The 141,834-nt window shown below is 40.9% G+C and overlaps 8 protein-coding genes across 19 annotated transcripts in view; 5 read left to right on the forward strand and 3 right to left on the reverse strand.

Moving 5' to 3' along the window:
• Positions 1-3,774: 3,774 nt before the first annotated feature.
• prdm13 (PR domain containing 13) lies at positions 3,775-9,457 on the reverse strand. The gene is made up of 4 exons (XM_080895529.1): positions 9,156-9,457; positions 7,583-7,714; positions 7,345-7,465; positions 3,775-5,352 (listed from the first exon to the last, which is right to left on the reverse strand). Exons 1-4 carry the CDS (start codon positions 9,321-9,323, stop codon positions 3,863-3,865), a joined length of 1,911 nt encoding a protein of 636 aa, XP_080751655.1. The 5' UTR covers positions 9,324-9,457; the 3' UTR covers positions 3,775-3,862.
• A 5,807-nt stretch (positions 9,458-15,264) lies between these two features.
• On the reverse strand, positions 15,265-19,267 carry LOC308405954 (desmin). Of its 2 annotated transcripts, none has more exons than XM_080896768.1 (11): positions 18,951-19,267; positions 18,646-18,805; positions 18,352-18,501; positions 17,834-17,953; positions 17,637-17,732; positions 17,407-17,541; positions 17,210-17,320; positions 17,017-17,127; positions 16,747-16,871; positions 15,785-16,648; positions 15,265-15,606 (listed from the first exon to the last, which is right to left on the reverse strand). In XM_080896768.1, the coding sequence occupies exons 1-11, from the start codon at positions 19,175-19,177 to the stop codon at positions 15,513-15,515; spliced, it is 2,193 nt and encodes a 730-aa protein (XP_080752894.1). In that variant the 5' UTR covers positions 19,178-19,267; the 3' UTR covers positions 15,265-15,512. The 2 variants fall into 2 exon arrangements, with proteins under 2 accessions (XP_080752894.1, XP_080752895.1); XM_080896769.1 differs by having other exon boundaries at positions 15,779-16,648.
• A 2,464-nt stretch (positions 19,268-21,731) lies between these two features.
• On the reverse strand, positions 21,732-24,370 carry tstd3 (thiosulfate sulfurtransferase like domain containing 3). Its single transcript, XM_080896685.1, has 4 exons — positions 24,088-24,370; positions 23,836-23,997; positions 23,260-23,419; positions 21,732-22,864 (listed from the first exon to the last, which is right to left on the reverse strand). Exons 1-4 carry the CDS (start codon positions 24,224-24,226, stop codon positions 22,804-22,806), a joined length of 522 nt encoding a protein of 173 aa, XP_080752811.1. The 5' UTR covers positions 24,227-24,370; the 3' UTR covers positions 21,732-22,803.
• A 280-nt stretch (positions 24,371-24,650) lies between these two features.
• On the forward strand, positions 24,651-63,484 carry usp45 (ubiquitin specific peptidase 45). Of its 2 annotated transcripts, none has more exons than XM_080896683.1 (18): positions 24,651-24,936; positions 26,318-26,428; positions 26,635-26,804; positions 27,884-27,984; positions 29,174-29,274; positions 38,128-38,276; positions 40,955-41,050; positions 41,263-41,393; positions 50,352-50,439; positions 53,531-53,612; positions 54,071-54,162; positions 54,866-54,922; positions 55,148-55,279; positions 56,415-57,081; positions 57,618-57,715; positions 57,830-57,916; positions 58,092-58,236; positions 59,364-63,484. In XM_080896683.1, exons 2-18 carry the CDS (start codon positions 26,326-26,328, stop codon positions 59,492-59,494), a joined length of 2,430 nt encoding a protein of 809 aa, XP_080752809.1. In that variant the 5' UTR covers positions 24,651-24,936; positions 26,318-26,325; the 3' UTR covers positions 59,495-63,484. The 2 variants fall into 2 exon arrangements, with proteins under 2 accessions (XP_080752809.1, XP_080752810.1); XM_080896684.1 differs by having other exon boundaries at positions 38,131-38,276.
• A 1,297-nt stretch (positions 63,485-64,781) lies between these two features.
• On the forward strand, positions 64,782-72,117 carry pnisr (PNN-interacting serine/arginine-rich protein). 5 transcript variants are annotated; one of them, XM_080895968.1, is made up of 12 exons: positions 64,784-64,911; positions 65,392-65,500; positions 65,627-65,803; positions 65,908-66,143; positions 66,502-66,667; positions 67,024-67,214; positions 67,332-67,472; positions 67,722-67,821; positions 68,419-68,472; positions 69,898-70,092; positions 70,174-71,257; positions 71,777-72,117. In XM_080895968.1, exons 2-12 carry the CDS (start codon positions 65,413-65,415, stop codon positions 71,808-71,810), a joined length of 2,466 nt encoding a protein of 821 aa, XP_080752094.1. In that variant the 5' UTR covers positions 64,784-64,911; positions 65,392-65,412; the 3' UTR covers positions 71,811-72,117. The 5 variants fall into 5 exon arrangements, with proteins under 5 accessions (XP_080752096.1, XP_080752094.1, XP_080752093.1 ...); XM_080895967.1 differs by having other exon boundaries at positions 69,898-70,089; positions 70,171-71,257; XM_080895969.1 differs by having other exon boundaries at positions 69,898-70,089.
• Positions 72,118-74,044: 1,927 nt separating this feature from the next.
• coq3 (coenzyme Q3 methyltransferase) lies at positions 74,045-82,915 on the forward strand. Its single transcript, XM_080896937.1, has 6 exons — positions 74,045-74,338; positions 76,817-76,954; positions 78,688-78,787; positions 80,436-80,687; positions 81,920-82,079; positions 82,387-82,915. The coding sequence occupies exons 1-6, from the start codon at positions 74,145-74,147 to the stop codon at positions 82,557-82,559; spliced, it is 1,017 nt and encodes a 338-aa protein (XP_080753063.1). The 5' UTR covers positions 74,045-74,144; the 3' UTR covers positions 82,560-82,915.
• Positions 82,916-83,453: 538 nt separating this feature from the next.
• faxcb (failed axon connections homolog, metaxin like GST domain containing b) lies at positions 83,454-99,154 on the forward strand. Of its 2 annotated transcripts, none has more exons than XM_080896936.1 (7): positions 83,454-84,756; positions 86,418-86,539; positions 90,596-90,731; positions 91,216-91,412; positions 95,293-95,510; positions 97,497-97,613; positions 98,026-99,154. In XM_080896936.1, exons 1-7 carry the CDS (start codon positions 84,721-84,723, stop codon positions 98,343-98,345), a joined length of 1,146 nt encoding a protein of 381 aa, XP_080753062.1. In that variant the 5' UTR covers positions 83,454-84,720; the 3' UTR covers positions 98,346-99,154. The 2 variants fall into 2 exon arrangements, with proteins under 2 accessions (XP_080753062.1, XP_080753061.1); XM_080896935.1 differs by having other exon boundaries at positions 84,691-84,756; positions 86,031-86,539.
• Positions 99,155-127,533: 28,379 nt separating this feature from the next.
• Positions 127,534-141,834, forward strand: part of fbxl4 (F-box and leucine-rich repeat protein 4) — an 18,665-nt gene continuing 4,364 nt past the window's right edge. The window contains exons 1-8 of one of the 5 annotated variants that reach the window (XM_080895384.1): positions 127,534-127,749; positions 130,217-130,847; positions 132,611-132,944; positions 134,113-134,357; positions 134,606-134,819; positions 136,622-136,693; positions 139,212-139,336; positions 141,282-141,469. In XM_080895384.1, coding sequence (XP_080751510.1) covers positions 130,351-130,847; positions 132,611-132,944; positions 134,113-134,357; positions 134,606-134,819; positions 136,622-136,693; positions 139,212-139,336; positions 141,282-141,469 — 1,675 coding nt within the window. In that variant the 5' untranslated portion in view covers positions 127,534-127,749; positions 130,217-130,350. The other 4 variants (XM_080895383.1, XM_080895385.1, XM_080895387.1 and 1 more) reach the window with 4 other exon arrangements.

A 141,834-nucleotide genomic window follows, 5' to 3' on the forward strand; every position in this document is an offset into this window, starting at 1 on the left:
CTTTTGCCACAAAAGAGGCAAAAGTGGTCAGAGATGTTGGGGAAAGAAAAGTGTGTTTGGTTTGCTTTGAGGATTGTCTTTAAATGGCAGCGATCTGGTGCAAGACTTCTGATGATTTGTGCACATGCGTTCCTGCATTCAGTGGGAATAGCATTACATTTTCAGGGATTGCATTTTAACATCCAGTAATTACAGTCAGTATTCTCAGTAATGCTCAATATCTTAGGGGCTAGAGACTCTTGATTGGACAGCGAAGTACTTGCCTGGTAGAAGGACAGATAAGCAGAAAAATGACTCTAAAGTTATTATATTCAGATATTTTTCTTGGCTGCTTCTTTTTTTCTTGCCATTGCCTTATGTTAACAAACGTTTTTGCGCAGAGCTCAGAGCACTTCACATAACCTTCAAATTTACTGTCCATCAGCAGGTAGCAGATGGACAGAAAACCTGGTTGCTTGTGAAGCTGAAATGCCTCATTTCCTTTCTCTCGTGTTTACTACACGCTGTGAGGTTTGTAAAGGAACATTAAATCATTTACAGGCAGACTGAGCTCTGCTGCATGCAAAAATAAGGTAACCGCTTTCTTCGCTGTTTGCAAGGAGCAACGTTATTAATGAAAAAATAGTTCTTGTAATTACTCTTGCTTTTCGTGGAACTTCACTTTTTTGAACTGCTAATTCATAAACTGCTAATTCTGCTAATTCATATCGCATTTCTGACATTTCTCCTTGTACTGCACTTCGATCCCGGGGTTTTATTCATGTGTGAGGGAACAAAAGAACAGGAGTTTGACTGACGGATTGGTGCGGCATCTGCAGCAGGCTATGCAGATGTTTTACAGGTCTATTGTGGTGAAGCGAGAGCTGAGCGTGAAGCTGAGAGTTTGATTTTACTGGTCGATCTACCTTCCTGCCCTCACCTGTGATAGTGACCAAACGAATGAGAGCATGCATAAAAGCAAAATAAATGAAGGTGGCGCGGCTTTCCCTAGGAGATAAAGTGAGGAGCTCAATCAGCTCCAAGCAGACATGCAATGGAGCCAGCTGATGCGGTTCAGCACCTTTAAAAAAAAATAAATCTGTGTAAGTATTAGGAAACATCAAGTAGCATATTAACTGCACCTTAACATCATGTCCAAGCCAAACCTTTTAAACTTTTAAACTGTACCCACACTGAGCTGAGATTACGTTGTTCTCATATGTTGTAAACAGGACACAACGCAGCCTGGAATCATTTTTTATTGTCCTCATTATTTTCTTACTGTCTTACTGTTGAAACATGTTTTCGTTTAGAGACTCTTTATTAATTAATAATAGTCATTCTTTAATGACATTTGCTTGGAGTTTTCCTGTGTGCTGTGTGCTAAGACAAACAGTGTTGGGTTCACACTTCCACAGGTGTGATTGTGGAAGTGTGTGGTTGTCGCTCTGTGTTATGCCTGTGACGGATTGGCAACTTGTTCAGGGTGTACCCGGGATGTGATCTGGAACGGGTTTCAACCCCACTGCAACCTTCCGGGCCATGCTTTAATTTCAAAATGATGGGATGGACTCCAATCAACGGTGCTCGTTTAAAATTAGCAGGAGGAAGTTGGTAAATTAACACGTAGCTCATGACGCATTTTTAAATACCGTGATTTATAAAAGAAAGCCACAACAAATGGATTTTATGTATTACTGAATTTCTGATTGTGATTGCTCTTATACTGGACACTGTCGCTCCTTAACCGAGGGGGACTGTGTGCAGAACAAAGGGGTGTAGCAATGTCCGCCCTGCTAGCAGGAAAAAAACAAACAACAAAAAAAGCTTGCCTCCGTCCAGAGCATCCACACGGGATGAAACCTTCACCCACTCTATGCAGTCGTGGGCCGGAGCAGACCTTTGGCTTTCGTTTAATTTTCGCGAAAAAAAATCCTCCAATTCATTCAATTTTGGTTTTTTTATGTTTAATTAATTTTACTCGATTTTATTTTCATTTAAATATTGTACGGTTATAAACCATTTCATTAGACGACAGCTACTTTAGAAAATGTCTTTATTGTGGCGCATATACAGAAACAAAATGCCTTCTTTAATGCAGCAAAGAGAATAAAATGCTGCTGACGCATGAATGCAACCGCTTTAACGATCTGCTAATACAATATGTAAAAGTGTGACAAATACAGGGGTCCGCTTTTTTGCTATTTTAATTGTAAATATTTCTAACATACCTTAGCTTACAAAGACGCGGGCCTACTGTCTTCCACCACGCAGGAGACGTCTTTAAACAAGTCCTTTTGGGAAGCCGGGTTTACCCAGTTGAAGTTGAGTGGCATTTTCTCTTCCGCTAGCTACTTGTTTGTTAATTTTTTTATTTATGTATATTTTAAAAAGAAATCCTGCTTTATTGTCACATATATTCTGCTTGTTTTAAGGGCAATATAGGGGCGACTCACTGCGCAGAGGAATTTACGCCCACTTTGAACGCCTCCAAAATCTGAGTAAATACAATAAAATAGATTAATAAATAAAAATGTATTTATTACCGTGTATTAGCTGAAGTTTTATGTCTGAAGTAGCAGATGATTATAAGACACACACACACAGCTTGTTTAAGAAAAAAAATTAAATTAAATTTATTTAAAAAGCAACCGACTCAATGACAGGAGTAAAACATTGTCCGTCGTGGACAAGATCACTTTGAAACGAACGTATACATCACTTCTCCACTGAAATTTGAAATATCATACTTTACAACTTCTTTACATAGGCTATAACTGCACTCAATACATACTCTTTGTCTAGACGTGATTCCTTAAATAAACTGGACGCTATCGGGTGCCTCAGCGAGAGGCGCGCGCCTCGGCAAGAAAGTGCAAGTTTAAAAACAGTGCGCGAGGCGCCGGTGTGTGTGTGTGAGTGAGTGAGTGAGTGAGTGAGTGAGAGAGTGAGTGAGTGAGTGAGTGAGTGAGTGAGTGAGTGAGTGGGAAGGAGGAGGAGGGTGCGGGTGAGGCTATAGATACAATATTCAAATCAATAATCAGCAGCTAATTAAGCAGCCGTGTCCTGGAGATGAAATGCCCATTGCTGTTTTTTTGTTTGCTTGTTTGTTAAAGTGCAACTGACAGTCCGAGGGAGGGGAAATACAACAATGATCATGTGTCTACATCCCGTGTTAGTGAATGTAACGCTAACCCCTCCTCTGGTGGGCCTTTAGTTAAGAACCAGTTCCAAACATGAAATTAATTGGCGAGGAGGGGGATGTGGGGTATTTTACAAGAGATAGTTTCACACTGCAAACCAAATCAAGGAGATGTGTTTTAGCGTCATATTCAGTCTTGTGAGCTTTTGTTTTTCTTGTGTGACTGAGGTTTGCTTGTTTTGCGCTGCTGCCTTCACGGTTTTGCTGAAATGTGAATATTTTTATTTATTTATTTTTTGAATCGCTGGCAGATGTGTTTTCGTCGGCATCAAAAGGAATGTGGAAAAGAGCGAGGATTGAAATAAAATTCGAAAGCTTCCTCGTTTGTTTTTCACTTTTGTTGTGGTTTGGTTTGCATGGCAAAAAACGCAACGATCATCTTTTTCTTTTTTCTTTATTTGTTTTTTGTTTTTCTTAAAGGGTTTTTAGGGGTCCGAAGTAGCCGGGAAACGTGAGAAAACTGAATACTAAGCCTAGCTCCCCACTTATTACTGAGATTAACAGCTAGGCTGTGGATTGTGACGTTTATTTCGAGGCCAGAAACATGTTTTCTTCATGTTTGTAGTTCGCGAGCCTTCCAGGCATCTAAAATATAAAAATTCATACAAGACTAAATGACACGTGTTGCTGTGTACAATATTTAAAGACAATGCCAGTCTTTATGTGGCCGTGAAAACCATCTCAGTCGTTGTTTTTGCTCGACTCCTGGTCGCTCTGGTCATCGGTGAAGCACACGTCCACGTCGCTGTCATTGTCGCTCTTTTGCTCGGCTTCCTCGAACAGACCGCCCGGTTTGTCCTCCAGTTTCTTGACGGTCTGTCCGGGGTGTCTGGACTTGACGTGCCTCTCCAGGTCCCGCCTCCGCACCAGCACCTTTCCGCAGAAGTCACACCTGTAGGGCGTGTTTCCCTCAGCGTGGAGTCGGATGTGTTTGTTCAGGTTGCTGGGATCTCCGAAGGGCCTGAAGCACACCTTGCACTTGAGCGGCTTGTAGCCTGTGTGAGTCCTCATGTGGATTTTCAGGCCGTATTTCCTGGAGTACAGCTTGCCGCAGTAAAGACACAGATGTCCCTTTTTAGGCTTGCCAGAAGTGGTGTTGCTCGTGCTTCCAGCGGGGATGGAATCCAGCCGTGTCCGGTTCTTCTCTGCTGCGATCTCTGACAGCTGTTGTGTGTGCATGGCGATCTCCCGGTCAATGTTCGTGATCGACCCCAGGTCGTGGCTCAGCGAGGGTGCACCAAAGTATGACATGGATTCTGGGTACTTGAGGAGGTTGCTGAAGTGGAATTTCAGCGGATAGTAGGAGGAGCTGTATAAAAGCTCCCCGTTGTAGACAGTGAAGGGCATCAGGGGGATGTTACAGTCTCCACCGTAAGTCTTGACACCGTCGAAGTGAGGGAGGGAGAGTCTTTCAAAATGGAGACCAGGGGGCATTTGTGGGTAACGGGACGGGGACAGGCCGGAGTGGAAACGACTTTCTACGTGCTTGAAAGCTGAGGTCTCCTCCATGTGAGGCAGCAGCGGGAAACCTCGGATTGCGTTTGTGCACGGCACCATCGGAGATGTGGAGTCCATAATTGCAGGTGGGCACTTGGGAGGGTGGTTCCCTCCTGCGTTTAGACCCTCGCCCACGTTGCGGATTGGTTTCATGTTCCCAATGAGTTTGCTGAATCCCATAGAGCTCAGCTTTCCGTTGGCCTCCTCTCTGGAGCTCTCCGCTCCCGGGACTTTTGAGACACCAGTTGGCTTAAAGGCTGAGCGCACACCAGGATGGAAGCCCATGCTGCTTAGCATTGAAGTGGTGGCGCCCAGGCTGAGGAGATGCCCCTGGTTTCTGCCTGAAGTGACGCTCATGTCGAGGGCCCTGTCCTGCTCCTCGGAGCTGCTTTTCTTTGACAGTCCCGTTTTGTTCAAAAACGGGGACGAGGACACCGCCCGCCGACCCGAGTCTGTGATGGAGGAGTTACTGTGAGCGCTCCTCGGTGAGGCGGAGTTGTTGGGAATGTCTCCAGATTTTGGTGACCTGCTGAAGGTCTCTGTGCCCCTGGCCTGTTCGCTGCTCACAAACCCTCGCCCGTTGCTCAGTGCGCAGTGGAAGTGAACGTGAGCCTTGAGTGTGTTCGGGTATTTGAATATCCTCCAACAGTACCAACAGATATAACGCTCCTCACCTACAGAGACAACACATACGACAACAACAGAGACATTAATGTGGAGCGTTAGACCCCGTGCGTAAAATGGCAATAACAGCCACTGTAACTTGTAAAAAAAAACCCAAAAAACAACAACAACTGTACATGTAACCACACACACACACACACACACACACACACACACACACACACACACACACACACACACACACACACACACACACACACACACACACACACAAAGTCAAACAAACATAAGCTTGGGCTGAAAGGATTGAAAAATCAGAAAATACACGTTTCCCATTCCCAACTACATTATCGCAAAAAAAAAAAACAACCTATAACATTAAAACCTATTTAAATATCCCATTTACTCTGACAGATTTTTATCAGTCACTGCTACACATCACCTGAAATTTCAATTCAAGCCTAATGGATATGATCCGGTTTCTAAGATCTGGTGCCAAATGGTAATAGACACATGGAGCCATCATAATGACCCCCAGTCCAGCACTCTGAGGTTAGGCCTAATATAGATGTAATGATTTTGTAATCCTCATACGGGCCATTGTTTATGATCACCATCAAAAGGGCAAACGCCCAGCCCAATCTGGCGCTCAGAAAACGACGCATTGAATGCGGGACTTTTCCTCTCTGTGCTCTTTCCCGTGGAAGTGACAGCAGCTGTTGCTTGAAATCGCAAGTCCCCGGAAACAATGGCGGCGGCCCATCTGTTGACGCCTCATAATGGAGGAGAGCGTATGTCCAGGAGCGCACACGGTGTGTTGGGCCGGAGAATCAGGGCAATATACACCCCACATAAAAGTTAGCATTCATTAGCCCACAATACCTTAACGCACCCACCTAATTTACCGTGAAGCACTTGTTTTTGAATTTATTTGCTTTTGAATACATGAATATTAATGGCGCGATGACATTTGTTAACCTCCAGTCTCGCGACTGAATCACCAGCCTCTTCTTTCTCCATGGTCGCCGAGGCGCGTCAGTTTCTGCTTTTAATTGCTTTTTTATTCTGTGTTTCAAGAACCGCAACTACTTTGTGGCAGAGTAAGAGCTTTAAAAAACATCTTGAATCAAGTTTGATATCATTTAAAGCTTCGCCCCTGTGCTTTTGGGAAGTATTCAAGAGGCCCTTCCAGCTCGAAATTAAATGTGCAAGATAAAATAATCGCCTGTTGATGGAATTTCCAATGAAGTATCGGTGGATAATCTTTTTTAAACCGATTAAATTCTTCTGAGCTTTTTTTTTTTTTTTAACCAAGATTAAGTGTTTAATCCCCGACGCGCAAACGCCTACTTTGCACCAATTTGGCCCGCACAAATTGATTATAAATTCGAAGACGGGCTGATGAAAAATCTTAACCCATCGAGAAATTATCTTTCACAAAACTGAAATCCTCTTGTGTTCTGTATTTTAATCTTAGCAAATCGAATCATTTCATCCTAGCATTTTATTCCAAAAAATGATTTGCGTTGATGACCTGTTATCCACTGTATCGTCTTCATCCGCCCACAAGAACTAGTTTTTAATAATTAAACACCACCCAAAATACAGCTAAAAGTTCAGTTTTCTCTCCCTTCACGAATCTTTTTATTCCAGTAGGCTATATTATTCTTCACTTGATTTCTTAACCACGATATTTTATTTAACGCGCGACATGAAGAATTGCAAATGAATAAATAATCCGCCTGCAGGGAAGCAAAAAACATCCAATTGATTTCCATCTCTGAGCGATAAAGCAGTCACATTATGGGGTATTGGCAGTCATTTAACTGCACGGTGATAAAAACCCTCAACATGTCGATGTGTCAGATCTGTAAATCGGAGGCCATGGCCACAGAAGGTAGTGTTCACGTGAAAACGACACACGCGTCCTTAGAAGGGAAAAAAAAGTCACAGATTTTTTATGATATTGTTATTATTGTTGTTGGATTAAAAATCGTTCAACTGTCCACGTTAGCAGCACCACTCTCTGCAGACTCGTTTACCTTTCTCGTCGTGCGTGGGAGTGGCCGTGGTGGGGATGTCGTACCACTGGGCCAGAGCGTTGGAGTACCACACACTAAGCTCCTCTCCTGCGGGGATTTCTCTCAGCACGCGGTAGAAAATCTCAAGAAAAAACAAAAGCAGTGTTAACTTAAGAGTCCATATAGAGGGGCAAGGAATTTGCTCATGAGAAACTTCACGAGGCCGTTAACTGTGATGTCACGGGCTTAAAATATTCACCTGTCCGCCAGGCAGGTCCGACAAAGCCTCCAGGTTCTGCTCTTGGCTGTTCCTGGCGGCGCGGATTAATCCGATCCAGTCCGGGACGGGACATCCTGACTCATCTACGAACCCCCCCCTTACCAAGCGGATCTGAGCCAGGGGGGAAAAGAGAAACACGATGAAGACAAACGTGAGCAGTGAGGGCCATTTTTGACCATCAGAAAAAGGAACATTTTTAAAAGAAAGGTCGCTGCCTTCTTTAAAAAAAATGCAGTTTTGCTATTTTAGTCTTTTTTCACATTAAAAAAAACGAAATTGCCACAAACGACTGTCTTCCAAGTCGAGCTACCTGAAGGGTTCAGCGGCCACTAATAATATTCCTTAAAACGCGCTTAATGCGTCTTTTTCCGCTCTGCTGATAATTCATTAAAGAGGATGACACACGGGCCTAATTGAGTTGATATGGGAAACGAATTTGAGGAGTGTCAGAGCGTTTCTAAACTGTTCAAGGACATTAAAGATCGAAGCGTGACATTTGACACAGAGATTGCACCTGATGATCGCCGGCAGCCCGGGGCCACGCATTTAGACACATCAATCACCCCCGATGACAGCTTCAACAATAACACGGCGCAGTTCAGTTAAAGATGCTCACAGAGCCGCAAAGTCTTCACTACTGCGCGTGTAAAAAAAAAAGGGGGGCAGATATATTGGTTTGCCCCCCCCCCCCCCCCCCCCCCCCCCCCCCCCATACTTCCAGTCCGAAGTACTTAAAAAGTGCAAAAATGCTGGTCTTTGAATGGGCATCATTTAACCCCCAAGCTTCACTTAATTTAAATAATTAATTGCTGATAACGTGGGTCTAATTCATGTTTCACTGTTTCAATCTAGTTGTTTATTTATGTTTTTTAAAATTAATTTTATTTTCCTTTATTTTTGCTGATTTGTTTTAGGATGTTGTCTCAGTGGCATCTTTCTGTGGCCGGATTAGATTAAAATTAAACGGCTCATCGGAATAACAGGCCCGCCAGGCAGAGAAATGTGAGGCGGCTGAGGGGTTGAAATCCCACACAGCAGACCCGGGTCGCCCATTAGGCCGGTTAAGTAGAAGCACAGACTGACAAGTCAGCCGCTAATGGAACTCAATTATTTCCAACTTGACAGGCCAAACCAATTAAAAGCCTAACTCAAGGCCCGATGGAGTTTGACAGAGCAAGTTTAAAAAAATATACATCTAATTTCTAGTGTTGCTGGAGCTACTTATGTTTAAAAACATAAGATAATATACATAATTCTAATCACGTGTAAAATATACTATATAAATATAGTAAAATGCTTTAATGTATATTATATCAGCGAAAGAATAAAGCAGTTCCGATACAAACTTGGAATAACGAAAATGATTTTGAATAAAGGCAAGCTTACAAAAATAAATCAATCTTTATATCTTCCAAATTAATTTAAAAATAAAACCGTTATTAATAAAAAAAATATATAACAAAAAAAAAACTCGAAAATGCAAAGTAAAAACAAGAACTTTCCAGAAAGAGACAATTATTCCACGTTTCTTCTTTTAATGCTCTAAACTTACCTTTTTCTTGGGCCCTACTTCCTTGCGGTCCGACACGTACTTCCCGAGTTTGAAGATGCCCGGTACCGGTCCAATCCGGAGCCCGGCCGGGATGCTGCAGTCCGCAAACACACTGACGGTGGTGGACGCCCGGGTGGCTTGCATGGCGTGGGGTGAGATCAGAACCATGAAGACTGATGGAGACGGAAGTATGGAGAGCGCGCAGGGAAGGGGGATGAAGCGAGAGGAGATGATGAGGACAGGCCGATGTCCGCCCTCAAAGTGACGCGGTGGCGTTATGCTCTCCGGCTTTTCTAGTGATGGAGCAGAGTAAGTTTACCCCCCACCCTACCCCCAGCCACGCACCCACCCACCCACTCCTGTATCTGGGGATGCAAGTGTGTGAGGGTGTTTCAGATTGGGGGGATTGTAGCAAAGAGGTGATGCTGTGCTGTAAGGTCGGAGGGAGAGAAGGAGGAGGACGTGGTGGTGGGGGGTGGGAGCGGTCCTGAGTTTGTAGCAGCAGCGGTGACTGTGTGGAAGTGAGTGTGAGAGAGTTGGGCTCACCCAGCAGCTGTGTGGAGAGAGAAAACGGGCCGGCCTGGTCACATGGAGACTTTCCCTCACCCCGCTGTATAATGAATTGCTCCAAAACGGTCAAGAGACACAAAGGGCCAGGCGACCTTCCCATCCCCGAAATCCAATTTGTCAAGGCCAGAGAAAAGAGGGTGCAGAATCAAAGGTCCAGAGCGGCCATTAATCCTCAGCATGTGGCTTTGTCCTCCAGACAGTTCCGATATTTTAACTGACAAATCCACTGTATAATTTCTCCATAAATCCTCACCCTTTTCCATTCTTCCCTTTCAAGGCAGGTTTTTGGAAATCAGTGGCTACTTTAAATCTACTTGGCTGGCATTCTTTAGGCTTTGCATACTTCAAAGGGCTTTATTCTGCCTCCGCCTTTGTGTCCTTAGATTAACAAAAGGCGCAGGAAAGTTTAGAGGACTTGTTAACTTCTATTGACTCTCGGCGTGTGCCGGGTTGAGATCAGGCAGGTACTGAAAAGAGAGAACCACCAGCAGGAGGAGAGAGAAAGAAACAACCATCATCATCATCTTCACGACGCTCACACTTTGTTTGTTTGTGGCTCTCTTGGCTCAAGATACAACAGATTATTTTTTTTTCTTTTTGGTTGCTCAGGGACACGAAGATAATAAAATTATTGCAGAATATATTTATTTATACCTTCATAAAAATACCATATATATATGGTATTTTATGAATGTATATATATGTAAACATGGAAAATCGTTTGTACAAAAGGCTGTTTCTTTTAACAAAGAAATATATTCTCAAAAAATATATTGTCATTGTTATTAATATTTTTATTATTATGACAAAAAGAAAAAAATATGCTCAGTCTGTCTCTCTTATTAAAAAGGCTAGAAATAGAAACGCTGGATTCAAGGTGATTCTACTGGCTGCTTCCTGTGGCTGGACTGACATAGTAATTGAACCTGTTGGTTGATTGAATGATTAATTGATTGATTAAAATAAATAAATAAATAAATAAATAAATAAATAAATAACCATGGTAACATCGCTGCCCTATGAAAGCCATGTATCTCCAAAACTTTGCATGAGCTCACACAGGCAGGTCTGGCTATACAGTGTACTTCTTTTTTTCTTTTTCTTTTTTTTTTTGCGATGTTAAGTCATTTGAGAATGGATGTTAATATATTTTAATTATTCTTTCCATATTCTTTCCAAAACTGTTATTTCTAACAACATTTTTCTTGGATCTGTAGCTCTTATGTGATGCCCACCAAAACCCACTTGTTTGGCGAACACAGTGTCTGTGTACTGGCAGACTTAGAATCACATTCACAATGAGGCTCCGCGCAGCAGGTTGTTTAAAGATACGGATGCTTTTTGATGCTGTCTATGAGTCTGAACTGAAAAAACAACAACTGGGTGATCAGTTCAGACCATGAACAAGTTGACCTCTGACCTGTCCACTGTGCACGTCTCCCTGTGTCTCTCTCTTACACACACACGCAATTAATGTAAAACATGTGGTACTAAAACTATCTTGGAAGGGGATTAGAGTGAGGAAAGACTGTGGGTATGCGACATTAGAACCAAAAAGATGGTGATAAATAAAGAGACCCCCCCCCCCCAAAAAACCCAAATAAATAAATAAATAAATAAATAAATAAATAAATAAATAAATAAATAAATAATTTAAAAAATAAAATGAAATAAAAGCACTTCATTAGTGCATTTCCGCTAGTTATCTCTCCACAAAATGAAAATAAACTATTTCACACAAAATGAAAATAAACTATTTCAGGTACTATTTTCCCCCTTCGCCCCCACCTCCCTGCGCTCCTCCACAGTCCTGAACTACACGCGAACAATCTCGTCAATGTTTTTGCGCCCGGCTGTGCGGGGGAGTTATTTATTAACGCCTCGCCATTTGCGACTGGTTCCCATCCACCCCTGCTTTGCTTTAAAGGCCCGCACTTCTCCACAGTGAAATTAATTATTCTCTGAGGAGGAGGTGGGGTGAATGAAAGGAGGAAAGAAAACGAAGAAAAAAGAGGGGAAGACGTTGCCTTTCTGTTAGCGGAAAAAGTCGCCGGGGTGAATCCCCGCTCCGCTGTGCGCTCTGAAGCCCTGAAGAGTGGTCAAAAGGCTCGGTGTCAGAGTGACGGCAGTGTTGGAGGCAAATGGGATGGAAAATTAAATGAAATTAAATGGCTGGAGCGGCCTTATTGTGCCTCCTCCTATTCTTTTTTTTCTATTTTTTTTAAGAAAAACATTAATTACATAGTTGGATCTTTATTCAGAAACTATTGCGGATTCTGCGAGTGCTCTTTCTTTTTAATGAACTCTTCTTCTCTTTAATAAACTTAAATAACGACCTGAGAAGAATTGGTGCTCGGAAGAGGTGGGAGTCGGGTTTTTTCTTCTTTTTTATGGCCCTCTCTGCCTGCCTCTTGCCAGCCTTTTTTGGATTAAAACTGTCTAAACGGTGGGGCTCTCTCTGATTTAACTGGTTGGCCATTAATGACCCATGAATATAGAGGAACAACCTGTCTGCAAAGCAACGCGGTAAATACGGAGAGCAATGCCCCACCAGGGATCTCCATTCATGCGCCCTGACTATACTTCAGGGGTGCCAAGGGTTCACCACCACCTCTCCTGGACTGGTTTCAATGGTCTAACCATTGAAGACCCCTCTGAGTGCAGAAGAAAACACATTTTTTATGTCGACCCATAAACTTTCTTTGGGTCTATTCAGGGGAGGGAGGGGGGAGAGAGCCCAATCATTGTCCCACTTAGCAATGTGGCCTATTTCTCACAGATTCCCACGTTTTAGAAATGACTTTGTTTTCCTCTAAATCCATTTATTTCTCCGCGTGTAAGCCAGCACATCTTGTGTAGCCCACCTCTCGCATTCAGTCGGTCACACTTAAATTTTGATTCAAGAAAAAAAAGGAGAAGACGAAAGAAAGAAAACTGAAATCCTCGCGCGTATGGCTCTCTGGCCCCTCCGAATCCCACCCAGCAAAACAATCATTATTATTCCTTTCAGATTCGTGCCTGCTCTCAGAGCAGACCGTCCATCTTCTCCGTGCTTTTCTTTGCTTTTGCAGAAACACCCTCCCCTGCTCATCTATGAGGTGTTTCACACTCTGAGAAACCTGGAGAAAGATGCAAGCTGCACCGTGGGCAGACCAGCTGCCTTGATGCGGGTGGGACATTTGAGACGCGTTTGAATAGTAATTGTGCTTGTATGGGACTCCCACCAGATGACATGATTGGGATTTTAACCCAGACTAATATTCAAAATCGCATTAGAGAGGAGCCGAATAAATGGCATCCGATTCAGCGCTGTTCATGCGTGATTGCATTCAAAAAAATCCCTACTCAAAAGTGGGCTGCAGCGTTTTGGTATTCAAAGTCTCAACAAAGTTTTTTTTTTTTTTTTTTTGGAAGGCCACTTTTCCCTGACTTCAACTCACTTTGTCTCGCGTGAGAAGACGCGGATAAAGGCGCGTGAAGTTCCGTGAATTGATATGTTTCGGTGTACCTTATAAATTCATACCTTTTCTCACTCGACCGCCTCAGAAAGAAAGTGTCACTCAGGCCGATTTTCTCTGCTGTCCGGCGCATTTAGCAGCAGATCTATTTGAGGAGTTCATTCCTAGGCAAATGTATGCAGGCAGGGTCGCCCGTGAATAGAGCAGCGTGTCAGCCGACCCTAATTGGGATTTAGCTACCCAAAGCATATGCGCCGAAGTGACAGAGAATCACCGGCTTCAAAGAAAGTCGCAACTTTTGCCCTTCTCGGTGAATCTGAGGAGCTCTTTCCCTCGCCCCGAGCAAAAGCGCATTTTTTCTCCCAGGATGAAGGTTAGTGACCCACTTCGGCGGGTTTGTCTCTGCAAGCTGGCAATGTGAGACAAACAAATATAAAGGCAAAGAGCACGCTTAAAGACATGATACCTTGACTCGCCTGCATGGCTGAATATGGTTAGACATTTTTAGCGAACTTCACGGTTATTATCTCAACAAGGAGGTCAATATTTTCTAACATTTTTCTGCGACAAGTTAAACGTTAAAAGAATTTAAAAAAAAAAACAACCCAACATTTAATTCAGTCTCGTATTTTTTTACATCCTAAAAGGAAATTGCAACTAATAATAAACATAAGCGATAAAAATATCAATGATCAGGTACACTGTCTTTGAGGGTTTTTTAAAAAATATATATTTTAAAGGAGCGCATTTTGCCTCTTTGTTTTATATGCTGTGGAATTCAGAATACTTATTTATTTATTTATTTATTTATTTATTTATTTATTTATTTATTTATCATATTTAAATAAAAATGTACTCACTTTTTCCCCCAATGAGTTTTCTCAGTGTGAAGACGGAAGCACCATGGAGAGCTCCACACATTTAAAAAAAACACGTGAGGCTATCGATAATAAATGCTTTCCTGTTTCATTCTCACATGAGCGTCATATTTTCGACGGACAGCTTCGGGTTCAAACTAATTTCTCCTCCGTGTTTGAGTGGACTGAGCTCGTGAAAATGACGTGAGTTTAAAATGAAGTCAGTGCATATTATTCAGATAAATAATTTGTGCAGCAAGAAATACGGGGTTACACACTAAAATACTTGACTAAGTCTAATTTACTAATTTTCTTCTCTGTTCTTTTCCCCCTTTTTCTTTGTTTTGCTTTGACTGTTTTTGCTATTTTAAAATGTATTTATTGATCTTTTAATTAACTCACTCATATTTATCCCACGTGTATCACTGTTTCTGGTTTTCCTTTTTAAGTTATTTACTCAGAAAAAAAAATAATAATTGTCTATTGACATATATCCACTCTAAAGCTGCCAATGAAACATCAAAAAATCTTCAATCAAACAACTAAAAGTTCCATTGAAGCCTTATTACGTTGAACTGAGGAAGCCTTTCTGGGTTTCCATCCACCGAGAATTATTTGTTTTATTTATTTACTTGCTATCTTTCCTGAGATGTGCCAAATTATAATAATAATGGTACAGTAATGTTACTGCTGCCATGACAGCACAGGACCACCGGTTCTACTCCAGTCTTTGTTGCGCTTTCTGTCTCTGATTGGTGTGTTGCATGTCTTCACTCTCTGCCCCTGAGCAGGACACTGAGCGTGTTTGGCATCTGCTGGCCACATCCAATCTCTCCCGATCAGCCGCAGTGGGAAAAGGTGTGGAAATGGATGGAATGAGGACAGGAAACGGCTGTGTGCAGTCACTCTGCTGCAGGACCGCATTTGAGTGACGGATTCCTCAGCCCTGCAGAAAGTGTCAGGGCAACCATCTCGACCCTCAGGTGACTCTGTCCCTTTCCCCCTCTCTTTCTCTGTTTTGCTGTTCCCTCATGACTTCCTTTTCCCTTTTTCACTCTGCATCATTTCAAGCCAAAGCCAGGATTCTAAGGAGCATTTCTTTGTGCTAAGCAAAACATGAGGTTTAACCAGCATTGAATTATTGCTGAATGACGTTCTCTATCCTCATATAAACTCTTCAAAAGGACACAAAATAAAAGAGCAACAAGGTAATTCAATGCTGATAGCTTTATTTGTGGCATGTAGAAAAAAAAGGGGGGGGGGGGGGGTCACAAAAGTTTAGAGAATATGTTGAGTTGTCTAGTGAGGCATAGTTAAAGCCCCTGATTTGAAGCAAAAGGGTCAGTCATGGTCTTCTTGTCTGGGGCAAAAGGGCAAAGGTCAGTGTCCAAACATGGGGCTTGGTCAGTGCAAAGCTCAGAGGGGCGTGGAGGTTTAAGGGTGAGAGGAGGTCACTTGGGAATTCGTGTTGCTCACTCGTTGTCCGACTCATCGGCCGCTCCGGTGATGGTGTAGGTCTGTTCTTGGTGGTCCATTTCCAGCACATCATCCTCATTTTTGACTGTTCTGTAGAGAGACAGAGAGACAAAGTGACTGAAACAAGCATGTTAAACCACACCCGACTCTGTCACAGACCAGGTTAAGTCATTGTTTCTTAATGAAGGGTAGTGTTTGGTTGTACTTTCTGGGTGTGAGTGCTTGTCCTGTTTGAAAGAACTGCAAAAACACCTGATGGTACCTTTACCTAATGAGCACCGTCCTCCTCTCCGTCAGCTCCACAGCCTGCTCTGCATAGGCCTCGATGTTCTTATCATGTCCATCTGAGCCATATGTAGTCCCGGTGCCACTAATGCCACCCTTTCCTCCACCTGTCTTCCCCATGCCACTAGCAGCTGACAGAGCAGCATCGTCACTACCCACACCCCCACTTCCTCCACTGCCTCCAACTCCACCACCCATTCCACGGGCTACACTACCCTCTTCACTTATTCCTCCAGCAAGTCCAACACTCTTTCCTACAACTACACCACCATTTCCTCCACCAAACCCAGTGCCAGTTCTACCCATCCCACCTGAACCTCCAGTTTTACCACCTCCACCCATTCCAGTCCCACCTATGCTGCTGTCACTCTTGCCTCCAGTACCGAATCCCAGGTTTCCCACACCTCCAGCACCAGAACCACTTGTTCCTCCAGTGCCCATTGCTCTGCTGCCATTGCCTTTGCCCACAACCCCACCATTAGCTTCAGTACCTACACCTACACCCCCAGCTCCTAATCCATGACTACCAGTAAAGTCTGCCCCAGCTGATGTACCAGCAGGACCTTTTTTACCACTGGCTCCCTCAGCACCCATTCTTCCACCTAAACCTGCAATTCCTGGACCTGTTCCCATGCCTCCTGCATCTATGCCCCCACCCATTCCTACTCTGCCCCCAATGTCTCCCCCACCACCACGTCCTATCAGTCCACCACCCATTCCACCTGCACCTCCCATGCCTCCTCCACTGATGCTCATCCCGGCACCAATGGCGCTCATGCTACAGCTAGTGAGAGATAAGGTTTGCATCATGCCAGAAAGCCGCAGGTCCTCGCCCTCGATCAATTTTCTGCAGAGGAAAAAAAAGACAAAAAATTACCAAATTTATTAATATTCACTCAAAGACACAACCCAAAAATCATTTTCAGGTGGCTATTTTTCACTTACCTGTAAGTTGTGATCTCAATCTCCAGAGCCATCTTGATATTCAGAAGCTCCTGGTACTCACGCAGGTGCAGCGCAATTTTCTCCTTGGTGGATTTCAGCTCGAGCTGCAGGGCCTCAATCCGAGCCTATCAGGAAATCGGGGTTATAAAATGAATGTGTTGTTGTAGTGGCTTTGTGTTTGCATGTATGAATGTGAGAGCATGTGTGTATTTATGACTGACTCTGGTGGGATCAGGTGTGCACCCTGGGACAACATGAGCCAACATTTACCTGCAGGTCTTCCAGTTCTTTTCTGTACTTCTCTTGTGTCTCACGGATCTGAGCTTCAAGAGCCTCGTTTCTGGTCCGCATGGCATCCAAATCTCGTTCTTTACTTTGGATCTAGGGACAGTTTCAGCCCAATTATAGACACTCAATATTAATAAACGGTTCTTACATATTAATTTTCACTTGTAATACTCACATCTTTTTTGGCACTGGCTATTTCTTCTCTAACGCTTCGAACTTTATCAACATGCCTCGACGTCTTCTGGGTTAGATCTTCAAATTTGCTTTTATACCACGAATCCATTTCCTAACAGTGGAGAATGATAACGTTACAGAAGACTCAACTGTGTACTTTTCATCATCTGGAAGCGGTTTTGTGTGATATTTTTGTACCTGGAGATTTTTGGCTGCGATATCGTCATACTGGGTTTGAATTTGTTTCAAAGCAGCAGCCAAGTCGGGCAGAGTGAACGCACTCTGGGCTGAGACGTGAGCGGCGTAGATCTGTTTCATGAGTTCATCAATTTCCTAAACCAAAAAAAAAAAAAGAGAGGCCTTTAGGAATCATTAAAAATAAAAGGCAAACTTGGAATAGCTAATTCCTACGTAAAGATGTCACCCACCTGCTGATGGATTCGTTTAAGGAATTCAATTTCAACCTCTAACTGCTCCAGCTTCTTCTCCAAGGCAATGCGGGAGGAGGTGGCTTTGTCCACATCCTGAAAAATAAACAGAAGTGTTATCATGTATGTCTGCCCCTGAGAAATAATGTGTAGGCGACATTCACACCCAGGACAGTGGCTAATTTAATGTCACTCACTGGACGGAAGGCCTCAATGTCTAACTCGGCTTTCTTCCTCAGCTCCACCGCCTCCTCATATTTGACTTTGATTGCCTTTAGTTGAGCAGCTGCAGACTCTTTGGACGCCAAGGAAATGTCCTGAAAACCAAGAACGCATAAGTAAGACGCCTGTCTGCTAGATTTGAAGGTGAACACAAGGGTGTGCGCAAAATCTAGCTGAGCCTTTTGCATTTTATATTTCAGCTTCATTCTTGTGTGTGTGCCTGCCAGCACATTATCAAGTCATCTCATCTGTGCATAAAACACATCTGACAACAGCTGTAGTCTGACACCCAAATACGGTCAGGATCCCCCTCAAATTGCCTGCCAGAAATGAGCTTGTTACCAGGTAAAGAACTTTGAAAACACCAAGTTGACGTCTTGTATCGTTGTTTGGGTGGATCTTCTACAGATCGGTGAGGTGTAAACTTAATGCCCTCTTGAGTGTCTAAGCAAAGGAAGAGCAGAGGCAGGATCCGGGAGATTTCTCGTCTCACCCTCTGAACTCTCATTTGTTCAGCAATCTTCTTCAGCTCTTTCAGCTGTTCCTCATAGAGCAGGCGCAGACCCACAGGCTTCTCAAACCGGTTCTGATAGGCCTCAATCTCAGTTTCCAGTAGCTTGTTCTGCTGCTCGAGCGATCGCACCTGTAAGGACATGAAAACTCAGTCTAAACCACACTCCACAAGATGAGAATTACTCCTGTGCAACATGTTTGAGTTCAGTGTGATATCTGCTTTTCGCTGCGCCTATCAAAATAAGTAAAATCGAGTTGAAAAAGGTTGTTTCACCTTGTCGATGTATACGGCCAGTCTGTCGTTGAGAACGATCATCTCCTGTCTTTCGCTTGTCCGGGTGCTGAGGAATTCCTGGTTTTCAGCTGAAGCCACATCCAGGTCTATGGCAGGCTCTCCGCTCGGCCCAACGCACACCATGGCACCTGCACTCACACTGAAATGACTGATACAAGTTAACCTACAGCCACAGGCACCAAAATATGTTCCTTTAAGTGATTAAAATTATTCCTAAAGACAGCCTGTAGAAGAAGAATTTATTTTCGCGGCCTCGCCTGTAAAACAAAAATCCAATGGCTTACCCTGCTCCTACCATGCGAGACCTGCGTGCTGCAGACATGGTCCTTCGTCCCACTGAGTCCACACGCATGCTGCTGGCCCCGGCTCTAGAGGAGAAGCAGCCGGTGGAGGCACGACGGGCCTCTCTCCTGGTGGGGGATGGGCTCGACACCCTGATCTGGTAGGACGAGCTGCTGCTGTCCTCAAAGTGACGGCGGTAGGACGAGATCCTCTCTGGGCTGAAGCTCATGGCAGCGGTTTCTATGTGGCTTTGGTTCTGTGAAGGGAAACAGTCAGTGGTTTGCTGCACTTTACTGCTCCTGAACCTTCCTTTGTTGCACTCTCTGGTTGTCAGCACAGTCTGAGGTTTTATACTCCCCATTGACAGTCATGCTCCTGCTCTGTTCAAAACAGCCCAGGTCATGAGCCGATGCATGCGGAATCTTGAACCTCCGTACTAAAGCAGGCTTGACCTGCCTCTCAGATATGTATCAGCAGCTTGTGAGAAGCAGAAATGGGCTGGGATCATGGCTGTGGGCACAAGTCTCTCAGACTCCTTATTTTATCCAAATCATAATGGGTTTTTGCCTGGGTTACAACACATCCACCACCTTAATGTCCTGCATCAGAGGACAAGCAGGGAGACAGGCAGGCAGGCAATGAGGCAGGGTCCAGTAAGTCATTGCAGCCAGTAGGTGCATCTCTGATGTGATGTGCTCTGATGGGACGAGGGACTTTAATTGAATGCTGAGCAGAAGCTAGAGGGTGACCTGATGAGGCTGTGGCTGCAGAGGAACAAAAGAGCGCTGGCAAGATTTTGACGTAAATTAGTACTTATTAGTCTGCTCTGTTTTCAACATATTAAAACTGGAGTATGCAGAAAAAAGAAAATGGAATTAACTGCTTCAGCGGGAAGATGAGGAAGCGGAAGAAAAGGAGGGGGGAGATTACAGTCTGGAGTTTACGGATGACATGACACAGTGATAAAAGGGCATAAATGCCAGTCAGCCCTGTTCATGGTTTACATTGACACCTACAGAATCACATGGGCAGGGGTTGGACGATATTACAATGAGCTCAATTATAAAAAAGAAGGTACCACAGCAACATGGTAAACCACAAAAAAACTCAAAATATGCATAAAGCCGATGTTGGTTTAGTCCGCTTAGAACATTAAAATCCAACTTATGAGATGATTTATTCACAGTTCCATGTGAAAACTTGCCGTGATGGATTAAGTGAGCATCTATTCTCTCCTACTGACCTCACATCTTGCAGCCGCATGGGACTTTTGGGAAGAGCCGGAATATTTCAGTCATGTGAATAGTCATCTCTCTACTAAGCTGCTTGTTTCACATTCCACCAACCGTTGTTCACTATGATGATGCTTTCTGTTACAGTATTTATAAAACCTCACTTCATTTACTAAGACCACAAACTCTTATACATCATTGTGTGGTATTATAACTTTTTTTGCCTGATACTCATTTAAATATTTAATTATTACTTATTAAAATGGATGATAATATTGAACTAAAAATGCTTTGTTATTATCATTATTATTATTGGTGTTAAATGACAAATACCAGATAATTATATTATATTTAGAGGGTGGTGGCATTTGCTATGAAAGACGCCCTTGTGGCAGCAGAGAACGTTCAGCAAACTGATTGAATAAATGTATTATTTAATAATAAATTTAGTTAATAAATAAAGTTAAGACTACTTTAAGATACTCCTTTACTAGATGGAGTATCTCAAGGTAGTGGTTTTCTGTATGACATTATCAGTCCGTCAAATGTCAAACAGATGGCCTTATATTTGACTCTACAGTACTTTGGTATACAGAGTTCATTGTCAACTGAGTGACTGTAAAGTACCCAGGTCCTGTAGCTGCAAAACAAGCCCAGATCATCACCCATCCACCACCATGCTGGCAGCATGTTTGAGGTGTTTGTGTTGATATATTGTGTTTAGTTTTTACAAAATGTAGCACGGAGCATTATAGCCAAACATCTCCATGTTGGTGTTATCTGTTCAATGGACATTGTTCCAGAAATCTTGTGGTTTCTTCAGATGTAACTTTGTAAACATAATCTTCCATGTTCTTTCTCCTGGCAACCACTGCAAGCAAGACTAGTCTGTGTTTTTCTAACTGTCATGAACTTTAACATGCTAACTGAGCCTGTAGAGTCTGAGATGTTACCCTTGGGTTTTTTGCAGTTTTTGAGCGCAGTCTGACCTTGGGGTGGGGATTTGCTAGGATGTCCACTCCTGGAAAGCTTGTGGTATTGAATGCTCCAGACCAGCAAACTGCCAAAACGTCTCTTTTGATGGAGATGTTCACACATGCTGATGATCATTTGATCAAGTGCAATTACCAGTAACCATATGGATGCACATAGTTTTTCACAGAGCTATTAAGTCCTGTGAAAACTTAATTTTTTACAACGTTGTGTAAAGATTATTCTGTCTTGAATACCATGCAAAGCTTTGCTGTCAATTAATAGAATTTTTCACAAATTCTTGACAAATTTACCAATGGAACTGCTCATACAATATATATGCATCAATATATGGTATTAAATATGTTTAAGTGTTCATAAAACTATTTTTTCATATATATTTCTTAAATATTTTCTTATTTATTTAAAAACTGTATCAGAGGTGAAAACTCTAAAACAATCAAAATTAAATATTTATATAGATGTAAATCTTAAGTAAATATATTATTGCATCACAAAATTTTCTGATTCTCAAAAACTGTTTATTTTTATTTACAAGTCATTACTGTCAACACCAAGCTCAAATATAAAAGAAACAAAAATCCCTGTAAAGTGCTGAGGTGATACAACAATGTCAGGTATGTTTTAAAGCTATCAATTATGTCCCCAAAGAAAACCAATAAACACTTCTAGATAATTTACTAACGCATCTGAAAAGTCACCTAGAGGCCAGTTTCCTGTCACTCACAATGATTAAGCTGAATTTTAGGATAAACTAAAGTAACTTAAAACAATATTGTCCAAATTAAACAAGACAGTGAGATTAAAATTTGCTGATTCTGCAGGGACTTTCAGCTCAAGCTGTGAAAGAAGGAATAGGGAACAAGGTCCATGGCGGTGGTCAGCAAACTGTAGTGGAAACATTCTTCCCTGCTGAAAACAAACCCATTTATTATCACGGATGATGAAGGAACCTGTGGAGAGTTGGTGACAAATTCATACAGGATATTAGACAAGGACTTTCAATACAGTAAATCGTAGTACTTCCCCAGCAGCTGTCACCCCGGCAAGCCTCTCTATGCCTATTTATATCTGGAATTACTTAAACGAATGTCCTCTTAGGTCATCTACTAATCCTGCCCAATATATAAATAATAAAAATAATAATAAACACACACAGACTCAAGTTAAATATTAGTTTATTTAGCTTTGATAACTTTATTAAATAGTACATTTATTAATAAATGCATTAAGTATTGGCAAAGTCTGCACTGCCTGTTGAGCAATTTAATATTTACAATATGTCAACAGGAAATAATAAAATAGTTCACATTATGGAGTGGAAGACTTTATTTGCATAATTAATCTTTAGCACTTCAGAAGATTCTTTGAGCTTATTTCAAAAAGCTGTAAAGGGTTTAGAAGGAGGTTAAGCCTGAGAGAAATTAAAGAGGGGTTTCAAGAAATATTGTATGGCAGATGTGGATTTAAGCAAACTGGTTTCACCTCTTTGAGATTTTAACATTGAAATGAGGAGCCATGAAATTTTTTTAAGCCCTTTACAAGGCTGCGCCATCACTTCACATTCTAAACTCGAATAATTGCAAAAATAGCTTCAAATAAATATATAAATATCTTTCCAGTTCCATGATCACTGATTATGCTGCTCATGCTTCACCCAGTTTTGCCATCCTCCAGAGTAATGCTGAACACTGAAACAAGACACAAAAGAAAGAAAAAAGTGAACATTTGCTTTGACGAAATCACACTTTTCATAATTTAAGACTTTTAAACAAAATCATGCATTTGTATGTGACTTTACCATCACCAGACAATCACAGTGTTTTAATACTTGACACATAGACATAGAAAATGTGATGTGGGACATGTGGTATCCTTCCGAGGAGGAACAGCATTGTGTAACTACAAGGCAATAACCTCAACTATAGTAAATGCTGTCTCATGGTGGTAACTATAAAAGTCTAAGTTTAACCACAATACTGATAACTTTTCTCGTGACTGAAAATGGCCAAGTCTAGTAAGAAACATAATGACGAGGTGGAAACCAGTGACGGTGACAGACATAAGCCAAGGACACATATCTCACTCTTTGTATCCCAGTGTGATGGCCATGTTCAGCGCAGTCTTGCTCCTGATTCCCGCCAAACAAGTAAACACAACGTTATCTGTCTGGTGAGGTAATTCACCACCATACTTTTCTTTGAAGTCTTCTGGACCCAGCTGGAGTGCAGTGTTCACTTGCGCCACTGTAAAGTCAAAAACACAAAGGTTAAGGAAGTATGATGGGTTTGGTGCTCTGGAGAACAGTTGGTTGGAAGCATTGTAGTAATATTTTAGAATAATGCCCTCCTTCGTACCATATAATATGAAGTGGCTCATATTGCTTGCGTTTTACTCCATTTAGAATTGTATGTCAAATTGAGCACATTTCAAACCTAATTAAACTTGCCATTATGAAGCCACGGGGACAAAGCACACCTTCAAATGTTTGTTTTATGAACAATATAAAAACTGTGTATGAGTTGGCTTCATTTTGGACATTTACGATTTGTTATTTACCCCCAACACACACAAACTGCAGTATACTACACTAGTATACAAGTCTACAGCCCTGGCAGCCCAGCCGGACAACAATGTTGCAGGTAGAGAGAGCAGTACTCACGGGGGACGTTAATGGAGCCGGGGATGAAGCCGTATTCTCGGAGCTCCCAGGGCTCTCGCACATCTATAACTACCGCTTTCCGCCCAACCAGGAGCTCCTTCAGCTGCTCATAACTCACGACTGTGCTCGCTGGCGTTGAACTGAATGTGCGGAACAGCAACTCTGCGTTTAAAAACAAGACAGACAATATACTTAATGCAGTATATGAGCTCCTTCAAAACATGACAGTGAGTCACTCATGTTAAACCTCACTTTTGTAACCGGGGCGAGTGCTGACACTGCTGGACACAGAGCCTTGTCCTCTCGGGACGCAAGCTTCAAACTGGACGGTATTATTCCATAAAAGCCGCGGGACAACACCGGCAAGTCTCCAACAACTTCTCAAGGCCATGTGTGATTATCAAAGCCAGATACTGCACTCTAAATTATCACTGCTCTTCAACACAAACCCTCACTTAAGCGTATCTGCGTGGGACAACTAAAAAAAGTCACAATGCCGACAATTATCTGCGCTTGCGCAGACGTACGGATATCCTAATGGGCCAAAATTCTTTCCCCACAAATGCCTTAGTGATAGTTTCAAACAAGTAATAACTAACTATTTATCAACACAAATTAGCATCATGTCCCCTAATTAGATCAAACAAGTGCATCAAGTAAAAACAAAAAACATTATTTATGTTGCATTCGCCGCCATGGGAAACTGGGAAACGCATAAAGATGGGAAACAAGCTTTTATTTACCTCTAGTAAAAAAGAGATTTTCCCACTCAACTTGAATGCAGCATTGGGCCAACCTGAGCTGCCGTAGTGCGTCACACATAACCAGTGCTGCCTGTAAATGCTAACGAAAGCTTGACACATGTTTTAAAAGTCAAGGGTGGAAACAAAAAGATATTGAGATAACTGTTGACGGTATTGCGCGTTTTTTCTTTGAATAGCCATAATGTCTGCGTGTAATTTTGGATAAAACACACCAGTTCAGTTTTTATCCTACCAAGCTAATGTAGCTGGCCTTTTTTTGCAACCCAGGAAGAGCTGACATCTCAGTGTTGGCTTCATATTAGCTGACAAAGTCAACATAGGAGCCTAACTTTAAGAGGTGAGTTAATACATATTCCATTTTCGCTAAATCTAGTATGAAAAAGATAAACTAATTTTTAAAATTTCCGTAATAAATGGGTTAGGCGCCTCTTATTCTCACCCAAACCGGGCTGCCGGGGTTGTTAAGGCCTCTTAATCATGGTGTTGTCCATTAATAGAGTTATCTGTCGTAAAAACTCTGATTTTCTCCTACTGCCTTTATTTAGCAGTGGCATATCATGTAGCCGTAGGTATTGTGACCGTTCGCTTCCAGATTTCTTGCAGTTTAGAAAACGTTTAGGTCAGTAGCATGTTAGGCGAAGGGTGTAAAAATTATTTCAAAAGGAGTCCACCAGGAAAATCAGCTTAAACCTACAAGCAGTGGAAAGTTTTTGATTGGTTAAATCAGTCACCTGATTTAATCGCCCCGAACACACCAGCTTGAGAGTAGCGTCAAACACACCAACTTATAACAGCCAAACCACATATTGCATTTACCGTTTAATTATTTAAATAATCTTCAGCAGAGGCTATTCTGGTATGGCAAAAAAAAAAAAAAGAATTTTTGTTGTTGTTGTTTTTAGTGCTGTTGTCTTGAAAGTGGATTTCGTTGAGTCGGAGCCCAGCAAGGAGGAGTTGGCTTGGGCTTTTGAATGAAGGAGACAAAAAACAACTGCTTTAATGAAAAGTAGTTTACTGAATATATATAAAATATGAGAAAGCAAGAGTGTAATTGTGCAAACATAATTAGTTATTCTATCCTAATATATTTTTTTTCACTATTGTTGGAAGCAAAGTAGTGCTTGACGATTCAATGTTTATTTGTTTATTTATAAGGAACCCCATTAGCTTCCACAACAGTGGTTGCTAGTCTTCCTGGGGCCCAAGCCATCAAATATCTCCAAATAAAATGTTACAACAATTAGATCTACAGTAAAGTTTTACAATACTGAAATGTAAACATGTGAATATTAAAAATTATATAAAAGCAGAAAACCAAAACAAAACACTCAAACAAAATACACAATTTCCATTACAAGTGATATTACCCTCTACAATTTTTACAAATACATTAAAAACTGCCTAAATAGGCTTTTAGGTGATATGTATGCATAGCTATTTGAATGTAAACACATGCTGTCATAAAGTTTTGATTTGGCACATTTCTGTAGGACTGTGCTGTAGTACAATGACAACACAATAAATGTGTGTGAGTGTGTGCATTTAACAATTCCTGATATAAACTGTAGGGGTTTTTTTTTTTTTGCTATTTTGAAAGTACCTCATTCTGTTGTGAAGAAAATAATAATAGCAGTTGTGTAGTACCTGGATAAACAAAATTATGTGTGGGTGTCCTAAATGTGTAAAACTAAACCAGTGTTGTCCCTTCTTGCTTTCAGAGCACCAGATGCGGCTGAAGGACCCCTTCTCCTTGAAAGCCGCCGACATGACTAAGCGGACTAATAAACCAAGAAAACCTCGAGATGAGGAATCATCAGATGAAGTCAGCGGTAAGTCACCGTAACAGTACATGCCACCGGACTGTTACGGTTAAGACTATGAATTTTGACTTGGTAGAGTCCTATAGACTATTCTTGAGTATTTTTTGTCAATGTTGAAAAGTCTGTGAGGTTTCATTCATTATTCTTATGGGATCAGTGCAATTCACCTTCAATTAAAAGGATCCTTGCTTACAAGACACCTTGTCTGTTAACAGGACTGACTTGCCAGCATGTGAGTAGAGCAGTGGACCTGAACTCAGTAAAGAAATCAGTCCTCTCGAGTGTGTGGTCGGTATGCTCAGAGTGCCTAAAGGAAAGGACAATGATTGATGGCGAGCCAGCAGCCTCTCAGGACATTCTGGTGTGTCTAAAGTGTGGTTTTCAGGTAAGTTTTTTTTTTTTGTTTTTTTTTTAAATGATAAATAAAGCAAAATGTGATGCAGCAGAGTTTAAACTAAATTGAAATAAACAACAGAGTAAGAACGTCATTATCATATTCAAGAGTCTTTAATTCTTATTTGTGTATGAACTTGACTGCTTCTTTACTTTCATGTGTACACTCACTGGACACTTTATTAAATGTGCCTTAATAGTGCCGGGTTGGACTGCATTTTGCCTCTAGAACTGCCATAATTCTCCACAGTATAGGTTCAACAAGGTGCTGGAAACATTACTTGGAAACTTTAGTCGTTGTTGATTTGATAGTATCATACAGTTGCTGCTTGCATGTCCAAAATGCTAATTTTACATTCTGCCCTGCTCTGTTGCATCGAGATCTGGTAACTGTGGAGGCCATTTGAATACAATGAACTCATTGTCATGCTCAACAAACCAATTTTTTAAAAATTATTTATTTACTTTTATGTTGTTGTTCAATTTTGGTGAGCCCGTGTAAATTGTGGCTTCATTTTTCTGCAGACACAGTCTTCTGCTGCTGTAACGCAGCTGCTTCTAGGTTTGATGTGTTCTATGTTCAGAGATGCTCTTCTGCATTCCTCTGTTGTAACAAGTGGTTATTTGAGTTACTGTTGCCTTGGCTTTGTGGGGGAAATCATAGATCAGCAGTTTCTAAAATATTCAGCCCTTCTACCACCAACAGCCAAGCTATGCCCAAAGTCACTTATATCATCATTCTGATGCTCAGTTATTGCCCCTCCCCTTGAGGTTGAAGGCATTTTTGAGACTTAAAATGTGGTTTTAGTTTCAGGGTTACAATTAGGTCATGGTTAGGTTTGGGCTTGGGGTTAGGCATTCAGGTTTGTTTGTTAGGGTACGTGGCTAGTGAAGAAAATGTCCATAATGAAGTGGTTAGGCCTGTTGGAACTTTCAAGAAAAGAGGAAGTCTAAACATGACCCTGAATAAAGATTTTCACCCTACTGTGCTCTTGAAGATTTGTTGCACCTTAAATGTTGTGAGCCCAGAGTGTATTTTATGGTTGCCAACAAAGATTTCTGTTTTTACAGGGCTGTAACCAGTCAGGGATCCAGCATGTTGTGAAGCATCAACAGGCTTTCCACCCAGAGTCACACTGCATCACCATCAGTTTGAGCACATGGAAGGCCTGGTGAGAAACCCAGGAAGTTAATTGTGAACTGTCATGAAAAGAAGCAAAGGCTGCACACAATGGTGCCCTGTTTGTCACCTTGCGATGGCATGTGTCAGAATGCTGCCAGCATGTGAGCTCAAATAGAAAACAACAGGCACCTGCAGTCTTTTTGATCCTGGCTACCACAATTCTAAGACCAGTTTGTTTATTTGTAAATTATTTTACATCATTTTAGGCTCATAAATAATAAAATAAAATTTGTTTTCCACCATTATAATTAGGAATGGGAATCGAGAACCAGCTCCCAGTAGTCCAATCCATTGGAACCATTAGTCTGCCTGCTTATCGATCCTGCTTATCAGATCTTGAGCTCTTGCTGCAATCAGCTGATTTCAGTTTGTGTGTCAGGGGAGGAAAAAAGTGTCACAGTTTACAGCATGGATATGGACATTACTTTTATTTTTATTGCATAAAAGGATGAGAGCACGATAATGAAGTGGAGACTGCTCCAAGACAGAAACAACTGCATTATATTGTTAACACAACTTTGGCTCTTTACAAGCACTTTCACCGACACTGTGCTAAGCTAGATGGGATGTTAAAGCTGAGTAAATGCTGACACCAGAACAGCACCGTGATAAAGTAAGCAGTTATTCGCGGTGAAGCCGCTGCTTAAATTCAACAGGTAACAGAGCCTGAGCGGTCTGGCTGCAGCCTCCGTGTCTACCTGTTCATGTTTCTACAGTAAAATCACTGTGACGATCAGTTTAAAGTCTCTTTTCTGGTTTTCATCTTTGATTTGTGTTCATACATCAATACTAAGAGAAAGATCACGTGTGTTCTTATTAGGATAGGGATTTGTGCTGGTGTGTGGGGCTGTAGCCTGTAGGTTTATGTAGTTAAATGGTAATTATGAGACGTTGCGTTTCAGATCATTTTACAGAGTAACATGAAAGTAACGTAATGAGTAGTTTTTAGTAGAAGTAATTAAGTAGAAGAACACTTTAAGAAAGGTGTTCTGTGTAATATATGTAATATATTTTTGAGTAATGACCCCAACACTGATTCATTTTTATCAATTCCCATCCCTAATCATGATTTCTAAACTGCTTTCCACTCTAGCCAAGCAATTCGGATGTTAAATACTGTCTTATTAGTTTCTAAAGTAAAATGAACCCGGTCTTATTAACCTCTCTCTTTGTGACAGGTGTTTCGAATGCAGTGAAGAGCTCTCGACTCATTGCAACAAGAAGGCCTTGGCTCAGAGCCTGGACTTTTTACAAAAGCACTCTGTCAAGGCAACATCAGGTAAGGTGTTTTCTGGCCATCCACTGTTGTCAAATTAAGCCTCAGTTATACAAAACGTACATGCTTACTGCAGTTTCAGCAGGGCCAAATGACAGTGTAGCTCAAGATTTATCATTCCTTTAAACTGGTGATCCTTTCTTTAGTTGAATACATCTCATGTTACATAATTTGCTTAATATTCTGGTCAGTCTAGGTTTTGTGTCTATGAGTAGAAGGCAAAAGCACAATAACAGTATATGAGCCAGTTAGCGGCTGCGTTGTGGCCAGATCCACAAATAAGACGGGCTCCTATCAGAAAAGTTATTCTTCTAAGTGAAGGGCTGACATTCCAGCAGTCGGCTGCAGTACACCTGCTCCCCCTGGTGGCAATGGTCATGTGAAGTTTGACCTACTGTTCTTCATGCAGAGACACCCCACACTATTCAAATGGGTGAAATGGTTGTCTGATTTTTTTGTTTTGTTTTGTTCTGCTTTTCTATGCTGCTAAGTGCTTGAAGAATATTCTTTCTACCCTTCTGTCGGTCTAAAATTGAATTAGAGCAGCAAACTTGTCATTAAAAGCAATAAAACTTACTAGAAATACTAAGAACTAGATGTAGAATAGAGTTGGATTTTAGTTGCAGCATTTTCAGCATTACTTACTACCTTCAGACTTGTCCTTTTCCCTCACTTAGACCACCTGAGCCCCCCACCCCACACTGAGTCAGTCATCCATATAGACATCAACTCCCATTCTCAATACTTACATGTACCTACACCTTCAGCTCAGTGTGCATCTCTTGCTTTGTGCTGGCGTGCTGAAAGACCTCCTAGCAGACTGTAGTTGATCAGGGTGGTGGGCATCATCACTTTCAGTCTCTCAGGCCGTCTCTGCATCGCCCGCTGCATGCTGCCCAGTTGCCAGTGGCCAGAGGCCAGCCACTGAGGCCCAGGCAAGCTGGTCCCCAATCTAAGCCATGGCTGTGGAAGTTGCAAGATTGATTCTGCCGCTATCTCTCCCCTCACTCCCTCCCTTGCCCCCACCTTGCATATTGCATGACTGCACATATTTGTGGAATTAAGCGCTTGAGCGCTGCTTCCCCGGCTGGGTTCCCTGAAGAACAAGCGCAGCTGCGCAGGGTTCAGCCCTGTGATCTGTCGTTCTTTGTCTTTCCATCGCTATCCGTTTCTGTCCCTAGCTTCCTCTGTTAAGTTGCTGTATGTCTCACCACCTCTGGGCCTGTGTGCTGCACTAGTGGGAGCCAGGGTCCTCAACAAGTCTGAGCAACTGGATCCTAACAGCTGGAGCGCGTTAACTCTCAGTGGACATGCACACACATTCACAGATACACATAACGCCGAATGTTAAAAATAACTTTCAAGTCAAGCAGATACCCTATTTTCTTCCAGCTCATACTATACACTTGGCCTCTACAAAGAGCTTTAAGTTTCAGTAATACACTTAACTGAATTCTCACTGGCACAAAGTGTTCTTTGCAGCACAGAGTACAAGCTCTTCCTGGCACAATAAATCTGAATATCTTTTCTCCTCTAAGTACATTACATACCTGAAAAATTCAGATTATTTGAAGTGTTTTAAAAGTGTCTACATAGTGTGTGTTACACACAGACTCCAAAAGAAATGTACAGAGAATTCATAAGTTAGACATGTGGTGGGTTGACAAATTTACATAGGTATACACTTTTGATTTTGTGTTGTTCATTTTTAAAGACTATAGGTGAGCAGTGTTGCGTGTTTTGTTTTATATACCTATGTCTGTGGAATAGCCTTTTTTTGTGCACAGTGCCAGGCCACAGTCCGTTGTTGGTGGGGATTGATCTGCCGAGCTGGACTGTAGCTACCAACAGCTCTGCTTCTTTAAATTATGTGTCACCTTTTTGTCACCTTTCTTGCCACTTGATTGTTTCACACCGGTCGGCCAAATGGGTATAGAAGCGGACAGCCATTGTTGCAGCAAAATAGATGGTCGTTGCTTGTTGAGGAGCTTGTGAAATTGCATTTCAGTGGAGGCCAGGGTTTCTCAAGAAGCTGCTGTTGTACTCTGTTTTTTTTTTTCTTTCTCTTTCCTATAGTCCCTAAGCACAAAAGAGCCCAGCAAGGATTTTTTTCCAAATCTATAATAATTTTGTACAACAACAGCTTCAGGAAGAAAGAAAGTCGATTAACTGTGGTCTCTCACCATCAAGGCCTTCAGCTCAAGTGCCAGAGTCCCGGGTAAAAAAGCGACTTGACCTCAGGGGGGCTAGAATGCAGCATGTAAGACAGCTGGGGAGTCTTTGTGGAGCAAATTAAAATGTTGGTTGTGAATAGAGTCATTCTTTGCATTATAATTGTAAGAAAATCTGAGTGTTAATATACAGTATCACTGGACTGCATGTGTGTATTAATGTATTCAAGCAATTTTCTTTAAATATCTTTGAAAATGATTCAGGGTTGCTTTACAATTTTTTTTTCTTTTTTTTTAACATAGCCAAATCATCATAAACATCCTTGTATTAAACATTAATTTTAACATTAATTAAAGCCCACCCTGTGCACATGAACTTGCACCAGTAAAGCCTTATCCACATATAATGTGCTTCATTGGTTGTGTCATTGCTGTGTGGTTGACAGCTTGCTATAGTCGACATTCCTAAGTTTTGGATGTGAAGGTAACCTTGTTGCATGTTTCCAGAAACATTCTAAATGGAGGACTTTGACCTGATGTCAGATTGCGATATCCTTCCCTCTCATAGGTTGTTGCTTCGGTCACTCTCCTCTAAAAGCGCCAGACCAGTTCACACAGTTTTAGTTGATATCCAGCCACGTTGCCCTGTGTGTACGCCCAACATTTTCTGCATTCCCAATAGGAGGCATGCAGTAAAGAACTGTACAGACTGCAGCATCACTACTACTGACCTGACCTGAATACAGTGCACAGTCGTGTCAGACAAATGTAGCTGCACAACTTATATATGTGCTCTGCCTTTGTTTCTTTTCCTATTGTAAGAAGTTTCATGTTCTCATATCTGCTGACACAGACACGGACCCCTAGGTAAGAGTCAGCACATCAAAGCTGCATTAAGTGGCTGACTCTGAATGTTGCTGGATCAGAAATAACATGGATTTATCTCTCATTTCCCTTTTATAATTTTTTTTCTCCAATTCTCAAAGGCCAAAACAATTTTGTTTGCAAAAAGTTTATTGCTGTGTGGTGTTGGTCACACTCACATTAAATCCTTTTCTAAATAGGTTGCTGTCATGGTGGGAAATTTATCACATGTTTATATGAGGAATATTTACATATTGTTTGCACCAGGGCTGTTTGTCTCTGTTGTACTCAGAATTGCACTTCTAGCCTCCAGTTTTGAGACCGTGGCTTAAGTCAGAGATATTCTGTAGTTGGATTACGGCACTTTTATTCACCTGATTTCCTCACCCTGGTTGTTAATTTTGTAAGCCATAATTCTTAGTTTACTGTCAGTTTAGCTTTGCCGAGTCAGTAGCCAGTAAGAGGCTTGTCCCCTGGTGGTGCTTTCATGGAGGTAATCAAGAGTGCTTCTGTCTTTATTCCCACCACCGCACATGAAAGTAGGCCAGATAGTGGGTAGTAAAATCTGTGCGCTTAAATGTGTGTGTGTGTCTGTAAGTAACATGGCACTGGGTTCTCTTGGCCTCAGATGGCAAGGAAACGGGCTTCTCATGCCCTGCAGTCACAACAAATTAGCAAATTAATAAGACATTTGGTGTTGCCTGGCCTTCCTCTTGACTGGCTGCTCTGCATGAAGTGAGCCGGCCTTGGCCCTCTGCACTGCTGCACTGTAAGTGAACGTGGATGACGCCCACTGGCCTTTGCATTTGACAGTCTCCCAGCCCAACTGTGAACTGCATTAAGAAGGCAGAGTAAAGGCCTTTTGAAAATAGACTTTTGCAGACTCCTGTGCTTTGTCTTGATGATATCAGTATAAATTTACATTAAGTTTCTCTTAGATATAAAAAAAAAAGTCTTTGTGGTGCGCTGCTGCTAAAAATAAAGTTGAAAATATTAATTTTTAACAAAACTGGTTATGTTTTGTTTTGTGAGCTTGAATTTTAGTCTGATGTTAGCCTTGCTTCAGCTTGATAATGTCGAACATGTAAGGCAGTTCGTTGTTTTTTTCTCTTTCTCTTTTGCAAGTACTTTTAGTAATATTCCCTGCCAAAGTAAGCATGTTTCTTTGTATTTCCGTTGTGTGAAAAAGAGCAGGGAGTACAGGAGGTGTTGGTGTATATGCATGCATGTGGGTGAGCTCGAGCACCACGATGCTTTCCTCTGCCCTGGGGAAAGGCTCCACAGTGTCACTGCTGCCCATACTCGGTGGCTGAGCAAGGAGAGCCAGGTGGTGGTGCCGAGTGCAGCACAGTCAAGCGTGGATGCAGCTCATGCTGACATTTGCCTGCGCTGACTGCTGCGGGGAGAGGAAAAATCTGCTTTTCCATATGCTTGTGCTCGTCGCAACCCTTCCCTCCACGCTCTACTCCCCCACACTGCCCTCTTCTGCCCATCGCTCCCCCACACCCTCCTCCGCCTCCAGTCTCAGCCAGATGGCTCCCTGAACATTGTTTACCTTGGGTGACGGTCCCAGATGCAGTGTGTGTCCATCGGCATCCCCATTCCATCCATTTCATTCCCTCATTCCTCTGCTTCTCTCTTAGCTCAAGTGCAGGTCTCGGCTCTCGCACTCAAGTTGCACTTTGTTGATTTTTGTGTCTCTCAAATACCACAACAAGTAGACATGCTCATTTACACACTCTTACTCCCACTCAACTATCTCTTCTGCTCAATTGTCCATACTTGCGTAAATGTCTCTTTTCACACCTTCTCAGTCTCACACCAAAACTCCAAAAATACACCGATTTTTTTTTTTCCCTTCGATCAGGCCATGGCCTTTCCTCATCCCCACTTGTTTTCCATGCATTGTATGTGATGACATATGGGAGCTCCCTTATGGCTGCATATTGAAATTGAAAATAGGCCTCCAGATGTTGCCAGCACAGAGAGCCAGATGCATTTAGCACCACTGGGTGGAGCGTCTCAGCAGCATGTTGTCCCGACAAGCTGAACCTCGCCCCTGCCTTCTTGATCCCAAATCTAGAGGACAAGCTTAAATACGCTTGCTTCATTTCTCATCAGCGCTAAATATTTTCTGTTAAAGCAATATAATTTAAGGCAGCAGCATTGGTGCAGGCAAGAAAATACAACGGAAAAAAAAAACTATGCACTGTGCATTGTGACAGAGTTGTTGTGGTATTTCTTCTCAAATCTATGTAAAAGAAAAGCTGACCTTTTTTTTTTAGACACTGTTTAGTGGAATTTGATTTAGTATAAAATGCAAATTTTTAAGGCCACAAATAAAAGTCCAAGGCTCACATTCCACCGACTGTGACCAGGACGGTCGTTTTAATGCCCTTGGCCTTGGGGAGGGAAAGCTTGCTTGGTAGCGGCCAAGAGTGGGCTTACCTATCGCTGTATGTTGAATAGCTTTTTCAGTAAACATGCACAAAGAGTGATTCTATAAATTCAATATGTGCAAATGCAGGGCCATTTTGTTTTGAGGAAGAGAATGGCAAGAGCAAAGGTGCAGGTTCTTTTAAAGGTTTACTGTTGTATTGAATTTCTCGGTTTGGACATAAGCAGGTTCAGGCTAGTGACCTCGCTGCTAGCTTGCTCTCTTGACTCGCTTATATGTATAAAGTGTTCATGGACCAAACTCTCTTTGTGTTTCTCTGCAATTATTGGATTTCTCAACAGCCTTTGGACCTGAAAGTGCTTCCATCAGTCCCTGCAAGAATTTGCCATTTTGTAATGAAATGTCTTATTATCAGCTCAGAAGAGAGGTTATATTTTCTATGCAGTAGGAAACTCATTGAATTTTTTTTTTTTTTTACGTCAACTGTTGTAACTTCTGTTCAGCAATATTTTTTAAATACGATTAAAATGACATGAAAATCCTTTGACTCTGAATTTTTTTAATACTACAATAACAAACTATTAGATTTTTTTTTTTTTTAAATCATGCTGGCGTATTCACAAATTCTTTACACTGAGGACTGACTACTGCTAAGAAGAATTCAGTTCTCAATGTTAATAGAATAGAATAGAATAATCCTTTAATTGTCCCACAAGGGGAAATTTGGTTGTAACAGCAGCCAAAAAGACATATACAAACAAACAGGACACAGGACACGGAACAGAAACATACACAATTGGATAATATGGATGCCATTCAGAGCGTATTGCAAATGGCATATTTCAATTGTCCTGTACTGCATCAAAGAATATATTTTAGCTTTTTACAAACCCAGCTTGAAAGATTGCTGCAGTCTTGGTCATAACAGGGATTGTCCGTGTTCACTTCTATCACTTGTGCCTTACTCTGACCACAGGGGGGGGGGGATCATCTACAAGATGATCTGCCTCACTATAGCGTACTGGGCTAAAGACTTTGGCCACTATTTCTATATATACTACTAATTTTCTAGAAAATGGAAAATGGTTGTTGTGGTTTATTTAAATGGTAAATGGCCTGTATTTGTATAGCGCTTTACTTAGTCTCTATGGACCCCAAAGCACTTTACACTACATTCAATCATCCATCCATTCACACACACATTCACACACTGGTGATGGCAAGCTATATTGTAACCACAGCTGCCCTGGGGCGCACTGACAGAGGCGAGGCTGCCGGACACTGGCGCCACCGGGCCCTCTGACCATTTAAACATATGCAAACATAAAGGAAAGTACAGGATACAAATCAAAAACTGGGTTTGTACAATTCTAACAAGTTCATGTGCTCATTATTTTTTTAAGAAGCACTCCAACACAATCCTCTGAAATTTAGCATTAAACCATGGCAGAGCCTCCAGCGTGCTTTTAAGACGGCTGTAGACACTGTGGTAAATCTTTCCTGACCTCTGTAAATACTGAAAAGATTTTGACTAATAATTTCACATATTGATTCATCACTCCATCAGTACTGTTGCCACTGATCTTCAGTCCAGTTCTTGTATAAGCCTTTTCTCCCTGTTTCCGTTCCTTAAGAATGGCTAACTGCCAGCAACACTTCCAGTGAGACCATTTCTGATGAGGCTTTAGTGAACAGTAGAACTGAAGGGTCAGATGCATCATATTTCTTTTTGAGCTATGATGACTTCTTAGGTGCATCATACCTAGATATTTTATACCAAGTTTTCAGCTAATAGCTCTTTGGTAATCACCTTGCTGGTGCAAGAAGTTTATTATATACCTGTCAAAACTGTGATTCTGACATTATTCACACATTCTAGTGAAGAAAAGGAAACAAATTGTGTATTGCAACAGGCTGCTATTACAGTTATCTGTTATGTATGGATACAACACTGGTTCATCCTTAATTTAGGTGCATTTTTTTTTCTTTTTAAGTGGATTAACAAAGAAATAAACAAAAACAAGAAAATATTCCTCTAAAAAATGAGTGAAAAAAGAGCTTCAGAAGAGTTTCAGAAAGCCTGGAGAACTATTGCTCAAGACCAGTTTAAAAGATTACAAGAAAGTCTGGTTGCTGGGAAGCAAAATATAAAGAAATGAACGGTGGCTCAATGCTTTTGCCCTTTACTGTTTAAGGCAGAAAAACAGATCCTGTTAATGAAAATCCCAAAGTACTAGGACTAAATAGACAAAAATATGATGAACATCAAGTTTCCAGATCATTAGAGAAATTAAAGAAAAGCTTTCTCCTGACAGACAAACAAATAAATCTTTCAAAATATTCATGAATTAATTTGACAAATGAAATGCACTCTGACTGAAATATCTTCTCATTCTTCACTGCAAATAGGTAATGTTAATTAAAGAGTAGTACATTTTTGAGTTGCTTGTGTGTCTCATTCCTGGCTTGGTTATTGTTTAGCATTTAAAATAGTCTATTTTCTTCTTTAATACCAAACAGAACACATTCATTGTTTCTCATTTCAGTATTCAGCTGTGTACAGTGATCGTTTTAGGGAGTTGATAATGGCTACATTGGTATTCTCATTACTGCTGGTTCACTGCGTAGACCTCTTTCTGTGCCTAAGGCTGCTAAATTAAAAAAGCCAATCTGTAGAGGATTATGGTGTGTTCCCACATCGGCGTTTGTTTCTGAACAACAGCTGCGTTTTACCTGAAGAAGCTGCAACTGTCACATATTTATGTTTTTTATTTATTCATGATTTTTTACCATGATAAACTCCAAAAGTAAGATGTCATGTTAAGAACAATAAGTTAACTAGTGAAGAAGACTAGCATGTGTCAGTAACGTGTTATTGTTGACCCATCATGGTTTTAGCTATATTGCTAGCTGCTGGCACGCCATCAGCCCACACTGCTCCAGTACTAACTCTAGTCTGTCCCCAGCAAGCTGTATGCCACTGTTAGATTCTGACCATCTGTGTCTTACTTTCTGTGGAAGGTTAGTTTTCATTGGTGATCAGGAGTAACAGCTGGCTCTGGAGAGCCATCTCTCCAACCCCAGCCCCCACTCCTCCACCACTAACCAGCGGAAACTTCTACAGCTGTCATCTGCTTTCCCAAATGACCCAGCTCTCCTTCCAGCTGCCATCCCAATACCTTACTCCCAGTCCCAGTTTTGGTGCAAGGCAAAGTCTTTTTTTTTTCTTTCTTTTTTTTGGCCAGTATTCCAGGACAATGGAAATTTGTTCAAGACCCCCACTTCACTTGGTGCATCTTGACTTCAGTCTTGTTATGAAAAATAATATTAAGGTTTAATTCAAAACCACGTGCACACTATAATCCTGCCATTTAACTCTAACTTATAGCCTTTTACTGTACCTCTTTGTTTTATGTGTTCCAGCAGTATCACCCAAGATCATAAAACTCAGAGAAGAACCACCAGATTATGCTGACCTACCAAAAGGCAAGAGCTCAGTCAGCAGTGCTTTGGTCCCTGTTAAGGGAATCAATAACCTTGGTAACACCTGCTTCTTCAATGCTGTTATGCAGGTTGGTATTGCTATTCTGTTTCTGTTACTCGTCCTTGATGATTTTGTTTTTACTTGAATCTTACTCTTTTTATAATATTGGGTCAGAACTCAAGAACTGAGAAACTTTTGCCATTAACAGAACACTAAAATATTCAGAAGCATTGTTTTTGGCATACAGCTCCCAAGGAAAGTGACACCAGTGGCATCCTTTAAAAAGAAAGAAGCCATAGATAGTAAATGTGCATGAACTCTTGGACATCTGTGGAAGACAAGAGTGGTGGATGATCATAGTATCCTTTCTATGGTAAAGAAGAACTGCTTGAGAACATGCAGCCAGGTGAAGAACACTGTGAAGGAGGGAAAAAACACAGGGTGTTCACCACGAGTTGCAAACAAGTGATCTGTGGCCTGAAGCATACTATGATCTGAAAGACAGTAAAACTCGTATCAACTATATTGTCAGCTCGCTTTCAACAGTGTTGACTGGTTGGTGTTTGCAACTCAAAGATAAGTTAAAACATATTCTGAAAGCAATCCAGACACTTTTGAAGGTAATGAAGTGAACTACTGCAATGGCCAAGTCTATCACTTACTTGCAATACTGGAAAGCCAGAAAGACCTTCAAACAACTGGAGACCACTACAGCATAAAGGCCTGGAAAAGCATCACAAAGTATCAAGCTCCTCCTTTAGGGAGGTGCACGGATTCTAAACATCAGGGAGTCATTGCTTTCAAAGGATACTCAACGTATTTAAAATGGACATTTTATTTTAGACCTTACATTGGAGACCTTGAAAATGGATGACTCTGGACAAAAAATAGTTGTGATTCCTCTGTGGTTGATGTGATATTGGCATTCAAAGCCAAGATTATTTAATTTGAATCACTGTACAAATATTTCCAGACTTTACTGTACACAACTGGCACTCGGTTGGTGCAGAGCACGTTCACAGCACAGCGCAGCTATAGAGCCCTCCTCAGTTTTTCCCTGGTCATGTCATGGTGACTGCAAACTGACATGCCTCTTCAACAATGAAGCTGTTTTTTTTCCGCCATTTTGTTAATCACCCTCAGGGTCTCCCTCGTTGATTGAAATTCGAGTGAGCGTGCTTTACATGCTTTTCCCTCCCTCTCCCTGTCTGTTTGTATTGTCTCCTTGAAAATTGCAATCTTTCTGGTGAAAACACATAATTGTCAGAGGATGAGCTGTGTCTGTGTTCACAATGCCAGCTCCATTGTGTGTTTTCCATAGCAACAGTCTTTATTGCCAGGATGTGACAAAACAAATATCTCTTGAAAAGGGAGGAAAAGATGCTTCTCTAACATGAAGGGACAATGACTGCTTCAAGCAATCTCCTCGCCAAGGATCTTCTCTGCATTTAATTCATACAGATCATAGATAATTTTGCCTTTTTCAGTGATAAACTCGACACAAGTTTCTAAATCATACTAAAATGGAGAAAACATTGTTGCGCAGCTATTTTAGTTGACTACATGATATTGCCACAAGCTAAGTGCAGAAACATTTTTATATCTCTAAAACATTATAGCTTTTCTTGTTTCTTTGCCTTATGAAAGAAAATCTTAGAATCTGTGGTTTTGATCAGTTGGAGCCACTTCTTTAATGTACAATATTCTCTAGTTAAAACCAGTTGATCTAATGCACCTGATGAATATTGTTCCCCAGTTGAAATCAGAGGCAGAGTGTCAGATATGGTGGGGGAAATCAACACAGCTTGGTATTGTGTTATTTTGTATGTATAAAGACACCAAATATCAATATTTTATTAAATAAATTCTAATACTTAGAAAAAAAGAGGGCCCACCTCATTTACCTCATCTGAGATAATGTTAGCTAATTAAAATTAACCGAAAAACCATCCAACACTGGACACACTTGGTTTGACAAAGCTACCTTCAGTCACACAACTACAAAATAGGATCTTCAGTACATTTTTAAAAATTGCCCTTTTTTCACATTCTGCATCTTGTGGTGAGTAAATGGTTGCTTAGACCTTGAGAGTGTTAGATCCTCACAACAACTTTTGATTGCAAGAGGCAATGTTTCCGCAAACAGTTCCAGTCTGACTTGGACCGACTGCAATCCCTCTGAAAGATTGTCAAAAGTGTGAAAATAATTTCTGTTTAATTCATAAATACAGACAGATTGTCTGCATGTTGCCATCAGTCTGAATGAGTCTTTGTCACTGAGGACAACTCCATAGGATTCAACTGGCTGCCAAATGGTTGTATACTGGTTATATAAAGCAGGAATGTTGCTAAGTCCAAATGTAATGGTTAAATGTGAATTTCACATGTGAGTTTTAATGAGTTATCACAGTTAATTGCTGTACTGTCATAAATGATTGCAAGTAATTGCCAACTTGACCCAAATTTAAATTGCAGACTGATAGCAGACTTACTGGCAACATTTATGGCAGGTTTTAGTGACAGTGTTGGTGTGCTTGACCATTATTTACAACAAAACCATAACATGAATGAAACAGATACTGACAAAGTCTAACTTTGAGGACATAATTTGCAGTTGGGGAAAGGTGACAAATCACAATAGATGTTATTGCAGTACTCAGTATATTGCAAAATGTTAAACTGCATTAATATTGTATAAGCGAGTCCCACCTTTAGAAAACGATGACCCCGCTTAACAGTCTTAACATGATTCTGTTTTCCTCACAGAACCTGTCCCAGACACACATGCTCATTGACCTTATCCAAGAGGTGAAGGAGAAGGGGTACAAATTGAGGATCTGCCCCCCTCCAGAGACAAATCTGGTACAGCTTATTATTCTCATTAATAAAGGAGAATTATGCATATTTTAATATGCATAATTACAGAAATTTTTGAATGCTGTTAGAACTTAGTAGTAGTTAAAATTGAAGTATTTTCATGTTTTCTGTATTTCTGGCCTTATTTCATAAACAAGATACTAATTACTTCAAATAAGAACAACATGTTTTACTTTCATGTGTTCTTCCTATTCCAGAGTCCACTAACAGTAGTGCTGCCCAGTCCAGAACCCTTGACTGCCGCCATGTTTGCCTTCCTCCACAACATGAAGGATCCAGGGAAAGGCTGTGTCAATCCCAAAATCCTCTTCAACCAACTCTGCCAAAAGTAAGGCACAACCTTTCATATCACCTGCTACTTCCTGTGAACCCAGAGCCTCTGCTTTATGTGTCCCCTCATCTGTGGGGAACATGAGAAGTAATGTAAGCTAGTGAAGCTGGAGCAGAGGCTATGTTGATTTGAATATTTTCATTCTGAAGCAAGCAGAGTTGGCAAAAGCAAAGGCATTCTGTACTTAAGTAGAAGTACAAATACTACTGGTAACAAATACTCCAGTAAAAGTTGAAGTACTGATACAACTTCTATACTCAAGTAAAAAAGCACAGGCTCAGAAATGCACTTAAAGTAAGAAACTTCTGTGGAGGATGCTTCTATTTTTATGCAAGGCTAACTGAACCTTGTGCTATATTAACGTAATGATAACATAATCTCAGTAGATTGAAATCACTTTCACTTTCGTCTAACTTTTTTCATTCTAATGATACTCATCTTGAATCAGAAGACAAAGAAGGAAAATAAAAAATGTGTATCTATTTTCTGTTGCCTACACTGTAGAGGGTCCTGCAGAGTATGTGGCAGTCTGAAGTCTAATCACTACCATCTATTCTGGTCCTGCCCAAAAATTAGGGTTAGGCAAGATATCCACAAATGTTTGAAAAAGATTTTCTGCACACAAATCCCCTTTGATTTCTTATATATGTACTTAGGCCTCCCAAATATAACTAATCCAGCAGATAAATATCTACTGAGAATTATGTTAATGTCAGCTAAGAAAACCCTGACAAGAAAATGGCTCCAAGCATTGGAAGGAATACAAGAACTGCACCATACTGTCTACCAAATATTTATAATGGTGAGGCTCACTATGTCTTTGCAGCTTTAAAGAGAGAAATTCAACAAACCCTGGTTTAAGTGGACCCAGTATATTAAAGAGATAAGAAGTAATTTTGTCTAAATAGCTTACCTTACCTAGTAAAACAACTATGAGGTGGAAAATGCCATCAAGACTGGGCCAGCTGTTTCCACCGGTCCTACTGTTCGGTTTGTTGGTTTCTTTCTTGTTTTTTGTGTGTGTGTGTGTTTTGTTTTGTTTGTGGTTTTTTTGGTTTTCTTTTCTTTTTTTGCCTACAATTAAAATCACAACCAGATATTTATTAAAAAAAAACATTTTACATAAAAAACATCTGGAAAATTCAATCGGGACATACCACTTCCATCTTGCTACAACTTTGAGGAGTTGAAATTGTTTGTCATATGTTTGTCTCCAATGTTTAGCAAAATTGCGTATGGACAAATACTATACATATAAATGCCAGGTTTCTTATTTTCAGGAATGTTATAACGCTCCTAATGTAAATACTTTGTGCAAGATAATCAATAAAAACTTACAAATATTTAAAAAATGTAGGGAGTAAAAGCAAAAAGTAGGCAGAAAAAAAAAACAACTTGCATATATCTGAAAATAGTACGTAAGCACAGTAAAAAAGTATCTGTACTTTGAGTACACAGATTTTATTGACAAACCTTTCAGACATTTTGAACTCTGGTTGTGTAATTGCGGACCTAAAATCACCAATCATCATACACCAGCTTCAGACTCCTGCCAATGTTTGGTTTCAGGGTCAGTGAAGTCTCTGCTGAATGCCTTTCACACACACTAACCTTGACGTACACGGAACATGCACTCAAATCACTGTACCGCTGTAGCTAGCCATTTGTAGTTCTCCTGCTTCTCTCCACATGGCTGTGCCACCTGTGTCGCATTTGATCTAAGGTCTGACAGACTGTGTGACAGGCAGACCTTGCTCTTACATGAAAAGTGTGGGTGTCTGGTTGGCTGACTTATTGGTTGAGCTTGGTACCCTGCTGGTTGGGTCCACCGTGTTTGTGTGTATGGAGGGGGGCTGGGGCCTCACACTGTTTAGTAGTGCAGGTGGATGACCAGAGCATTTGATGTTGGATGACTGGATCGTTCTCTGGTGCGGCTTTTACAGTTATTCTGGTACCTAGCTTTTATCAGACAGACCTCTGTGGGTGTTTGTGTAGTGTGTGTTTGTGGGATGCCACCTCACCTGGCACCACCTCGCCCTGCAACGCATGCAGGCAATTGTGCATTCAGACAGCAAGCACTGCACACTCTTATGCACTCATACATGTCTAATTTCAAGTAGAACTAATCTATTCCACTAAAATACATTTGAATAGACAGATTTGACTTTAAGCTTCACCACACTTTATGCTACTCTTTGTTTAAACTGTATCAAATGATTAATCTATTCATTTTTCCATACAGCTTTATTGTAGTACAGTAAAATGACAGATTTAATACATTGTTTTTATGCTTCAAATGGCAAAGAGGTGGGAAACAGGGGATATCTTATTTTATTTTATTGCTCAATTACAGCGTTCATGTTTATTCCCAATGACAATAATATTTGATGCACTTTATTATCAATGTTTTGTTTTTATAACTTTTTTTTTTTTTTTTAGGTAAATTCAACTCACATAATCTAATACAGCGGTCTCCAACCTTTTTTGCGCCACGGACCGGTTTATGCCCGACAATATTTTCACGGACCGGCCTTTAAGGTGTCGCGGATAAATACAACAAAATAAAACTAGTACCGGTACCGAAAAAAAGAAGATTTATTCATAACACGCGTGAAAAGACCCAGGAAAACAGAGTTAACGATCAAAACGATAACAAAATAACGCTGAAAACCGATAAAAACCCTGAAAACCATACATTGCACACCTGAGCCTCAACTCTCGCAGCCCAGTACCAAACGACTCACGTACCGGTCCGAGGCCCGGGGGTCGGGGACCGCTGATCTAATGGATAGAGATATAAGCATTCAAGTTATTGTATGTTGTAGCCTTTTACAGGTATGAAGTTTATGTAGACTTTTTGCATCCCATGGTGTAGTGGTTAACACATTCACTTGGCAGGTGAAAAGTTGCTGGTTTGCTCCAGCCAGAGACATAAATCCCCTGCATGGTTGCGTCAAACCAAACGTGCAGAGCTATTCGTTTTGGTGAACCCCTTGTTTATGGCAAGGAAGCAGGGATGACTGTTTTTGGTATCGCCATCTTGATGTCTTGAAGCCAAATTATCCAATTCAAAAAGTGAGGAACACTGAAGTAACGCATTCATCACACATCGCTTTGAAGCTGACGGACGGTTGTTTGTGGATAGCCAGGTTCCAGTGGTCTGGGCGAGCCTCTAATGTATGTACTATCACCTGGAATTGAGAGAAATTTTTCTTGGGTGTCGCCCACTTCCCATCGCCAGCAGTTATTTTGCTTGTAGTCACTTGTCTCTGGTCACAATTGCTGCAGATTCCTTTCAGGCTGTATGTAGTGTTCAATATATATTTATTTTTAATGAGGGGTTTTGTTTTGTCTGGGTTGTTTTTTTTTTTGGGGGGGGGGGGGGGGGTTGTTTTGGGTTTTGTTTTTGTTTTTGTTTGTTGCTTTTTTGTTAGTGTTGTGATTGGCAACTTAACTTTTTTTAAATTTACTTATACACCACAGAACATGCATGATTCTGAGCCTGATGATAGCCTGCGCTATCACCTGTTTTTAGACGACTCCTCACAGCAGCCTATCTACATTTACTCAGGCCTAAAGCCTTTGATCTGAAAGGCCAAGGCCAAGAACTGCTCTTGTTTACTGGGACATTTTTCTTTCTGTTGCAGCGACCTTTACAGTACCTGTACTCTGAAAATGTCCTGCCATCCTCTGCAAGTTCTTCTCACTCAAAGAGGATTGGGTCTGCCCTTGGCCTGTGAGGGCTAACAGCGCTTTTATCATTTCTTTATCAGTCTTTCCCTGTATGTTTGTGTTAGCACACTGCATAATGGGGCCTTCAGTCTGTGATCAGCACAGTTTAAATGGTTTTTTTCTACTTAGCAGGGGTTAATGATTATAGCCATGGCTGATCCAGTGTTTTACAGTATTCCCACGCAGAGCAGACTCTGATTTAGGCTTTACTCTCGGTAAAGGGAAGTAAATCTGCAGGCTGGAGCTGTTGTGCTTTGAAAATAAGGTAGAAGTTGGAATAAACAGCACTAATCTTCTGAATTATAATGACAAACACAGTCTGTTTCCGACACCTTGAAACAGCCATATGAGTCAACCTATTCTACTCAGCTCATCCTGAAGTCGAGCCCATTTTTGTGTTAAATGTGCGTGTGTTCACATGGATTTGACCTTAACCAGCTGAGTACCCCACAGCTTGCTTCCTCATCCTCCTGCCAACAGCACGGGGTCTGGTCTGTGCTCAGACCAGTGCCAAGCAGTGTGTGTCGGACGGCCAGCACCACACTCTGTATCTGGTGCCAGTGAGGGTCCCAGCTTGTACCCAGTGTACTACAAAGCCAGTCAGTGGCACAACCGGGAAAAAAAAAATTACAGACACAACTGTTTGTCTGTTTTCCTTTTTGGACCTGGACTTGAAATGTCTTAAGTATTAAAAATGACATTTTTTTGAGAATTTTCATCATTAATGTCCATCACTTTATCTGGATGCATTCGCTACACATGTGTAATGCACAATCTGGAGGAAAAAAGGCCACACAGAGGGCATTCATCAACACCTGCTTCTTTCAAGGACTGATTCCATTTTCAGGACAGCCACTGGACACTCTTGTGGTGCAAAAAAATGAAAAGTATGCTGGCTCTCTTCTCTGTCCGTGTACTGTGTCCACATACTCACATCTTTCAAAAATTGTTCATAAATAAGCCTTGTGAGAAGCCTTTCATCCCTGATAGAAATAGCACATGACAACAATGGATCCCATCTAGTGCTGGCATCCAGGTCACTTGCACATACAGCACACACCACATTAAAAGAAGAGAGACAGATTCAGAGTTGGTATAAAAATAAGAATAATAATTTTGACATGTGCACATATTCAAAGCTGGCATTGAAACTTTACATCCTTTCCCTCAGCTCTGCTGCTCTCTATCTGGTTTGTGAACACAGGACACCTTCGAATAATGATGTTGAGAGCTTCATGATCAAAACCAGAAAAATATGAATTAAAAGTACAAAGCCAATCTTTGATGGCGGTTCAGTGATTTTTTTTTCTTTGTATTTTTTCCCTGTTGCACTAGAATTTTTGTGCGTTTTTATGGAATATTTCAATAGGCATAAAATCTTTTTATATTACAGTTTCAAACATTGTGCCATTTCTCATTGACGAATCAACCTTTAAATACGTTACTGTGTCATGATATATGAGTTTTCTTTCTCTTATACAGCACTAGTATGTCAGCATCAGTGAGGGTGCAGACCAATCCATGTAGTCAGAATGAATGTTTTTGGGGGGTTTGTCTCTCAATTTCCCATTAGTGAAGTCAGTAGTTAAACTAACAATGTTCTCAGAGTGACAACAAATGTTTATTATTTTTAATTTGAAATTATTCATAGTGTTTAAATGCTGCAGTGAATGCAAACATTGAACTGCAATGTTTTAAAGCCGTCTAAGAGTAAAGGACTAATAATAATAAACGTGTGTGTGTGTGTGTGTGTGTGTGTGTGTGTGTGTGTGTGTGTGTGTGTGTGTGTGTGTGTGTGTGTGTCGACTTGGGGGGAGCTTGTGTGGCCTTGTGTCTGGTACTAACTCATCCGGCTATTAATTGTGTTAGCACCGCAGCTGTTTGTATTGGCCAGATTGAGAGCAGGGCTACAGGGCCCTTCTGCTTTGTCTCCACTGGGATGAACTTCCAGACCTCCTCATTCCCACTGATACCAACCATGTGCATTCATTTTTTTTTCTTTTTCACTGCCTCTCTCTTTCCCCCCCTTTTTTTTCTGTCTCACGCATTCTCCTCTCTGTTTTGTCTTCATATTTCTCTCTTTTAGTTGATCAACAAATTCAGTTGGCAAAGCTAGATGGAGGCATTCCTTTACTTGCTGCTCTTCCTGGAGGCTCGCCAGTAAATAACATATGTTCTCTGTACCATCTTCACCCCTGCACGTTGCCTTCTGTTTGCACAAAAAGAGGCATGAAAGACAGAGATTAGGATAAGATGCGAGTATGTGGGGCAACTTTGATCTCCTCCAGATTTACAGGTTCTGACCTGTGTTGAAGAGAGGTGCTTGGCCATTTCTCTCCTGGACATCCATTTGTTCATGGCAATGTGTCAAGGGTGTAAAAAGCTGTTTTGGTCTGAGTGATCTTCCCACATAAGTAGGATTAGGAATGTCATTAGGAGAATGTATTGGTCAGAATTTATATTTGACACACTGCATTCCTTTTTAATAATTATAATAGGATTAACTGCTTTCATCAGACAGGAACAGGTGTGCAGCATTCCTATTCAGAACATTTTGGCAAACAAAGAAACTTAACATACAAAGATCATAGCATAGCAAAAGATCCACAATGGCTTGAAAGGAGTTAACCCACTACTACGTACTGCCCACCTCTGACCACCCTCAATGTTGTCTAATCAGGAATGTGGCCTCTCAGTATGTGTTATCCCTGTTGAACCAACCTGTCCTTTGGTTATGTGGTTGCCTCGGCCCAACAGGTTGCAGTAGCTCCAACCTTGGCTACCCATCTGTCCCTGGCATCTGTCCTCACATCTGCTTCACCGTGGACAGCCAGGGGTCGGAGCCAAGGAGAGCCTCCCCTCTAACCACTCTAATGGTGTCCATTCGCTTTACCAAGAAGATTTGTGCACAGCAGAAAGTCTGTTTTGTGGAAGTATCCAACATAGAGGAGTGGTGACTTGCCTATGAACCTCTTCTTATATTGCTTAGAGAGCTTCATTGTATTTATTTTTTACTTTTTTATGGATGGAAGAATGGTATTTAATAAGACTTATTTAAATCTTTTTTTTTTCATCCAGTATAATTTTTTTTTTATAATAAAGTATAATGAATTTATAATTTATTGAAGTTCAGTGTAATAAGCAACTGCTTTCACAAAAAGAAGATGTTTAATTTTATCTGAGGGGGACCTGCTTTCACACAGTTCATTTGCTAGTAGCAAATAGGTGTTCATCCTGGTAATGGGGTTACTCAGATGGAGCTAGAGCTCATCTGGTGGTCTGTTCACATTAGGGCTGCCACAAACGATTATTTTGATAGTCGACTAGTCACCGATTATTTTTGCGATTAGTCGACTAATCAGATCATCATCCATTAGACGTAAAACTACAGCTTATTGCACCAGCAGCATCTGCTCTTATATAACTATCATTAGCTTACAGCTTTAAGTGTTTAAGGTCTGTGCTAACTAAAAATAAAGACAAGATGATAGTTTATTTTAATGAAATTTGCAGATTGTTTCGGTGAAGATTAATAAACTCCTTGCTATCTAAAATATAACAGGACACTGGAGTATATTCTGGAGCATCTCACACTTCTGATAATCAGCTGTCTGCTTGACGTTTATTCAGCTGTGTAAAAACTATAACTTTAATCTCAGACAAACTGATTTACTCAGGAACAAATAAAATACTAAAAAAAAAAGCCAAACAATAACATTTTAAGTTATCTAAGTGACTCATATATATTTAACCTGAGTAGCGAAAGACGGCGGTGGGTTTGAAAACGATTTGCGGGGAGTCCGGTGTTCTCACGGCGCTAGTGAGCCTAGCCCCCGGCTCGCTAACGAGCTAGTGGGTAACAGATGTCTCCGAAAACGTCGGAGCGCTTTTGAAAATATGTGGTGTCCTGATAAACTGAGCAGATATTTGAGGTTTACACAGCTACATTCTCGCCTGAAAATATGTTAAACGTTTATTTTGTGACCCAGAAAGAATAATAAGAGTAACATTAAAACTAACTAGCTGTCGCCATTGTTGGAAACTGCGCTGGGCCGCGCTATGAATTCTGGGACACAGCTGCTTCTTCTTCTTCTTCTTCTTCTTCGGGGTTTAACGGTAGCTGACATCCTTGTACATGCAATGCTGCCATCTTCTGTTTCAGTCCGTTATTACACTCTTAAATCCTGCCACTTATTCCTGCGTCTTTTGTGATCGTACAAAGTTTCAAACGACGCGTCGACTATTAAATCAGTCGTCGACGATTTTGATAGTCGACGTAATCGTGACTAGTCGACAAATCGTGGCAGCCCTAGTTCACGTTCACTAAAATTGCTCCTCCTCCTACAGTTTTGGTCAGAATATAATCAAACATGTGATCACTGTGTGTGAGTTCACCCAACCTGTGCTCAAGCTCAAGGTTGTTTTTGTGGTTTTATGAGCACCCAATTAAGATGTACTGAACAATATTCTATTCAGGCCATTTAGTGAAGTTGTTAACCTAAGATCCTGGATATGACTGTTTGCAAGCGTCCTCGACTTCTCGGTGGATTTTAATTCTCATTATATTGCGCATTAGAGCCAACCAACGACAAGTGGACTTGCAGCTTTCTTTCTGCCCTGCACAAACATTTAAAATCTGTGATTTGTCTTGGGTCATGAGCCTAATGAGCTACTCTGTCATTGATGTTCTGGTTTTAAATCATATCTAGGGACAATTCAAAATGTCTTGTTTGGGTTTCTGCTAACATGACTGTATGAAGAAAATATTCTGTCCACCAAAATAACTTTAACAAATTGTTTGTTGGTCCTTTAAGTGTATAAGTTTTATACTGCGTCCACCTGGATTGTGAAAGGAGGAGTTATAGTGGCAGATAGGATTTCACAGATCCAGCAGTGAAAACTCTTGAGAGACCTTGACGCACGGTTTCTTCTTTTTGCGTGTTTTGCCATGGATTCTAATTGCTTTGTGTTCAGTGGTTTTCTTCTAGACTCGATAACGTGTTCAGTTTTTGTGCACAAACAACAGACTCTTTTGAGTCAGATTCACTCCCACGTTTGATGTTGTCACTGTTTTCACAAACATCCATCCTTCAGTTAGTCTTAACTTTGTTTTCTGGGTGTTTTTTTTTTTTTTTTTGTTGTTGTTTGTTTATTTTGTTTTTGGGTTTTTTGTTGTGTTTTTTTTTTTTTCTAAAAAAAAAATATGTTTCTGTTTTTCTCCAGAGCTCCATGCTTCAAGGGCTACCAACAACAAGACAGCCAGGAGCTTCTGCACTACTTACTGGACTCCATACGAGTAGAAGAAACTAAAGTATGCCTTCATACATAATAGGCTTTCATGTATTTCAATAATCCATACGATTTTTCTAAGCCCAGAATAAGAATTGGGCGATGTTTTGTTAGATTATGTTCTTCAATCAAGCACAAAGTGTTTGTGGTTTATTTTTGTCGTCTTCATTCAGGTGCATTTAGAACATTTTGTATGAGATAAATTTGCAGAAAATATGAACAACATGAATACATATTAAGGTTATAGCAAACATTAAGGCAATAGATTTATGTGTTTTAGTTTCAATGTGCTTAGGTATAGTTTTCTGCTGACTAGGAAATATGTGATACAAAAACAAGATTTAATTTCCGTCTAGATTCCTTCAGCCTCCTCTGTTTCGAGATTATCTGCTGTTTTTAGCTCACTTTGTGGAAGTCCCTTTCTGTCCTCTTACATTTATGCTTTGCAATGGGTGTTGAATCACCTGCAGTATGTCCAAAAATTGACCTTTTAACCTAAATTTAAATTCTGGGGAAGTGAGAATTTTGTTCTTTTTGCCACACAAAACTTGTGTGTGCTGGATCAAAGTTGCTGGCACTGCAGTTCAAGTTTTCACCAAACTCTTGTCTTAAAAACATCAAAGTCTTACAAAGGGAGCTCTGTCTTGACAGTCTGAGCCTGCTGGATGAATTTATGGTACACCCTTTTAATGTCTGGAAAAAACCTAACATAAGCTTGCTTCTGGTCATGCTGCTGCTGCCTTCAGTCTTGGATGCTGCAGACTCTTTCAGTGAAGAGTGCTGTTTGGTCTCTGGGTCATGGCCACAGACTCAGCTCTTATTGCCAGTGAGAAAAAACATCGGGTCAGTTAGACACAGAAGTTGATATTTACTTGTGGAAATTATCAGAATAGGACTTCCATGACTGAAAACGAACAGCTAAAGGTGGTGATCAGGGAGTCGACCTTGAAGGGGAAAGTAGACAAATTTAATGGATTTTATCTATTGACTTATTTTTTGTATGAGCAGAGTGACAAACATGATCACACCTCATGTCAACATATAAATATCCAAACCTAAATTGGATGGATAACACAAAGTACAACCTCACAGAGGTGCTTGATTTTTAAAGTTTGCTCAAACACTCAGCTCGATTGCTTTAAAAAAAATGCACATTAGTAACTTGGTGATGATAGTTCAATCTCACATGCTAATAATTAAGTTAAAAAATGCATCGGAATAATTCAGATGGTTGATTTTTAGCTCCAGCGGTATTACAACTGTGTTTATTTCAAAAGCCATGAGGAGCTAATCATTGTCTTACTTGTTGTTAGTCCTATCAACTGCTCCACATATGCATTGTGCTGTAATTCAGTAAAGATCTTAAAACTTATCCTAGATGGCTATCACCATAAGACATTCATCTGTGTTTTTGTGGGTGGCTTTGTTCGCTCACATAAACCCATGTCATCTTTAGCCAGCAGTTGTGGTCAAAGCTTATGGTGCCATGTTTTTGGCAAGTACAGAGAACCCCTGCCCCCACAACCCTTCATGGGGCAATTAGGAGACCCCACAACAGCCCATTGGAGGGTGTGATCCCACCAGTGGCTGTGTGAAACCAAGGAGGAGAAGTTAGCGGGTGTGTTTAGTGGTCAGCCCCGGGCCCACGAAAGGGCCACGGGCTCGGCTCCCCTGTTCCCATTCAAACTTGTGAACAGTAACAGTTGTGCCACTTAGGGGACTTGCAAGTGGCATAACCGGCATCATTGTGTGATCTTGGGAAACCCACAGCTGCTGAATGAGCTCCAGGGCCGTCCCATTGTGCTTGAGGGTCGCCCACAGCCTCCTCCCAAACACACATGCACACACACTCATCAGCCCGTCTCCCAATCCAATCAAGGAGGTAAAGAGGGAGGGGGGGGTATGGCCTCCGCTATTCATTGACTCAGAAACTCATTTATGCAGCACATTCAGAGATTCAGTGGCATTTTAATCCTACATTAGCGAATGCCTTTTTTAAAACTCATAAGTCATACCAGTTACTAATGTTTCTTGTAAAAATCAAAGCATTATTATTATCCCGTGTTCTCAAACAGAAAAACAGGATGCACACATCAATTCATGAAACGTTGATTCATTCATAACTGGAATAAACCCATTTGCTTCTTATTTGTATGAACACACAAATTGAATATTAGTGATAGTACATCCACATCATTGTGTGTGTGTGTGTGTGTGTGTGTGTGTGTATAAGAGAGCGGGAGAGCCACGATATTGTGTTCCTCTGTGTGTAGCCAACCTTTTAGAGGCCCTAAGTGTTTGTGTTTAATGGCCATTAGTATCAGAGATCTGAATATGCTAATTTAGACCCAGTCAATTATCACCAATTAGCTGAGATGGGAGGTATTACCCTCCCAGGGCATGGACTGTCCTTCTTTGCCCTGTCTTCATTTTAGTTTCCACCCCTGCACACTTGTACCAACTCTCTTCACGCCCCCCGACCAGATTCCCCTCCCTTTGGCCCATCCTGTGTGAGACAGTGCATGCTGTTACTTTTGGGGGAGAGAGATAGAGAGCATGGGGGTTACTGGTAATTAATTAGTAGGAGAGCCACATCCTGGTTTGACCACGCTCTCTGAATGAGGTGCAGACTGGCCGGGCTGGGATTAACAGGGTTTTTTGACCTAAATAGCCAGTGCAGTGTGTGGGTCCCGGGACAATGGGGGCCGACTGGTCTCGACTCAGACATGGACCATGGCCAATTATCTATTGATTGGTGCTTTACTGTGGCTGTGCCTCTTCACAGCTCTCTCACAACACACTCACTGACCATGTCACCTCCAATAAGACAACGACACACACACGAACATGCACATTTAATTAAGTGATTTACATGATAACATTTTTGGACAAGCACAATAATTATTTTACACTAATGATGCTTATAATGGGTATACCTGTCAGGCTCAGCTGCAGGCGAGATTGTGATATGTCAATAATGGATGTAATAAAGAGAATTCAAGAAATATCCCCCCAAAAATGCATTTTATTTGCATCATTTATATAATTAATTTGATTTATGAATATTACCTCAAATGTGACTTCTAGTATTTTTCTGGTTTTGTTATATGCAGAGGGTGAAAGCAGGCATTTTAAAGGCGTTCAACAATCCTACAGAGAAGACAGCAGACGAGGAGACCAAACGCCAAGTCAAAGGTTCGTATGGAGGCGGCACACGGCAGAGATCAATAGTTCCATCTTGTGGCATTTGGAGGAAATGCAGTTAATTTACTCCTGAAGCAGAGGACAGTTTCATGAAGAGAAGAATAAACATCCTCATGTTTTAGCGCACCCTTCCAGTTGTGTATCCAAAATTGATTGTGTATAATCAGTTATTTATACAGCAGCTAATAAATTTAAATAGTTAATTATGATCTGTGTCACTTGTTTTTTATTGACCCATGTTCTTCCTTTGTCTCAGCAGTGAAAGTAGTCCTTTATTTGCACTTTTTGATCTCATTAATTCTCAATAGTGATTGTAAATTGTGATGCTTAATAGTGTTTAAAATGGAAATTATAGTGTTGAAAATTTTGAAGGTAATCTTGTAACAGCAATAATCACAATTTTCATGCATAAATAATAAAAGAAAACCTTTTGTCTTTTTCTCCATCAGCATACGGGAAAGAAGGTGTGAAGATGAACTTTGTCGACCGCATCTTTGTCGGCGAGCTCACAAACACAATCATGTGTGAAGAGTGCGAGCACGTAAGCGAGTGAAATAAAGCAAAGGACCTGAATAGTCGGGAAGAACCAATCAGGCACTGCTCTGTAGGGTTTTTTCCCCTCTGTAGAATTAGAACGTATGAAGCACATGAGGGTTGACAAGCTGGCATTTCTTAAACCAACCAGCTCTGACACGAGTCGCTTTTTAATAGCCGTGTAACCTAGTTAGGACTCATTGTGAGACATTTCATGCCTTAATTATTTGATTTTTTTTTTGCTTTGAATGATTGTCACAGGAGCAGCACTGGTATTTTTCAGTTAGTCAGAAATTGGCAGACATTTATCTCTAACCAGAAATGAAAAGACAACAAAACTAAGCAACAAGATTTCTTTACCAGCTGTGACGTCCAGGAAACATTCCAGAATTAATCAGAGGTAACAAATGGAAGTCAGTGGAAAAACAAACATAAATCATTTCAAGGACCAGCTCGAATACCAACTGTTTACAGCAGGCATTTACAGTAAATTGTGGAAGCTTAGAGTGGTTAACAAAGCACATGCCTCTATGCAAACTAAAGAGTATCATTGAAGATGGAGAGCAGCAGGTGTGGAGCTAAGAAAGAGGAGAGGAAATGAAAGCATTTTCAGTCATCTTCTCTTAGACTGCAGCAGAACTATGATTTTAACTGTTGAAGAGATTAAAAGTTTATATCATGACACTGACTTGCAGTTATTTATCTTTCAGATATCCACAGTAAAGGAAGCCTTCATTGACATCTCTTTGCCCATTATAGAGGAGAGGGTGAGCTGCTGTAAATTACATTCATTGTGGATCATTTAAAGGATACAAATTAACTCTCTGAGACAGTTTGAGCTGGTAGTTATCTCACAGATTGCTGGGTTAGTGGTGCATTTCTCTGTTTTATGTTTTGTTTTGTTTTTTACTGGCCAACCCCATCTGCTGAAATCAGTTCAAAGTCCTTGTTGAAACTTTTTCTTTGCACCTTCATGTTTTTGTTGTGCTCAGATATCAAAACCTTCCAACCCTGGTAGGCTGGGGAAGGGCACCCGGGAGCAGGAGAGCCACACAGCTCACAGTGAGCAGGTTCCTTCTGCAACACACTCTGTCAACAGAAATACCAGGAAGCTGAGTGGACAGGTGAGACTGTTGTACAGGTCTATTCTGCTCCTTTTCTTGAGCATCATCATTATTATTATTATTATTATTATTATTATTATTACCGCTGCCAAGAAGGTTATGTTTTTGGTAGTGTTTGTGTGCATGTTGTTCTGTCTAGAAATGCAATCGTATGGACAGTTTTGAATGAATTCTCCTAAAACTTTTTCTGGGTGTAGATATGTGTTAGCAATCCATTGAAATTTGACCATGAATGGCAACCACCAAGATCTGCAAGACCAACTTATTATCTGCAAATTAACAAAAAGCCTTAGAACTTAGGAACTATGATTCTTACAAGTATGGTGTGTATTGTCAACATATAGAAAGTACTATAAAAATATTACAATTTATTGACCTCAGGGTCAAAGTGATTAATAATGCTATTTAAAGAGCTAGAGCTATTTAATACATTTTGAGTATAGTTGATTTTCTTCTGACTTTATATGCATTACAGTAACAGTTATAACAATTCAAATACACGGCATTAATTGTTTTGGGGTTTTTGTTTGTTTGTTTTTTTAGGAAAAGAAAATAATAACGTTTTTTTTTTTCTTCTAACTAAAGATTGAAACAATGTCCACATAAATAAAGAAAACTAAAGAATAATTGTACTCATCATCGAGTACATTATAATGAGGTTCACCAGGATAAATAACAAAACCAAACTACAAACTTCTCAAAGTACCTTTAAAAAGAACAAAGGAAACAAACTGAATATATAGAAAATGCAATGCTGTTCTCTGAAAAGTAAATACTGCCCAGAGAGTGAGCTGCCTTGGCAGAGGTTTTCTCTCTCAGAGTGCTTCTGGTTGTCCTTGTTATGATCTTGGTCTTTTCTCTTTCCTTTATATGAAAACTGCTGTAGGTATTTGGTTTCTCTGACATTGGTTTCTGTTTTTCTAATGCATGATTATGCATTAGATGGACTGTTGTGGTTTTTAGTTTTGGTGAGAGTTCCTTTAGAAAGACTCTTAGAATGCTTGTGTACAGATATGAGAATTGTATTTTATTTTTTTTAATGAATGAGAATTTAAAATAAAAATGCAGTATCCTGTGTGCATCCAGTCTTCAGTGTGCATGATAATGATAATGTACGTGTTCTCCCTTTCCACAGAAGCAACAGAGCAGGAGGTCTTCCAGCTCTGTGGAGGAGAAAGGAGCAGGCTTTAGTGGGGACCGACCAGAGGACGAAGGTGTTGCAGGTGGATCAAGCCACTGCGTCTCAGTTTGTAAGATGGCGGCTGCCGGCAGCCTGTCGGACGGCAGCGAGAGAGACTCGGGCGCTCAAGACAGCAGCAATGACGCCGACAGCGAGGCCTCTGAGAGCGAGTGGACGCCACGTTCCTCCAACCAGAGCCACAGCCACAGGCACATGTCTACCCCATCATCCACCTCCACCCTCACTCCGTCCCCTACGCCTGTCTCCGCCTCATCTCCTTCTTCATCGTCTTCCACAAGGCAAGGCGGCGCTGTGGAACAGCTAGTTAGCGCCGTCTCTAAAGTCAACCTGAGCTTCAGCTCTGGGGACTGCTCTCCATCTGCACACTGTTCTCCAGAGGAGCACGGAGAAACACAGAGCCGAGACAATCTCCACCATCAGCACCACCAGGGGGCCTTCCAGGCTCTGTCCCACAGTTACACACCCAGTTCCAAGGAGTGCTCCATCCAGTCCTGCCTCCACCAGTTCACCTCTGTGGAGCTGTTGATGGGCAACAACAGGCTGCTCTGTGAGAGCTGCACTGAACGTAGGATGAAGCAGCTGCGCAAGAGCAGCTCAGCAGGTAAAAGAAAACAAGCATCTGGAAGCAGAGTACAATGCTTTGAGGATGAGGAACCAGCATTTTCTTTACAAGCATATTTTAAATTATTTCCAGATTATTGTACATTTGAATCCCAGACCACAGGTTGTCTGTATGCTACATGCAAAATCTTCCATCGGAGTATTCTTCACATTCTTTACAGTTGGTTGTGTGGAGTTGGTATTTTTGTCGTTGTGGGTGGGAAAGAATAAGAACATACACAGAAAATTGTCTGTCCAATCCTGTAGCGGTCCACTTCTTTGTAGTGTGAGTCATAACATACACAGAGCTGAAATCTCAGGCCTTGGATCTGGGGACTCACTCTCATGAGCTGCTGCATGTCTTCACATATCAGGCTGCTGCTCTAAAACGACCGCTCAAGTTTGAACAGACGTCCAGGAATCCATACTGCCCATACTGAGTGGCTGATATTATTTTGGCTTGCTTCTGTGTTTGTCTAAATTACTCAAGTAGTTAATAGTTGTAGCTGACATTACTGTGTTTTTGTGTTTGCATAGATAAGAAAGTGGAGAAGGTTTACACCAGCGCTAGGAAGCAGATGCTCATATCCTCACTGCCTCCTGTCATCACATTGCACCTGAAACGCTTCCACCAGGTAGGCAGCCATAACTCTGTTTTCTTCAGCAAAATCATCAGTAAGTTTGAGAGCCTAATTGTTGATTGGTGTGTGTACGTGTGTGATTTTGTTGGTTTTTTTCTCTCCTTTAAGGCAGGGATGAACCTCCGTAAGGTGAACCGCCATGTTGACTTTCCTCTGATCCTGGATCTGGCTCCTTTCTGCTCTGCGTCCTGCAAGGTTTTACAGTTTAAATTTTCTGAAAACTTTCCTGCACCTTCAGATTTTTTCCGTGACTACATCACTTTGTTGGTTCAGCTTGTAATGAAAGTCCTTGGTTGGTGGTAGTTTTTTTTTTTTTTTTAAAGTTTAGTTTTACTTTTTGCTAATCTTTCTTTCTTTTTTTTCCCACTAGAACCTGGCAGTCGGTGAGCGTGTCCTCTACAGCCTGTATGGGATTGTCGAACACAGTGGCTCAATGCGTGGAGGCCACTACACTGCATATGTAAAAGTGCGGGCTCCACAGAGGAAAACAGAACAACAGCACAAGAACCTGTCAGGTCAGGGGCCAGCTCTCCTGAGCTCTTTCAAGACCTTCTATCTGTTATTTTCTTTCTGTGTTTTTGTAAGCTTAGTCAGTGTTTTGGCAATAAAACCCTGACTCCCCTGTAACCTCAAAGATGTCCTCCACAAAGAGCAGGTTGAATGGAAGTTTTTTGTGTTCTTTGGAGCCATGTTTTTCTCTTTCCCTCTTTCATTTTCTTTTTATATCGTGTCCAGGTTTGCAGAAAAGCTGAAAAATAGCTGAAAACCTCAAGGAAGAAGTTTTCCTTGCTGCTTCCAAAATAATGTTAAGAAATTATGTCTTACAATAGGAGCTTTTAGTTGGCGATGACACACAGGTCTCACATCTCTACAATGAATGCTGACAGACTGGTCAATCGAGCAATTTCTTATCTTAAGGCCTTGTGACATCTCTATTAAATGAAAGTTTGTCTTCCTCAACATTTCTTCTTCCTGCTATAGCTGCTCAATGTAAAAGTATTAAAGTAACTTACTACAATAATTTCATTTTAACTCAGCTAAGCTTGAAAGTATTATTTTGTATATATAATCATGCTTTGCTTTTTTTCATGTGAGAGTAGTTGGTAAAAAAATTTATCTTATTGCCAACATGTCTGCAGGTCCTTTTTAAAAATGTGTTTTAATTAAAGACTTTAAAAAGTATTCAGGTTTTTTTAATTTATGCAGTCTTGTTGCTATAACACGCAGGTAATAGCAGTGAGTTAGCCTGTTGTAATCTGTGACCTTGTTATTTGAGGCTTTCTGTCTGTTTACTTGATGGCCCTGGTCTTACCACTTAGTTACCATAAATCGAGTGTTGTCAGCTCTCAGAACAGAGTTTAAAATGCCCCTTGTGACATTTTGAGGGTTATATAAAGTTTCATCCATTGTAACATATAGAAAATAAGAAGAGCACAATGAGTCCACTTTGAGCTAGTTTCAGCACTCCTTACTGGCTAGCATTATTTTAGCTTTGTTGCTATGGAAGCATGAAGTGACAGCTTGTCCCAATATTTACTCCCAGTAACCCAGTATCTCCTTGTATTTCCACCCCCCGACTCCAGGAGGAGCCTTTATGCCTCACGATGTTGACACTGTGGGTTTTGTTTTTGTTTTTTCCCAGGTGCCAGGGACACCTGCAGCAGCTCCCAGGGCCAGTGGGTGTATGTCAGCGATACCACAGTTCAGATGGTACCAGAGTCAAGGGTACTCAACTCTCAGGCATATCTGCTCTTCTATGAGGAAATCCTCTAACATGACAGAAGAAAGTATTTATCTCTAGAAAACCTCCTTTTGCTTTGTGTTGTTTTTGCAGAAGCCTGTAAACTCCTCTTACTGTATCTTTGGGTGTTTTGGAGGCAAGAAAAGGGAAGGATTTCACTGTATACACCTTTGTATTACTTAAATTGGCACCTTTAAATATTGTAGATGTATAAAGGATAAAAGGATTTTATTTTGTGGCTTAGAGATTTTCATTCATGTTCTGTTTTTTATTATTATTAATATCATCATTACTATGAAAAGCCTGCTCTTTAAAAAGAGGCTAGGTGAAAACCAGAGTGTTATTGAACCTGAGCTGTAACACAAATGTTACGGTCTGTCTCAGCCACAGTCACGTGCCTGAGATGTAAAATGCATGATAGTTTACAACTATAACTAACTGGAAGTGGCAGAATTTTACTGCATGCTAACCTGTACCCGGCGCCTATGAGTTGGTGTCGGTTGCGTGTATTTGTGTGGGTGAGTGAGCGAGAGACCAGTGAATGTAGTTTGAAGGTGCTGTGTACCATTTTCACATCAGTAAATGATCGCCAGCTTAAATCAGACTTGGCAGTCTGGTTGTGTTATGAATGTAAATGCTCCACACAAAATATTTGAATTGTGAGGCAATGGCTTCAGTGAGAGCGTGATCATTAGTGACAGTAAAGACGAATATAGACGAGGAGGAGCCGAGAAGCAGCATTCTGTGGAGTTCACTGGAATCTGTGTTTGTACATTTGAGACACCCAGTCTGAAAAATCAGCCTTGGCTCTGTTGACGCAGGATACACACTGGCTTAACATACTGACTGAAGTTGCCACACAGCACCTTTAAAGAAGTAGCACAACATTATTCTACTTCGGCCTTTTTCAAAAGGATTGTTTTCTTAAAATCAGAATGTATAAATGTCTGACTATCAGTGAATTGAATTTGCCAAAGACAAGTTTGTTTGGTTTTTTATTTCTGCGGCAAGTTTGAGCTGAGTTTCTTTAACATACTCTCCCTCAAGGTCATCGGTGTAGTTCTCCCCCCCCGCAGGCAGGCGCACTTGATGTTTATCGCATCAACAAAGCACTTCTTCTGCCTTCATTGTATTTCAGCTCCACCCGAACACACGAAAGTGTCAGACAGTCAGCACCACAACAGACTTGCTCTTCATTCTCTAATGCCATGAATAAGCTTGAGCATAAAAGAAGAAAAAAATGAGAGAAACATGTTAGAAAACAGTTTAAAGGCTTAAAAAAAGGCTAATAAGAAAAACCTCTTTCTGTAATGTGCATGGGTTGATGTTCTAATGAATGTATTGCCTATTCTTCAAATGTCCATGACAAATGACCTGTTTTTTGTTTTTCTATGAAAATATTTTAGATTCAACTACTTTTATTTCTCCTGCTTTGCCAAACGATTAGACAGAAAAGAGTTCAACGTATGCATCCAAGTTTATGAATTATGTTCGACTGCGACAGAAAAAATACAAAATCTGTGCCTCTCTTCACGGTTAAGAAACCCGTGGATGGTGAGAAGACAACTTGCAATCATATAAAGAGGGATATGCGTGGGTTATTTATGTACAGTATTGCTTACTGTAAGCAAAAACAGTACTGAGTGTATGTAATTGTACATATAGGACAATACAAAACTCATGGTGCTCCAGGCGTGCAGGGTTTCCTTCCTCAAGACAAATTCTTGCTCCCAGAAAAATATTTAAATTTGCTTATGGAATGAACATAAAACATAATGTATAAAAATAAACCTAATTTATGAACAGTATATTCAACGATATTCTTTTTTTTTCTTTAAGCTTCTCTTGTGCAACAGCTCTAGTAGTAGAAAAGAAATCACAATAGATTTAATGTTTTCTGCTGCTAAATTGGTGTCATGCTGGGTTTTGTTTTTTGGGTTGTTGTTTTTTTTTGTTTTTTTTACTGCAAGCAAGATGCCGTCGACAGTCTCCCTCTTCCTATCTCGGCTGTCACTGCGGATCCCGCCGTGCCACATTCAGCCAGTCTTCGTCCGTTATCGGCCGTGACGGGTGCAAAGCAGCACTGCTTCAGAACATGTCGGGAGCTGGTGAAAAGGAGGTGGGTGTGGAATCAGGAAAAAGGGCAACGTCCAAAGACATTCGCCCCGCGCGTTCTCTCACTCCCACACGCTGTGACATCCCGGCTGTGCGGCTGGAACATAGAACATGTTGTCAAACCGCCACCAAACAAGACGAGTAAATCTTTTCTGAAGTGCGTTTGTCTATTTTTAAAGGGGGGCTTTTGGCTGGAGGACATGCTGCTGAGGCATTTGATGTGATTTAATCTTGTGTAATGAAAAGCGCCCTCCCTCTGCATGAGACAGTTTTAAGAAACTAATAAGGTGCTGCTGTAGAGCTCGTCTACCAGCAGTGAAGGTTAAATTTTTACTGCTCTCACTGTCAGCCTGGCCCAGCTGCACACCACGCTGCACATGCACTCGCTAATGTATAACACGCTCAACACGTTTTCACATGGAAGCATTCACACACTTGGACTGCACACGCCTCAGGCTTTGTTCTTCACAGGGAAAATGCACCAACACTATACCAACAGAGTACACGATGGTATTAAATCACACCTGCACACGACCTCTTCAAACACACGACATGTTCTCATAAAGTGCTTCAGTTCTGTTTTAGGAAAAATAGTGGGCTCCATCCAGTCTGTTTAATGCTGGAATCCTGCTGATTATGGCTTAATTTATACATGCCAATAAATAAGTCTTAAATTATGCAGTTTGAACCTCCAGAATGACACTAGCACCTGTTTATGCTCAGCAAATGGCTCGATTCCCAAATGGACACAGCAGGTGAAATAAGTATTGAAAGCATCACAGATTTTAGGTAAAAGGAAAAAACATTTCTAAAGGTGCTATTGACATGAAAGTCTTACCAGATGTTGGTAACAATTCACACAGGGAAAAAGTTTTGAATGCAAAGAAAGGTACAGAAAAACCAGAATCAGCAAGTGTTTCAAAGGGGGGGGGGGGGGGGTTTAGCAAGGTGATGATCCCAAACACCATCAGGGAAACGCAAATGGTTTCAGAGAAAGAAAATAGTGCTGCTAAAATGACGCAGCCAATCACCTGACCTGAATCCAACTGAAAGAACGAAACCTCTTGTGTGTGCTCCAATTGTGGGAATTTTGGAAAAACTGTGGTGCATTTGATGGCACCATAATATCACATCAACAAGGTCATGGGTTTGAATCTCCTGTGTGGAGTCTGCATGCTCTCCATTTAATGCCTGGGTTCTTGCCAGGTGCTCCAACTTCCTCCCACAGTCCAAAGACATGATTGGGGTTAACTGGTGATTCTAACTTGGCTGTAGGTGTGAGCTTGAATGGCTGTCTGTGCAGCTGGGATAGGTTCCAGCCCAACTGTGACCTTGAAATGGTTAAGCAGGTGAAAATGAATGGAAGAATTTTCAGAATATAAATATGTCTGAGTTATTTATTTTTAATGTGAACACCAACATTGCTTCATTCTTCTGTTACTCAATATCATAAACCTTAAACTGGTGCTGTTTGCTATTAAACCTATGATATTCCCCATGATACTGATGCTAAAAGTTAGTTATTAATAAAGCTTTGTGAAACAAAAGCTCTGCCACTTGGTTTGGGTGTAAGCTTGATTTGCTTGCCATTTGTAACAGCGTTTTACAGCTGTGCGAATTTCATGTGGGTATCTCCTGTACTTAAGAAAGTAATGAAGGTGAAAAATACTCAAAAAGAGAACACAAATTAGGAAGAACCAAATTTCGACCCAGCATCTTGAACAATAATAAAATATTAAAATGTGACATGCACAATCTGTGGCTGCATACAAATCAAGTGTTTGACAATGAAGTGTTTCATTTTAAATGTGTTATTGGAAAAAAAAAAATTCAAGCTAAGAAGCCTTTGATGTTAAATGGCTGTGGCTGCTTTTTGTGCAAAATATTCATTCATTACAAATGAATTATTTTCTGCAGTTTTTTTTTTAAACTAGTTAAAATGATAATAATAACTGATGATCTATACTTTGGAAACTATTTAAATAAAAATGTGCAAGAAACATCTTCAGTTCTAGTCTTTGTCAGATTACCTCTAAGCCTCATGAGCTGCTACACAGACATAACCTCCACAGGAATGAAGCATACAGGACTGATATTAGGCTAACCTGCTTACAGCCTTATACTGTTTTCCAGCCGTTTTGGTGCTGAGGCACGTGATCCAACCAGATCGCCAAAGTCACCATAATGATTGTAAATAATAGAGATGATCTGATATGTTTGAGTGTTGGGCTTCATGTTATCAAAATGAATACGGAAGCGCGATGGTCGTTCAGATATGTTGGGTTATTTAGTAATAAAAACAGGTATGCTGATGTACATGGTACAAGGAGAAAAAGACACATGAACACATCCATCACTATGAAGTAACTACTTACACTATCTATAACAACTGCTGATATCTAAACCATCCTTAATCTGTTAGTTGTGCTCTTCCCACCTTTCTTTTGAAAGAAAATTAACTACTGACGTCCCACGGTTTGCTTTCTTTCAATTTCCTTTATTATTTTACTTTAGGCTGTTTCATTTTTTTCTATTCTAATTTTGGAAGTTCGCTCACTCAGCTGAGTTTTGTCAGGGAGCTTGATGATAACAAGAAGAAGAAGAACTGCAGAGAAACGAGCAGTCGAAAACAAAAAATAGACGTTTCATTACAGGCTTAGAAGGGTCCCTACAAACAGGAAGGCCCTGGGTAGATTTGTTGTTTCAAATCCAAATGGCTGTGGTTCTGAATGCACATTGCGGCACATGCTCTATACCCTCTATGAGGGCGTACGTTGAAAGGCATTTCGGCATTCCAGTTACATGAAAACTACGCAAGCTATAAATGGGTGCTAAAATCACACTGACATCACCATCTGAAGCCTTTGGCGTGCTGCCTTCACTTGCTGCTCGTACAGAAAAGTTTCAAGTGGAAAGACTTTTTTTTCCTTCCGTTTCATTTTCAGTTTAATCCCATTTATTCAAGGTTTGACAACAAAACTATTATTTGAGGTTAGGAAATGCACCCGTCATAGCTACAAAATTTTAAAATTAATTAAATGTATTTAATAGCTCAAATTAGAACAACAAATTCAACTTTTTTGACATAGGACAAATGAATGTCCAGTTCACAAGCACTGTATTGCACATACAGTCAGAGACTAGATTGAGTATCTCTTCGACCTTTCAAATAATCTTCCAGCAAACTTATACTAACCATGGATACTGAATGATTTGTAACTTTCCTATTTAGTTTGAAGGCAGCAGTTCTTCTTTCGTACTTCCTCCGAGCAGCTCGCCTGTACAGCCATTTTGATTTGCGACCGCATCGCCGGAACGAACCCGTCAGGCAAAGGTGGGAATTCTGTAAACTCAAAGCACAGCTTCAGTGTAAATTTCAGCCACTCTTCTTTCCCATTATGGCCTAATTTAAATGAGTGAACCTTTGCTTGGTTGTTGAGAAAAATGTGGTGCTAACTGCTGGTTTTCAGACACAGCCTAGCCTAGCTAATATTAGCTCACGTTAGCATGGCTAAGCTTTCATAGCTAAAAAAAATTAATTAAAAAAAACAAAAAAGAAACAATGCACAATTCCCGAATTAATTTCAGTATCCTATGTAAGTAACGACACAATGTCTCACATTAGGTAGCATCCTAACGTTAAGAGGGAAGTGTCTCCCACCGTACAGCTAGCCGGTCAGTTTGAAGTAGCGTTAGCACTTTATTGCAGCTTGCAATTTCCATTGCCATTTGGCAAGTGTAATTCTACACTGACACACCTCTCCATGTTGAGAGTGCACAATACAATTAAATGTAGCTGATCTGGGTGTTTCAGGTGTAAATCGTGAAAGGAGCAATGTGGGACCAGGGAGGACAGCCCTGGCCGCAATGGCCTCTTAGCCAGCAGCAGTGGATGCAATCTTTTCAGCATCAGCATGATCCAGGTTAGTGAGTGATGCTCATGCACCACAAATGGCATTTTTGCTCCCTCAATAAAAAAAAAAATCTAAATATTTTACAATGGATTCAAAAACTGCACTGGCAACTAGTCTTAATGCACTTTTTTCCAGGTCAAGTGGACTGGGCAGCCCTGGCGCAAGCATGGATAGCCCAAAAAGAGTCTACAGGAGGAGAGCAGCAGAACATCCAGCCCAATGGTCAGGACATCCCAGGCCTCGAATCTGTTGGACAGAATAATCACAGCAACTTTCAGGGTGACCCAGCATTTGGCAGAATGTGGCAACCAGGTACACAATTAAGCCTTTGAGCCATGGCTCTCCCCCTGGGAAAAAAAAACAAAAAACTGTGGAGATTTCTCTTGTGGCTTGTTTAAGTATTTTGTGTTTAACAGAATGGGGAATGCATGGCCAGCCCCCTCCTCCTCCACCCCCTGACCAGGCCTGGATCCCTCCAGGGTCAGGACCAATGGATGTGGTGAACCCCAGCGAGGACAGCAACAGCCAGGACAGCGTGGAATTCAACTCTGAAGCCCACCATGGGGTTTACCCCCAGAACAGCCATGGGTATGGGGCACAGCCCGACAGCTACGCCATGGCCCCCATGGCCATGAACCAGTTTGATTATCAGGTATGCAGATGCTACGGTAGAAACTGTTGAAGCGTTTTGGTTTTAGTGTGACAGCCAAGTAGCACGAGAAGGAGCAATCCATAGACACTCTGCCGGGTCCGAGCATCTAGGCGTATCAGTCGTTTGCTTTCTTGATGCTGTGCAGAGGAAGTGTTGGCTTGTTGAGGATCCAGCATGGTTTGTTATTACTTTATTTGTTGAGTTTTTTTTCTTTTCCCCTTTTAACCCAAGTATACCTTTTAGCTCAGTAAGGAGTGGGGAAAGACAACAGCAACCCCATACCTAGTGACTGCCAAAACAGAGGACCTTAAGTACTTAGAACTGACTTTAATTTTGAGTTTGTGCTGTCTCTCAACAGCATGGAGCTGCCTCATCATTTGCTCCGACACCAGCAAGCTTCCACTCCCCGTACTGGCAGGGTCCTCCTCAGAACAGACGAGATGCCAGACCGCCTGGGTTTCGAGACAGGCCAAGATCCCCTATCCAGCTCCCTGTCAAACCTGAGGCCCCAGCAGCACCATTAGGTGAGTCCTGATGTCTGAATTTTTTATTATTTTTTTTAGTTAATTTATTTAAATTCCTGAACTTTCTAGAAACATTTCAAGAAAATGGTATTGAGGTATGAGATAAATATCAGTAGATGACTATATGTTTAAATAATCGAAGTCCTTATTCCACCTGTGTTGGCTTCATTTTATATGCATACAAAAGGTATTTATAAAAATTTGGTTGTTTAAAAAAAGAGTCAAATTTAAATAGGTGATAGCTGTAGAAACCGATGCACCATTATTAATACAACAACTTCTTTGTGTACATGGATTTGTACTGGAATAGTTTAATCGTTTGTAAAATATATGTGGATAACACGTTTGATCTCCAGATGCTGTAAAGAGACGCACACTACCTGCATGGATCAGAGAAGGTCTTGAAAAGATGGACAGGGAGAAGCAAAAGAAGCTGGAGCGCGAGCGGATGGAGAAGGAGCGTGCAGAAATGGCAAAAGATGACGTTAAAGGCCATGAGGCTGATGAGGGTGGTGATGGCCCACGTCTGCCCCGCAAGAGTAAATTTGTAAGGAACTCATTTAAGACCCATACTGCAAATAGTTTTGTTTTCCCTCTTCATCTGTAGCAATGATTGGCTATGTTTTCTTGATTGAAACTCATTCTTCTCTTCTGTTTGCATCAGGACAGTGATGATGAGGGCAATGATGATAATGACAACGAAGAAAAGATTTCACTAAAGAAAGCATTTTCTGCGCGGAGTCCCTCGCCCCCTGCAGAAGACAGTGAACCTGAAATGACTGAGGAGGAAAAGGAATTCCAGCTGGTCAGTTTGAACTTTCAAATTACATTCAAGTAGTCAGATTTGAGTGTGATTGTGTAGGTTCTCAGTCCGGGTCATGGCAGTTTTGAGTGTTCGAAAAGGAGGCAACTGGACTTCTTTTCTGATTTGTAGAGGTGAAATGTGTTTACAAACCAAAAATGTCCAGTTGACTCCTTTTTGAGCGCTTGATTTTAATCTAATTGTTGAAATTGATAAAATATTGAGATGTTTGTTAATTTGTCCTTGTTTTAGATGGTGATGACAAAAACACTCCTGACAGAGATCCTTCTTGAGGTCACAAATGAAGAGATCCTGCATGTGGCTAGAGATACTCACAGGAAAGCCACTCGAGGTCTGGTCTTATATTTTCCTCTTTTTGCATTATCTCTGCTTGTCACAAAAACATTATGTTTAAATCTGGACAGAATTCGTTACGTGCCTCTTAAAATTACTCCGTAACACCCTGTAAGTGAGGGTGACTGAGCAGCATACATCAGAGTATGTCTGTCTGATATGCATTTCCAACCATTCTCTGCTAATGCATCAGGACACAGCAGAGCAGTGTTTGTCACAGACAGTATTGAAAACCTGTCATGGTATTGGAGGTGCTGCTGAATGGCTGTAAGACTGAATAAAGTCTCAGCGCTGACTCACCTGTAGATACAAGAGACTTCCTCCAGTGAAGTGACTGTGCATTAGTACAGATTGGTTCTTTCGCTCCTGTCCGACTGTTTGACTTGGATGTGTGACAGAAGTTTGTTTGTTAACCCTCTCTCTTTTCTCCATTTCTTTTGTTTTATTTTATTATTTTTTTCTCTTGTTACCAATGGCAGCTCTTGTGCATAGTGCTTTATCTGTGGCCCCATCCCTTTCTCTAGCGACTCTTGCCTTTGAGAAAATGGCAGTATGTGTTTTAACATGTTGTTCCTGTTGTTGATGTGAATCAAAGCTCCTGCAAAACAGCTGGCACAGTCAAGTGCACTGGCTTCTCTGACCGGTCTCAGTGAGTATCCCTTTTTCTGTCACTGGTGGGGAGGGAAGGGAAGTTTCTTTGATTTATAGTCGGGGTTATTAGTCGGAACGTGGGAAAAGCTGTTGGCACAAAGCGTGACACCCAATATTTCACTGCTACTATTTAAGGCAAAAGTGGCATCTGACTTGCTTTTTAGATCTGTGCTTTGAAATTAGAAGCATGCTCTCAAAGACATTACAGACTGTTGAAAGTGTTTAAGAGCTGTATGTGTACTCTTTGTTAATAAGAGGTTTACTGGTGTGAAGTATAAAGTTAAACAAGATTAAGTGCCTTTCATGGGGACTAGGGCTGCCACAAACGATTATTTTGATAGTCGACTAGTCACCGATTATTTTTGCGATTAGTCGACTAATCAGATCATCATCCATTGGACGTACAGCGTACAGCTTATTGCACCAGCAGCATCTGGTCTTATATAACTATCATTAGCTTACAGCTTGAAGTGTTTGTGCTAACTAAAAATAAAGACAATATGGTAGTTTATTAATTTTTAATGAAATTTGCAGATTGTTTCGGTGAAGTTTAATAAACTCCTTGCTTTCTAAAATATAACAGGACACCGGAGTATATTCTCCAGCGTCTCACACTTCTGATAATCAGCTGTCTGCTTGACAGTTTTAGCTGTGCAAAAACTATAACTTTAATCTCAGCCAAACTGATTTACTCAGGAACAAATAAAATACTAAAGAAAGCCAAACAATAACATTTTTAAGTTATCTAAGTGACTTATATATATGTTTAACCTGACTAGCGAAAGACGGCGGTGGGTTTGAAAACGATTTGCCGGGAGTCCGGTGTTCTCACGGCTCTAGTTAGCCTTGCCCCCGCCTAGCTAACGAGCTAGTGGGTAACAGACGTCTCCGAAAACGTCGGAGCGCTTTTGAAAATATGTGGTGTCTTGATAAACTGAGCAGATATTTGAGGTTTACACAGCTACATTCTCACCTGAAAATATGTTAAACGTTTATTTTGTGACCAAGAAAGAATAATAAGAATAACATTAAAACTAACTAGCTGCCGCCATTGTTGACAACTGCGCTGGGCTGCGCTATGAATTCTGGGACACAGCTTCTTCTTCTTCGGGGTTTAACGGCAGCTGGCATCCTTGTACATGCAGTGCTGCCATCTTCTGTTTCAGTCCGTTATTACACTCTTAAATCCTGCTACTTATTCCTGCGTCTTTTGTGATCTTACAAAGCTTCAAACGATGCGTCGACTATTAAATTAGTCGTCGACGATTTTAATAGTCGACATAATCGTGACTAGTCGACTAATCGTGGCAGCCCTAATGGGGACCTTGAGTTTGGATTGAGTGGTTTCATAAGTGGAACCTGATTTGAGAGCGGATCTTAACAGTTTCCAACACTCAACAACCTGGGGGCTCTGTTGTGGCAGGCGGGCTCGGTGACTATGGTTCAGATGAGAGCGAGGATGAGGATGGCCGTAGCGTCCGAGGATCCGAATCCTCAGACACAGATGAGGAAGAATTACGTCACCGCATCCGGGAGAAGCAGGACGCGTTCCGCCGCAAAGAGCGGGAGATGCAGCTGCTGCAAGAGAAACAAGCTCAGGAGGCGCTGCTAGCACGTGGTAAATATTAAATGTCATTTGTGCAATGTGTGTTACTAGTTCACTTTTAACCTGAGTCTTTGTTTTCTGTTTGTACAGAAGAGATGGCAAAGGAGAGATTAAGTAAAGAAAGGGGGGAATATGATGAGAGTCAGTCAGAATATCCACACAAACAGGACATGAAAGAGAGGGAGGCAGAGCCCTTGGCAGACAGGCGCAGGTCCCGTAGTGAGAGGGAGGGTAGTGAGGGAAAGCATTCAGGCAGAGGGAAGGAACGCTCAGGGAGAGGCAGCAGCGATTCTCCCACCAATGGTCACAGCAGCAGCTCCCGCTCCACCTCCAGCCACAGCAGCAGTCGATCTTCCTCCTCCTCATCTTCTTCCTCGGTATCTTCCCGTAGCTCCTCTCGATCTTCCTCCCCGCGAAGGAAAAGGAGACGTAGTCGCTCCTCATCCCACAAAACCCGGCAGCGCAGCCGCAGCCACAGCTCACACAGGCATCGTAGTGATCGCAGTGAGAAGGGCAGGGACAGGAGGAGGAGCAGTGCAGAGCGATCAGGCCGCCACAAGAAAGATCGGAGTGATTCCAGGGAGCGCAGGAGTCGAAGGAGTAGATCTAGGTCCAGAGACAGGGCCAGAGAGAGGGCCAGAGGAAGTCGCAGTCGCAGCAGAGACAGGGAGAGGGATAGAGAGAGGAAAAGGAGTCGGGAACGCAGGGACAGCAGTCATAGTCGCAGCAGCAAACATAAACAAAAGGCCTCTAGTAAAGACAGAGAGAGGAGGAGGGAAAGGAGTCGTAGTCATGAGAAAGACAAGAAAAAGAAGGATAAAGATAGAGACAAAGAGGTGGATAAAAAGAAGGAAAAGCCAAAGACCAAAGAGAAGGAAAAAGGGAGCTCTGTAGTTAGTGAAGAGAATGGCAAATCTAAGAAAAGGAAAGAGAGCGAGTTAGGAACCGATTCTCAAACTGACAAGCACTCGCGACATGATAGTAAAGCCAGCAAGAAGGGCTCGGCCAAAGCTAGCAAGAGGCACTCAGACTCTGACTCAAGTAGATCCCCCTCCCCTGAAGTTAGCAAGGAAAAAAAATATAAGAAATCCAAACGTAGTCGCTCAAGATCGACGGAAAAATCTCACAAGTCTGGTAAGAAGGCAAGCCGCAAACACAAGTCTAAGTCGCGATCAAGGTAGTATTCGTTTTTTTCTCTTTCAAAATACTTTATAATACTGTTTTCATTGTGATTTCTCTCGAGTCTTTGATCTGTTGTAGTAGCTGAGAGGAAAATGTTGGCTGTTATGAAAATTTAATGTTTAATACAGCTACACGTGCCTGACTGTGTAAAGTCAGGTCTCATGAATTAAAGGCTTAAATCTTTCACAACGGTTTTCTATGTCAAATGCAAATATGCCATGACTGAATACTAGCAAGTACCGCTTCCCTAGAGCATCTGCCTGATTTGTCTGGTTCCTGGCCAAAATAGAGGGCGAAAATGTCAAATTGAGCCAAACAAACAAATTTGTCTTTTCGCCATGTTCTGCAGTTTAATTTGCATCTGTAGAATTTGTATAACATCAGTTTTTATGGAAGTTTTCTGCCATATTTATAGTCTTGACAGTATTTTTGGTGAAACGTGTTTTGTTCTGTTGTGCACTGCAATCAGTGTCATTAGTGCAGGAATAATGTCGTGTTCATAACTTTCTTTCAGGTCGACGTCTCCCTCCCGTCGTAGCAGACGCTGAGGAGCACAGTCACTGCCCTGATCTGTGCACTTTGCCATTTTAAATTCCATGAGTTGAACAGGCTTGTCTCATTATAGAGGCAGTTGTGTAGGTGAAAACCCCCTCATACTTTTCTTTTACTGTAAATATGTTCTTTTTAAAGTATGCCTGAAGAACAAGTTTGAATGGTAGGAGTTTCCATTATCATGCACAGTTTAATTACACACTAAAAAACTCAAGTGAAACTGTGTATATTTTAAAAAAAGATTAACTTTTTCTCCAATTATTGTAAGATGTCTAATAAACTGTTTCTTGTCTTGCCTCACTACCTCTCTGACCTTAATTCAGTATTTACTAACACAGTATTTAATGATGCGTGTTGCAATTGCATTAAACTTAACCATACAAAGCAGGATCCTGCTACTTCCCAGAGATTACAATAATTCCCACTTTAAGGCTGCATGTGTTCAGCTGTCAGTGCTGCTGGATGGAAGTAGTGTTGCAAAAACCGTGCATTGATAGAATGAATGGTAGAAAGTAACTTAAAACATTTTCTCAGTTTTCTGAAGAACGGTTGCTTTGTCCATAAGTATTTACAAGTTGTGCTACTTCTGTTCCACTAGGTACTGCAAATGGTGCACTTTGTATTCCTTACCATATTTTATATAAGTTTTAGAGTGTCACTTTTTAAGCTAAATCTACAAGTTTGTTGCTGTTTTGTTATAGATAAAGCAATGCAGCAATATTTAAGTGATTAAATAAGTTATTTTAATCAAATCAATTTAGATCTACAACATCAAAATGTAATTTAGAAATCTAAAAGGTTGTTTTGTATAAGAACTTTTACTTTAGGAAAAAAATATTTTTTGATGCTGTAGTTAGGATAATGGTTTCTGTTTAAAGCATCAAATTGCTTGTTTGTTCATACTGAAAAACAGTTATTCAATATAAAATATTAACACTTCAATAGTTTCACTTCTTACATAGCACATCGTTAAAGGCTCTCAGCTGCAGGTGAGCCTGAAAATTGTGCTCAGTGTTTGGTACACCATTGTTTCTGATCTTTTTTTTTCTTTTTTTTAAATCCTGGAACATAAAAATATAACATGAGCACATCCAGACAGTTTTCTGAAAGGTGATGCTTGGATTTGGCCTTGGAAAAAAACAAAAAAAAACAACTCTTCATGTCATGCATCCGAACACTGAGTCCAAGCGCTGACGAGGGAGCACAGGGGAGCACAGGTTAGTGTACCACATGAGTACTTGAAGCCTGTGCAGGTTAAATGCTTAATCACATTTAGAATTTGGAGACAACAGTCAACACAAAAATCTTCATCTCACGTCCCTCAAACCATTCAGATGTTTCCACTGTGCCAGAAACGCTCTTGTCATAGGTGATCTTACTGTTTTGTTCCACATGTGAACATAATACAAGTTATCACAAATTACACCCTAGTAGTAAAAAAATAGTCATCAGTAACATATGATTGGCCAGTGAAGTTATCAGTTTTGGTTTTTCCCCAATGAGTAAACTTTTTTTTCTGTTTGTACAGAGATGATTGGCACTTTAAAAAAATGAAACTAGTTAAATGTTTGATCAGGCATCACAACTGAGAGCATGACTCCCACGAATCCATTTTAAAACATAAATTTAAAAAAAACTGGGAACAAATAAAGCTGTCGAACTTTCATTTCCTACTGTGCAAACACTGATTTTTAGTGAGTGGTTTGCAATATCCGATTTCTTTACTGATGGATCCTATTAACCTGCAAGTGATTACTGGGTAAAGTGTATTGGACAAATGAAACTAACCAAAGTCATTAGACTCTACTTTGTCCAGTTGGTCAGGTCTCAACTGGGACTTTTTAATTTTTAAACAATCAAGGAAGAACTTGGCATACTTTTACTGCTCATATTTATTCTTTCGAATACCATAGAGCAGACACAAGCAGTCAAAAAAGAAAACTGGCATAGCATAAAATTAAATACATAAAATATAAATAGATGAAGAGTGGCAGAGGCACTGGGTCCTTAGCAGCTCAAGAGGACATGGGGAATAATTGAAAAAGATAGTCAACGTCAATGATGACGAAACTGAAAATAGTAACTGTAATCTGGAAGCAGGCTTTACAGGGGAGCATCTCGCTGGTTTTACCTGAGAGGCCCGAGAAACTAGAGTGGAGAAGTGGGCTCATCTCCAAAGGCAGAGGAGGGCAGCAGTGCAACGGCGACGGTGAGAGCTGCGCTTAAATCTCAGCGTAGAAGAAGAAGGAAACCCAGCGACGCTGAACTCCAAAGACGAAGAAGACTGTTTATTATGAACTTCACAGCTAGTACCTCGATGGTTTTATGACATGTACTCCAACAAGTTTCGCCGCCTCATGTTAGGGCTGCACTGCCTTAAAACGACCGCTGTTTGTGGCCTGGTCCAGAGGGCCGCTGGTCGAAGCGGGTTCGGCTGGACTGCGGTGTGTAAACAGCGGACGCTGTGGCTGCAGAGGAGCGCCTGTCGGGAGATAGAACGACGTGCTGTGCTCCGTCAAAACGGGTATTTAGCAGACACACTCGTGTGGTGACACCTTCCTTTCCAGTGCCACACTGTATAAGAATATTTGGGGGACCGGAAGCAGGGCTAGAAATCAGTATTTTTTTTTTTCAAAAGAAAAAAAGAAACTAAAACTCAGTGAAATTTAGCAGCATACAGCTACTGCTTAGACTAAGAGGTCCGACGAGGCTCACCCTGGTAGCTCTACGACTCTGGACAGCTGATACATAGTGCATCATAAATATGTTACGGAAACAATTCTAATTACTACTCTGAAATTTAATACAAGCATCCTTTTGCATCCAGAAAGATAGTCAGGTTTGTCATTTTGTTAAATGAACTGGACTGATTTGTGAAATGTGTGATGCTCCTCCAATACTCCGATACTTTATAGTCAAAGTATCTTAAAGTTGAGTACCTTTGTGGATGGCTATCATATTATAAAGGCTTCCAAGCAGATTATCTCTGCACAAACCGATTCATTGCTTACAGACACGATTTTCAGTGTCTTGATGTGTCCTGTGGCTGAACTCTTTTCACCATTTTTTTTTAGAACACTAAAAATGCTGCCTTTTTCTTTTACTCAAGTGATAGCATTTTGAGCATGTGACTTATGCATGAACTAAAAAAACAAAATTTGGCACAATTCAGCATTTGTAAAAATTTGCACGTCACCAGAGATTGCATCATTACCGAACCATTTTACACGTTTTTTTTTACATGTCTTTACTTGGTTTTAGCAAGATGAACTGAATGAAATGGGTACTGAGGGTTAAATACCAGCACAACCTTTTGTTTTAGAATTTGCATTTGCGATTTGCATCTTCAGAAACTATATGTTTGATGTCAGTAGCAAAAGGGCTTGGTATTTTGCTTGTTAGATTAACTCATTTTCTTCAGTTTTACTGCACTCAGTGTGTCCAAAGTATGATGAGCACAGCAGAATGCAAAATACTGGATAGGATAAGAAAAACAGTAAGCTCACATATGAGAGCCAATGATACTGATATTGGTACATAGCCCAACACAGTGCATCCAGAAAGTACACGACTGCTGGTGTTTCATCATGTTACATCCTCATTCCAAAATGATTAAATTCATTATTTACCTAAAAAGATCCACACAATACCCCATAGTGACACGGTTAATAAAAGGTTTGCTTTAAATTCTTTTAAATTTACTAAAAATAGCAACCAAATATGTTCATATATGTATTCAAAGCCCCCGCTATGACACTCAAAATCATGTACATCCTGGTTCCACTGGTCATCTGATGATTCTATAACTTGATTGGAGTCCACCTGTCTAAATAAGGCCCCACAGTTAACAGTGTATGTTGGAGCACAAACAAAGCAAGGAATTGTCTGCAGACCTCTGACACAGGATTTTATTGAGGCACAAATCTGGAGAAGGTTACAGAAAAATTACTCTTCATCAAAAATATCACCATCATCTGTAAATAGAAGTTCTGCCTGAGTCAGGTAGGTGACCAAGAAAGCGATTGTCAGTCTGACAGCTCCAGCGTGGAGAGAGGAGAAACTTCCAGAAGGATAATCTTTTCTCCAGCATTACGCCAATCAGGCCTGTATGGGAGAGGGTCAGACAGAAGCCAATTCTCAATAAAAGGCACAAGACAGCCCACCTGGAGTTTACCAAAAGTCACTTGAAGGACTCTTAGACCATGAGAAACAAAGATTGAACTAAATGCTAAACATCATGTCTGGTGGAAACAAGGTATCGCTCATCACCTGGCCAATACCATCCCTACAGTGAAGCTTGGTGGTGGTAGAATCATGCTGGGAGATGTTTTTTTGGCAGCAGGAACTGGGAGACTAGTCAGCCTTAGCTTGGATCGCAGACTGGGGCGAAGGTTCATCTTCCAACAGGACAACAACACTAAGCACACAGCCAAAATAACAAAGGAGTGACTTTAGCCAGAGCCCAGACTTGAACATGATTGAAGTTTGAGATCTGAAAATGGCTGTGTACCAACTCCCACTCTGTCCAACCTGATGGAGCTTGAGAGTTTCTGCAAAGAAGAATGAGAGAAACTGCCCAAAGATAGGTGTGCAAAGCGAGTAGCATCAAACTGAGCAAAGACTTTGAATACTTACATGGCATATTTTTTTTCTATTTTTAATAAAATTGCAAGAATTTCAAGCAAACCTTTTTACTCATTATGAAGTGATAATCAAGTCCATGTTGGAATAAAGCTTTAACATGACAAAATGTGGAACAAGTGAAGTGCTGTGTATACTTTTTGGAATATGTGTGCAAACAGCTCGACTCCACACACTCAACACAGCTGTCGGGCTACTCAGCTGCAGGTTCTGGAGAAGAATTTTGAATCAAAAAGTATAGTGAGATTTTTATTATTTATTATCGACACTATAGAACAGTCTTTTGTTGGTTCCTTGTTTATTTGGCTTGGTTGTTTCTACTTTAATGGCTGTTTTTTGTTTGTTTTTTTTCCACATGCAGCGTTCGGTCAGCTTCTCACAGCACCGTGGACCCTGATGAACTGAGGAAGTTCCAGTCGTTGGCAAACAAGTGGTGGGATGAACAGGGAGAATTTGCAGCTCTTCACGCCATGAACGACCTGAGGGTGCCTTTTATACGGTACACAATCCGCCCGTCAATCTTCATCAGAGGCGCCAACAGATGGTGTCAACGTAACATAACCCAAAGGAAAGCCGGGCGGCCTCGTGGTATCTGAAAGCAACTTGTGAGGATACAAGGAAAAATAAGAGAAATTGAAAATGACAGGGTTCTTCCAAATATCAGTACATTTTCAGCCAATAGTGTTTCAGCTGCTTTGGCTCTACACGTGTGCATGTTTTGGGGGTCGGCTGGGGCTGTTTTGATTGATAAGATCTGTTGTTCAGGACCCTTTGCTGTAATCATGACAGCCATCCAGCCAAGAGCCCAGTGCTGTGTTCCCCTCCCCCACCCTGGGATCTTCTTGGTGGTGGTGATGATGATGATGATGTGTGCTTATGGTGACAGTATGACAGATCTAGTGTCAGTGATGTCTGAGTGGGGATGATTTGCCCAATAAGATTTTACCCTCAGGGCAAGTTGAAATGAGAGACAGCAGCAGTGCTGCCACTGTTGCTGCTGGAGCTCTGCGACTCTGATAGTTCATCCTGCCAGGGTGCCTTATTTTCTTCATTGTTTCAGTGTGTGCTTTAGTTCTGTAATACATGGTGTTGTACACAGACTCAGGATCTGTGCAGATACCCCGTGTAGTAACCAAATGCAATGTCTTTAACAAAACAGGGTTTAGTGTTTGATTTGCCTTAGTTATTAGCAAAATGGTCTATTTTGTCCTCAAAATGTTACACTGACAGCAATACAGTGAATCATAACTATACATGCAATGGTGACAAATTAAAGGAAAAAAATCTGCCCTTTATTGTGAGGAATTCAGAGTTTCCATCATACTTGTCCTCTTATCAAAGGATACAGATTTATGGGAGTGGTCTTTTCCAATATGGCAGTTGTAACCTTCTGTAGGACATGAGTGGGTCACTGAAAGGTTTGATTATTATGAAAATGATGCGAACCATATGCTACAGTTTTCACAGTCAGCTGATCTCAACGAAGTTGAACACGGAGATATTTGGATCCATATGATAGATGGCTTACTCTACCAGCATCACCAAAGTGAGGGAACACAGTATGATAGGGAAAAAATGTAGAGGTCATTATTTGACTTTTTATTCATTGTGTATGCAAATTTACCTGTGTGACAAAATGTTTACCCACAGTTTCTAAAATATAAAGTTGGAAAACACTCAGAAATACTTCAGGTTTGAGACTGAATTTCTTTTTGGGGTTTTTGGTTCATTAAGTCAAAGTAAATTTTATGAAAATAATCACTGAGTTCATGCTGACGGTAATGGTTTATCATGTGCTGATAGTTCAGCAGTAGCTTTTGTCTGGCTCTGTCTGGGTGGTGGTAGTGCGAGGAGGTAGTTAGATGGATGTAAGTATATTTTGGCACCTTAGCAGAGCTTTAATGACGAGCATGATGTGCAGTCAGGTCTCAGCCTGTTCCCATGTTTCGGGCCTCAGGCAGGAGGCTGTCGGACTGTATATCAGGGAAGGAAGTGAGGATGCTTGTTTGCTGGCTGACACTGTTGCTCGGAGCGATTTGAGAGAAGATGGTGTAATACACCATGGAGTTACCCCTACACTTCCTCATGCTAAGCGGCTTCTCATAGACTTTGGAGGTTCACAATTTCATATCTGCCCACTGTTCTTTTACTTTTAAGCGTTAGGTCTGTTGTAGAGTATTCTGAAATATCTTGAAGACTTGGGAATGGGAGATATATTTTTACCTTGCACAGGGATAACCTGCTGAATGTGCACAGAGCGCGCCATCCCGGGAAGCCACTCGCAGGACTGAAGATCCTGGACGTCGGTTGTGGAGGAGGCCTGCTCACAGAGGTAAAAAGCGTCCGAAAGCTGCAGACTCAGAGCAAACAACAGCGCCAAAGAAAAGCGTCTTTCCTGCTACATATTATCTGTCTGGGCGCAATTGTTTCAATTGCTACCTTTCATGTCACATTGAGTCTTTTCTTCCCTCGTGCAGCGTAAATATGTGCCTTCGATGTGCTTCAGTGCCAGGCTTCTCGCATGCATACGCAGCAGAGCCCGGATAAACATTTCAACGTCAGCCCGGTGCTCGTTCTGCTTTGATCTGACTGGTCACGGCGTGGTGGATCGGACAGTCGGTCGTTTACAGTTGTTTATCTGTTTGTTAGCACTGATAGCTGCATGACTGGGACGGAGCTTTGATGTGAGCTGAGGACTCACCAGCTGTGCTGTGTGATCTCTGAAGACAAAATCAGGTCCTGTTCTTATACAGCTCCGTCACACAGGTTGTCTTATTGAGACACAGACACACATGATAAGAGCGCCTGTTAAGGCTGTGACTGTTATTGTGTGTCTGACCGTCTCTTAGCTAACAGTCCTACCATCACACGGGATCAGCAGCGGAAGGATGGATATCAGGCCCCTGGGCGAAAAAGCTCTTCAGTCAGACTTGGATGTTTAGCTTTTGTCCACAGGAGGGCACCGTTCACACCAAACCCTTATTTAGTGCATGTTCCTGCATATCGCTGCTATGTTTTTCCCCACTCTATTTACAGTGCCAGCACAGCGTCTTGTGGAGATGAAATGATGCTTTACTACCATGATTGATATTGTTTTAAATTTCATGAGTTGTTGTTGTTGTTGTTGTTGTTTTGGGTTTCTTTTACTCAACAACCACAAAATCTCTTGTATTAATTGACATGTTTTAGATATATTATAAAAGCCTAACATTGAATTCAAATAACTCTCATTAGACCTACACTGTGCTGTATTTACCTGCATGTAAAACAACAATCCCCATTTACTAGTTCTTCTTCTTATGAAGATGGACAGGTTATGGATGAGTGTGGATGAAGTGAATGATGGAAGTCAGGAAATTTTCTTTCTCTCATTAAATTTTGTATTCCAGAATTTAATAGTTCATGCAAATCGGTGCCTATTACCCCCCAGTGAATATATTACTGTAGATAAACATAAGGCTTGTGGAAATGTGAGTTCCAACACATAATCAGTGACTTCACAGTCAAATGAGCACAGCATCCTGAAGAAGACAGGTTAGATAACAAAGCAGTAACATTTCAAGTTTGTTAGTACAACATTATTTGTGTGTAAGAGTCAAGTTTTTCTACTAAGACTAAGTAAAATATGAGTTATTGTGATACAGATATATATTTTTTTTATAATGCAAGACAAATGTTGCTCATATTGTTAGCTGTTGTGGTTGAACAGTGACTTATTTTTTAAGTATTTAGCATAGTTAATATGATTGATGTATAATGTTATATTTGTCATCCAAAGAGGACAATGAAAAATCGTATTCTTATTCCTCAAAGCTAATGCAACTAATATATTATTCATTTAAAATGTGTGCTTTGTCTACTTTTATCATTTTTAATATGGTTTTGTACTGTCTGTTCTTCTTTTAAGTGAATCGTATTCGGCTCTGCTTTTTAAAAAAAAAAGTTTGACGTGCAGTTCTCTGCTCCTCGTCCTCCTCCAGCCCCTGGGTCGTCTGGGAGCTAAAGTTTTGGGTATAGATCCAGTGGAAAACAGCATTGGCACCGCCCAGCTGCATTCGTCCTTTGACCCGGACCTATGTGAGCGGGTGTCCTACCAGGTGTGCACCCTGGAAGAGCTCTCAGGAGGAGAGGATGAAGGAGCGGGACACTTTGATGCTGTGGTGGCGTCTGAGGTTGTGGAACATCTGGCTGACCTGGAAACGTTCGCCTTCTGCTGCAGCCAAGTGCTAAAGGTGCTGTTTGTTGTTTTATTGTTTCGTTTTGTTTTTTAATACTTTGACTCTGATATTTGTGTGTTAATACTGCACTTGTGTTTGCATATCAGGTAGAGGTTCCCTCTCTCTGAATTAGACAGTTATGGGTGCCCGAGTCAGCACCGGGCTGGACGGGGTCTGTGGATGACCTGCTGTGTTTTTCTGTGTGTGCCTTGTACTTATCATTGAAAAGTTTCAGTGAAAGCCGTGGTCCATACTGCAGCCTGGGGGTCAGAATCTCCTAGGTTAGTGGGCCAAAAGTAGCTGAGAGGGGGGGGGAAAAAAAAGCTTAATACAGGAGGTTAAGTCATGACTGGAATTCTTTCTCTCTCTCTGGTCTAAATCTTTCTTCTGCACTTTCATTAAAAAAAAACCCAAACACAATAATGTTTAATATTTAGTATTTACTGTTATATTTCCATATATCATCGTGATGTTGTTTATTGTATTGCTCTCGTTTTCTTCTGCTTGTTTTCTTTTTTCTTTCTCAACAGGTGATCCAGGTGATTGGTATATGTATTTTTTTTATTTTTTTTTGTCTGCTTATTTAGTTGGTTTTTTTTTTTTTTTTCCCCTTTATCCCCGTCCCTCTTCTCCGCTGTTTTTTTTTTTCACCCTCTTCCTTTCTCCCTTTTCTTTTCTTCATTCAAGTCTGTCCCATATCTAGCAAGTGAAAATAAAAAAATAAATTAAATAAACAATAAAAGGTGAATCAAATAGACCATTACGGCAAGGCTGGGATGGTCAGTTTGGTAAAGTAAATCCGTTGGGCATCTTTCCTCGCCTTTAGACAATAATTCTGATGGCAAAAGAGCCAAACGGGACAGGCGAAAAGAAAAAAAAAAAAAAAAAAAAGAAAGGAAAAAAAAAAAACCCCCAAACATTTAAATGTACTTTTCTTGACCACGCATACATATATTTTTTTGATGCTCATGCTTTTATTTATTTTTTCTCTCCCCCCCCTGTTCAACCTATTTTTCTTGGCCTTGTTGAACTTTGAGGTTTGGCATCCTTCCAGATCTCGCGCGCTGGATTTTGTCCTCTGAAAGCCTTAAATCCATTCTATAAATACCCTGCTGCATCTCGTAGAAGAGCTCCTCCCTTGTATATCACCTGCAGAGGTGTCATGAAATGTGTTTCCAGAAGTAACGCAGTCTATTTAATTTATATTTCATGAATCAAACCTTTCCATTTTTGCTCCCTGTGTGCAGCCAGGTGGCTCACTATTTATCACGACTATAAATAAAACCAACCTGTCCTACGTGCTGGGCATTGTTGTAGCGGAGCAGCTGCTGCGCATCGTGCCCGACGGGACCCACGACTGGGAGAAGTTTGTCAGCCCAGTAGACCTGGAACGCCTCCTGGAGTCTCGTAAGTCCCTTTGGAGGGAGGAAAAAAAAGAAGCTCCCACTGATTATAGAAAACAGACTAAAAATGCAAAGGTTTTTTTTTTTTTAATAATTAAGTGGGCAAATCTATGTGGAACTAAGTAAATATACCATATTACAAAAGGTCGCTACAAGATGTAAAAGTTTTTTTTAAACAGTAAATTTTGAGGATTTCTGTGTCCATAAATTGTCTGCAAAGCTCATTTTATAATTCGTGTTCAGGAGTAGTGCAAAAATAAAAATCTAATTTTGCCTTTTGTGTTGACATCAGTGTCTTCCTTCTTTGTTAGATGGTTTCTCGGTGCAGTCTGTCAAAGGAATGCTGTACAACCCCCTGTCGGGAGCCTGGAGCTGGACCGACAGCACTGCCATCAACTACGCCCTCCACGCCGTCAAACTGAGAAAACAGGCTGAGGACAGCAGCCTCCACCCAGAGGACCACACCATAGAAAGTAGCAGCTGAGCCACGCCACTTGAGAAGAAATCCAAAAATGAGAAATAATAACTCAGACGCGAGCGGCCCTGACATCCTGTCGGCCAGCTGTGACGCAGCACATGAGACTGAGTTTATTCAAGGAAAGGGACAAACTGCCTGCAGATAGAATTAGAGATGTGCTGCATTTGGCAGACCCATTGATGCTGTGCTGTGCTGCGTGAGCGCTGAATACATGTCTAGTGTTTGATAAGCTGTGTAAAGCAACGGTGCATCCTTTAATTGTGTAATCATTTTCAGCATATGCTGTCCTGCGTCAGTGTGGTGTTTGAGGCTGAATAGTTAAAGGTTTGCAACATCCTCCATTAAAACTGACCTCACATCAGTTTGATTTCTCAAGAATGAACGCATGAGAGTGAAAAATGTGATTATTTGGAATGCTAACAAAAAACAAACAAACATGATTTCGGGTTTTTAGATGTTAATATTAATTTATATTTTGTGTCCACAGAGGGGAGGGGCAACCATTTCCTGTGGGATTATAAGGGGTCTGGTCTCATGTGGAAGTATTACATAATACAGATCTCCCTCGTGCAGAGAATAAGTCATGCTTGCATGATGGTCTTAAAGAGACCAGAAATATGACTGTAGAACATGTGCAGAAGCTAACAGAGCACGCTGTGAGGACTGAGCACTACACCTATTTCAATTTCAGATATGTTGACATTTCACCGGTTTAAAAAAAATAAATGCTCTTTGTATATACATATTTTAAAAAGAACTCTCCCTCTCACCCTCTGGGGGGTGGTATGTGTGTGCTCCTCACGTTCAGGTCCTCTACCAGAGGCCTGGAAGTTAGAGTGCTCTGTGCAGTGTCTTAGCTGGTCCTTGGACTGCACTCTCCTGGATGGAGACCTTTGATGTTGTGCCTGGAATCTGCTCAAGCTAATTTTCCAGCTCCTTTATGCTTCTATTACCACTAGGACCACTTTGGATTTTACCTTCCACATCTGCTCCAGATGTTTCTTCAGCACCTGGTTCTCCATTTTCTTGTGCTCCTTCTTCCCGATGTTGCTGTCTGGTAGGATTACAACATCTATGACAACTGCGGTCTTCTGTTCCTTGTCAACAATCACTACAATACTGCTTGGTTTGCCAGCAGCTTCTATGTGGAAGTGGAAGTCCCACATGACCTTACTCCTGTTGTTCTCAACCACCTTTTGTGATTGAGGACTTGGGGACTTCTAGTCCATATGCAGCACAGATGTTCCTGTACGCTATCACAGCCACTTGGTTGTGCCTCTACATCTATGCAGTTCCAGCTTGCTTCTTACATCCTATTACTATATGTTGGATAGTCTCTGGGGCACCTTTGCACACTGTTCAACTTTGTTCCCTTTGTAGACTCAACCCTCTATCTGATGCCTAGAGCCTGTTCTTGTGCTGCTGTGTTAGAGACTCTGCACTGTGCTTTAAGTCTGTGTTGTGCCAGAAAAATGATTTCAGGAATTTGCCCCAAAATGATTGTCTATATTTAAACTGTTTTAAATGACTTGTCAACCCACAGTCTGTCAAACACATGACAAGCATGTCTCTTAAGAATGATATCAAGCCATTTTGAGCCAGAAATAAAACAGTCCTGTCACAAGGTAAGAAGCTGCAGTCGGTTTTTGGCAAAGTGACTTTTATGTATCCTATATTTATCTAGGTAAAGAGCGTCATTGCAATCAAAAATGTCTTTTTCACGAGCGATCTGGCCAAAAGTGCCATTTAAAAAAACAAAAAACAAAAAGTGTCATAAAGATGCTTCCTGGTGTCAAAGTCGTTTCCTCTATCTGCCGACAGTATCTCTATGTGTGTGTTTACTAAATGCCTTGCTCCAGCAGTGCCTGCTGTGTCATATTCCCAGGCTGGTTCAGCAGTAAACACCAATACACGCTCCTGCTGTAATGCGCGCTCCCGAGAGCCACGAGGCCGCGCGTTTAACTTGCCGTAGCCATGGCTGCGGTAAGCACTCACCCTCCTTCACTGACCTGACGGGGTCAGACAGCAGCAGGCAGGTAATTGGCACCAGGATGATACCGGCGGACACGTAACTACTGGATGTTCTTTTGTCCGAGTTGTCTACATCCTGTTCTCGGCATGCTCGACAAACAGATCTGGAACTCACCTGCTGGATTAAAGCGTCAGGATGAACGAAGTCTTCCACTTCCAAAGTTGCTCCAGAGTGAGTACTCCTTCCTATTAGTGCATTTACCACTAAGTTATACAGTTAGACTGTAAGTAGAGTCTATACCCACAGCACACCGCGGTCACAGCACAGTTGGCATAGTGGATTTGCAATCCGTGTCTTACTTTTCTCGTTTGCGTAATGTGCTTCAGTGTGATTGCACAAACACACTGCACTCCATAGAATTAGCAGTCTGTAGTAGCTGAAGCGGAGCAGTCAGTCGGTTGGAGGCCGCTTAAAATGTAGAAGCGGAGCAGAAGGGCTTATCATCATGTTTGGCTGCTGTTGGCCAATAGTTTGTTTTCGTGGTGGTGAGTGAGTCTCTGCGTTCAGGGGCTCGCCAGGGCGGGGTGGCTCCGATCCTCCACCGGAGAAAGACAATAGGCCGGCTGCATGAAGTAACCGGCATTTGATTAGACAGCAACGGAAGTTGCCCAACTTTGCCACAAAAATAAAAGGACTGGGTAATTCTTTTTTGCGTTTCTAGCCCTCTTTTTACCTTGATCTGATGATCAAAATGTACACTCCACTACACGTAATATGTGCTGTGAAAGTTATTAAGTTCTACAGGTGTTAATCACATAAGTTTCTTAGCAGCTCTATGCAGAACTTAATTAGATCAATTGCTTCTCTTTCTTGTAAACTCTCGTTTCTATGGTGGGGATTGGACAACATCTTTTTGCAAACCAAGTGTATCTGACTAAAGCTCTTTGAGAGACTCAAAAAAAACCCCAACAACCTGGAACTAAACATGTAGACGTAGCTTTGCACAATTCACAGTTCAGATTAATTCATGTTTATCTTAGTCTGTCCCTTGAGAAAAAAGGAAGCACCCATTAGTACCTCGAAACTTTGGTCAGATGGGGATCTGCCATATAAACAGAAAATAAGGGAATACATGATGGGCCTGCTTTAAGCTTTTTCCATTATTTGGAAGCAAAACAGCCAAATAATCTTTGGTCCCAGCTACTTTAATTTGTTTTTGCTAATAATAAATTAAACCTATTTATTTGGTCAGACAAATCAGATAATGATTCGACTACTTTTAAACGATTAAAACATTTCATGAACAAAAATGAATAATTTAGTTTATATCATGTTCAGATTTACGATAGAATTCCATTCACATGATATGTGATGGAAAACTAGCAATAACTAACAGCCACTGTGTACGGTTATTAAGAGCAGAAAATGTTATTTTGCAAGTAAAATATTAGGTGCAAAAAATGTAATTGTAACAGTGTGGACACTGACATTTATTTTGAAATTAGGGACCGGAAGTCGCGGTGTTGCCATTGTTATTCGCGCGATAATGCTGGGCAGATCCTGCGAAGGAAAGCGAGCTGGCTGCCGAGCCTCATCTCAGGGAGTGATGTTCCAGATATTTACCTTTTCCGCTTTCCTGGATCAATATTAGCCACACCGCCGCCATGCCGTAGACACAGCGCCGGGGGTCTCGATGAAGCCTAACGGGGACTGCAGCAGGGAGGACGCGGGGCGGCTGTAACCGAGGGAAGAGGATGTACTGGGCTGCTGGTTTCGCCTCTTCCCGGCCGTGTGTTGTTGAACTGGGGCGGAATCACAGCCTGCCCATCGGGCTGTGCGGCTCCGAGCAGCAGCAGTCGTTGTATGGCTATATCATCGCCTTTCCTCTGCAGGATTACGGAGGCATCATGTCGGTTTTGGGCTCGGACTCCTGGTGGAAGAAGACCCTGTACATCACCGGGGGGGCCCTGCTGGCTGCTGCAGCCTACCTACTGCATGAGCTGCTCGCCATCAGGTAGGGACGCGCAACATTCCTGAGCTCTTTATCATCTTTATCACCACCAGGTTTCTGTTTGTTTTTTTGTTTGTTTGTTTAGTATTTCTTTTGCCTCCCGGGGCTCACGTTTTGATCGCACCCACCCCCGCTGACAGTGACTGATGAGTGACACCGCATAAAGCATTATGGATACAGGAGTGTGTACATGGGGATGTGGTTCCTCTGCAGCTCTCGCGGGAAGAGGCTCTTGCTGAGGTTGCCGTCCCTCGTTTTCTCCTTCAAAGGACACGACACTAGGTGGAGACTTAAAAAAATAATTAATAAGCGAGTCACGCGTCCGCTTGTGTGCCAGTTCCCGTGCGGAACACATCGGCACCTGAGCGTGTCTAAACGAAGCGCTCCTCGGACGCTGCGGAATCAGCCTGACCTTTAATGAGCTGAGACACAGCAGCTGTCCGCGTCATTTACAGTTGTTTTCTACAATGAAAGCTGGTGATCAGTATGCGGTCACTGTAAGAGAGATTAACACGGGACTATTGTCAGAGCACAGACCGCCAGGCTGTGAATGGACGGATTATTTATTTTTTTCGGCCAGGCCAGTGCCAGGAAGTAAGAACATCCTGTTACAGTGGCCTGGTAGTTTCTGCTTTCACTCCCCCTCCTCGATCCACAAGCTGCGTGAACCGTGCATTTCGTGCAGAAACTCTGAATCACGTGCAGGCCGCTGAGGCTGGCCCCGCAGCCTGCCGGCGTCATCTGTCCGTGCCATGTGATGTATTGTTGGCAGAGCTGCTGCTACGACTAGTCAGCTTTTGTTCTCCTTTTCCCAGCTGAGAGATCTTTGAGAAGTTCTTTAAGTGGTTCCTCTGAGAGACGAAGCACCACAACGTGCATGGAAGAAGGACGGCATGCGTAGATCAGGCGTAATAATATGATGTCAGTTTCTCTGCAGATTTAGAATATTTTCAGCACCATGTAACTGTGGACAGCTACCAAGGAGACCTGCAAGGTTTCAGCACCACAGTCAGCTCAAGTTTATTTATTTAGCATCACAACCAACAACTCCTAGCCACCACTGTGACAATAGAGAGGAAGAGCTCCCTTTAAACAGGAAGGAATCTCCAGCAGAGCAAAGTTTAGGAAAATCAAAAATATTTGCTCTGATCTCAGCCGCAAACAGGTCAAACCACAAGCTATGGGAGAGACTAGACAAAAGTTAATGGCATGCACTAGATTTATTTAAAAAAAACAAAAACATGGGGAGTGAAAAAAGGTGAGTGTAGTTTGTAGCTGCCTCCACCAGTGTATGAATGTGAGAGTGAATGAATAGTGGTATTGTAAAGTGCTTTGGGTGCCTTGAAAAGCGCTACATAAATCCAATCCATTATTATTATTATTATTAGTAGAAATGTTTAGTGCATCATGGGAAGTCCCCACTGCAGCCTTAGCCTGCCTTAGCCCTAACTACAAACGTTATGAAAAAAATAAGAATTTGTCGTCATGCAAGCATGAATTTATATTTTCTGCAGAATGTGGTTTACTGAAAATAAGCAAGGCCTTCCCTGAGAGAAAATAAAAGGCTTGTTTGGATGGCAGCATACGTTGCCTCAAAGCACACAATGCACACAACCACAGATGCTGGCACTGAAATATGGACTGATAGTAGATTGAGGGATTGCTCTTTTCTTTATATTTTAGGATGGAGCATCCATGACAGTTTAATCTCATAAGTTGTGAAACACTCAACCAGCTGTGTGTTGTTGTTTTTTTTTTTTTTTAAACAATCTTTTGTTGACTTGGGGTTTTTGAAACATGTTGCTGATATTAAATTAGAAATGAACATATTATTTTTTAGAATATAATAAAATATAAACTCTGTACTATCCTGTAAAAACAGATTTGTATTTAGTTTTTGTTTAGATAACATCCAGCCTGGAATGGGGTCAAGTTGCCAATTACATGGAATCAGTTTCTGATAATACGGTAATTAACTGTGATCAAGTGTTACAGTGATAAATTGTTCACAGTCAAATATCTGTTGTTACAAATGAATTCGTGTGACTTAGTGATTCGCTTGCTTAGCATCGTCAAGCTAACTGTGTCCAGTATTGGATGGTTTTTCGTTTTGTTTTGTTTTTTAACGATGTATTTATTGAGTTGTTTTATATTGCAAAAGTTCAGCTGATTTCATGTGAATTTGCTCCGCTAACCTTATCTAATGCTGGTGCTACATGATATGAGCTCTCTTATTGTAGTGTTTCCAGAGTATTTTAATTTATTTAATAAAATATAGATATTTGGTGTCCCTTTATTGATACAATAGTGCCATGCAAAATATTGCTCTATCATTTTTTTTCTGTCACTCTAAAAGTGGCCTGGGTAAAAAATTTTATTTTACTTATTTTTGTCTTAATGTACAGAAATACGTTTTTTTCCCCTCTGAATAATTAAAAAACGACATCATGTTGTAATGTGATCGTAAAATAGGATAGAACTCAAAAGAAAAGCAACCATAATCTATAATATAATTTCCACAAACCTAACTCTAAAAAAGGATGGTTAAAAGTGGAGTAAGTGTTGTCAGACCGCTTTGCAGTTACACAAATTTATTCAAATATAGGGAGCAGTGGTCAGTGATAAAAGAGATGCTAAACGGAGCAGATGGGGTCTGTGTGTGTGTGTGTGTACCTGAGATGATGCCTAAAAGCTTCTTCAGGAATAGAAATAGATGCCCAGATGAATGTGTAACGTGATTAGGAAAGCGGTGTAGTAAAATCAGATTAGATGTAGTTTTTTTTCCCTGTGCTGATGTGTTAGGTGTAGTTTTATTTCTCTGGTTGCAAAAAAGGTCTTAACTCTAATTGCCATATTAGATAGCATTGAGACACTCCTCAACTACAATTTTAGCACGGTAATAGCAGTGTAGGAATACCACCAACATCCTCCCTGCACAATTGCATTCTAGCTTATTATTATCTTAAGTGTCTTTAGACAGCAGGCCTACAGTACAGTGGGAGGAGAGATGACTCATTTAGTCAATATTCTGACTTATAACTGAAGCTCTTAATACCCCTCGGCTAATACAGTGGAGCAGTGTAAATACAACTTTGTGGATTTTAAGCCTTAGGTAGCTCAGCTGCTCCTTGTTTCACAGAACGATCTATCAAAGTGGAAATAAAATTTCTAGTCTTGACAATCACTTAAAGAGTTTTAATGGAGTATAATAACAGCTAGTGATGCCAGTATATCTCAAAACACTTAAAGTCACTTGAAGTACAGACTCATTATGTAAAAGTTAGTGACCTCAGTGTGAATAAAGAAAGTGTTGTTTTTTTGGTTCCTTTTAATACTTATTTTCATTTATTGTTAGTTTTATTTCTTGTATATGTTATTGTTTATTTTATTTATAGTTTTCCATGTTTTACTGTTATTTATATTATTTTTTTTCCTTTTTGTTTAATATGTTTGTTTAAATCTTGATGTTGTCTTTCAACAGGAAAGCACTTTGGTCAGCTGTGTTGTTTTTCTGAAGTGCTCTATAAATAAAGTTGGATTGGGATTCATTGGAATTGTTTAACATAATAATTTTTTTTTTTTAAACTTGCAAAGAAAACAGAACTCGGCACGAATAGTGTGTCACCGTGCTAGAAAGAAACTGCAGGTGTGACCTACTCCTCACAGGGAGGTTGGCCAGAGCCTGAAGCTGAACTCAAAGTCCTGTTTTCTGTCCAGATGCTGAGTTACGTTTGGTTTTATCTCACTGGCCCCACTGCACCAATTGACCCTGAAAACAGGTGGAAAAACCGGTTGATTTCGGCTTCGCTGGGTTAAAATGAAACATTTTTAGGCAGTTTTTCCTCTTGGTATCTATGCATAGTTGGAAAGGCTCGAGACACCAAAGCATACTTTCATCCACACAGAATAGATGAAAGTATGCTGTTAACGTTAACACTGGCACAAAATGTACAAAATGAGACAATGTTAGCGAGTTTAAGAATGGTCTTTAAAGAGGTATAACGTTTACAGGTACAACATTTATTCATTGAGTTTCCCCCACCTTTGGTTTCTATGTAGGAAGGAGCAGGAGTTGGACTCCAAAGACGCCATCATCCTCCATCAGTTTTCCAGGCCAAAGAATGGTGTGCCCAGCCTCTCGCCCTTCTGCCTCAAAATAGAGACGTATCTGCGGATGGCGGATCTGCCCTACCAGGTGATAACAGAGAGGGGAGGGGGGTGTTTCTGCCTCTGAAGAGTTGAAGTTGTTTTTCTCTTCAGCCATTAATAGCTACTTCTGTTGCACAGCCTTAATGTCTCTCTTCCATCAGCATCAACACTGGGTAGCACAAGCTAATGGCAGCTTAGAAATGGGGTCCCATTTGTCAACAGCTTCCATATAAGGACAAAAACAATGAAAGCTGTTGGACGTGACGGAGTTGAAGATCTTAAGATTTTAGTTGTTAATGACCATCTTGGTTGCAAAAAATGGATGCAATGAGGAAGACTGGGTCTGACTTTGAAACCACATGCTTATTATGGATGATGACTTGTGATTTACAGCTTGTTAGTCAATGATTGTGTAGTTTCATGCCACAAATAAGTCTCCATTTTCACATAGGTCTACAGTCTCTTTGTTTTGTTAATAAAATGTACACACAGCCCAGGAAATTCATGTGCAAAGTTGTTTCCCTTTGCAGAACTACTTTGATGGCAGGCTATCTCCGCAAGGTAAGATGCCCTGGATCGAGTACAACCACGAACAGGTGTCGGGGTCAGAGTTTATAGTGGACTTCCTGGAGGAGAAGCTGGGTGTGAACCTCAACAAGAACCTCACCCCACAGGAGATAGCTGTGTCCCGCGCTGTCACCAAAATGGTTGAGGAACACCTCTACTGGTAAGTAAGTCGTATAGGTATACAGTGCTTTAGCTGTGCCTTTGAAAGGCTTTTAAGAGCTAAGACTTCAGGCACTTTAAATGGAAAAGCCACTGTCAGATCATTTTAAAGACCAAAAGCAGTTCTCTGTTTCTACAGTTTGATTTAATTATTGCACTTGAGGGGTGAAATTATGTGGTGCTGAGTTGATTATGTAATTTTGTGTGTATGCATTCATATTTAAATGCACACTTTAATGTGCTCAGTGCTAAACCATATGAGGAACCGCCTACACGGATCCTCCCGGGAAAAAAAGGTCCAATTTATTTTAGCAGCAAGAAAAAAAAAAAAGACACACTGCAGATTTATTCTAAAAACAAAAAAGTAAGATTATTTGTGCATTGTTTGTGCAGCTTTTCAGCCCAGGCTGTGATATCTGCCATCCTTCGCAGCAGTGAGTCACTCCAGGATCACTGGGGGAGAGACATGCTGCTAGGAAATCGTTTTCCACACTCCATCTACACCGAGAGGAGTGTTTTCCATTACCTAAAAGCTCTATCTCTCTTTCTCTAGCCATCCCCCTCACAAAGGCGCACGCACATACACACACTAACTCGGTTTGATCCATGTGGTATGGCCTATTGCTCTCTATATAATAATTTTAGAACACAATTTGAACTACTCATTGGTTTTAGTTCACTTATAAAAAAGGAACAACGGATGGAACAATTTGCTGGCTTTGTGTTATAAACTGAATCTGCTCCATTTCTCAAAAAGCAGCAGAGGTCATTCATGTAATCTACATTCACGCTCCCTCCCGTCTTGTCTCCTTGTGTCACCTCCCTGCTCCTCTTCCTCTGCTTGTCCATGCACCCTGCACCAAGTTTGGACCCACATATAGACCTATTGAGTGAATTATTTATTTCAGGGAAGGGCAGCATGACAGCGTGCTGCTCTTTGTGTACTGAGACACAGCCTAGAGATAGATTTGGTTAGATCGTGCACACAGAGAGTTGCCTTCCTGATTCATAGTGGCATGGTTATAGAGCAGAAAATGTTCTCAAAGCTAGCTTTACTATTATATACTCATTTATTTTGCTGTGCTTTTTAAAAATACAAATCTGTTAATAACTCTGTAATACCAGAAAAGGATCACTCAACTATACTTTAAAGTAGACATACACAGACAACTAGTGTTAGCAGCTGTGATCCAGTGAATGTCAAAGAGGAATTTCAAGAGTAAAACTGGGCATAAATACAACTTTAAATTGAGATTAACCTTATGCTGGATATTTAAATGTCCAACTGTTTGCAAACACAGCAGGTATAACCGCGGATTAAAGGGGGATTCGGCAGGAGGAGGAACTCTAAGATGGGCTGTAACACATCTATGGTGAAAAGAATGAGTTAGAAATAAGTCACGCAGTAAAATGATTTGTTTCGTGAGCTCCATTGGACTTTTCTTTGTGTGCAGGCTGTGATTGGCTGACTTGGGCTGCTGCTCTGATATTCACTGCTCTTTGTGGATTTAGCCAGCAAAGTTCACTAAAATACTGTATAAGTAGATGTTTCATAAGCTTTATGGCTAAATGGCCCCAACTCCTAGACACTATAAAGCTAGTATAAAAGCCATAGTTCACAGAGTGAATCTAATCGGCATCATTACCCATCATTACCAAAATGATCCCTGCCACCCTCGGTGTAACCAGTCCGATGTACTGTTTAGCCTGCACTAAACCGCCAGGTATTCCCATGCAACCCTTGAATAACACTGTTTGTTTGACAAGAGGTTTCAAAAAATGTAATTTAGTACAGCATCAGACATGTATCTGATTATAAAACTCTAAAATCAATGAGGGCATTACATGTAAGATTTAAATTTCCTGTATGGAAACTTTCTTGTATTGAGCAGCCAGAACTTTTGAAAACAGTCATCCTTCATCCATCCATCTTCCTCTCTTTCTTGCATCCTTCTCCATCTGTCAGGATCACACATTAGCATTTTTTTCTCTCCCTGGGAAATACTGCAACTGCAGCTTTATCTTGAAAATGCAGTTTGTGGCGAACTGCACAGAAACATTTGCAAAGGTTGCATTTGAAATTACCTGGGGATTAAAAATACTCTATTTATGCTTGCTCCTCTTCTGGTTTGTTTGTTTGTTTGTTTGTTTAAAGAATACAGACACTTTGGACATCAGATAATATAACAGGAAGTAGCATTTGGCCAATGGATAGTCCCCACTCTGAAAATTAATATAACCCAGATTCTTTAATTCAGTTTCTATTGAGCAACCAGTCACATACAGCAGAAAAATGACAGAGGCCAGGCACTGGCCTTTAGATGAACTGAGGGGTAAAAGCTCTAACCCATGTAGGTAGAAACATGTAGGTCTCCCCTGCACTTGTACTATTATCAACAAACAGCTTGGCTGTCATTGAGTTCTGTTGTTGAGCCAAAAAAAAAAGAAAAAAGCACCAAGCCCAACTTCTTCACTTCTTCAGACTTTTTCAGATCATAAACAGAAAGAAAAAAAAGTCCTACAGTGTGAAAAGTCCAAGTGTGTAAGAATGTAACAGCTTAATCATAGTATCTGGATACACAGACAACTTATGCAGAACAGAAGCAACAAATGTATGAAATACCAGAGTTGCTGTTTTCATTGTCTTTGTTTTATGGAGTGAATTCATGTGAAACATTTGTCCTTTGGTGGTTTCACAAGGGATTTTGAGGGTTTGAGTTGGGTTTGTTTGCTTGTAAATAAACAGGATTTGTTGGACCACAGTGTGAGAAAAATCTCAATATAGAGATACACTATATGCTGCCATTTCTGCAGCATTGCTTTCTTTTCATGAGTAACTGTAAGTTGCCGGTGCTTTGCAGCAGTAGGCGTCTATATTTTATCACGAGCAGCAGGAACGGATTCCAGGCATTTCTTTCAACCCTCAGGCCGACAGTTTGAAGGGCTGAATATACGATGTTGTGTTCTGGCAGCAAGTGAATGGGTGGAGCACTTTTATTGATTAAGTTGAGGCTAATTGTCATTAGACATAAAGCTTTACGATGCAGTGGCTGGACCTTTCATTAAACACTTTTATTGGAATCCCACTCTAATTCACTTTGACTCAGCATCATAGAGTAAAATATTACTGTTGGTCCTTTGTAAAATTCTGGTTTGCCACCATATTCAGTTTTAAAAATACAGCACTAGACTGGAGAGATGAATAAACATGGCTCTTCTTTCTTGTATTAGTGTAGTTTTTGGTTTTACTTGAAACGGATCTAATGATTTACAGATCTTTAATACAACACAACATGACAATGTTTCTGCAAAGCAGGGGTGAAAATGCCAAAGTGAACACAGACACGCAGTCACTGAACTAACTAAATAAGATTTAAGCATTAAGGCATTAAAGCTGTTTTTCCTTGTTTTTGCTTTATTTATCTCCTTTAAAAACAGCAGTATGAACAAAAACATGCTTTTGGAGAACTGTTATATCCCTAACCTTTTGTATGTGATAATTTTATGTTTAAATATGTGTGCTAATATTGATGGTGTTATACCTTCTAGCATGTTCTTGGTACATGAATTGTATGCTGAGTGGGATAAGGTTTTTTGGCTGTGTAGAAATCATTTTGTATGTTCAACTATAAATGATACAAATGAACTGATGGCTCAAAGACTCAGTTTCAAATGCGGTTTGTTCTTTTTTGAAAAGACCACGATGATTTTAGACCAACATTTGGAATACTTTTTGATCTTGAGCTAAGTAAGTACAGGAAGAGTGTAAGAAACTGACAGACTGTAGGTGTAGCTGAGGCTCACTTTTGATTTAGAGGAGTAGCTTTTTGCCAGCCAGTGTAATCGTAACACAGTGTTGTCTACATTGTGTTTTCCTTCAGGACAATAGCCTACTGCCAGTGGGTGGATAACCTGGAGGAAACACAGAAGCTGCTGGCGATGAGTGGGCCTCTGAGTGACACGCTGAAATGGATGCTTAGCCACCTGAATGGTGGCATGGTGCGGCGGGAGATGTACGGCCACGGCATCGGACGCTTCTCCAAGGAGGAGGTCTACACACTGATGGAGAAGGACATGAGGACACTGGCCACTCTACTGGGTACGGACGCCTGTTCAGTAGAACTAAGACTAACCTCATCAGGACTGTGGTTATAGAGCGATACGCTAATGCTGTTATGCAAGCTGATAATGGAGCTAGTGTTATTTCTTTTTTCCATTGGCTGCAATGAAAATACATGAATTTGTTACTGTGAGCTGATATTTCTCAAAATATTCACAAGCTCCTCTTAATTGGTTTATATTTATCAGAACAAAATGTCATTTATCTGCATTTTTGCACTTGAATTTTATTGAGGTACAGACAGTAATAAATGAAAACAGAACGTTCTGGATGTTAGCTGGAGGGATGCAATATAAGTGTGTTTAGAATAGTGCTTTGCATCGATCTGCTTGTGTCATTACAGCGAACAACAGCTTGTATAAAATGGAAAAGTCATTCCCGAGTGAAAACATTGGTACACTCCACAACCATCTGGCTTCCGTCTTTTAATGTTTGTTACACACAAGTACCAGAAGTGTTCATCTAAAATCTGGCATTTTAACCAGAAGAGCTGATTTCCCAACTTCAAAATGAAATTAGTTTACTTTGAAGTTTGCTCTCTGAAGGGCAAGAAAAGCACACAAATACTTAGCATTGATGATGATGTGTATAAGAGCAGGGATTCCCAACCAGGAGAGATGTCAGCAGCTGCCTGGGGTACTCAAAGATCACAGAGTATTTCCACTTATTTGAAAAATGTATGAATAAATTGAACAAATTTAAAAACAAAAGTAAAAAGAAGTTCATTTCAGTTTTATTTATATAGCACTAAATGACAAGTTTCAAGGCGTTTTATATTAAAGTAAAGACCCAACGATAATAAAGAGAAAACCCCAACAATCAGACAACCCCCTATGAGCAAGCACTTGGCAGAGTTGGGGGGAAAAAAAACATCCAGCAGAGCCAGGACAAGTTGGGGGTGAGGGGAGGGAGACGAGACAAAAGACACACTGTGGAAGACAGGCAGAGATGAATAATAACCGATGAAGAGAAGGCAGTATGGGAGAAATATGCTCTGTCTTTCTAGTCAGTGTTAGCACTCTCTGCAGCAGTTCAAAATGTGCTCGGTGAAATGTGTTTAGGTGGGGGGGAAAAGTATCCAAAAACAACCGTGAACTAAGATTTAGTGCTAGTGATAGATCATTTTGTATTGTAATCTTAAAATAAAGCCGTTCACACACCTGATGCATCAAATTTGTACTGATATTTCATACATTAAGATGGATATTGAAATGGTAAAATAATACTATTTTACCTCAGGCACACAGCTAGACACTGCTCTGGCTCTTTGAAATGATTTCTGTCTCCTCAGATGTGATACTGACTCTGCTAACAAGAGCTTAAACTGCCCCACTGACATCCTATATGTATAAACATTACATGACCAGCTCATATCCCAAGAATTCGGAATATAACATTTTTTTCCCAGCACACTCAGTGTGCAAAGGTCTTAATGATAAACATCTCAAAAAGTGAGCTAAAGGTAGTTCATGAAGTCAGTTAGTGCATCAAAAAAGCTCAAAGTAAAGCGAAAACTGTTGGTTTACAAACACCTTCTGCCAGTACAAGTGGAATGAAAATCATCTGTAGCAAGAAAGCTTTCAACAACACAGATGGAATGAGTTGCAGAGTTGAAAAAGGAGTACTTTAATTTGGTTTTTGATATCTATTATGTGTCTGTGTGTGTGTGTTTGGTTACTTTGTTTCTGTTATTGATTTGCAGCAGGTAAATCATCACTGTAAAAACTGATTTGTTTTAAAGTCTTCTCAGCTCTGCATTAACATGCCACAGCAGATTACTAACAGCCAACATGCCAGTACTGGTGAACAGGGACAGTATCAGCTGGCCAACTTGTTGCTTCATCGCTGCTTATTAATGTTACTAATAGTTTTAATTTAACCATCTTTAGCTGCACAGTGCTGTGGAAGTTCTCGTATATTCCCTTTATCGTTGCTTGAAATTGCTGTTTGTTTTCTGTCTTGCAGGAGATAAGAAATACTTCATGGGGTCTAAGATGTCAACATTAGATGCTACAGTGTTTGGGCATCTAGCTCAAGCCATGTGGACTTTACCTGGAACACGACCAGAGCAACTTATCAAAGGTCAGAGGATCTATTCAGTAATTGCAAATCAACACATACATGCTGTATTTTATCACAAGTTTTTGTATATTACCTTGTCCTTGCAAAATTTAAGCATACTTGTGAGATGTTTTCACTGGTGCATTTTTATGTGTAGTCCACTAGATGGCAGTGCTGTTCTGCTGCAGTGCAGTGCTGCTTACACAAGCTCAGAGAGCAGCTTTAAAGTCTCACACAGGAAACACTGAAGTCTTTTTATCTTTTCAGAGAACAGCATCAGAGCTTGATTCTGTGTTTTAATCCATAATTTGTGATCAAGGTGATTGTGGGAAGAAAACCGGACACAAGAAAAGACTAACAAAGGCAGTAAGCACCTGTGATACCACCTGCTGGTTTCTTCTCTGTCTTCAAAAAGATTTACATGTCTCCACAGGAGAGCTGATCAACTTGGCCATGTTCTGCGAGCGGATGCGGAGGAGGTTCTGGCCCGAGTGGTTTGTTGAGGTGGAGGATTTTTACTACGACGGAGACAGCGAGAGCAGCAGCGGGGGCACCCCCACGGGCCTGCTGGACTTCGGCCTCTTCTCCAGGACTGACACGCTGGACGACAGCGATGGCAGCAGCCACTCAGCCGGACGCACGCACACACATTCCCCCGACTCTGACCGCTCGCTATTTGATTCGGACGTGGGCACAGGGTCTGACAATGATGCTCAGTTTAAAGAGGAGTCAATGCCAGACCTGGAAGTTTGACCTAGGCAGACTGAGACTGACCGAAGGCTAGAACAGTCGGTGCTACAGGCTGCTGTGTGGTTTTGCTTAAATAAATCTGGCTGGAACGATGTGTCCAAGCAGCAGCTCACACACAGCTGAAAGAACTATTCCAGCTCCTCCACCTGTAATGCCCAGCATGTTACAACTTCCCAATGGGCAGACTGGGCGTTTGTATGCGGACGATGCAAAATAAACCTTACAAAACATGCAACTGTACAGTCAGTTCCCTCCCGTAACGTCAGAACTGTCCCTGTGACAGTTCCTCTTTGCCTTATTTGTCTCATCCTAAGATGCAGAAGCTAGCGCGAAAGGTTAACACACAAAGGAACCATCTCATGAAGAGCGCGTTGGCAACAGAAGAGTGCTACAGACATGACAGGTGGCACTTCACTTGCTATGAAATGATGCAACTAATCACCACTCTGCCGTGTGTCATAACGCACAAAACCACTGAAACAGGTGGAGATTGAAAAAGGAACAGCTGCCATGTCTCTGCTGTTAGCCATCCGTGTGCTGAGGAGTAAACACAGATGACATTGAGCATCAGTCCGTGCATTAAGTTGACCCTAAAGTCATTTTCCTCATGCTCCCTCATGCTTCTGTATGTGGTGAAAAAAAGTAATTCAATCATTTTGTCTAAAAGCCCAGATACACTTACTGTATAGGCCTGTTGAACAGAAATCAGGAGGTAAGGTTTGTGCCTATTTCTTCTGCAAGCTTCATCCTATTTTCTGCCCAGTAAGTAATTATCTGCCTGCACTTTGTTATTGTTGAACTTGGAGAGTTTGGGGGGGGGGGGGGGGGGGGTGTTGTTGTTGTCGGGTCTTTTTTTTTTTTTTGGTTTTTTTTTTTTGTAGTTTCTTCCAAACTTCTTGTGGTCTTATCGAAGAGCTGCAGTTCTTGTATTTGACCACTAGATGGAGTCAGCAGTCCGCCTGTTGCCTTCTACATCAAGGTCACTCCAGACTAAGGACGTGCAGTACATTTAACACAAGAAATGTCCACTTCTTTGCTAAATCTCCCATTCATACGTAGCGCGCGCGCTTGTGTGTGTGTGTGTGTGTGTGTGTGTGTGTGTGTGTGTGTGTGTGTGTGTGTGTGTGTGTGTGTGTGTGTGTGTGTGTGTGTGTGTGAGAGAGAGAGAAAGATACTGCATCCTACAACTTAGCGCAGCAACAACTCACCCTCAGCGCTCAGAACATTGAGACAAATGGGTGAAACTCCTTTGCGACATTTTTTTGTTATGATATAATTTATTATCAGTGCCACTTGATATTATTCTTTCTACAATAATTTATTTTTTGTTAAATATATACATATATTTAATGTTATTTCTTTTTCTTATTGCTCTCAAAGAGAGATCTTAATTTGCACTAGTGGAAATTTAATTTTCACCTCATTTCAGTCGGAGGAGTCAGCTGTGAAGGCACAGAATGGAGACTGAATGACGCTGATAAAGATCAAGCTGCAGTGGACTGTGCTGCTCATGTCGGCTGCGCATATGCGAATGTTACCGGGTGTGAATGTCATCAGTGAAGCAGCTGATAAAGTGTTTGCAGACCGGACTGAGTCAGAATACCAAATGAAAAGGAAGCGACTATAGCTTGGTGGAAAATCTTGATTAAAATGTGGACCAAAGTGTCTGGGCCGGGGGGAGCGTTCGTTTTTGTCTGTCACGTTAAGCTCGCTGGAAGTGCTCGTAATGAAAATGTGATGGCTTTTAAAAACTGACTATGGTACATAAAAAGTAAGTGTGACTTGCATTAAAGGGTCTACAAACCCTGATTATAAACTTTTTTTTTTCTCCTCACGAGTGGCACTAAACCGTGCAGATAGTTTTGTTTTGAATTCTCCAGGCTCGGAGTCTCTTTTCTTATTTCGCTCCACGAGATTAATGGAGTTTCATTTTAATTCCTGGAAAAATTAAAAAAAAAATCTTCATTCAGCTGGCTGGATAGATGGTCAGAGTTGCCAGATTCATTAGTTTTTATTTCACAGAAAGAGGAATAAATAAAAAGTAAATGAACAAAATATGAGATGGTTAACTTAAACACTTATTAGCCTAGAATCTTACAGTGCAAACAGGTTTCATAGGTTATATTCACGTGCTGGCAAAAAAAGGGCCCAAATCAGATTCCTTTGCTTAAATACCACTCGTGTTTCTTCACAAAAGCACAAATCACAGAAATCTGCTTTCTTTTTTTCAATTCTTTCATATGGAGCCCTGAAATACAGAGTTTTTTATTCAGTGAAAATCAGAATCCAACCACTCCGGGCTCCAACACTGCCTCCACGCCTCAATATGAAGCTAGGAGTTACTGTACCACAAAAAGCCACGATCTTTCTCTTCGTCCTCTCTGATTAGCCGGCCACTTCTGCACATCAACTTAAAAGTGAACCGGTAAACGCATTTTTTCGGCCTCTTGTCGCTTCTGTGTAAAAGTACGATGCACGGGACGCTGTTACACATGCGTCTCACTGTTTTTCTGATATTGGCTAAGAGAGGAATGCAAAAAAAAAAAAAAAAGTGCCAAACAAACTCATCGGAGGATTAAACCAGAATTTCTGCATAGGGCCTTGGAGTGTGAACCCAGCCTTCAGATGTCTGTCACAAAAATCAATTGACTTGTAAATCATTCAAATTAAATATTAAAGCTAATAAGATGACCTTTGATTTTTGCATGTTTTCGAAACATTTTTGAACATATTTTACCTGTCACCAAAAAAAGTTTTTTTTGAGCAACTATCAGACATTTCTGCAGAATTATTAAAAGCTGTTGGTAACTTCTTCTTTTTTTTTTTTCCAGAAAAGGATCCATTTATTTTTCTAATGCAAACAGAGTCGTGTTGCATTTTTCCCTCAGATCTACAAAGAGGCACAGCACCTCTCCGGTGATTGTTTTGGTCGCGCAGGCTGCAACTTAACTGCTTTTTGTTAAGTCTCACTGCTCTCATTAGTGTCATTCTAAGAAGCAGCTGGCAGCTTTTTAGCTCTAGACAAACTGCTTAGCACCATATGACACTAATAATGACAGCAACTTGCTGGTGATCATAATTGAGCTTATTTAGCAAGTAAAGAGCTAAAATTTCCTTCAGAAGCTGGAGACCAAACCACTGATAAATTTGAGTGAGTACTGTAGTTATATCAGACAGCCAGGAATGCCAATTGAACAACAATGCTCTAAATCTCTCTGAGCAAGTGTATATGTATATATATATATGTGTGTGTGTGTGTGTGTGTGTGTGTGTGTGTGTATATATATATATATATATATATATATATATATATATATATATATATATATATATATATATATATATATATATATATATATATATATATATATATATTGTTAGCTTACTGGATTAATATTAAACATGTCCACCTTTCTAATAATGAGTTTATGTTGGTAATCTCTGTGAGCCAAAGCTCAGGGTTCAGACTGCTCTTAATGCTCCGTTTTAGACATTTTTTTCCACTCTTGGCTCTCACTGCGATCAATGAGGGGTTATCCCTAATAGCTTTGGCAGTGGGAACAGAAGCCGACCCACCAGCTGTTCAAACCTGTTGTTTGTGAGAGGCACCCAATCAGAAGAAATTTGTTTTTAATGTATGAGAGGTAAAAGAGCTTGTTTCAGACAGAGGCCGGACTGAGGGAGGCACTGTAGAAGATACCTAAGGTTTATTTTTAAAACTATGAAGTGGAAGTGAGAGTGGCAGTTCACTTTAAATAAGGGGGAAAAAATCCATCCATTTCCATCCTTATGAAGTAAAAGTGGATATCTCAAAACCTGGCCAGGGAAAACCAAAACTGTCTGCATGTCTATGTATCATCTGAGGAGATGACTTTTATGTTTTGTTTTTTTATTGTTTTGGGGAACAATCCTAGGTAGCTGCCCAAAGGCCAGAGATGAACTGAGACTCAGGTTGTAGAAACAACCTTCTTCAATCATGTCAACCTGTGGTTTGCATTCCGACCTGATCCGCACCAGTCTTGGTTGTGTGCTTCTCAGTCGCTTCATCCAGTCTGGGCATGATATTACAGTACAGTTGGACTGCATTAATCAAGCCATATTAAAACTAGATGTCTTGTTATTGGAACCACGTCATAGCGTTTGCTGCTGGTGTAATGTAAATATTGTATGTGTGACAAAGTGTATCATACTGTATGTAGAGCTGACTGACTGATCAAACTACCTGTGGCAGTCATACAAGCTGGAGTGACTGGATGATTTCAATAAAGACTAGCTGTGACAATTTTAACCACACCCTGGTTTCGTGTTCACTCTGCTTGTGCATCTCAGCTTAACGGAAAGGGGCCGAAGTCATGACGCAGCTTTATTGACACGCACACTGTGCTGTCGTATCCCTAACTGCATATCGTGCATGTGGTGGTGTGTTTTCAATCATGCTAAACCAGCCACAATCACTCATGTGCAGAGGGGGGCTCATTAAGAGTGTGCCATGACTCTGTGGGCAAGACGAGAGGAGAGGAGCAGGAGCAGGAGGAGGAAAAAAAAGATCATTAGGTGAAAAGAGAGAGTTGAACCAGGGCGAAGAGGAAGTAACCAGGAGCAAGTAAAGGGAAAGGAGGAATGAGAACGAACTAGAGGAGCAGGTGGTGGAGAGGAGAGAAGAGGTGAAGAGGCCAGGACTGAGGAGTGAAGGGATAAAGGGAAGTCACTGGAGGAAAGAGAAAAGGAGCATCAGGAGTTTTTTTTTGGAGGGGAAGAATTGGAAAAGACAGGGGTAGAAGGAGAGGAGAGAGAAAGAAAGCAAGAAGTCAGAGCGGAGTGGAGAGAAAAGGAGGGGATGAGGCGGCTGGGCTAGGGGCCCGGGGAGGAGAAGCTAGGGCCACGGATCAGGAACCAAGTTCCCCGGGGACGGAGCAGGTGCAGGCTGCGAGCAAGGCCTTTGGGCCTGAAGGGGCTGCCAGAGCTTAAAACAATCTGCACTGCTCCTTTTTTAATTTGGCTCTGCGAACAGCCCACCCTCCGCACTGACTGTCTCTCCCTCGCTCTGTGCTTAACAGATCAGCGATCCACAAAGAGGGGTAAACACACACAGAGCAAAATTAAAATCGGAACTCCCTTGGCACAGCAAAACAAATTAGAGCAAACAAATTACAGAGAGTCAACACACAAACAGTGGAGCATCTGTGGCTCTCTGGACTACCAGAGCCGGTGGCTACCTACCACACCACCACCACCAGAATCAACCTATAGTACAAGTTCACTACAATCTGCGTATCAGTCCCACACAAACACACTCACACAAGATATCCTTTGAAATCACCCAGCCCCACGTTTAAAACCGTCCTCTGCATTGTGCTGGTTTAGGCTTGTTTTTTGTCTTCAGCATGTGTTGAAGCAGCTGCGGAGGGTTTAAAAGAGACTTCATAATCGTCTTTATGAACATCGGTGTGTAAGACATGTGTACACTTACAGCAGTCTAGCCTCATTTGAGCAACATTAAAAGTATGGAAGAGAGCAACATTTTCTCTGATGGTCAATAATGATAAATTATCAGTTTTCAGTCATTCACCCCTTTAGCTCCAGACAGGTTCTGAAAACAATGACTGGTTGAATTTCTGACACATTTGCTGTATTTTCTTAGGATACACTGCAATAACTATGGTGATCATCATCTAGTACTTTGCTTATATAGTTATATATAAAAACTAACTAGTACAAATTTACTATTTGCTCATGGATGTGGATCCATTAATAAATTAAGTCTTCCAATTTACATGTATTAAGTCTGTTATTGTAGGTTAGCTGTTTTTGTTCTTTTTTTTATTTGTTGGGAGGGGGGTCTTTTTGATGTTTTTTCCATGCGTGTGAGCTCTGTCGGGCTTGGCTGGCCCTGTCCCTTGGCCCTGTGGCCCCTCTGGCCCTCTGGCAGTGACTGTGGCCTGCCCATCTGCCTCCTACTGCCTGGGTCTGGTGGGAGAAAGGCCATGGAAGACCTCCCCACGCCCCTCTTAAACCTCCTCTACTGCTCCCGCACCGAACACCCCCACCAGCCCCCAGGCCAGCTGCTCAGGCCCCGGAATCTGCACAATGCTGCCAGGTGGGCCCCAGGACATGCAGTTGGACCCCTTCACATACGCAAGCGAGCACAAGTGAACACACAAACACATGCACGCTCTCACAATACCAACACATATGCTCAGTAAGCCTCTTTACAAATGGAAGGCCTGAAACACACATGGTTACACGGGTGGCCCACATGAAAAAAAAAACTTCCTCTGATACGCCCACGCACGTTCTGAGCGTGTGCCAGCTCTTTAACACACAGCCTTTGTAGGCTCAGGTGTTTCCCACAGCTCCCTATAATGGTCCGAGTTCACAGGGGTGGGACACCAACAGGTGGCGCTGTTTTCTTTACTAATTACGGCTTTATTTATTCATTGGCATGTGCAGGCTTCCAGATGACTTTGGCTGGCCTGCTCATTCACAGGATAAAAGCCAAAGTGTGTGTGTGTGTGTGTGTGTGTGTGTGTGTGTGTGTGTGTGTGTGTGTGTGTGTGTGTGTGTGTGTGTGTGTGTGTGTGCCAGTTGTTTTTTTCTCTCTCCTCTGGGGCATACGCCATCTCCAGGTACTTTTTTTGGTACTCTAAAGTTTCTTTTCTTCATTGAAATAAAATTATTATGTAATACAATAGTGTGCCATCTATCTTTGCCCATCAGTGTCAGCAGTTAAGCACCACAAACCACTCCCCCCTAAATAAACCTGAATCAAGTCAAGCCATGTAATATAAACAACATCATTAAACATGTTATGTTGCCATACCATGTCCTCTCTGTCTATGATTTCATGTTTGATGTTCCACAAGGATCGGTGTTTGGATCACCTCTAATTTAAAGTTATCATTGCTTTAAAAGGTTAGATTCTTCTCTTATATATTGGTTGTGATGTCACAAAATCTGCTAGTTTTTCATTTGCAGACCTCCAACACCAAAACTGGCCCATTCGTAACATGAAAATGTAACCCATGACAGAAACTGCAAGGGTTTTTTTTCCACCAAAAGTCATGAAAAGATGATAAAAGTCTTTGTGCTCGCAAGTAACTCATTCCACAGCTGATTTTCAAAATCTTTTGTCTCTCCTTTGCTTTAGATCATGCTTTCTTAGTCCTCTAAGAGAAATATGTCTTTTTATCTGTTAGATGTGCCACTCTGCTGTTCATTGGTTGCGTCTAATGTGGGCCCAAAACTGAAACAAAGAGCTAAAAGTCATAAAATTCCCATAAAGCTGATGATAAATGTTGTGTTTGATGATAATTCCACAAGGGTTTTATATATTTCTTAAGGCATATGTGTCATAGCAGCATTTTTACATTTCTTTTCCTGAATATTTTGGTTATATTAACATTGTTTGTTGTGGTGTGATGTGGTGACTTTGTTCTCATTCCCTTTCTTCTGATCTCAGCCAAATTCATAATCTGTCAAACATTAGAAACTTTTCCTTGCCAAGTTTTCTTCACTTTTCAAGATCCTTGGAGACAGAGCGAGCCAGCGAGTCCCCCGATATTGTGGTGTGTCGCAGTACAGAGAGACGCTGCCATGGACCAGACCCTATCATAGCTCCCCTTCTGTCGAGCCATTATCTGTCTCCCCCCGTGCACCTCTTCCCTTTTCTCCCCTTTCCCTCCCCTCGCCTTCCTCTGGATGTTATCTCCAGCTGCTTATGCCCTAATACCCCAATTGTTGTGCTCTAAAAACAATAATTAGCAATCCCAAACGAGACTGAGGGGCGAATTTAACAGCTTTCTTCTGATGTGTTTTTTTTTCTTGCCTTTTTCTTTTTATCTCCCCCCTCCTTTTTTCATAAGAGCAAAGAGAGGTGGAGGGGGGGATTCAGGGAGGTGTTGGCAAAGCCTCTTTAAACTCTCTGGTATTATGGAGGATTATTTTTGTGCCGAGATCCTGGCTTGTGTGCCTGTTTTTTCTCTCTCTCTCTCCTCTCCTTTTCTCTTCTTGGTTGTGGCAGACACGCTAGGTAAACAGTTTGTGTCACACTTGATTGCGTTTGAGAAATTAAAAAACAAGAATCACAATAGGCCAGGGCTGGGGGATGAGGACTGGGGGGACACTGACACCATAAGACCCTGGCTCTTTGGGGACCCCTGGTACGACGTGTGACAGAGCTGCCCTCGCAGCCACAACAATACAAGACCTTGTCCTTCAGAGAACACTCCTCGCTCCCAGTCTCTGAGTCTATCTGCACTGGGCCACCTGCTCTCCTTCTCTCTTCTTCCTCCTCCTCCTCCTCCATGACTCCTTTCAGAGAGATGGTGTGTTTGAATCTGGCTCAATTATTCAAGTACTTACAAGCACAAACACTCTACCAGGTTGGAGGTGTGCAAATGCGTATGCGCTTTCTAGACATATTCCCCTAGTGATTCACATACAAGCTGTGTCTATACACATAGAGAGTGGAACATCTGTGCCTGTCTCTAAAATCAGCGCAAAAAGTTAAAATACAGCAAGCCATTTACAGTAGACACTGAATAAAGCTGAGCTCGAGAAATTGTTATTAAAAAGCTTCTCTCCAAAATGTAATGCCCTCTGTGCTGAAATATAGATCCATAATGTGCTGAAAACAGTTGGGCAGGAGATATGCCCGAAACACACAAAACTGTGTGCAGTTTAGATGCAGTCCCATAGAGGGCAGTGCAATACTACAAAAGAAAAATGATAGCGAGCATAGCTTCGCAGTCCATAGGCGAAGGTGCAAAAGTGTACAGTTAATATAAACTGTGTTGTTTGGCTCTGATGAGGACACAGTTGACTAAATAGGTTAAAGCTTTGAATGCTATCTATTCATCAGTTATGAATTGTGTTTTTATGGTTCAGTGTAATGCTGTGCAAACAGGGACTGTATCTTAAAGATGGCTGCAGCCATCTTTAAGATGCAGTGAAGTGAAAGTGCTTTAAACATGTGCTAATTCTGATAATAGCCAGCAGAGGGAGACTCCTAATGGTTACTATCATAGATCACATTTAATTTTAAAACAGCAAGATGCCCACAGGGAAAACGCTCAGTTCCAAGTTTCAAAAACTTCCCTAACCAATAGATAATATCACGGTTACTAAGCCCCATTACAGTCTATGGTCCATATAGGTCTACATTGTCTTCACAAAGTGTATAGACATGTCTTTTTAAAAGAGTCAATGGAGTGTAAAGACAACAGAAGAGTGTTGCCTTGCCAGTGTCTGAAAAGTTTGATCCCCACATGTTTTGAACCTAGTGCGTGGGACCAACAGAAACTTCTGACCTGAAGACCTCGGGAAGTGCTCGGGAAGAAGCATGAGGTTTCAACAGGTCAGAGATATACTGGGGAGCTTCACCACATAGACTTCTAAAAGTTGAAACTAAGATTTTAAAATGAAACCTAAAATTTCCTGGCAACCAATGAAGAGAATCCAAAACTGGAGTAATATGTGACTTCTTGTTAGTGCCAGTTAAAATGTTTGTAATGCTCTAAAAACCGAATCAAACAAAAATAATGCAAATAGTCAAAGCTAAAGTTACAGCTAAAGAAAAAGCAGAAACCAGAGCTCCCACCTTAACCTAAAACACAGTTATAGCTAATACTTAGTTTGATAAAAACATTTACTATATACTACTAACTCCTTGTTATTAATTTGCCATCCCATGGGGCAACAGCGCATGCTGCACTGTGACAGTTGGTATAGTATGGATGGATTGATGGTGCAACAGCTATTAAACGACAGCTGTAAACAGCTGTAACTTCTATTGATCCATTCTTTTTCGGAATAACTATCATACTCTGTCCAGAGTAGCCAGCATCAGTAACTTAATAACTAGCAATTATTCCTCCCACAGAGTGGATCAATCAGGGCCTTGTAGTATACTACATTTAAATTTTCTAAAACTGAGAAAGGTGATTAGTTCCAGGGGCTGTTCTTTGTTTGCAGTCAATTCTATCAACCCTATCTGGACATGTGCATTTTTTCAACAAAAGTCTAATCTGTTTATTGAAATCAACAATGCAATTTTTGCCTTTTTTGTTTGCTTTTCCCCTTAAATTTTAAGTCAGAATTTTATGATAGTGCTCACTGTATTATTGTTCACATGGATTGTAACCTCTCTTATTACTAGTATCTGTGGTGTTTTGACATTAAACTTTACATAATCACACTGCCAAAGTATACGAGTAAGTAATTACATAAAAATTCACAACATGTAACCTAATAAGAAAAATGACTTACGAATGATTCGTTTTTTCAGTAATCAATAAGTAAATCAACTTTTGTAAACAGCACAGTCAGGATGATTCATTAATTAAATATATCTCAACACAGCAGAGCTATTAAAAGGCCCCGGTTACGCCAATAATCACTAAAGCAGACTATATGCTCAAAAACAGGTGACGTTCAGTGAGATAAGCTGCTTGTTAAAACAGAGTTATCGACTGTCGCTGCCACCCAAAAGGTTTGTGCGAGATAAGACACTCAACACAGGCACAGAAATGCTGACGTGGAAGAGAGAAGTGTCATAGCAGCAGTGTCGTAAGAGGTGAGTTCAACTCCAGTAACACCTATTCATGTTACACTCAGCAAAACCTTTTCTCATCTTCTTGTAGCAAATTATCTCAGCCTAAAAACTGCCTGTAAACCCAATTGGAACACTGTTTAAGCTAACATATTAAGGTAGTATCACACTGGTGCTATGAACTTCGTGCTAAATGTATTTCTGAGTTATTTGCCATTTCATTATAAAATAAAAACTTTCTTCAACTGACTGTTACAGCAGGCTGAAAACAGTCTCCAAGTGTTTCAAACAAATTAGCTGCAGCCTCAGAGACCCACGGCTCGTTTAATTTCCTTTAGTCTTTACTTTGTGTCGAAGCATTTACTTTTGACTGGCCAGAGCAACAGAGACTAGCTTTAAGCCAAACACTAACCCATTTATCACCCTTAGTTCTCTTGCCTGTGTTTTTCACTTTTTGTTCTGTTTTTGTTACAATCAATCATGTTTAATTCAATACACCTCACTTTACTAAATCAAATCTGGAGTTTTGGATAAGAGTTTGTGCTTAATCTTGCAGCACATTTGCTTATGATTATTTGCATTTGACAATTTTGCAGGAGTAAACCTGAGACAGGTTCCACCCAAACTGTCACAAACTGCGCCTCTGTCAGGGGACCAACCTAAAACCGGCCTGCCTGCAGCTTGCAAGCCTCCCCCAATATATAATGCGTTGTTATACTGTCACTGCAAGGAGCGCAACCAACCCCATGGAGACAGCACCGAAATTCATTAATCTAATTAAATATGTCGTATTGCCCAAATGAGACGCTGGTATGGCTTTGCTGCAGGATAAGTGCAAAGTAAGGCTGGGTCCCACAAGAGTAGCATACGTGCAGACGTGCGCTAACGCTACTGCGCTTCATTACACTCTTAATTACCTATTGTTTCTAACTAGTTGGTGGCGTTTTAATGAGAATCTACAGGCAGTTAAATGTAATCTAAATTTTCTAATCTACTGGTCCATTACCAAGGAGTCAAAATGTTATTGGTTTTGTGAGTAATCAGACTTTTAAATGGTGCTGATATCACTCCCGGAGGGCAAGGAGTGGGTTTCGACTGTGTAATTGAATTCAGTTTTTTTTTTGTACCCTCCTTCTTCTTCTTCTTCCTCTTCTTTTCTGGGAGCTGAGAGGAAGATTTTTGTGTTACGGCTGGCCGCTCGGGTCGAGGAGCATGTCTTCGGTTCCGGTTGGATCACAGGGTTTTTCCGCACATGGGTCACCATGGCGACCCCTATGAGAAAATGTGTGTGCGTCACAACAGAATGTGTGTTTGCGTGTGTCTGTGGAGTGTGAATATGTGCGCATGCATTTCTGCGAGAGTGTGTTTGTGCCCCCGTCAGCCTCAGTGCTCTGCTGTGCTGTCACCTGCAGCCAGATAAGCCAAAGGATTTATCACCCACTGAATTGCCTTTGAGTGGTGGATAAAATGGCTCCAATACATTCTCGTATGAAAACGCTGCGAGGTTAATGAGAGCCAAATTCACAGAGGGCTAAATCTATTAGGTTTTCATGGACGGAATCAATCAACATGCACCACACCGGCTGATTTGTCATATTGAAGCATTGCCCGTTTGAATTCCAAAACACAATCCTCCTCACAGAGTGATTCACTTTGATTTTGATTGCCTCTTCATCAAGAAGATGACAGCTATGAACTAATTTTCTTTTCTATCATGTTACACACTTATTAGCTCCGGCTGTCCTTGGCAGATGACTGATTCTTTTCCTTTTATAGAGCTACAGTTGGATTTTCCACAGGTCTGTTCAAACAATCACAATATTCTTTTTTTTTTAAAGTCAAATTACTTTGGTTTCATCTTTTTTTTATTTGCATAAAGGATAAACCACTGTCTAATTAAATTCTACCAGAGATGTGCTCGTACTTGAAGATGGATTTCCCGATACTCAGTTGATGCCTATGGTGCATGCTGTATATATTTTCATCTGAGGTAGTGCAATCATTCAAAAAGGTCAAGTTAAAGAAAAACTATCATCATATCATAGTGAGGAAAATGCTGTTATGAATCCACCACCAGCAGGCAGTTAGCTTAGTCCAGCCTGGCTCTGTCCAAATAAAGATGTCCTAAAAAGAGCAGCTAAACATTGATATCAGCTGTCTGGTGCTACTTTTTGAAATGACTGATACAAGTGCTCTTGTAAAAACAAAAGGGAGTGTTTCATTGTAAAAAGAACCACAAAGTCAGCATTTGAAGCAAGCAACAACCTCCAGGGTTGTAAAATTAATCAAACGGTGAAACTGCAGTTCCTGGAATGGCAATTTCAGGCTGACTCCAAGACATAGATGGCTACAGCCTGGTACAAAAATATGCTTTGTTTTTCTTTGGATTGTTTCCACCTTTGGGCAGAGAGTGGGTAGGTAGAGCGGGTCATCTACTAAGCGGACATTTGGTGGATCAGTTCCCCGGCTACACCAGTCTGTATGTCCAAGTATCCTTGGGCTAGATACTGAATCTCTAATTGCCCCCAATGCATCCATCAGCTTCAATCTGTGTGCGAATGTTATACAAGGCCCTTAGGTAGAGAAAAAAAAAACACTTGTATGAATGTGTGTGTGTGATTGGGTGACTGAGGCTTGCAGCAGAAAATGCATGAATGCTCAGAGTAGAAAAGCACTAAATGAGTATGAATCCATTTAACTTCATAACAGCTGTATGGTAGATTGATGTTTTGGGGTTTTTCTTTTTTATAACTCATTACGCCCACACAGCTGTCTGCTGAGCCTCACCTTTACTAACTGGTGTTATTAGATTGGACCCCTCAACCATGTTTGCAGAGTTTCTGGTATGGTTTATAAATGCAGCTAGCATTAGCTAATGACGCTAAGATCTTATCGAAAATAATCACTCATTATTAACACTATTTTGCTTTTTTTTTTTCTTTTCTTTTTGGCTTCCTGCTTTTGTGCTTTCTTTTGTTTATTTTTTAAAAAAATTGTTTTTATTTAAGCTGGCAGTTTAAGCTAGCTTAACCCCAGTACAGGCAGAGCTAGCTTAGGGTGTTAACCATAAATGCTAGTGGTGGTTGCGAGCTAGCTTTTCAGCAAGGTCCATCAGTAATTCACTACTTTTTAAAAACAACAACAACAACAAAAAAAACCAAACAGCATCCACTTGTCAGTCAAATTAGCCAAGCCCTTCATGATGAATAACAATAAGCTCCTATCATACGGAAACCAAATATGCTTATTTTTGCTTTAGGCATTTTCACTTGACTCTGTGGGGACTGAAGTGTCTTTGACGCTAGCTTCATGTTTCCACTTGCCTTGCAAAAGCATATCCAACTTTAGTCCTGGATACTGGACTTTGATTCGTATTCATGGCAATTTTTTATTTTTCATTTTTTTGGGGCGGTAGATTGTAGTAGATGGAGGTAAAATTTTAGGACATGTACAGATTAACGAAACACAGTAAAACTACTTAATTTAGTATAATTTAGACAGAAACTCATTAATTTTATGCAGATGCCAGATTATAATGACGATTCGTTGTTTTTTGTTTTTTTTTAATGTGGTCAGTCAGGAAGTTTATTATTCTTCAGTAGTCTGACACTGGAGCTGATAAAGGATTTCCAACAGCTCAAGTCTCCGCTGGAATCTCAGATCTTTCTTCAATAGCTTCCTTCAGTCTGCGCCATGTACAGTACAAGAGAGCTGGCATCACTTTCTTCACTCTGTGTGGATGCTGTGATGCTCCACAAGAGAAAATGTCTAATCATTGCAGAGGAAAAAAAACAACAAAAAAACGAAAAATGCATTTGTCTTGAGCGTCGCCTACCTTTCTCCCAGCGTGGTGATGGATGACAGCCTTGGTGTTGAGTGTGTGTGCGTGTTTGTCTATCGCAGTGGTGCAAAGTGACCAGGGACAGGCGCCAACAGAAAAAGGCCCTGTCCCCCAACTAATGAGCAGCATTATTCAAATGGAGTCTTTGTTGTCAGTGCACCGCGCTGTAGTCCGCACTCTGCTGTCACAGGCAGCACTGGCTGATGCACCGCTTCCTCATGTTGATGCTCTATCAGTTTATCAGCTATTGAAATGCATGTGGGAAAATAAGGCACCTTGAAAGTGCTGGTGTCATTCCCTTACTGTCCAGCTTGCGCAACACCATGCAGGTGATCACACTGTAGAAAAATTGTGTTATTTATATTTGTCTATAGGCAACACAAGCGAGGATTTTGTTGCACTCGATCGTCAGAGGAGTCAGATGAAAGGCTTTTCATAGAAGGATTACCCTCCATGTTACCAATACATGGTGTCAGCCCAGGATCAAACAGTAGGTGGGCACTGAGCAAAAGGCACAAAAAGAGACAGCAAACACAAAATGTCAACAAATAGAAGAATATCACCCAGTTCGTCTATCACACTAGGAAGTCACATGAAAAAAAAAACTGGGTGAGAGGCTTTCAAGGCCTGTGCCAGCTAACAGGAGCAGTGGTGAATAAAGAAGGGAAAAAAAAGATGGGGAGTCGAAAGAGAAAAATCTGCCCTTCTACAAAGAAGGACAGAGAAGGAAAAAAAAAGAAGGCAGGGTGTTAGATGAAGCTCCTCCGACCGAACCCATCTCCAGCTGTCACAAATCATTTCTGCTCGGGAAGTGAGGGGAGGCGAAATGTCAAAATATTTGAATAAATTCCACAGAAGCCTGTTGAGAGTGGGGCGGTGTGGTGAGAGGGGTATTGTTGGCGGCAATGGGGTGGAGAGGGGATGAGAGGGCTGGGGAATAAAAAAGGGGTGGTGTGGGGGTGGGGGGGGAGCACCAAAGGAGGGGGTCTGCATGAAAAATAGCCTTCAAGGGCCTCAGGAGCAACATGAGCTAAATGGAAATCAAAGGTGTGGCCAATGCAGTGATATTTTAGGTTATTTTAGACGATTTCCTCCCTCATCTTAGATTAGTGATAATGACCGCGTCAGTAGGTGACAGTGTCGATATATTTTGCACTCTCACTGCTTCTGTGCACTGTGTGGCACTGATCGCCTTTCCTCTACATGTTTATTTTCACCAGATTGACATGTGCATTGTGTACAGTACCTAGGTCTTTGTATCCTCATTACACCTGTTAGAGTGCAGTGAGCTGCAATCTGTACAGCTTTGGCTTGAAACGGTTATTTTACCACAGCTTCCCATTCGTTTCACCTGCCATGTACAATATTGGTGTTTTGTGGTTGTTCCTTCACACGTCCTCAGACTGCATCATCCATACCGTTTTCTCTCAAATGTCCTTCCTCATTTATAATTAAACCTCTGGTTTTAGCTAAATATTTATATCATTCCCACTTGACATTGTTAGTATGTTACATGTATTACCACATCTCTGATCGTATCTACAAAGGCACCCTCAGGTAAAATGAAAGTTTAATCTCATCTGTTTTGATAAGTTGTCTAGGACATCATGCGTGTGCAGCGGTCTGCATGTTGCATGTTAATGTAAAACAGAAACTATAGGGCCCATCTACACTGAAAAAAATAACCTGTTGGATTAACATTAAAAACATATGTACATCGGTTGCACGCAATTAAGTTATGCTTTGTCAACCATAGTCTTTTTTATGTTATTGTAACTACACACAATTTATTTTGCAATGAACATGGTTTTTTGTGTTGTTGTTATGCTTTTCATTTCTGTTGAATATTTATAGAAACCACTTGTTTATTGGCCACTAACTGTTTATGTAAAATGTAAAGGTTAGATTATCAAGATTATTCTCTGCTAAGTTTATTTTATATATGAGGGCAATCCCAAAAGTAAGGTCTCCCAAAGCAGTGGTGACGTATAGAAACTGTTCGTACGGCTGTTGGCCACACTGTTGTTATTGGTGCTTCCTCCACTCCCAAACAAGCATGCACGGCTTCGCTGGGATGCTCAATCTTGGCTTGGCAGCCCTATGAAAATAGAGCTCCCATTGAACGCTACCGCCAAGTGCGAAGCGCGCGCAGTTATTCTGTTTTTGAACGCAAAAGGACCACTTTAAAATTCATCGCCAGTTGAGAGACGTGTATGGACAGTTGTGCATGGATGTCAAAAATGTTCGCAAGCGATGTAGAGAGTTTGCAGCCAGTCGTACTGAAATTCACTTCAAACAAAGGAGCGGGAGACTGTCAGTTTCCGACAAGACAGTCCCGAAGGTTGATGAAAACATGCCTGAAGATTGGCAGATCACTCTGGATCAATGTTCCCTCTAATTTTTCATGTGTCTGAGCGAACACACAAACTCCCTGTGCGGTCCTTTGGACCACTGTGAGCAACAGCAGACATGTGCACTGTGGTCACGCCAGCATCGAATCCATCCAAGTGACATGGTTTATTAAAATAATCAAATTACAGCATTTATGTTAGACTACTTTTAATTAACTGCTTTAGCCCACTTACAATTAAAATGTAAAAAAAAATCTTGTTCATGACCTGTGTAGTATGTTAACACTATTGGAAGTAAAAATAATTTGAACTCCAATTTTGAAAACACAACTTTTTTTTTAATTTAATTTTTTTTATAAAGCTCTGACTTGTATTGTGAGTATGAGTCTGTGGTCTGGGAAAGAGTCCTGTAACTCTCTGTCCGCAAGATACAGTATATAATGACCAGTGTTGGGCAATTAATTATATAGTTACTTCTTCAAAAAAGTAACTGAGTTTTGCAAACAATGAAGTTTTTTTGCAGCTGTTTACCTAAAAATGCAGCCAAGGCGGGTTTTTTAAAAAAATAAACATTTCAAAGTATTTACAGAACAATCAGCTGTTCTGCATCAAATTTGATGCCACACAAATTATTTGTGCCACTCCAACATTTTAACCTGCAAGGACATAACCAAGAGACCTAAACTGTGATTAGCATTGGCTTGCTTCTATCACCAAAACATCACAATAACTTATGCTACAATCATTCTAGGGAAAACAGTGGCCAGACATCGCAGCACAACCACAGTTACTGTGACCATGTCCAATGAACTTGCAAACTGACTGCTTTCTAAATAGCTGCTTCAATGACTGAGACCAGGTTTGTGACCACCTGAGATCAGTTGCCAGCTTCAAAATCCCTTTGGTGAATCAAGACGGCAGTAATGCAGTGATCATTTTGCAGTCGATTGAGTTGGCATTACATAAAATGTTTGTGGTAATTCAACTTGTGATTGAAAATGATTGCCCAGAAGCAGAGGGTGTGGCACACTCAGTCTCAAGGTGACGAGAAAAAAAAAGAAGAAAAAATGTCATGACACTTTCTGTTTCTCAAAAGAGCCGTGGCTTGAAAAGTGAACACTGGATGCTACAGTTTCACTGTATACTGTAATTTTACCAGTGTTCTACAAAAAATAAACAAGGACACATATTCAAAGTAGTAAACATATTGTTCCCGTGTCATAACTGGAAAACTGTTCACTTGTACAGCCTGTTCCTGAGAACCAGGGCCTTGTTTGAAAGGCTGTTCCCTTCGAGCTCCATAACCAGTTTCTCTAATACCTTGAAGGTATACTTACAGTGGCTTGCAAAAGTATTCGGCCCCCTTGAACTTTCCCACATTTTGTCACATTACAGCCACAAACATGAATCAATTTTATTGGAATTCCACGTGAAAGACCAATACAAAGTGGTGTACACGTGAGAAGTGGAACGAAAATCATACATGATTCCAAACATTTTTCAAAAATAAATAACTGAAAAGTGGGGTGTGCGTAATCCCCAAAATGTTAACATTTACTGAGAAACACATTAGGTGTGTGATTAGGTGTGTAATCAATGCTAATCCTGTGAGTCCTGAGAATGCTCAAAGAGGTCATGCATTTCTGAAGCGAAATATCATTGCAAAGAAGCAGAATACCATCAGAGCATGGAGAGGTGCTCAACTGTGAACTCAACACATATTCCTAATTCATGTAAAAGAAAAAAAAGTAACCCCCCCAACATAAGGTCTATAATACCACAACAGAACAGCACTAGAGAAGCAGGGATAAGCACCATATATCTGTACAGCAATAAATAAATTTTGCATATTTATCTCCTATGTTTTTTCTCTCTTTACCCCTTTTACTCCTCTCACTCTCTCTATACATCACAGTCAAATAAATTGTTGGGGTTTTGTGTGTGTGTTTAACATAGTGTAAGCTGTTAAACTTTCTCCACAAGAAGTGTTATATGTTATGTTACCAGTACATTACGTTCACTGCCCCAGAAAATGAAATAAAGCCCCACGTCATACACTTTCTCTGCTGCTAATGACTACTGCAAGCCCTTCATAGCTGTCATGCACCAAGTCAAGCGCCTTAAGTGGCACTTCAAGCTTTGACCACCACTGCTCCAATCTTACAAAATGCAGACCCCAAGCTGCTGGATTCTCTTCAAAAACAGGACTTGAATCCTTTGGAGAAAAGGAAAATGGATGTTTTGGAAAAAAGTTCAAGTACTCTTTGATGCAAACATTGACAAAAAACATGACATAGTCTGTTAGCCTAGGCTTATCAACAGCGATGAACCATACCTCACAGGGTTAAGACTCAAATGCTTTAAAGTGAAACTCTTTAGCCAAGCTTTAGCACCTGTTGGGACAAATTGTAATGCTCTTTGATTGTGTTTGTAGAAGGTGTAGCTAATCTCTCATTTGAAAAGGTTTACATACCAAGCCTTGCACCTACTAGGCCGAGCACCAAAAATCAAACCCACGTGCAGGAAACCCAAGGCGGAGGCAGAGTAAAGGGTTTACCAAAGGTTTATTAACTAACACCAAAATGACGTTCACGTTAGGGTCTTGGCCAGGGGAGAGGGACAAGCAAGGGGACAGGTCCAAGAAAGCAACGGCAGCTGCTGGTGATTAGGTAAGTATGTGCAGGTGGGAGATGGAAGCGTTGTGGGAGAGGTGGTGCGGTCCAGGTGGGTTAGGTGGTGTGTGGCAGCTGTCCTGAGTGGTGAAGGTCCCGAGGTGGTGTAAGGGCAGGAAGGCAGGCAGGTGAGGCAAGGAGATGATTCCGAGAGCTGGCGGGTTAACCAGATTTCCAAGATGAGTGGTTCAGTATGATGGAGTTTTCCTGGAGTAACTAGAACACGAGATTACAAGGTTAGTAGAGCACTTGAGATTCATGAACATGAAGCGTGAGGCCTGGTTACCAACATAGGGTAGTTGACGAACTGGCGAGGAAGCAGTGTCAGCAAGCAGATTAAATCTCCAACCTGATTGCCTCAATCAGCTTCAGGTGAGGGGGGCTGTAGGTGGATACCAGGGAGGTCCAGACCTTCAATGGAATTTTACAGCCACACACCCAGACCATGACACAGATATTCCCAAATATGACCCAATCATTTGGACTGAATTACCTGCCGCAATTTCATACCAATCTAAGTTATGGAAGCACTCCCAATTGGCTTTTAGTCCCAAAAATTAATGAAACATTTTTTTCAACAAAAATAATAATTAAAAAAAACCTTCACAGCACTAAGCCTGTGGATATGACCATGTCTCATGTGACTCCTTAGAGAACTGTCTGAAGTTTTAGAAAGCAGCTTTAATGATGTAACTGGGGTTGTTTAATTGCACTAAGATCAAACTAAAATCAGGAGGAAAGAATAAAAAAAGAAAAGAAAAGAAAGAGATCTTACCAGTGGCAGCTAAGTCAGTGAAAATGTGGTATTGAATTGCACTGTGGGAAATGTAGTCTTGATTATATTGGCCTCCACATGTTCCTTCAGTTCTGAGCATTGTTTTTCAAATTGCATTTCCTAGATCCTCAAATACATACGTCAGAGAAATGGAAAAAATCATTAAACAATATGTATGAACTGAATTCCTATAATGTAAAGAATACATGGATCTCTATTAGTTTGGATCATTTTCTAGAGAACGTCTAGATGTCTCTCTGTGTTTTCCTATTTCAATCTGATATATATTCATGAAAATATAATGGAAAGGGTCCAATTTCCCCCCATCTTGCAACATTAAAAAAACCCTACCTTCTGAATCCTGGATTTCTGGTTTCCTGAAATTTGTTTATGAATTCATTCATAACTTTTTATGTAATTCGGTTTACAATGACAAACAGACAAACCATTTACATCCAGTCTGTAGCAGAAGCAAAAAAAAAGAAAAGAAAAAAAGAAATACAGTAACATATAATAATCTTATTGTCAACTAGTGAGAATTGCAATATTATAAATAATCCAATTTGCAGTTTTCAGGCTTACCTGAGATATAACTTTTAAAAGGAAATAAAACTAAACTAAATAACAGAAACAAACGACAGATTTGGATTGTGTAAGTCATCTGATTGTGCTGTTTTGTATGTTTTCCAAACACTACATATATGTAAAATGTATACAACGCAGGGTTGTTCAACCAAAGGGCAAAAAACGTGCAGCGTTCTCACATAATCATATTATTCTGAAGTGAACATTTGCTGTATCAATGCATCAGATGGAAAGAAACTGATAGTGAGATTGGCTGCTGATAGCGTTACAGATATTTCTGCTAAATCCTGTTTTGAAATCAGTGCAGGTGAGTTGTCAGTTGTGGGTATATGTCAAGGTTGTGACATTGGTCCTCGTGCCTATATATTGAATATTGTGCTTTTGTACCCCTCGGGTCTGAACTGAAGCAAACAACATCACCATGATCTAATGTTTAGTTCTGCTTCGTTTCCTGCTGCCCTCCTATTAATATTTATGGTGCGGGTTGAAGAGTGAATTAAGGACAGGTTCAGGTGATAAAGGTCTGGTGATGCTTGTTTGTTCAAAGTCTCTGAATGCATGTTCTCTGTCCTCCCATGTGCATCTACTCTCTTTGTTCAGCTGATCCCCAGGGTGCATTAGAAGTCGCAGGGTCAGTGTCTCCTCTGTTTGCCTCTGAGCTCACTAACACTGTATTTAATTAGGCCTCTAATCAGCCACTAAACACACAATAAAATGAGACAATATGTATCTGTTTACTTCCCTCTCAACTCTCGAACACACATACTCTGCATATTTGCATGTATAGTTCGTAAAAAAAAGAAAAAAGAAAAAGTCATTTATCGGGGAGAAAGATCAAGGTCATGACTCCTCTTCACACTCGATTCCCTGAAACCAATTAAACTGTCGGTCGGTGAAGTTCAGTTGGAGGACAAGGACTAGAAAACAATAGCAGATGACAGCTTCTGTCCGCTATCTCTGGCTGGGTTTTCTTGCAGCAGTAATTATATTTGCAGATTTTGTCATTAAGAGAAGTTTTGCAATCAGTGGAAAATGTTCAAAGCATCTTGGTAGGCAAAGTTATCAGAGTTTAGCTGAATGTCATGTGACAGACTATGATCGGAGGTCAGAGCTGTGCGAAAAGTTAAATGAAGAGAAGAGTAAGTGAATGATGGGGATGCTGCAAGATTTAAAATCATAATGACAGGTAATAGTTTTGGTATATAGTGATGCTCACGTGCGTTTTAGTGTCTAAAAGGAAGAAAGGAAACTTAATAAACTGGTTTGCTCCAGTGGATGGTGGTGACAAGGGCAGCGAGGGTGAATGGATCCCACAATCAGGTTTGACAGGCTGTTAAGTGGGTTTCATCAACTCAGAGCCTAACTCACACACAGCGTTGGTGCTTACTGAATGAAATATCAGTATGATTATTCAGAAACTGCGCTCTCTTGTAGGATGAAAGTCTGGATAAGTAACAAGAAAACCAAGGTGGATAGAATATATTAAAATATTTCATCTAATGACTGAAACAGGGAAATTAGATTTGTCTTGGAGTTTTATACCTGTGTGTGGCCTCAAGGCAACAGAAAAATCTATGGGTGTAGCTGTGTGAGGGGGCGGAGTGACTGATGATTAATATCATCTAAAATCTCAAATCATATGGTTACATCCTGTGACATAGATTTAGATTTCTCTAAGTTCTTTGTCATAATGGACTCTTAATGGAGTTGACTAAATTGTTATTAAACATACTTTAGTATGCTTGAAGCTTTATCATGTCATGTATAAATAAAACACAGTTAAAATTTCATGTAATTACTATTACTGTCAATCAGTACTTGACAGAAGGTGTTATAATTTTTTACCAGATTAAAACTTAAGCACAGGAAAAGAATTAAAAACAAACAAAAAATGCATTGCTAATTTCAATGTATTTTAACGACACTGTAAACTATTTATCATTTGGTAGCACTTTATGGCTCCCAGCAAGGGTGTAATTCTGCTAGAATTAAGATGTTATTAATTTATCTTAAAATACCTATACACTAGCATAAAGGGGTATAATTTCACATTTTTACAACAAAGAAGAAACAATTATACTTTATGCTACTTTGAGTAATGTCAGGTATTTTAGAGAAGAAACAGACTACACTGTAAAAATGGTAAGTAGTGTGTAACGTAAGATACTTTACAAGGAAGAAGATTTATTTATACTGTGAGTAATTTTAAGTAGTGAGAAACTTCCATGTATTTTAGCACAAAAATAATACTTCTCCAACCTACACTGTAAATGTGCAGTACATACAGGGCCGTAGGCTTAATTACGAAGTAGCTTAACTTCCAATCTTATTAAATAATTATACCTTCTTTTGGTGTGCATGACGGATTCTTCACTATTCAGTTGTACTCTGATAATATGTATAAAAATCTGATTACTTAAAATTACTTACAATATCATTTTTTTCTTGTTTCTTATAAAATACTTGAAGTTACACACCATTTAAAATCTATTACCGTATAATTATCTCTTTTCCTGTTATAATACCTCTTATAATTATATTATTATTATTACTTCTACTATTATTGAGTATCTATGGATAAGCATTTGTAAGTAAATATAATTTAATTGTAATTTCAGATAAAATGCATTGAAATTCCATTTAATTCAATAGTAATAAGTAAAATAGAGTAAAACAGACCATAGGCTCTATGCAAACTCAAGTCCTAATGAATTAAACATTCATGTCCATGTTGTTAATTATGGTCCATATTAGAGTCAAAAGAACAGTAAAGCTGGCCAACATTGTGACTGACAAGTCACGCCACATGAGATTGTAGCGTCCCTGGAATTTTTTCTGTAAGAACCACCAATCACATTCACCATGATGTCCTGATGGCTACACCCATCTTATTATGGGATGGACTGCGCCATGACACACACAACCATGTGAGTAGCAGGACAAACTGTGTTTAACTATTCATCTAGAACCATCATCAGATTAGTTGCACACATTAAACCACACCTCATTAACCTGTTAACATGCTCACATTAGTTTTTCATTCAGAGCAACATTGTGACCAGTTACTGCAATATAAAGTGGAAGACACTTTTTTTTAAATTTCTGGTATTTCCATGTTTAGTTTGCGCTCAAATCTGCCACCACCTCTATATCAACTAACAGCAATGTAAATCTTAACCTGCTAACGACTGCACTGCACCTTGCTTTCTCTTGTCAATCCTATACAGCTTCTCAGTTTCCACAGTCCTTCAGCCACACCATTTTCCCGGCTTTAATGCCTGAAACATGTTGACCTGTCGATTAAATATATACAAGTGATACATGTCCAGCCATCTAGAGCTCATGGCACAAAAACAGATCTTTCTGATGCAAATGATGCTGTAACTTGTGATCCGTTTATAAATCAAACTTCTACGACTGCCTTACTCTAGGATTAGTCCCAGAGTGCACAATATTACATTTCATTCCAGGGAAGTGAATTAAAAATAAGAGGTTAGCCACAGTGCAAGGCCGCTTCTCCCTGTATCCAATCTAAACAGGGATGAGCAGGCATGCTCGGTTACTCTTACAGCCTCATGAGACAGTTCCCCATGTGGGGTGACCACACTGCAGCTGGGAAGAAACACACACATACTCTGTTCCATACAAGCAATAACCAGCTTCTCTTCTTCTATGCAAAGAGGCAGGAGAGCAGCACTCTCGTTATTTAACTGGCTTTTGACAGCTGGGGCACAGCAGAGGGACAGAAAGTGTATCAGTGCATGGATGTGCGTGTGAGTGACACAAGGGAAAATAATATATTGTGTGTGTGTGTGTGTGTGTGTGTGTGTGTGTGTGTGTGTGTGTGTGTGTGTGTGTGTGTGTGTGTGTGTGTGTGTGTGTGTGTGTGTGTGTGTGTGTCCAACCTGATTTGCATTTGTGGGTGCTCGGCCATGTGCATATGTATGTGTGGCACAGTGGACCAGAACAGAGCTCTGACAGTAGCAGGACTGCTGCTCGCTGATGCTTGCCTGGAGGAGCTGACAGCAGCTTGGCCTGTCAATCACAGAGCATGCCCAGTAGCCCCCTATTCACATCATCCTTTCTTGTTAACTCTAAATCTGGCTGGGTAGTCTTTATATGTGTGTGTGTGTGTGTGTGTGTGTGTGTGTGTGTGTGTGTGTGTGTGTGTGTGTGTGTGTGTGTGTGTGTGTGTGTGTGTGTGTGTGTGTGTGATGTGCTTCTGTGTTACAGTCTTCTTTTAGACAGAGATCAATCAAGATAAAGTGATGAAAACCCAGTACAGGATTTGCTAAGAAACATGTCATGCTGTGAAAGTTAATCTGATCTTGTAGTAACATGTTCAAGCATCAGCAGATATAATGCAGTGATGTCAAAGTGAAATTGTTCATCACGGTCAAGAACTATTAGTATCACAATCAAAGGACCTTTCTTGCAAGCCATAGACAAGTCTCCTATTTTTACAAAAAAGTGACAGATTTAGCAGGATGGGGTATATTTTTATCTGTAAAGTCTCTATAACACTCTATGACAGAGTCTCTATGACAGAGGGAGAGAACAAGAGAGCTCTTGTGGTCAAAGGTAATTATCTCCACTTGTCACCCACAATGGATGCCTGCTAATGAGAGCTGGACTCATGATTGGTCGCCTGCGGGTGTGTCGAGGCACTCTGGTCTTTTGGTTTTGACAATAGAGCCTCGGTGTGCTGCAGAGACTGAGCAACTGGACAAGTCATTCAACGATGCAAAATGCCAGCCAAAGTGCGACCGCCATCATACGCAAGATCTATTAGGCTCTTAATTATCTGGGGATACAGGGTGGAGAGTGTGCGTGTATTTTGGAATATCACTAAAGTTTTATGAGAGGTGATGCCAAACACTGAATTCTGTCATGGTCTCAATATGATTAATACATGTTCTCTTATGTGCAATATCAATGTAGCAATGTACAAGAGAGCAACCAAATGCAGGAAGCAGGGACAAGCAGAGACAATAAATTAAAATGTTTTTTGGGGGTGACCCAAAAAACATTGTACCCAAAGTCCAAAAGAGAGTTCCCAAAAGCAGCACAAGAACTGAGAGGTAGCCAAATGAAGAGCAAAGAGATGATCCCACTACAGACGTGGAGACACTACGTCTATATAAATACAGGCCATTTACAGACACAGGCAGACCATGTACACACAGGATAGAATGTAGAGGTGGGTGGATCGATCCAAATATTGATAATATCGATACCAAAACTGGTACAAGCACGATAGGATCGATACTTTGTCATTATCACCTAAGCTCAGTTTGTAACCCACTGAATTGTGTGAGGTTGTTTTAGTATACTTTATTTTGGAAGTGAAAAAATGTGCCTTAAACCTGCACTATAATAAACAACTGAACCTTTGTGTGACTGCCGTGTCTTTTTTATTTATAGCCTATAGCACATTTAAACAACAGAAGCTGACCCAAAGTGCTTTAGAGATGAACACTGCATCTCTGCTGCATTCCAGCTCTCCAAAAGACCCAGTTTCCAAATACATGAAAAGCTGAAAGATGTGATTTGTTTTATCAACTAATTATTGTGCAAAGTAAAAATCACAGTGATTTAGTGGTCATTAAAATGTGTTCATAATTTGCAAATTGATGTTGACTCAGCTCATAAATCATGCTGCTGTCTCCTGTATAAGCTGCCTCTATAGTATAAGTATTGGTATTGGAATCTGCAATACTGACCCTTGTTATTGGATTGATAGAAAAATTTGCAGTAAAGCAAGGCACTTGCAGAAAGACCACAGGTGAAACCAATGAGTGAAATCAAAGGAAGCAAATATACAGGAGGAAAGTAACTCTTCAAAGCAATGCATAGGATAAGATAGAAGATAGGGAAGGAAAGAACATCAGAAGCAACTAATTTTAGAGGGGTTTTTTTTTAGCAGTTTTGGGTCTTGTGCCTGTGGCCTTTGGTTCTGGTTGAAGTTACATGATTTTTTTAGGTGTCTGTCCGCTTACATAAACCAAACGTAAAATGTTGCACCTACATTTATTTTAGGTTTTATGTAATGTATTTCCCCATAGTTAATATTAATGCAATAACGAAGCAATAATTTCAACCTCGATGTCTATTACAGATTTCCATCAAGAGTCTTCAAACTGCGAATATGTTTTGTTTTTTGCTTTTTTCCCCTCAACATCACTGTTTGTCTATTACTCCGCTGGTTTTAAAACCAGCAAACGATCTACAGCAGGAGGGCTTCACGAGTTGAAGAAGATGGCTGAGTTTCAGATTTATGAAAAGTGTGATCTGTGTGCTTTTGTGCCCAGGAAAAATTAAACACTTCTTAAACCACCAATAGCTCAGCACAAATTGCTTTAACCTTTGTAGAGCACCACTGTGACTTCACTCTTCTTTGTATTTATAGCCTTTGGAGTGTTTGCCAAGCAATGCGAAAACATTTTCATCTTTTTCTTCGACATGACGCTTTCATCATCTCATGCACCATCTTTTTTTTCTTTTTTGAAAATCACTTGTCCTTCCTGGACACTTCACTTGAAGCAGTCCAAAAACTTACTGCCATGAGGACGCTACAGCAAGCAGCAAACACCGAGTTTTCTTTCTTTTTTTGTGATCACTTGATGGATTTTGTTGCATAACAAACTGTGCAGCTGAAGTTTGCTGTCTGTTATCGTTGAAGAGTTTAGGTGATGAGGAGATGGTGGAGGACAGACTTCTCTTTTGTAGACAAGAGACTTTTAGCATGTGAAAAACATTCAGTTTGACTGGCAGCCCCAAAAGATAATATTCAGTATTTGTACAAATTGTAGCGTACATTCATTAGAGTTACGACTCTTGAAAATGCAGTGGGCATGCTAGCTTTTTATTTTTTGTTTCCTTTTGAGTACACCATGTCTACATTACCAGCTACTTGTTAAAAAATAAAGTGGCATTACAAAACCAAGAGAAGATGTGAGAAAATTGGCAAAATGTTTAAAGGTTTATAGAAATGTTTTCCCGTACCTTTAATTTATTTATTTTTAAAAGTTTCACGGGTGCTTTCAAGTGCTTTTAAATTACAAGACCACCCGGCAGGATCAAGAGTGCTCCAGGAGAAAGAGAAAGCACCAGCAGGAGATTTTTGGTGGTGATGATAGTGATGATGAAGGTTCCTGGTTGCCACCTTTAAGCACTTCTCCCCAAGCAGTTCAGTAAAATGGCTTTCTAAGTAGTCCTAGCTAAAGCAGACCAGCTCTCCACTGCTATTTTCACATGCTCCATCAGAGCAGAAATGACTAAGCTCATTTCTGCTCTAATGGAGCAAATCAGAAATCAATCTGCTCCATTACTCTCTAAGCACTAATACTGCCAAGAGTAATGAACTTCTTGGAAACATCACTGTCCAAAGAGGCTTGAATCACATCCTGACGGGACCAGGAGAAGAGTCAGCGCGCAGAGACATCGCATTCTTTGCTGTGGTGCTGCACCACTTCCTGCTGTCAATAGGACAGTACAGGGTGACCTCATTCCCAGTACTGAACCCCTTGCCACCACTGCCACACGCCCCAATGGCGGAACAATATTCTGGATGCAGCAGAGCAACAAGCAGTGTTCCCTAAACTCCTCTGACCCCCTTTGCTCAAACACCTGCCAATAAATGGGTCCTTCAACGAGAAAGAGTTATTATTCACGTTTGCTTGTGTTTTCTTGTGTTTGAGCGAAAGGCTGTACTCCCTCTTTGACTGTTTTCTTACATTACGTTAGTATTTTAGGACGCTGAAATATGTCTAAAAGGTTGAATACATTTTTATCTTGGTCCTTGTTGTTTAATTAGCTCTTACCTTATACCTCATATCTTTCTTTGTTTACATGACTGGTTCTCCTTTGGTGTGTGTTTTATTTTAAAAAAAAATCTTTTTCAGTTGTTTTAATTTTTTTTATCTCCAAGGTTTAATAAGCTGAAGAATTATTTTCACCATTGCTGACCGAACTCTACCTTTTATTTTTGGGTGTGTGTATATAGTCTACATCTATGTTGTTTGTGAATGGCCTTGAAACAGAATGAAATCTTATTATACTCCTCCATTCTTTTAATGGTATGTTTTAATACACATTACGCTGGATTATCTATAAATGTATTAAAAACCATGAAACTGGGGTGAATGTTTTGAGTGTCTGTTTTAAACCAAAGAACTACTTTTCCCATAATCCTTTGCTTTAAAAGAAGCCGACCGGATGTTGATAATTTGTTGTACATTTAAAGTGTGACATTTAAAGTTCATACGTAACTTCTATTTTTTTTAGGTTTCCGCGTCCTGTTTAATCACACGTTTTGACAAAAACAGTCAAAATTGGCCATGTTTCGCATTTGTTCACGACATTTGAACACAGTCAATTATTTAGTGCCGCACTGGTGCAATGATAAAGAGAAAAAAGCAGCAGTCTTCCAAATTGCATTACTTTCCCCCTGGAGCCTCGCCCCAGTGCATCGTGTTTTGTAGAAATAACTCGTGTAGTGGTAGTAATAATACTGATACTTCTCTAATACTTAAAACACACAAAGATGAAGGGTTACCCAGATTATGTCGCTGACTGTGCTGTGCGCTCTCTGAGTTAATGCATTGGCCGACTGTTACTTGAAGGCAACACAAGGTAAACGTCAAGAATGTTTGATTGTTGAAATCTTTGTGAACGGCTATGGAAGGAAGAGAGTTTTTCCTCGTCAGTGGATTCATTGATCTACGTTCACTGTAAATTTTGTCCTCTTTGATCGCTCGGTTTTTGCACAGCAACCATTACGGAAGCTAACAGTTCATGTTTTGACAGCTCAGCCTGTGTCTGCTAGCTAGCTGCCTACCTAACACTAACTATTTATCGTTAGCTAACACTGACAGCACTAGCTGTGGGAGACTGCTCAGTTTATTGAACAAGGACTTGGGAAAAGACAGTTTCTTCCTGGCAGCTGGCTTAAAGTACGCTTACGTATGTCAGAATTCGTTTACCTAATGTAATGTCGAAATGCCTTCAAAAGTAGCAAGGTTGGAGGGCTAGTTTAGCTAGCTTCAAATGCACAATGAAATATCAAAGGTTACATTGGCAAGACAGAAAACGCTACACTTCCTTTTCTCTTCCCGTACAGTATTAATAAGGCCACATTATTGTCAGAACTGTAGTATTTTTTTTTACAGTATTATTAGTATTTCATGTGTACAGTTAAAGCTAATATTTTAGTTTTATCAAAACGTGGTTGTTGTCTAAACATCACTGGCTTTAATGTAATTGTTTTTTAATGTTAAAGGCGGTTAATATAGGGTTGGTGGGGACTCGTGTCCTGTTATTGCTTGTAGGGCTACTTGTTTGTTTACACATAAGCACAGGATGTCCCTGGCAAACGTGTACTGCTCACTGCAGCCTACAGCTGGGTCAATCTGTGATACTGAAAACCTGTGAGGCAGGAGTGTCAGGCACCAGACCCAGAAGTTTCTGGTATCATGTAGCCACTCTTGATTTGTGGCTACCAGGCACCATTAAGTACCAGGATGTCTTGAAACCTGAATATTGTAGTCAGTGCTAGCGATTTCTGATGGTGTCAAGCGTTAACATGGATTTAACCTCTACAGTTTGCATTTTGGTTTGATAAATGTCTTGCCGTGTTTCATTTAACCACAAACTACCGCATGTAGTTATGAAGAAATGCCACACGCAAGCAGCGGTACAAGGCTATACCTTTCGAAGATTGGCAGCTGCAGAAGTGCTTGGTTTGTTTGCAGAATAAGTATTCATTAAATAAGCAAGTCTTCTTCTCAGAAAGTGTCAAAGTGGTTAAAATAGTGAAGAAATTGCTAGAAATTAGATCCAGCTTCTTGCTGTAATTTGTCAATGTGTAAAAATGAATCATTTGTCTACAAGAAAGCATCAAAATGTAAAAGTAAGTATACATGTATAGTCATGGTAAGAAGAAGCTGCCTGTCTTTTAATTAACGTAATTTTTTATATCAGCACAAATTGCAAAACATGGTTCTTAGTAAGTCTTACCTTTTAAACAAATATAACCTCAGATAACCAACAACATTTTACATATTGCACAACATCATTATTTGTTTAACAAATGAAAAAGCAGAAGCTCTGGGAGGTTACTGGTACGGACAAGCCAGGTATGTGTTAACACAATGCTAGAGAGGAAATACATCAGCAGTGAGCTTGGAGAAACAACTGTTGCTGTCCATCAATCTGGGAAGGGTTAAAAGACCATTTCCAAACAATTTGAAGTCTATCATTCTAAGTGGGGAAAAAAAAGTGCAAAAACATTGAAGACCGTTGCCAATTTTCCCTGGAGTGTATCTCCCAGCAGATGCATCCCAAGGTCAGACTGTGCTTGATGGTACAATTGGAAGAAGTATGGCTTGTTTAGAAGGATTTCAGAGAAAATCTCTTCTTTCTAAAAAAAAAAAAAAACAACACATGGCAGCTCAGCTTAGATTTGCAAAGTTACATCTGAACAAAGCACAAGACTTTTAGAACAGTGTCCTTTAAACAGACGAGCTAATATGGAGATATTTGCCAGTAATGCATGGCGGTGGATGGGTGATGATTAGGGCTCTAAAAGCTGCTGAAACCAGGCATGTGCTTAGTCTTTCACACACTGCTTCTGTATTTTTGGCTTAATTTTTGTTAAATGAGTAGGGATGCGTCATATGTCATGTGATGTTGTTCTCCTGACCTTGCATTTATCTGATTTTAAGACCTGCTACAGGGTGGATGATTTTATCTTTTGTCCTGTTATGTAAAAACCTTATGTTGAAAGCAGGTCTTTTTTTATGACAACCCCAAAGAAATGTATTGAATGTATTGATTATTTATTAGTATAATCATGCACAACATAAAGTAGCGCTTTCTCCACATGGAACGTTTTTTTGTTTTGTTTTGGTTTTACAATCCTTCAATTTATATTCAGCCAAAAATGTATTTTTGCTTCTTGCTATTTTCATTTAAATTTAGGATTCAGATATCCAAAATGATCAAGTTTATATCGGGACCAAGCAGAAATTGGTCCCTCTGTGGTGTCTTAGACCTGCTGTCTTGCTCTTCTCACTCTTGTTTGTCTCTGCCTAACCCACAGGTCATGCATGCAGCCAGCCTTCTAGCCTGCGCTTTGTTCATCCCCAGCGCTTGAGATAATGTTCTACCCGTAGGTGGAGGGTTATCCTCCTACTCCGTTTCTCCCCACTGCCCCCATCAGTCCCAGAGTTCCCTATGTTAACCCTGTTGAGCATGTTTTACTATATCTGTCTGCGGCGGCGCTCCAGGAGTGGAACTCGAGGCGAGGCTCTGACCAGTCGACGGGCTGTGGAATCTGGCCAGAGAGCGGTACTGCCAGTCAGTGTGGAGGTGGAGCAGTACGCCAAAGAGGTTTTGGACTTCAGCTCCCACTATGGCAGTGAGAATAGCATGTCTTACACCATGTGGAACCTGGCAGGGGTGCCTAACGTCTACCCCAGCTCAGGGGACTTCACCCAGACAGCTGTATTCAGAACTTATGGGACGTGGTGGGAACAGTGTGCCAGTGCTCCGCTGCCTTTTCGTCGCACTCCTAAAGGCTTCTACAGTAAGGATTACATTGAGCTAGGCTTTGAGGAGCCCGTCTACCCGACAGCAGTGGAGGTGTTTGAGACCTATTACCCTGGAGCCATCGTCCAGATCCTGGCCTGCTCTCATAATCCTTTCACCCAGAATCCGCCTACTGATGTCAGGTAACAATAGTTCCTCCACACTATGCCATTTCTAAAACTTTACAATACCAGTAAATTGCACAGTTTTCGATTACATAACAAGGCTTCAGTGTTTGGATAAAATCCAGTTGGCATTTCATGGAGTAAAGTACTGCTTGGCCAGAATTTCCACCAGAAAACTACCAGAAACCTGGCAGAGGATGCAATGGGATTAGCTTATTACAATTCTTTATCACGAAGATTAGATGATTAGATGATTTCTTCAACAATCTACCTGCTATAGCACTAACTGCTAATTGTCAAGGGAGTCACACTGCACAGTGGAGCTGCATATATGCAGAGACTGAGCTTTTTTTAATTTCTTAGTTCTGACTTGAAGACGCAGTATTATGTATAGGAGAGCACTGAATCATATTTAGCCATGTTTGCATGCAGATAAATGATTTAGGCTACCTTGATTAGAAAAAACTAAACTGATAAAATTGTATAAAGTCTTAAGATTTGCCTGGATCTTTATTCACTTTTTACAGCTTTAGCTTGGTGTTTACTGCCTCGTGTTAGGTGTTGCCTTATGTTGCCTTGGTCCTGCTCTTGGTGCAGTGTCTCAGTTCATTACTGTCCGAAACAAGTCATAGAATCCCCTCCCCCACAAGCCTGCTTTCCTCTGATTGGCTGCCCCTTTCATTGAAAACATTTTTTTTAAAAACGTGTAGAGCAAAGATTACTAAATGGGGTACATTGTCATTGACACCATAGAGAGCAGAGTATCAGCTTTTACTCTGAAGCCTCAACCTCTGGCTTGTAAGGATTATTTGTATGTCCACTGAGACACACAGGGAGCCAGCAAAAAAAGAAGTGAGACAGAAGTCAGGGTATACAATTCTGATGGAATATGGATGTGGTCAGCTGCTAAAAGCCATTCAAAGTAGTCCCACTATTTAAGAGTGCATGATCAGGAGGACAAAGGAGGAGGGGGGAACAACTAAGCTGTAGTGCCTCTTCACCTCACTGTACAATACCTTGTGCAATACTTTTTGTAAATAGTCAATGGTGCAATAGACCTCAATACTTGAAATGTGCAATTCACTTGTATTTCTATTTTTATTCCTATTTATTCTATTTATCCCCTTTGTATATTTTATTTATATTTGTCTCTGTATTTCCCAGAGGAACCCACCCGAGGGATTAATAAAGTTCTATCTTATCTTATCTTATCTTATCAACACTGGAGTTTTGGACCTGATACAGATTTTTAGAGAGTGTAAAGTTTTGATATCACTATATCATTAGTCTTTAGAATACTATAAATGCCTGATTTGTATGTTTGATTTATATTGAAAACAGACAATGATGGGGTTGTTATTTAGTAACTTTCCAATGTGTTTCACAACCTGTGAACATGTGTTGCATAAAGTACTGATAGTACTGCAAACAACAGAGGGAAAACTGCTCTGCTTGCTAAGCTATGTAAAAACATAATTTACAAGTTACACCGCACAGCTTTAAAAAATTTTTTTTTACTGTAATAAAGACAGTTTTCATATGGGGGCATATCCGACAACATATATGGGCAAATCCGTCTGCCTCTGCTTATTAGAAATATGTTAAGATAAAGAGGCAAACACTGTTGTGCACAATGCCACACACAGGCTTAAGAACATTGTTAGGACTGTATTTTCCTGCTGCTTTCAACGAGTACCTAGAGTAGTGCAAAGTAGTCTTAATAGCATTATATAGGTTAAAGAATGTTATTTTTATATTTGCACATGTTTTGTGTTGTCCAGGTGGGAGGTGTTGTGGTCTGGTGAGCCCACCAAGGTGCTGACTCCACAGGCTCGCCAGTTTTCCCCTAAAATAAAGCATATCGGCTTCCCAACCAACCTGTTGCGTCTAGAGGTGAACAGCTCTTTGCTGGACTATTACACCGAACTGGATGCTGTTATCCTGCGTGGGGTAAAAGAGAGGCCTATGCTGGCTCTCTATAAAATGCCCATCATCGACATCAGTGACCTGAGCGACAGCGAAGAGGAGCTGTCTGATGTGGGAGGTCCTTTCAGGCAAGGAGATGGCAAGCACCAGAGGACAGGAAATGGCTACTTTGACAAACTGCCATATGAGGTGATTACAGTCCTTAATAACAAATCAGAAGGCTTGCGTCATCCAAGCCTGGGTTGAAAGTTTAGATACGCACAATGAAATAAAACTGCATTTTTAAATTTTATTTTTCAGATGTGATCTTGTTTGCTTAGTGGTACAGACAGGAGTATTTTCGATCAGTACCTCTTTAATAAATATTAGGTTTAACCATTCCCTATCACACTCTTCCTATTTTGACAAGCACAGAGATCCAACCTGACTCCTCAGCTGCCGCCCTCATTACTTCTACAATTACTGCCTGAAAGTTGCAATATCTAAAATTTCTTTTTTGAAGATGTTCCAGTCGCATGCACTAGTCTTACATATAGGTTGAAGGTGCTGCAGTCATTTCTCTGCACACAAAACATTTGCAACGCTGATTATTTGAAGTGTTTTAAAGCTTTCCTTATGCACATCAAGTTTTTTCCTTATTATATGTGCTCAGCATGTGTGCACACGTGCACTTTTTTGTTTTTGTTGTAAAAAATAAAAAAAACGTGTCACACACGAACACTGCGGGTTGAACCATTCTGGCACTTTCTTGATCTCGCACTCACAGACAGTCATTTTCATGCCATACAGATGTATCATGTTGTCTGAGGCGAGCTTCAAAACACCAGCAGTACTCTTGATAGTTGTTCTCTTATCTCCTATCCAAACCACTGCCATTAACAGCAGTCTTCACAACCGCTGTGTGTTTGTTTCAGAAACACAATATAGCTATTATCTGTCAGCTGATACCAGCTTGAACACAGTGTATTGTTAATCCACTGTGACACACACACGCACAACCATTCTTTCTCTTTGAGAGACACACGAATGCGGTGCAAAACAAGCCGGCTCACCGCTGATCCTGCTATCGGTGCTGTGTCTCCCAGATAACCACTATTTAGATCTGCCTGACAGAGGGGACGCAATTAACATTCTCCACTCTACACTGAACTATTTTCTCTTCTCTGCTAGGTTCCACTATTCTTTAATGTTCTCTATTATGTGTTATTTTCTGCTTATGTTTTCTTACAAGACCAAACATGTCTTGTCTCTCACCCTCCTCGTATCTTACCATTTCTCCTCTCCTCTCCTCTCCTCTCCTCTCCTCTCCTCTCCTCGTCTCCTATCTTAACCCCTCTCCCCCGACTCCCGTCCACAGCTCATCCAGCTGATACTGAGCCACCTGACCCTGCCAGACCTCTGCCGTCTGGCCCAGAGCTGTAAGCTGCTGCACCAGCACTGCTGTGACCCGCTACAGTACACCCAGCTGAGTCTGCAGCCTTACTGGGCCCGGCTGAGTGACGCCTCCCTGGGACACCTGCAGAGCCGCTGCACCCTCCTCCAGAGGCTCAACCTGTCCTGGACCGGCAACCGTGGAGCCCTTACCCTGACGGGCTTCAGCAGGTCAGACTATCAGCGGGCCACGAATGGCAGCAAACAGGGAAATGACCTTGGAAAGTAGCAATAGAAGTAAAAGCACTTTTTCAAGGAGGAGCATACTGAAACAAAGAAAATCAGTTTACACATTCTTCTGTAACTGATTGAAAAATAAATTAAGAAGAGGATGAAGGACTACTGGGGAATTGATGGCTTTTTTGTTCGTTTTTGTTTTTGGCCTCTTGTCACTCATTTCTCTCAATCTCCCGCCTTAGTTTCATGAAGGCCTGTGGTCCCAGCCTGGTCTGCCTGGAAATGTCATGCTGCCACTTCCTGAACGAAGCCTGTCTCGAGGTCATCTCCCAGACTTGTCCTGGACTCCAGGAGCTCAACCTGTCCTCCTGTGATCGTCTCCCCCCACAGGCCTTCACGCACATCTCAAAACTTACACGCCTCCGCAGGCTGGTGCTTTACCGAACAAAGATAGAGGTATGCGCTGCAAACAGTGTCTCTGCGAAACTAATCGGAGTGATTCGCGTGGACTTCGATCTGTCTTGTTTAAATATAGAGCAGGTCAAATTGTTGTTTGGTTAATGATATATCCGATACCCTGGCTGTTTATAATTTGCAGACTGCTCCTTTTTCTAAATGTATAAAATGTTTTATTCACCATTGATGCTGAGCTGTTATAAAAAAATTACAAAAAGATTTTTAAAAAATGAATTATCTTTCGTATTTTGAATATATAGAATGTCAGAGATTTTCAAGAGGTAGATTCCACACGGTGGAAAGGTCAGAGAATTTAGTCACTTTTCCTGATATTCAAGCAACAGAATTTGATCAATTGTATCTAATAAAGCAGAAAATGCCTTTTGGGTTTGCATCAGAAAGGGCGTCTGGCAAATCAAACATGAGGAGCTGCCCACTGTGCCGACCCCTTGAGATAAAAGAGCAGCCAGAGGCAGCTTTTATCTTCTTAAAGGGGACCTGCTCATCGCCAACTCTGTACTTTTATTCTTGGACTGTATTAGAGTAGTTTTGCATGATTCACAGTTCAAACGAATCCTTTATCTTACACTAAGCCTTGGTGCAAACCGATTTAGCTCATGTCATAACCTCTTTCATTGCTAGGCCACATGAACTGTTACCAACAGCCTCCACTGGCCTCCTCCCCCCTTTCAGAAACTCAGGTTTTACAGCATTAACATACTGATGACTTATGACTTTTCTGTGATAGGGGATCTGTAAGCAATTAAAACCACATTTTCCTCATTTATAAAGTCTGAGGTCCACCTGTGTAACTGAACTAATATAAAAAAAAAAGATCATCATTTTGTTTTAAAGATGTTTTAATCTTATTTTTTTCGTGTTTAGTTAATCATCTGATGACCTCCTTTGTTTCACTTGAAACATGCATATAGTATAGGTTTGAACAAAACTTCCCAAAAATGTGCATTTAATGTAAAAACTAATGATTTCTCCTTAAGAAAGATTTAAGATGAACTGAGTAAACTCTGATTCTACAGGGTGTTGAATATATATCGCATGTATTCAAGCTCAGGCATGTCTGATGTGTAATATCACTGTGCCTTGTTTTGGTGGTGCACCTCAGCGTTTCTCTAGTGTTTGTCATGTTTCAGAGTGACGTTGTGGGCAACAGACAGTGTAGAGTTTCTGCGGTGGAGCCAGGCAGCGTGCTGCAGGTTGTTTACACCCGGACAGACAGAGCGAGCCGTGTGTCTGTTTGAGGCCCTGACATCTCAGCTGTCATTACCTTGTCACTGCTCTAATTAAATGGCTAGCTTACAGGAGAGAGGCACTTATAAAAATGCCTTACACCGAGTCGAGCACACGCGCGCACACGCAGACAAGAGGCTTTCACTTTCATGTCTGACACATTCTCCTACCGCTGAGGTGCATGTGTTGGCAGTTGCAGCACTGAATTCTGATATCTCCATATACTAATTGTAGTGCTGCTCGAGAGGCCTCCGTTTTCACTTTTTTCACTCCACAAGGAGGTGGAAAAATTGTTTCCTGTGCTTTATTAAAAACCTTTTAATCCTGAAAGTGCTGGGTGTGCCAGGTAACAGACAGGAAGTTACTTAAACGGGAACTTTAGGTGACATGACTGGATTTGTTACCGCTACTAAAACCTATGTTGTTTTAAATTATCTTATATATAGATTTACACTCAGGTAAGATGCTACCGGTGTTTTAAATCTCTTTTGCTCCTTCTACCTACCTGGTTTTCACCTGTGCACCTCTGTCTCCGTCTCTCCTTTCCTCCACAGCAAACAGCCATCTTAAGCATTCTGACTTTCTGCATAGAGCTAAGACACCTCAACCTGGGGAGCTGTGTGAGGGTGAGAATGTGCACACATATGAAGTTTCAAAGAAAGCTACAATCTTAACTATTACCTTTCATTTTGGAAGCTTGTCTAAAAGATGCCAGATAGGAAGATGAAAGAGAGCCCTGTGATCCCTGGCAAATGGCTTAGTCACACTGGAGTAAAAGTAGGACAGCAATCTTATCGTAACTGGGAAAAATCTGTGCTTATATAATTGAATTTAATGTTTTTTTGCATTAAAAACTGATTACAAGTAGTTGCAGTACCCACTTGTGCGATCGCACAGGTTGTCTGATGGAAGGCATCCTGTCTGCAAACAATGGTGGCCTGATTCAAACTCACTGGAATCACTCTGATTAGTGAAGGTTTCAAGTAAATGATGTTTAATTTATGAACACAAACAGTTTGAAAATGCAGTCAGCGTGTGAGCCAGTCAGCTGGTGGCCAATTGTGTGCGTTCTGGTTATATTCCTACATAAAGTCAAGGTTTGCTAAGCACCTACAGTATATCACATTGCAGTTAAATCGCTGTCCTGAAGCAGCAAGGTCTCTATTTTTGGAGGAATTGCTTCTGTTGAATTTCTGAGGTTCTCGCTCGACTCTGTAAGTAGTTAATATTGATTTCTGAGTATGTACACTGCAACACATTTGCAATTGTTGACAGTTTGTCACAAGTTAATCACTGTATTAACACAAAATGATTGCATGTAATTGCCAACTTGACCCAGTTCAGTAGTAAGCTGACAGCACAGCTGACAGACTGATAGGCAAATCACTCTTATCACCATCTTGCCACGCCAAAGTCTCTTTGAAGATGGCAACTGACTGGGAGTGGTCAAGACCTGGTCCCTGTCTGTGACAGGATTGCAAGGTCATTGCACAAGGTCACAATCATTTTGGTCATACCTCAACCACCGTTTTTCTTAGTGTGACTGTTGCATAATGCTGTAGTCACACAGGCCTAGACACCATTTGGCCACCATTTAGGATACTCTAGTGGCTAGTGATAAATATGTATACCCTGACTGGTTAGTGAGTGATTACTGGAGGTTTCTGGCTGTTGCCAAGTGAATTCAGATGCAAAGAGGGTGCTGACCATGCACTCTTTGCGATTGCTCACCTTAGTGTTTGCATGGAAGACACCCATTTGCAAACGCTAATCATAGAACGCTAATGAGATCTGGAAAAACGTGCGTCTTAAGACCAAAACCAAGTTTCACTACTGCTCCATGTTTAGACAGCAGTGACATTAAGCTTCTTCCGTGCAAACTACAGTCAACCATGGCAACTTGCTGGGGGCCAAAGAAGTTTTCAGTGCAGCACCGTGTACCTCTTTAGTACCAATTTCACCCAGTGACAGCAAATGCCAACAACCACTTGAAAACCAGTCTGGGAATACACATTTTTCACTAACAGCCGGTGGTTGGCATGGGGTCACTGGCTAATCTTTGTGCAGTCTGTGCTAAGATAAGATAATTGGTTGGTAGTTGTAGACTTCTGTGAGAGCGGTGTCATTCTCCTGTTACTCCTTTAATGATGGCTCATTGAATATGAGGGGAATGGTATACAGCAACTGTTGTGGACAGATATGTATGATGATATTAAAGTACAATACGTTTTATTATTAACATCTTTTAGAATTATTAATGAGGCATTTTAATAAATGTTTAGTGTATCATGATGATAATGATGGGGCATCTGTGTGTGTTTAACTCCCTAAAAAAAGTTGAATGACTTTGATGGAAATATTGATATAATACATGAGAAAATCCTCATGTGGTCTTTCTCAAGACATAACTGTCATCATCAGAAATAAAGTTATGCAACATTTGGCAAGAGAAATGCATAAAGGCAGCGACTCTCTCTGCCAGAGTTTAAATATCCATCACTGCTAACTCTGAGAAATGTTCTTGCTGTCATTTTTGTAGCTGAGTTATCTGCTCGGGCTGTTTTTAGTTGTTAAATTGCATTTCTTTGCTTTCATCTTTGGATGAAACAATGAAATATGGCCAGCATTACCTGACACCAAAGAACAATAACAGCCTCACAAACATAAATCAGTTCCTGAAAGACTATTTGTTTTTGTTTTTTACGGTGAAAGTATTCCGCGTTAGTGCTTTGTTCTTTTGCTCTCTCGAGGAAGCGAGGTTACGAGCCACAAGCCGGGTGATGCCGCTAATCAGCTTTTTATTATCGCAGCATTTCAAAAGTTTGTTCAGAATATATTAGATAGACTATTGACTGACTCATCCTGACAGCATCATCTTCCTTTACGTTATCCTAAAGGCACATTTTTAAAAGCCTGGGACTGTGACAGTGTTGTAGATGAGCACAGATCACAGCACCTCTGCCCGTACATCGCTCACACCGACGTGTACAAATCATAACATCTGAATCGACTGCAGCATACGACGAGGGTGGTTTTGCACATTAAAGCGGGTCTGAATCGTCCAAATGTCCCTCTGGGAACTTGCTTGTGAGCTGCAAATGCTGCATATTGTATAGAGAGTAAATGCTCCTGTCTCACTTACAGATCGAAGACTATGATGTTGTAGCCAGTATGCTGGCCACTCGCTGTCGCTCGCTGTGCTCTCTGGACCTGTGGCGTTGCAGAAACCTGACCGATCGAGGCCTGACTGAGCTCGTCTCAGGGTGCAGGTAGTCACTTGAAGCTACTGTTGTTTATAACACCTGCGGACTCCAGGCATGTGCAAAATAACCATTCATAACAGCTTCTTTTTTTTTTTAAGTGCTAATTTTGCCCCAAAATAAGATTTCAGGAAGCTCCTCCCCCCTCTCTGCTCCTGCCACCATCTTTTTGCTTGGTGGGGAGTTTTCATAGCTTTCAGTTCAGGATTCTTCTCATATAACATCTTTGGTTGTAAAATTGTCCAGGGGCCCGTTCTTCGTACCTCGCTAAGTAGGTTAGCCGGATTAGATTGTTGACGATTTCGCGTGATCCTGGATCAGTCGGTTCCCCGAAGCTCATCCGGGACTTGCTGTCATAGCAACAGAGCCGTAAGCGTAAACCTGCTCGGGAGCAGGTTTACTTTATGTAAACAGGATTAGATCGCGGCCACGCAGGTATGTCCGCGTCATCATACGAAAGCAACAGCGATATTCCACCACTGTTTCACCATAAATAAATAACATCAATGTAACTAAAGACAATGCAGCACCTGATCCATTTATTGATTTCACACAGATACATACAGGTCATTTCCTAAAAAAGGGAAATGTACTATTAACATTCTATTACATGTATGTGATTATTACAGATTTAATTCATATTTCAGAGTAGCAATTGTAAATTACTTCGTGTAATCAAGATGAGAGACCACGGCTATAAAAGCGAAGGTGGATTTGGGAAGTCTGTCGCAGCCATGTCCTGTCCGTATACGCGAGCCACCCATTGCGGAAGGTGCAAGATTGATAAGGAGAGTCCTCAGAATTCAGCGTATATTGCGGGATAGACAGGATCCTTTAGCTCAGCGCGACAGTGTGCTCATAGAGAGATATCGATTTTCCCGTGAGGGTATTATTCACTTAACCAACTTGTTGACGAGGGGGTGCAGGACCACCACCTGTCTTTTTTTCCTCTGCCCTTTTCTTGGTTGCTGTTATAAACAAACAGATTATTCCAGGGTCTCTTTCCAAGAGACGAAAAGCAATATAAGTGATAAATATTACCATTCTGTAGGATATTCTTATATTTCACTTTTACCTGTTCCCATGTTCTAGTGGGTCCTGTCGTGGCTCTAATGTGAAAGAGGATAAAATATAACATATTATAATATAATGTAATATAATATTGGATAATATGGTGTGATATGATAAATCTACCCTACCGCCTACTGGTGTTGGCCAGAGGGGCCGATGGCGCGATATGGCAGCCTGGCTTCTGTCAGTCTGCCCCAGGGCAGCTGTGGCTACAACTGTAGCTGCCTCCACCAGTGTGTGAATGTGAGAGTGACTGAATAGTGGCATTGTAAAGCGCTTTGGGTGCCTTGAAAAGCGCTATATCAATCCACTCCATTATTATTGTTATTATTAAATTACTTACGAGTTTAATTTGTCAGCAACTTCCTGCCAGCCCTCGCTCCTTGCTTTTGCAGCCTTTGCAGTGTTCCCTTGCGTTCTGATTAAACTCTGAAACTCCTGAAATCCCTCACTCAAGAGTTCTTGCTCTGCTGCCGAAAAATACCGAGCCGAGCGCGCTCCGTCGACATTTTCGCCGACCAATCAGAGGGTTGCCGATCAATGTTTCTACTATCGATGCGTGGCCCCTTTTACGACACCCAGTGATGTCACATTACTGCGTCCAGCTGTACTAATCGTCAACAGCAGGTGTGTTCGGGGAACCGGATTAGCGAGCTCACGGTTAGCGCGATGATTTGATCTTGGATGTGTCATTTGATCTTGGATGTAGTAAGCGACGTACGAAGAACGGGCCCCAGGACATGAAATGGTGTTAGTTTCCTCTGCGATTGCTTTGTTTTTGTTAAAACACTTACACATTAGAGACACTGCATGGTTTCTCTGTGAATATCCAAATTTGTCCTTGCGTCACCCCAGTTTACTTGTTGGCTCTGTTGTTGCTCAGGATGTTGGAGGAACTGGACCTGGGCTGGTGTCCCACGCTGCAGAGCAGTACGGGATGTTTCCAACACCTCGCCCGCAGCCTTCCACGCCTGCGCAAACTCTTCCTCACTGCCAACCGCACCGTCTGCGACTCAGACATAGAGGAGTTGGCAGCCAGCTGCCCCTGTCTGAGGCATCTCGACATTCTGGGTAAGATCTCCCTCACACATATGTGGAAACAAACGTTTGCCTTATTAATCATTTGTTAATGAGTGTCAAGTTCGTGGTTATTCGGTCATGACTTATGTTTCATCACGTTGGTGTATAAAGCTCCCCATCAGAGCAGCATAGCCACAACTTAACTTTTTATAAGAGACTTTGTCAGTTGGGCAACTGCATTTTTGATTTAGCTCATCGTTCACTTATCATATTCACAGCAGGCCCATTCCCAGTGTAGCATTTGAGGGGTGAAAAAAACCTTCAAGTTAACCTCGAACACAAACTCAAATAATCAGCTTAATATTGCTATACAGTAGTGCTCAGTAAGCAAAGTTACAGCAGCACACCATAGCAGT

This window comes from Rhamphochromis sp. 'chilingali', assembly GCF_963969265.1.
Source record: "Rhamphochromis sp. 'chilingali' genome assembly, chromosome: 11".
NCBI lineage: Eukaryota > Metazoa > Chordata > Actinopteri > Cichliformes > Cichlidae > Rhamphochromis > Rhamphochromis sp. 'chilingali'.

Excerpts from the sequence above, each read along its gene's own strand:
- prdm13 (XM_080895529.1), bottom strand. The coding sequence starts at position 9,323 with ATGGTTCTGATCTCACCCCACGCCATGCAAGCCACCCGGGCGTCCACC. Across the intron at positions 7,466-7,582 it reads CGGACCTGCCTGGCGGACAG|ATTTTCTACCGCGTGCTGAG; the intron begins GTGAATATTTTA and ends TTTTTTCTTGAG. Across the intron at positions 5,353-7,344 it reads TCCCACGCACGACGAGAAAG|GTGAGGAGCGTTATATCTGT; the intron begins GTAAACGAGTCT and ends TTGTCTCTGTAG.
- LOC308405954 (XM_080896768.1), bottom strand. The coding sequence starts at position 19,177 with ATGAGCTTCAGCCCAGAGAGGATCTCGTCCTACCGCCGTCACTTTGAG. Across the intron at positions 17,733-17,833 it reads ACATTGAGGCCTTCCGTCCA|GATGTGGACAAAGCCACCTC; the intron begins GTGAGTGACATT and ends TTTATTTTTCAG. Across the intron at positions 17,321-17,406 it reads TCGCAGCCAAAAATCTCCAG|GAAATGGATTCGTGGTATAA; the intron begins GTACAAAAATAT and ends CTCCACTGTTAG.
- tstd3 (XM_080896685.1), bottom strand. The coding sequence starts at position 24,226 with ATGGCCTTGAGAAGTTGTTGGAGACTTGCCGGTGTTGTCCCGCGGCTT. Across the intron at positions 23,998-24,087 it reads CACTCGCCCCGGTTACAAAA|AGTTGCTGTTCCGCACATTC; the intron begins GTGAGGTTTAAC and ends TTTTAAACGCAG. Across the intron at positions 22,865-23,259 it reads ATCACACTGGGATACAAAGA|TGTTCAGCATTACTCTGGAG; the intron begins GTGAGATATGTG and ends GTCTTGTTTCAG.
- usp45 (XM_080896683.1), top strand. The coding sequence starts at position 26,326 with ATGCGGCTGAAGGACCCCTTCTCCTTGAAAGCCGCCGACATGACTAAG. Across the intron at positions 38,277-40,954 it reads TCTTCAATGCTGTTATGCAG|AACCTGTCCCAGACACACAT; the intron begins GTTGGTATTGCT and ends TTTTCCTCACAG. Across the intron at positions 41,394-50,351 it reads TTCAACCAACTCTGCCAAAA|AGCTCCATGCTTCAAGGGCT; the intron begins GTAAGGCACAAC and ends GTTTTTCTCCAG.
- pnisr (XM_080895966.1), top strand. The coding sequence starts at position 65,413 with ATGTGGGACCAGGGAGGACAGCCCTGGCCGCAATGGCCTCTTAGCCAG. Across the intron at positions 67,822-68,418 it reads TCACAGGAAAGCCACTCGAG|CTCCTGCAAAACAGCTGGCA; the intron begins GTCTGGTCTTAT and ends TGTGAATCAAAG. Across the intron at positions 70,093-70,170 it reads GGAGGCGCTGCTAGCACGTG|AAGAGATGGCAAAGGAGAGA; the intron begins GTAAATATTAAA and ends CTGTTTGTACAG.
- coq3 (XM_080896937.1), top strand. The coding sequence starts at position 74,145 with ATGTACTCCAACAAGTTTCGCCGCCTCATGTTAGGGCTGCACTGCCTT. Across the intron at positions 78,788-80,435 it reads GAGGAGGCCTGCTCACAGAG|CCCCTGGGTCGTCTGGGAGC; the intron begins GTAAAAAGCGTC and ends GTCCTCCTCCAG. Across the intron at positions 82,080-82,386 it reads GGAACGCCTCCTGGAGTCTC|ATGGTTTCTCGGTGCAGTCT; the intron begins GTAAGTCCCTTT and ends CTTCTTTGTTAG.
- faxcb (XM_080896935.1), top strand. The coding sequence starts at position 86,280 with ATGTACTGGGCTGCTGGTTTCGCCTCTTCCCGGCCGTGTGTTGTTGAA. Across the intron at positions 86,540-90,595 it reads CATGAGCTGCTCGCCATCAG|GAAGGAGCAGGAGTTGGACT; the intron begins GTAGGGACGCGC and ends GTTTCTATGTAG. Across the intron at positions 90,732-91,215 it reads TGGCGGATCTGCCCTACCAG|AACTACTTTGATGGCAGGCT; the intron begins GTGATAACAGAG and ends TTCCCTTTGCAG.